General features: G+C 37.6%; 1 protein-coding gene across 11 annotated transcripts; it reads left to right on the plus strand.

Moving 5' to 3' along the window:
• Nucleotides 1–46,678: 46,678 nt before the first annotated feature.
• On the plus strand, nucleotides 46,679–111,989 carry LOC120071234 (U11/U12 small nuclear ribonucleoprotein). Of its 11 annotated transcripts, none has more exons than XM_090311011.1 (7): nucleotides 46,679–48,100; nucleotides 48,852–48,966; nucleotides 49,339–49,446; nucleotides 49,704–50,488; nucleotides 50,582–51,514; nucleotides 54,536–54,690; nucleotides 111,458–111,989. In XM_090311011.1, exons 1-4 carry the CDS (start codon nucleotides 46,734–46,736, stop codon nucleotides 50,403–50,405), a joined length of 2,292 nt encoding a protein of 763 aa, XP_090167137.1. In that variant the 5' UTR covers nucleotides 46,679–46,733; the 3' UTR covers nucleotides 50,406–50,488; nucleotides 50,582–51,514; nucleotides 54,536–54,690; nucleotides 111,458–111,989. The 11 variants fall into 11 exon arrangements, with proteins under 11 accessions (XP_090167137.1, XP_090167139.1, XP_090167136.1 ...); XM_090311013.1 differs by lacking the exon at nucleotides 54,536–54,690 and adding an exon at nucleotides 65,888–66,167; XM_090311010.1 differs by lacking the exon at nucleotides 111,458–111,989 and adding an exon at nucleotides 60,547–60,837.
• Nucleotides 111,990–144,179: the final 32,190 nt, after the last annotated feature.

Consider the following 144,179-nt stretch of genomic DNA (forward strand, 5'->3'; position numbering starts at 1 on the left):
ATTAATTGAAAAACCCCCGGTCGCATATATCACAAATGTAACGCACTAGCCTAAAACAATCCCTGTGTTCGACCTCGGATCACACCGAAAAATTTGCGGTGGAATAATACTTGGTTCCAATGCAAGGAAACTTGTGACAACGCATAGCATACTACAAGCATTTCATTAATAATGCATACATCTAGAAGTAGTATCGTATAAAGAAAGTGTGTCTGAATAAGCATAACACAACATTCACATTCCATTCCCTTCCCAAGTCATCAAGTTTATGGCAACATGAGCTTGTATGATCCATCATTCATCATGATTCATCCACATGCTTATTTAGAAAACACAATTCAATTTTATGCTTGTCAAATTTATTGCGCCGTTGCCGGGGACATGGACTTGTATCTTGCATTATATTCATCTATGCGCTGTGTGACATAAGAAGATAAATTTCATGCTTGTCAAAGAACTCTCAAGCGTCTTCTCATGCATTTTGTCTGGATCATAAGGATCCGCCCTAGGCGAACCTCAGGCGAACACCTTGGATCCTTTGAAATTCTGCTCATCGGCTTCTTTATACAGAGCCTGGATTACCGAAAACATTAATGGACTGCTCTGATTCTAACATTCGACGCGTTTAGTCCTTTCTAAACCTCTGCTGCCAATGGCGTGGTAGGTGAAATGTCAACATCATCTTTTGATTTTTTTGAAGTAGATGCGTTGATGCGTTGATGCGTTCATTCCACCAACCTTGCATTGATCCCTTTATCATATGTTATCGAGTAGCTGCAATCATACAGTGACCACATTCACTTAATATCGCAACTCTACACGATGACCGCAATCGCTTGACGAGTGCACCTCCCATGCGATGGACGCATACGAAAGATTACCGCAACATCCATGCGTTGATCGACGCGTTCACATTTGTGATGGAGAGTTTCTTCGTATGCGGTTGTTTATGCGGTGGTCCGGTTTTCGCGTTTGCGTCCACTTCCTGCATTAGCTACAAAAATAGAACATTGAATGCATAATATCACATAATAATGGGTTAGCCGAGATTCATCATGTTGAATGACACAAGCTCACTTTTCTCATGGATTCCTAGCACAATTGCCGCACATTCTGCTTAACAACCTTCATAATTCTAAGTAAAAGGCCTAAGATGACATGCATTTCTGCATGTCATCAAGTACATATACTCCATTTCCAGGTTCGATCCATGAATCTCAGTCTACATCATTCATTGCCTGTTCATAGGTCAATTGATCCTCAATGCCATCATCGGGTATGACGACCTGAGTTTCTGTTAAACCCATGTAACGGTTAGGCAAATGGACAACCCTCCCACTACGTTGAGGCACTCTCAATTCTTGAGAAGGATGTGACTAACCAAAATTACTAGTTTTATCAATAACTCTTGTTGAAGGATCGATCTGATCATTAACTCTTGTTGATTTATCTATAGCTTCTTTGGAAATTTCACTCAATACTAGTTTACTGTGAGGTTGATAATCTTTCATGTAGTCTTTCTCTAAAAATGTAGCGTTTGTCGATACAAATACTTTGTTATCTTGAAAACCATAAAATAGACCATGTTTCGTTTCCTTGGGGTATCCTACGAATAGGCACAATTTTGAATGATGTTCTAACTTCTTTGGGCTTTTCACCAACACATGGGCAGAGCATCTCCAAATTTTGAAGTGACGTAAACTACTTTACGTCCTTTTTGTAACTCATATGGTGTTTCAGAAACACTTTTAGAAGGAACCATGTTCAAAATGTATTCGACAATCTTTACTGATCCCCAGAATGAATCAGGCAATTGAGCATAGCTCATCATAGAACGAATTATTTCCAATAGGGTTCTATGTATTCTTTTCGATATACCATTCTATTGAGGCGTATCGGGTGCTGGGAGCTGAGACTTAATTCCATGTTCTATCAAATAGTCCTGAAATCTCAAGTCCATATATTATCCACCTCAATCTGGAAGTGTTTTAATTGTTTTATCCAACATTCTCAACCTCTGCCTTATATTCCTTAAACTTTTCAAAGGCTTCCGACTTGTGATGTGTTAGGTAAACATAGTCAAACCTTGAATAATCATTAATAAACTTATGAAATATTCATATCCTCCTTGCGCTTTGACATCCATTGGACCACAAAGATCTGAATGCTTGAGTTCTAAGGGCTCTTTGACTCTAAGATCTTTTCGTTTAAAAGATCTTTTGGTCATCTTACCTTTAAGACAAGACTCATATGGAGATAAAGAGTTGTCTTCTAACTGATTTAGGTGTCCATTCTTGACCAATCTCCCAATCCTATTGAGATTAATGTGGCCAAGTCTCAAGTGCCAAAGATAGGCATTAGGATAAACTTTTTGTCTTTTATTTTGAGTTTCAACTATTTTAAACATCTCAGTTTTTAAAATAGCTTTTGCCTCGATCGATTTTAACATATATAAGTGGTTTTCAAGTCTTGCAGAACAAATTTGAACATTTCTTGAGCTAACAAAAACTTCATTAACTTAAAAAGATATTTTGTACATTTGTTCTAATAAACAAGAGATGGATATTAGATTCCTTCTCATATTAGGAACTAAAAGTACATTTTTCTAGTAAAATGAATCTATCTCCAAAAAAAAAACTTCAAGTCTCCCACTGTTTGAGCTGAGATAACCTCTACCGCTCCAACTTTGAGAGTTGTCTTGCCTTCTCTAAGCTGCCACTAGGAACTAGTTTCCTGAAAAGAAATACAAACATTGTTAGTGACCTCTGAATCTAGTATCCAAGTGGAATTATCATTTTCCACTAAATACATTTAAAAAACGAGTAAATCATATTTATCTTGTTTTGTTTTCTCAGCTTTCTTCTCAGCATGGTATTTTAGGCAGTTCTATTTCCAGTTCCCATCTTTGTTGCAGTGGAAACATTTTCCTTTATCTGCAGCTTTTGCCTTGCTTTTGTGGGTTACAGGAGCCTTACTTTTCCATTTACCTTATTTTTTCATTTGAATATTTTATTCTTTGAAGTAGAAGGTCCACACTTAGTTCCTGAAGATGAACCTTTTTAGAACTTCTTTAAGGTAGCAACATTTGCTTCCCCTTCTTGTTCCTTAGTCTTCATAAGAGACTGGTATATATGGAGTTCGTTTAAGAGAGTAATCAAATTATACTCTATCTTGTTCATCATTGTGTTAGTTCCTTCCTTCATGCGAGAGTTGTAAATGTACTTGAGAGCATCGTGTCTAATAAATGTTGACGGTTGTCCAAACATTGCCTGCAATGAATCCATGATCGCTTTAGCGGTGACCATACTCTCGTGTTTCTTAGCCAAACCATCTGATATGCTTGCTAAGATATAAACTCGAGCTTTATCGTTTTCCCTAATCCATCTGTCATAAGATTCTCAAACATTTGGTTTGTTGACGAGCCAGGATTCAGAGGACATTCCTCTTTTAAAACAAACCTAAGATCATCAATTACTAGTATCGTGTTTAAATTTGATTTCCATGTTGCATAGTTGTCGCCATTTAATTTTTCAGAAGCGAGTAGTTGAACTATTGAGCTAGTCATACTAAAAAATATAAATAAGTTCTATTAGTGAATTGCTATTAAATCCAATCAAGTTTTAGCAAAAGTGGTAATGTACCCATACTACTCATTATTAATTTGTAACGATACTTCAGTGAGTCAAAATAACCGCTACCGAGGGGTAGTCAATTATTCTTTCACTGAACCAAGACATTTTTTTACTAAATACTAATACTAGAATAACTCTTATTTCTATAGTATTTAGTTATCACTTATTTGGTCAAGAACTTACAAACACTTAGTAAATCTTTAAATGAAACCCTCCATTTTCAGATCCTAGAGATCGGTCCCAACAAGCTATTGAATGGAAGGCAATGTTGAGATTGGACCTAAAGACCTTATTCATTTCTAAAGTTTGCGATGTTCCAACCGCCATGTCATGACCCTTCGAATGGGTGGTCGCTCTAGGATGACACGCAGGTAGAACAGGAGAATGTTACAGTGCAACCTAATGGAGGAGGCCATAGGATGTGTTGACACACTTCCTTCTCCCACTTACTAGGAATAACTTCCTTTATTCACCTTGTTATTGACCCATGCAAACACTTTCCGAATTGAGGCCGCACTAAGGGTGACACGAAGTTGAACACGGATCTCACGGTGTCAATTCTTAGGGACGTGAGAGCTAAAAAAAATGTATCATACATATAACTAAGTCTAGGTGTTTATCCGAGTATATCTCTTATACTGGATTTAACATGCAATGTCTATGTGATAAACTCCTTTTAACACCTCACATCACTCACACATACTCATAAAATCGAGTTTAACATAGCTCAGATACCGACTCGTCCTTAGGTAAAAGGTGTTCTGTAAACTATCAATTTAAGTACCTCCAGCCTTAGACAAGATCTTGCCAGATGAGTTATCTTGTAACCTTAGTTTTACAAGTTATCGACCTATTTTAACTATTAAAACAGATTGTAGTTGTTAACTCTATGTGAGCATGCAATTTATCTTTATCATAGATTTTAAAAGTCTAATTCATTTTATCACTTATAACTTAGACAAAATCCATAATATATATCAGACATTTCATAAATTAATATAACAACTTAAATTAATTCTCATGAAATCCTATACATGTACACTACATATTATAACACTTATAACATACTTTCAATACGTACAACATATTTATCCTATGGTGGGATTTTAAATCTATATGGCATACTTTATGCACAAAAAATTTAATTTAACTAAAACATACATTCACAAAGCATAATTAATTAAGCACACTAAATTGGATCGATTTTGGCATCCCATGTAAACAAACAACTAAATTATTACAATAATACTTCAAAAACAGGCTTGAACCGCTCCCGAACACTTCAAATCGGCCCGAACCAGTTGAAAATAGCTTGAATCAGACCTTTAAGGCTTCAATTAGGGCAGAATTGGCTAGAATGAAGGTGAACTAGATTGAACCGATCTAACTAGATTGCACATGCGTTTCTGGAAAAAAATATGAGCAACGTTGCAACATTGTGATGGAGCATTGCAATGCTGTGCCTCGGGTCCCAGCTTTCTGTTTCAGTTCTAGTTGTGTTCTTCTCTAATTTTCTTCAAATTATAGCCTAATTTCAACTCTATTGACTCTAGCAAATTTACAAACTTTTCCTCACACATTAATGCCCATAAACAAGCGAGAAATTACAATAATTACAACAGATTAAAGCTCAATCTGATGCCAAAACCTAATATATCCAACTTTAGCAACCAACAACATTCATCTCATGAAAATTCATCCACCAAGGTTAAATTAATGCAAATTAAGTGATTAAAATATGTTCTGATACCAATTGATGGAATTAGTAACATGCAAGCGGAAGTAATTCAGATATTAAGCACTTTAATTTCATTCATTTAAGAATTAAGCATGCTAGACCAAAATTGTACAAATAGAGTTTTATGAACAAACCTTAGTGTAGCTCGAAATTGAAGTTATCCTTTGGTTGTTTTTTTTTTATCACAAACACTTTGTGGACCATCGCTAGAGTCTTCTCGCTATTCTTTAACCTTAGAATGGATTGTGGGATCTAAATTATGATGAATGTTGTGGGAAAATTAGAGTTTGAGTTAATTTGGGGCTAAGTAGTTTGGCAGGAAAATTCAGTAATCACAGCTTCAAAAGCTAAATTTTCCAAAACCCTTTTTCTCAGCAATTCATTCTTCTATATATATAAAAGAAATCATGCACTTCAATTTCATCATAAATTGATAGCAAATTGAACAAGATCAAGTGGGATTTTAGGTGTTAATCAAGTGGAAAAACTTGGATAATTCTGCTAAGCATTGTTTCTTAATTTTTAAATTGAACTTAAAAAATTCAAAAATTAAATAAATTTTTATAAAATTAATTCAAATAATTAATTTCAAATAAAATTAATTTTGAATAAGTAATTAAAAATCTTAATTAATATTAATTTTGTTGGGGTTGATGCCCTAAATTTCATAGGGTCCTGTAGTTTATAAACAATTGTATGACAAGTATTTTGTGATTTATAATATGTGATATTTTATTCACTTCAGTCTATGAAATATGAGATATTTTAGTTGCATTAACCACAAAGCAAAAAACTAAGATCCATGGGTATCGTTGTTATTTAGACATGTATGTAGAGACATACAAGTGGATCGTGTTTTAAGTGATAACCTAAATGGTCTGTAGTATATAGATAAAGGAAGGATACCTTATCCTAGGGACACTACGAGTGTGGCCTGCTTTGTAGGTGTTACAAATATTGTAAAGTGTTACAAATGATCTGATCCTGATCATTCATGTATTAGACATGCGAGCGGGGATATTCTATACAAAGGAGTTTGTATAAGACCGGACCACGAAATGTTTAGTCTCGTTATATAACGTCGTTCATAATTGAGACTTTTATTTCACTAAGATGACCATATGTAACATCACCTTAATCCTGAGTGAATTGTGAACTCTTGCCTATGAGGGCAGTCCTTTGATTTGCATGGGTGAGAGTGGTCAGATCGCTGACTCAACAAGCCTACCATTTTAGGGATTCGTCTGATTGGAGAGCTAAGAACTCAGCAACACAAGATGAAATTCACTCATTCCCTGATGTAGGGGTAAGTAGATAAATTGCTCTCTTAAAGGCTCATTCTGGGGCTTGAACAATGTGGCACCACACCTTCTCTTGGCCCGAGAAGGGTTTAATCATAGTAAAACTATGATCTATTGTTCATTAGAGGAATCAATGGTACTTAAAGAGTTAGATGTAACTACAGGGACAAAACGGTAATTTGGCACAGCTGTACTTACGAGCGATTTGTGAAGGGTCATCGTATTGTTGATTGGTTATATCTAATGGACACAGAAATATATCTGTAGTGCGAAGAGTGCAGCTGTCGGTCTTTAGTGGAGTGCCCGATAGTTAACAGATGGTAGATAATGTGATTAAAGAGTTTAATCAATTATTCACGTACCGTTGGAACTTCAAGCTATAGGTCCATAAGGTTCCTTGGTAGCTCAATGGATTCAAGTTGAGAATCAGTTTTTGGGTTAGTTTGAAATGTTCAAATTAACAAGAGGGAATTTGATTATATATGATATAATTGATATGATGTATTTGATTGGAGAAATTAATATAAATATGATTTATATTAAATTCCATAAAAAGAGAAAAAAAAAACTATGGTTTATATGTTACATATGATGCAATATTAAAACTATAGGTTATAAATATGATATGATAAGTTAGTTATTATATTTATTTATAATTTATTAATTATATGATAATTGATATTTCTTTTTCTCAATAACCAACCTTAGTGGGTGGTTATACATCGTTTTATGGCAATTGTGAGATAAGAGGAAAAATAGTTTTTCAAACCATTCAACGAAAACGCTCTATCATTTTTTCTATCGAGTGACTACATGATAGGATCGAGTTTTACTATACGATAGTACTCGTTTCTAAATGATTGAGTATTAAGTATATACGATAGACTTCTTCTTCTTCTATACGATAATTCATCGCTTACTCGATCGTCTACTCCAACCCTTCCCTCATTCCAAAATAAGTCAGAGCCCACAATTCCTGGATTCTCACACCGAGAATACCAAGACAATCTTGTGGTTGTGTCTGATTGTTCGAGGATTGAGTTGATACTCGTTGCTGGTGTTCGAGGAGTTCGAGCTCTTGTTCGTTACGTTCGAGTTTAATCGAGGGAAATACGTGTAGAAAGAGTTCTTCAAAAGTATTGTCTCTCTTATCCTTCGTATTTAATTCGAAGCATACTATAATTTATTGATTAATGCATTATATGTTTAGTATGATTGTAAATGTTTGAGTTCTTTCACAATGGAGTTTGGAACGATCCGCTTGCACTTAAAGGTCCTCTATAATAAGAAGTTCTTCAAATTTAATATCAAATATTAAATTATTCAAAAATAATATTAAATAATTAATTGAATAATTTAATTTAATATCAAATATTAAATTAATAAATAACACCAATCTCGATCATGAATCCCTATTCATGTGTGCATTATTTAAATCATATTTAAATATTTCCAACTCTCCACTTTGTTTAGTTCATAATTAAACAATAAGCCATTAAGTGTATCAAATATAAATAATGTTTATTTGAACAATTCAAATTCTCTCATCATACTATTCTAAGGTCTAGTCCAATATGAGCTAGCATGGTGACCTAATAGACCTACAGATCATGAGCTCCAACGATCCAAGATTAATTGACTAAACTCTTTAACCTAGCTAACCAACATTCGTTAACTATCTGGACACTCCACTATGGTCCAGTAGTTGTACTCTCCTCACTGTAGATATATTTTTGTCCCTTCAATATAACTATGATTAGTAAGTCGAACCTTCACAGGTTGCTCGTAATTACAGTTTGGTTAAAATTACCATTTTATCCCTATAATTATATCTTATTCCTTAAGTCCCACTATCCTCTAATGAACAATTGGTTTGTGGCAACCACCAAACCAAGTCCCTCTCGGGCCAATGAGAGGATGGGCCCCTTGTTCAAGACCTGGAATCAACAGAACAACCTATCTACTATCCCTAGAATTAGGTAGGAGGGAATTCCATATCACAAGACCACGTCCCTAGCTATCTACTCGGTCTTATCCCTAAAATGGGGGACTTATTGAGTTGGCGAACTCGAACTACTCTCAGTAGGAGTGTTCGTGAGTTGGGTTGGGTTAGGTTAGGTTGAAGGAATTTTTAGATCCAACCCAATTATTCGGGTTGTTAATTTCTTCAACTCAAATAACCCTTATTAAAAGATGAACCTAACCCAACCCAACCATGAAACATTTGGGTTGGGTTGGTTCGGGTTGTTCAGGTTATTTTTGTTCTCAAAGAAAGTAACTTGTTAATATGTAAAAATTTGATTTAATTACTTTTATATATTGAATTAAGATTAACAACTCAATTTCAATTTATATAAAGAATATTTTCTTTCCAAAGTGCTAAAAAACTGTTTTAGGAGTTGCTGGAGAATAAATTATCCAAAAAAATGATAAAATTTAAATAAATATATGTAGATATGATTGTATTATATGTAAAAAAAATATACATTGTAAAGTTAATAATAAGTTCAGGTTGGTTTGAGTCATTTTAGGTGAACCCATGAACCAACCCAACCCACAAAAATTTCACTTATTTGAACCCAACTCAACCTAAACCGCATGGGTTGGGTTGGGTTGATCGGTTTTTTGGATCATCGGATTTTTTGAACACCCTTAACTCTCACCATGCAGATTAAAGAATAATCCCAAATAAACAAAATTTCATAGTTAGCTCAATATTGAGTGCGAGTGACCTAGGCCATCGTATTGAAATAGTTAGTCTTAACAGTAAACGACATTATAAAGTAAAAGTGACTATTTCACGGTCCGGTCTTATGCAAGCTCATTGCATAGGATGCCTCCACTTGCATGTCTGCATATGAACAGGTTCACATCGTTTGTATCAAATACAAAGTGGGTCACATTCATTGTATTTCCAGGACAAGGTACCTAACCTTATTCTTATACTATTTACTCGAACTTGGTCCATTTTTATGTCTCCACATATAGTTCAAGTATTCATGTAGCTGCCAAGGGTTCTTAGTTTATTGGATTTAAGGTTTGTAAGTGCAATTCATATATTCAATAACATCTTTACTAATTAAATCTCAATAACAACTTTATTACAAAATAGAATATGTTCATTGTTTACAAACTACGAATTTTAGGACATAAAACTCAACACCTACCATAAACCAAGTCATTCTCAGGTCAATGAGAGAGTAGGTTTCCTTTGTTCAAGACCCATAATTAGCACTTAAGGGAACTACGCATCTATTTACCCTAAAGGTGGTAAGGAGTGATTTCATCTTGTGTAGTTATGTTCCTAGCTCCTCACTCGATCTCGTCCCCAAAATAGTAGGCTTATTGAGTCAGCGACTCAGGCCACTCTCACCTATATAAATCAAAGAAAAAGCTCTCATAGGCAGGAATTCATAACTCATTCGGGATTGAGATCGAGTTAGACTATCACACCCCGTCCCAAATTACCTTTTCACACCTAAGACATGGCATGATGATAATAGATTCTAATTAAAATATGAAATTTATTGTCAAACTCTAAAAATGCTATTAAAAAATAGGTGACTAGCAAATACTTCCTATATAAGATTTATTAAAAATTCAGTAGAGTTTCCCTTAAAAATTGAATAAGCAACACCTGAAAAGAAAACACACTCCTAAATATTCTGTTTCAAACTCAAACCCCACAATTGTGTGCCTATTTGCGCACAACTCAATAATCAGTTCAAAAATCAACGGTCACAACATACCCATAAAACAACAATGTAAAACATTAAAGTTACAGTCTAAAACCCATCATAAAAATTTATATAATGGTACAAAGTCGTCAAAAGTGATGCTAGCCACTCTAGTGTCAGAAGCAACTACTAAATTTTACAATATAAAATGAAATGCAATGGCTATTCTCAATCTTTGTAGGCCCATTGGATACTTTCATGCTACCTGAGGAAAAATTTTTAAGGAAAGAATTTTTAAGGAAAGAATGAGTTAAAAAGTCTAATGAATGGTGCGAGTTCATAATAAAATAAGAAGAAATAAATATTTTCACATTATTAATAGAAATTCAAAACTTTGTAAAACATGTGAGTTGTGAACAATCTCAAGCTCTAGATAACTAAAATCATTCAGAACATTCCATAAAAGTAGCTCTTGAGACTATGATATGAGTTGGTAAAAACTATCATAATCTATACCCAAATCTCTATCATATTGGTGTAGAGTATTCTCAATACGTATAGTAGAGCAATCTCTGTCATGTTGGTGTAGAGTAATCTCAATACGTACTCTGTCATACTATGCATTGAGTATTCTCCAGACACATAGTAGAGCAATCTCTATCATGCTTTACACTGAGTACTCTCAAAATGCATAGCAAAGCAATCTCTGTCATACTATGCATCGAGTAATCTCCAATCTATGTCATACTATATACTGAGTACTCTCAAGATGCATAGCAGAGTAAATCTTTGTCATACATGCATGCAGAGCGGTCCCTAAAGGGCAAAACACCTTGACACATACCCCAAAGCCTATGTGTATGTCGAAGTGGGTCCAAAGACCTATCTCTCTCTAGTATACTATGGAAACAAATTACCTCCAACATATTTTCTAGTGATTTGAAAATTACCTCCAACATATAAGATCCTACTCTTCTCTTGAAACAACAATTAACATGGGTACAATGATCTAGTGATTTGAAAATTACCTCCAACATATAAGATCCTACTCTTCTCTTGAAACAACAATTCTCAAATCTCAAACTTTTACCATATTTTCTTCAAAACATTCTACAATCTTCAAATTCTCTTAAAGAACTTAAAACATGTCAAAATTTTCAAACAATCATATAGTATCTGAAATAGTTCTAAAACTACAATTTTCACCAATATATTACAACTTTTCTAAAGCCTCACTTGAAAATCTCATAGCTCTTCTAAAATCTTACATAATTATGCACTTCTTGAAATATCGTAATACTAGTTAGATAATAAAAACATTAGTAAAACAAATCACTCACAATACTATTGAAAACGTGATTTTCGAGTCACAAGTCATCTTCAATCTCTAATTGACCTGAAATAATAATTTAGTCAAAATGTAAATAACCAATTTAATAATAGCAACATTTATTAATAACCAAATTAGTTTCCATCTAATATGAATACATAACCATGGTTTCCTACGAAGTCGAGCTTAAGAGCAACCATTCAAGCATTCTTTCTCACAATTTTGAGTACCCAATTTGCACTTCACAAACTACCATCTAGAATCTGGCCATTCCACATTACTTATCTTTGTTCACACCCATCTAAACAATCACAACTTGCTGCTAAAACAAAGCTAAAAAGACCAAAATTTCCACAAAATTCATAGTTGTTGCAACCAGATTCTTCAAACATGTAGGATGTGTGCCATTTTTAGTCCCTTTCGCTCCACACATAATGTTCAAGGGATACTCTTGAATCCAACTCAAATTTAAGCCTCTTTTGATTTCTTTACTTATGTTTTACTCTACTTCTTTTAACTTCTTTATCTTGAGCAAGTTGAAACCAATAAAATTTCTTGAACCATAGGAAGAAACCATAACAAATTTGGGAACCAATTTAAAGCTTTTCATTTTTCCAACTTCTCAAAAGAAAATTTGCTTACCAAGTTGAAACAATTGCCCCTGTAGGTTTCTCAAAATCGTGATTAGTCATCCCGTCTTCCACTCAATTTGGAGTAATTTTCTTACTCAATTAAATAACTATATTAAATCATATTTAATATGGAGTTAATTACCATATACATATGATATAAATATCACATATTTATATGTGTACATCTCTTTATGAATCCAATTCATATAAATTTAATATTTAAATCTTATTCAAATATATCCCTCTTACATAATTTGGATTATAGATCACATCTATAACTACCATTATATATTAGTGATGCGTTATTTTACATGATGAAATTATGGAATGAGATGCGGTGATGGAAATGTGTTGAGCAACAAGCTTTCTAAGCGAAATCCAAGTATAAACCCTATTGAGTTTCCTGGTAAGTCCAGGGTCGAACTCAGGGACTAGGGAAAATAGTATGCGGTGATAATTTATAAGAAGATCTTACGATAACAAAATAAATCAAATAGTTGTTTGTGTTGCTGTTTGCGGTATAAAAATAAATGTATGCGACGGATTTGAGAAAAGTTCGATTATGCAGTAGATACACTGAGTATGCGGAGGAACGAGTTGAGAAGGTCTTTTGCTAGCATTTCTCGGGAATGCGTCAAACTATGCGATCATGTAACACTCATGCGACAGCAGATCATTTTCCAATGCAAATGCTGTGTTCTTAGTTCTAGGATGCATGTGTTGAATGCAACAATGTCTATAGAGCTTATTCCTAAGTCTCTACTTTTTTCCTATGCGATGATGCAAGATGCACACAAAGACAAAGTGACTGCACACAATCATATCCTATCTCTAGGATGCATGCGATGTGTTAATAACAAACAATGCTTATTCCTAAGCTTCTATCTCTTGATTATGCGTTCTAACCTGACTCTCCCGAGCCTAGATTCTACCTGAATTTCCCAAGCCTAGATATATTCTTAGACTACCCTCCCTATCTCTAATGGACGAATGAAGCATACATAATACAAGATAATCGCATAGAATAAAGATCCCCAGTTATGCTAGCTAAGTGCTTCTCAACCCATTCAACAGATTTAGCTACTCATGCGCAATAAACAGGGAGTGAATAGATATAAAGAAGTAAATTCCATTTCTATAGACAAGTTTGAGTACAAAATGACAATGGAAGATAAGGATAGAAAGCCTGATAACAATCCTTTGCTTCCCAAGGCCTTTATACTGTCAACTCTATTCTGTTCAAAAGATATTCCTGCTTCCATAGCAGTTGGCCCTCTCTCCAATTTCGACACTTCCGGCACTCTCCCAAGTTCACTGGAATGATCTATCAGCACAATCTCGCTCCTCTCGCTTCTGCCTTAAAATAAAAGAAAATCTAAGAACAAGGTTATTATAATTGTGGAGAAAATTATCTATGTATCCGAACTATCCGAACTCGCTTAACTGTCTGAACTGTCTGAACTGTCCAAACTGTCCGAACTCCTTTTCTGAAGGTTTTCTTCGGTATTTATAGAGCTTCGGGGTGAAAGGCGGCTTCTTTCTTATGATTTCATAGATGGGATGGCTTTAATTCTCTGACTAATGCGCGAATATTTGTCACTGAAAAGCTGAGTGTACTTGTTATCATTAGCGGCTTGTCAACTTAATTCGGACTCGATCGTCATCAACTTTCTGTCCCATCGTGATTAATTATGCTTTTTACCTAGATGCGCCCACCAAGTTGCGCTGGCTCTATGCGGCAATCCTTCTTGAGCATATGTTTGCGAGCACAAATCACCGCAAAGCCTTGTGGTAACGCTGCACTCGACCATTGATTTCTTGTGATCGCGCTTTCCGCCTTGCGTCAATGCATATTCTGCATAAAAATACAAAAGTTAACTATTTTTATGCGATGGACGCATACGACCGCAATGTTATGAACTTAATGCTTTTTGGATGCAATCTAACATATTTTATCAACGCAAGCCTTCATTGTTTAATAACTTAGCATTGTAATAACGGTTATTTCTGCCCGTTACCACACCCCCAAATTTAAACAATGCTTGTCCTCAAGCATAAGCTAAAGATTTCCTTTAGAAAGTTGACCGCAATCTCTTTTCTTAGATTTCTCAAGGATACTTCACTCAAATCTTACATACCAAAATTTCCTTAATTCTTATTCAAGTCTCTTCTTAAAATATTTCTAAGACCTAGGGACCGCAAGCTTAACCTTCAAAAGGACTTTACTGGATTCCAGGACATCGCATGATTTATTTCAAAAAACTTTTTCACTGAGGTGTTAAATGATTTCTATCCTTGCATATTTTTGACATTCTTATTTTTTTTCCTGACCTTGCGCTGATCCAAGTGTCTTGCCTTCGTTTTGGCTTGCCTCCACGTATGTCACATCCAACTATGAGCAAGGTGCTCTTTCTCAGACTAAACTCATACCTACTTGGCAGCGGAGTTGCGGTCATTTATTTATGTGTTGATCCTGGCGACTTACTTTCGTTTTGGCTTGCCTCAACGTGTGTCATGCGGACATCCAACTACGGGTAAGTGCCCTTCACAACTTAATTCTTATCAACATGGGTTTCCCCATTGCGTTGACAATGGAGTTGTTATTCTCAATTTTTTTTTTTTTTTTATATAAGGCTAGAAATAGCAAGGTTGAAAATGAATACCTCACCCCCAAATTTAAAATACGACAATGTCCTCATTGCCAATAGAGTGAAAGAAGTCATGCGATGTTCTTAGGAAGCTACATAAAGAGTCAGTTTGAAAGAAAGCTAGCTGACCACTAACTTCTAGAAATATTTCATGAGGTGACTGTCCTAAAATTAAGTTGACTCTAGTATATACAAAAAAATAGAAGCATGTATTTCATCATTGAAATCATAATTGGCAAAGAGAAAGCATGCAATGACTTACTAAATTTATCAATGTTAAATGATTGCGTTAATCAAAGAGGATGTGGTGATAAAACTTTCAAAATTAAAATACGATGCGATAGTGCAAAATTTGGAATAAAGTCAAGGAAGAATACAACCCCCAAATTTGTGTTGTCACTCGCATTGTTTGTTGATGCATCCTGCTTTGTGGCGATCTTCTTCTTTTGGATTGCGGTGACGGAATAAAGTAGTGTCGTCTTCGTGCAGCACCCCCGCAATCGTGTACCTTGATCGTTTGCAAAGAAAACATTGAGAGGGTCAAATGATAAAAAAAAGTTAACAAAATTTTTCTCCTTCTTTTTTATAAATAAAGAAGTAAATGTGCGATAACAGATAACGACATTGTGATGAAAGTTCACGAAGTTTTGATGTAGGAAAAGGATATTCAAAAGGATTGCGTCCCTGATGAGGTACTCAGAGACTGCTTTTTTTGTGGTGCAAGCTGGACTTTTTACGTCCACGGCGGCTTTTTCTTCTTTTCTTTTCCTCTAGAATCTTGACTTCCTTGATCCGGAGCTTTTACCCATTGATGTTCATTAAGATTTCCCCCTTGTGCACATCAATTTGTACGCGACCGGTCGAGAGGAATGGTCGTCTCAATATGATGAGCGCATCTTCATCCGCTTTATAATCCAAAATGATGAAGTCTGCCGGCAAGATGAATTTATCAATTAAGATTGCGGCGTCTTTCAACTCTCCTTCAGGGTGTATTCGAGATTTGTCTACGAGCAGGAGAGTTTCCTTCGTGGGCGTGAGTGTGCCAATATCCAATCGTTTGAAGATTGATAACGACATTATGTTTATACTCGCCCCAAGATCACATAGTGCTTGGCCATTGTAGACCCCTCCAATGGAGCATGGTATCGTGAAGATTCCTGGGTCACACATTTTTGGTGGGATCATAACATTTTGCATTACTGCTATTGTTATGATATTGTCTTCATCATTTTGTTTCTCTTTCAATCTTTGGGGGCATAGTGGTAGTTAGACTTCTTCTGTCTCATGTTTTAGAGGCTCGAGAGTGGACGCAACTTCAGGGTTCATCTTCTCGGGTTTATCCGAATTATAAGTCAACGGGTCTTCGGTTGTTACCGCATTCAAGTTGGTCGTGATGGGTTCCTCCCCTACTTCTGCAATCATTTTGTCGCTTAGCAAGGAGACTGCTAAGCATTGTTTCTTCCCTGTATCCCCAGTGTTGTGCGGAAGCTCAGTTAAGCTCGGCAAAGCTCCTTGTGGTCTATTTTTGAGCTCGCCTGCAATTTGTCCCAGCTGAATTTCGAGATTTCGGATGGACGTTGCTTAATTCTGAAGCACTGATTCATTTTTCTCAATGTACTGCTTCAATAAGCTCTGTAAGGACGAAGATTGCGGTGTTTACGAGCTGCTGGTTTGGTTATGTGTTGGATCGTTGTTTCGTGGGAAAAATCCGGGTGGCCCTTCTTTTTGCGCCACTGGTTGGAAGCTTTGTTATTGATTTTTCCATGCGAAATTTGGGTGGTTTCTCCACCCGGAGTTGTATGTATCAGAATAGGGATTATTCTTTATGAAACATACTGACTGCGGATTATCTGAGCATTCTTCCATCGGATGGCCGTCTCCACAGATGACACAATTTGCGGTCGTTTGAGCAATTGCGTTGACGTGCCCTTTCTTTGATCCCGTGTTGTTAATTGTGATGCCTTGTATCAAACTCATCATCGTAGTCATCTAGTTCTGAAGGGATGCGATGGCCCCATTGTTTGCATCATTGTCTTTAATCCTTAATCTTTGATCGCTTTCTTGTCAATCCTCGTGATTTTTGGAAATGCGATCAAGTATATTTTTGGCCTCCTCATGTGTTTTGTCAAGCAAACCACTAGATGCTGCTATATTGGCAGCGGTCTGCGAAGCAGGGTTCGGTCCTTGATAAAAGATCTCCATTTGCAAGTAGTCTGGTAATCCGTTGTATGGACAGTCTCTTACCAGCCTCTTAAACCTTGCCCAGGCATCGCTGAGCGATTCGTCCGTTTCTTATTCAAAATTTGTTATTAATTTCCTTCTCCTAGCATTCTCGGTTGGTGGGAAATACTTCTTCATAAACTTTTCCACCACTTGTTCCCATGACGTTATCTCCCCCGGTTCGAGAGAATACGCCCATTTTCTCGCTTGATCGCAAAAGGAAAATGGGAACAAAGTGAGTTGAACTTCCTCGGTGGAGATATTCGGGAACATAAAAGTGTTGCAGATTTCTATGAAGCTCCGGAGGTGGCCGTGTGGGTCTTCACCATGCCTCCCTCCAAACTGTCCAGCAGTCTGGATCATCTGCAGCATTACCAGTTTCATTTCAAACCTCGATTCGTCTAACGCCAGCCTCATGATTCCTGGAGAGAAATTGTAGAGGTTGGGCGACGCATAGTCCCGAATGGGTCTATTGCGATCATTCGCCAGAAGGATGGAGTTGGCCATTATATTGTTCGCGTTTTCGGCCCTTTCTTCCGGTTGTTCCGCCATTCTTGGGGTTCTATCTGATTGTTGGCGGTTATCTTTTAATCGTCGTCGGAACGTCCTTTTAGTCTCTGGGTCGTAATTCGCCAGAGATTGAGAGCTGCAAAGAAATCAGAAAAATTACCGTTAGCACATTGATTTGTCGAAGTCCCCGGCAATGGCGCCAAAAACTTGATGCGTTATTTTACATGATGAAATTATGGAATGAGATGTGTTGATAGAAATGCACTGATCAACAAGTTTTCTTAGTGGAAACCAAGTACAAACCCCACTGAGTTTTCTGGTAAGTCCAGGGTCGAACTCAAGGACTAGGGAAAACAGTATTCGGTGATAATTTCTAAGAAGACCTTGTGGTAACCAAATAAATCAAATAGTTGTTTGTGTTGTTGTTTGCGGTATAAAAATAAATGTATGCGACAGATTTGAGAAAAGTTTGATTATGCGGTAGATACACTGAGTATGCGGAGGAATGGGTTGAGAAGGTCTTTCGCTAGCGTTTCCCAGGAATGTGTCAAACTATGCGATCATGCAACACTCATGCGACAACAGATCATTTTCCAATGCAAATGTGGTGCTCCTAGTTCTAGGACGCATGTGTTGAATGCAACAATGTCCATAGAGCTTATTCCTAAGTCTCTACTATTTTCCTATGCGATGACACAATATGCACACAAAGACAAGGTGACTGCACACAATCATATCTTATCTCTAGGATGCATGCGATGCGTTAATAGCAAACAGTGCTTATTCCTAAGCTTCTATCTCTTGATTATGCGTTCTAACCTGACTCTCCCGAGCCTAGATTCTAACCTGACTTTCCCAAGCCTAGATCTATTCTAAGACTACCCTCCCGAGTATCTCTAATGGACGAATGAAGCATACATAATACAAGATAATCGCATAGAATGAAGATCCCCAATTATGCTAGCTAAGTGTTTCTCAACCCATTCAACAGATTTAGCTACTCATGCGTAATAAACAGAGAGTGAACAGATATAAAAAAGTAAATTCCATTTCTATAGATAAGTTTGAGTACAAAATGACAATGGAAGATAAGGATAGAGAGCCTGGTAGCAATCCCTTACTTCCCAAGGCTTTTACACTGTCAACTCTATTTGGAACTGTCCAAACTGTCCGAACTCCTTTTCTAAAGGTTTCCTTCGGTATTTATAGAGCTTCGGGGTGAAAGGTGGCTTCTCTCTTATGATTGCACGGATGAGATGGCTTTAATTCTCTGACTGATGCCAAATATTTGTCACCGAAAAGCTGAGTGTATTTGTTATCGTTAGCGGCTTGTCAACTTAATTTGGACTTGACCGTCATCAACTTTCTGTCCCATCGTGATTAATTATGCTTTTCACCCAGATGCGCCCACCAAGTTGCGCCAACTCTATGCGGTAATCCTTCTTGAGCATAGGTTGCAAGCACAAATCACCGCAAAGCCTTGTGGTAACGTTGTGCTCGACCATTGATTTTTTGTGATCGTGCTTTCCGCCTTGCGTCAACGCATATTCTGCATAAAAATACAAAAATTAACTATTTTTATGCGATGGACGCATGCAACCGCAATGTTATGAACTTAATGCTTTTTGGACGCAATCTAACATATTTTATCAACGAAAACCTTCATTGTTTAATAACTTAGCACTATAATAACGTGCATTTCTGCCTGTTATCAATTAGCCTCATTAATATAAAATTCTCTCATTTGATTTGAACAATTTAAATCATTCCTCATTACTATCCTTTAGTGAGCTAACAAGGAGACCTTATGGACCTACAAATTAGAAGCTCTAATTATATGAGATTAATTTATTAAACTCCTTTAATTCAATTAATCAATATTCATTAACTACCAATGACTCTACTAAAGACGATAGTTGCACTCTTCGCACTGTAGATATATTTCTTTGTCCATGGATACAACCAATCAATAGAGCGATGACCCTTCACAAATGTTCATAACTATAACTGGGTCAAAATATCGTTTTATCCCTACAGTTACATCTAACTCCTTAAGTACCACTGATTCCTCTAATGAACAAACAGTTTGTTGGACTATAAACTAACACCTCTCGGGCCAATGAGAGGTTGAGGCCTCATTGTTCAAGACCCGAAACCAGCTATTAAAGGAGCAATTTATCTACTTTCCCAAGGAATGGAAAGAAGCGAATTCCATCTTGTATAGTTGTGTTCCCAACTTCCTAATCAAACAAATCCCCAAAATGATAGTCTTATTGAGTCGACCATCATGGCCACTCTCACCCATATAGATCAAAGGACTACCGTCATGAACAAGAGTTCACAAGTCACTCAAGATTAAGGTCAAGTCTCCTATAGTCATCCTAGTGAAACATTAGTTTCTACAAGTAACAGTGTTATAAAGTGAAATTAATTATTTTGTGGCCTGGTCTATGTATAAACTCCTTTATACATGATACTCCTATTCACATGCATGAACAATATGGTTCATATTGTTTGTAATGCTTACATCTTATGTAACAATTACAAAGTGGGTCGTATCCGTAGTGTTACTAGAATAAGGCACCCAACCTTCATCCATTTACTACAGACCTTTTAGGTTATTACTTAAACATGAACCACCTGTATGTTAACCACATGTTGTTCAAGTGACATATAACCTTGGACATTAGTTTATTAGATTGAATTAATGTTGTCTAAATGTCAAATAAAATACCATTGATTTTATTAGATAAATAATTTGTGTTAACAAAACTAGAAACCATAAGATACACTAGATTTAGGACATTAGTCCCAACAATACCATGGGTAATGTTCCTGAAGTTAAATCTTAGAATTATATCAATTTTGTTGTTGTATTTATGTTATTTCCAATCTTTTCTTAATTTTTATTATTCTTTGTTTTTTTATTTGTTGTTGTGCTAACAGATAGTTTTTGGTGTGAATATGTATGGATGTGAACATTTCTCTGCCACTAATAGACAGTGATAAACTCTATCACCGTCTATCAGGTATACAAAGTGATAGAGCTCTACATTGATAGATAGTGATAGAGCTTTATCACTCTCTATAACAGTGATTTAGCTCTATCACTAGTGATAGACTGTGATTTAGCTCTATCGCTGTCTATATTCTATCAATATCTATCAATTATACAAAGTGATAGAGCTTCATCACTGTCTATCATTGATATAAAGTGATAGAGCTCTATCATTCTCTGTAATAGTGATTGAGCTCTATCATTAGGGATATACTGTGATTGAGCTCTATCATTGTCTATCACTAATAGACAATGATAAAGCGTTATCATTGTCTATCAGTGATAGACAATGATAGAGCTCTACACGGATAGACAGTGATAGAGCTCGATTTATCAATATTCTTGAATTTTGGTCAAACTAATATTCAATCTGTATTCCAAATAAAAAAAGATAAAGATGTTAGTTGGTATCTGTCTTTGGTTAAAGATTCAGGGACTAGGCATCCTTTAGTTGTTCATGTTAGTCATCATTCTGTAGAATGATCTTGTAGTGGTATTAGTGGTGGAGGTGGTGACCGATTGCTATGTTTAATTCTTCTTCTAGTTCTTCAAATGATCAAGTTATATGAGATGTTGGTTTTAATGGTGATTTGAAGGAAAAGATGTATTTAGAAGTAAAAAAATATTATCTAAGTGTTTTTAGGTAATAGTAGTGAATAAGAATGTTCAATTCAAAGCTACACGATGAAATTCAAAGTCACTTGAGTTGAAATATTTGTAAGAAGGTTGTCAATGGTATGATCGAGTATCTCATTACAAGAAGAGTGAGTTGTGGATGCTTAGAAAGTACATTTCAAACTCTAATTGTTCAATGAATACAACTTAAAATTGTCGTAGGCAAGCTTCTTCATCTTTAATTGGGGATTGTGATAACGGGCAGAAATGCACGTTATTATAGTGCTATGTTCTTAAATAATGTTGGCTTACGTTGATAAAATATGTTAGATTGTGTCCAAAAAGCATTAAGTTCATAACATTGCAATCGCATGCGTTCATTGCATAGAAATAGTTAATTTTTGTATTTTTATGCAGAATATGCGTTGACGCAAGGCGAAAAGTGCGATCACAAGAAATCAACGGTCGAGCGCAGCATTACCGCAAGGCTTTACGGTGATTTGTGCTCGCAATCATCTGCTCAAGAAGGTTCCGCATAGAGTCGGTGCAACTTGGTGGGCGCATCTGGGTGAAAGGCATAATTAATCATGATGGGACAGAAAGCCAATGACGGTCAATCCCGAATTAAGTTGACAAACCACTAACGATAACAAGTACACTCAGCTTTTCAGTGACAAATATTCGGCGTATTAGTTAGAGAATTAAAGCCATCCCATCTGTTCAATCATAAGAGAGAAGCCGCCTTTCACCCCAAAGCTCTATAAATACCGAAGGCATCCTTCAGAAAAGAGGTTCAGCCGGTTCAGCATATTCAGCCAGTTCATAGTTTAGCCTTGTCCATAGTTTTCCTTTTTATTTTAAGGCAGAGCAAGAGAAGGGAAGAGACATCGGAAGATCGCTCAGGGCAACTCGAGAGAGAACCCGGAGGCATAGAAAGCAGAAAGCGGGCCGATTCTTTGATAACGGGCAGAAATGCACATTATCATAGTGCTAAGTTCTTAAACAATGGTGGCTTGTGTTGATAAAATGTGTTAGATTGCGTCCAAATAGCATTAAGTTTATTATATTGCGGTCGCATGCGTTTATCGCATAGGAACAGTTGATTTTTGTATTTTTGTACAGAAGATGCGTTGACGCAAGGCGGAAATTGCGATCATAGGAAATCATTGGTCGAGCTTAGCATTACCGCAAGACTTTGCGGTGATTTTGTTCGAAAAAATTTTCTCAAGAAGGATTGCCGCAACTTGGTCGGCGCAACTTGGTGGACGCATCTGGGTGAAAGACATAATTAATCGCGATGGGATAGAAAGCTGATGACGGTCGAATCCGAATTAAGTTGACAGCCGCTAATAATAACAAGTACATTCAGCTTTTCGGTGACAAATATTCAGCGCATCAGTCAGGAATTAAAGTCGTCCCATTTGTGCAATCATAAGAGAGAAGTCGCCTTTCATTCTCGAAGCTCTATAAATACTAAGGACAACCTTCAGAAAAAGGGTTCGAAAAATTCATAAGTTCGGATCAGAGCTCTGCTCGTCTTTGTCCATAGTTTTCCTTTTTATTTTAAGGCAGAGCAAGAGAAGAGTAGAGACGCCAGAGATCGCTCAGGGCAACTCGAGAGAGAACTCTGAGGCGCAGAAGTAGAGAGCAGGCCGACCCTCGCGAGAGCGAGATTATCTTTTGAACACGAGTAGAAAAATAGTGTAAAAGCCTGAGAAGCAAGAGATTGCTACCAGGCTCTTTATTCTATTCTTGCATTGTTGTTTGTACTTCATCTTTATATTTATACAATGGAAGTTCTTATTCTACATCTGTTCACTCTCTTAGTACGCATGAGTAGCTAAACTAGTCGAATGGGTTGAGAAGAACTAAGCTAACATGACCTAGGAAGTTCATTGCTTGCGATTGTCTTGTGTTATGCTGTGCCAAATATCCCTTTAGAGCTACTCGAGAGAGAGTCTAAAGAAAGAACCTAAGACTCGAGAGAGCTAGGTTAGAATCTAGACTCGAGAGAGCAAGATTAGAACTGCATAAACAAGAGATAGGGACTTAGCGATAAACTCTGTTTGCCAACCTGCATCGCATGCATACTAGATATAGGAATGATATTATGTGATCGCCTTATTTGTGTGTGTGTCATTTTTTCATCGCATAAATAAGAATAGAGGCTTATATGTAGATTCTATAGACTTATCGCATATATCGCATGCGTTCTAGCATTAGAAGCCGTAGCATTCGCATCGAGAGATGGTTTACTATTGTATGCATGTTGCATGATCGCAAAGCATGAATGCATTCTAGGGAGTGTTAGCCAAAACCCTTTCTCAACCCGTTCACCACATATTCATGTATCTTCCATTTATCAACTCTTTTCAAACTCAGCCGCATTTGTTTATTTTTCATTACCACAAACAACAACCTCAACAACTATTGATTTATTTGGTTACCGCAAAGTTTTCCTAAAAATTACCACCGCATACTGTTTCCCTAAGTCCCTGAGTTCGACCTTGGACTTACCAGGAAACTCAGTAGGGTTTACACTTGGACTCTATTGAGAAAACTTGAGTGCTCAATACATTTTCACCATCGCATTTCATCCACAATTCCACATCATAAAATAACGCATCAATCTCGCGAGAGCGAGACTATCTTTTGAACAAGAGTAGAAAAGACAGTGTAAAAGCCTGGGAAGCAAGAGATTGCTACCAGGAGGCTCTTTATTCTCTTCTTACATTGTTATTTTGTATTTCAACTTTATATTTATACAATAGAAGTTCTTATTCTACATCTGTTCACTCTCTTAGCACGTATGAGTAGCTAAACTTATCGAATGGGTTGAGAAGAACTAAGCTAACATGACCTAGGATCTTCATCGCATGCGATTATCTTGTTTTATGTTGTGCTCACACCCCTTTAGAGCTACTCGAGAGAGAGTCTAAAGAAAGAACCTGAGACTTGAGAGAGCTATGTTAGAATCTAGACTCGAGAGAGCAAGATTAGATCTGCATAAATAAGAGATAGGGTCTTAGAGATAAGCTTTATTTGTCAACCTGCATCGCATGCACTCTAGAGATAAGTATGATATTATGTGGTCGTCTTATTTGTGTGTGTATCATTTTGTCATCGCATAAATAAGAATAGAGGCTTATGTGTAGGTTCTATAGACTTATCGTATATATCACATGCGTTCTAGCATTAGAAGCTATAGCATTCGCATCAAGAGATGGTTTACTATTGTATATGTGTTGCATGAACGCATCCTAGGAAGTGTTAGTGATAACGGGCAGAAATGCACGTTATCATAGTGCTAAGTTCTTAAACAATGTTGGATTGCGTTGATGAAATATGTTAACTTGCGTCCATTAAGCATAAATTCTATAATATTGCGGTCGCATGCGTTCAACACATTAGAACAGTTGATTTTTATATTTTTGTGTAGAATATACGTTGATGCAATGCAAAGATTACGATCATAGGAAATCATTGGTCGAGCACAACTTCATCGCAAGGCTTTGTGTTGATCGTGCTCGCAACATTCGCCCAAGAAGGGTCGCCGCAACTTGGTCAGCGCAACATGATGGGTACATCTGGGCGAAAGGCCAATTAAGCATGATGGGACAGAAAGTTGATGACAGTCGAATCCAAATTAAGTTGACAGCCGATAACAGTCATAAAGTACATTTAGCTTTATCGGTGACAATTATTCGGCGCATTAGTTAGGAATTAAAGTTGTCTCATCTGTATAACTAGGAGAGAGAAGCCGTCTTTCACCATGGATGCTCTATAAATACCAAGGGCATTCTTCAGAGAAGGGGTTGATCAATTCACGAGTTTAGCAGTTAGATTTCATACTTCAATTCACACGCTTTTGTTCTTAGTTTTCTTTCATTTTAAGGCGGACGCGAGGAAGGAAGTTGTGTCAATAGATCGTTCCGGTATGCTTGGGAGAGCACTAAAAGCTTCCAGGACAGAGAAAGGGCCGACGTTTGCGGAAGCGGGAACATATTTAGAACAGAATAAAGATTTCAATGTTAAAAGCCTCGGTCAGCAAGGAATTGCTACCAGACTCTCTACCTTTAACTTCCATAGTCATTTTGTACTCAACTCATTTATAAAAATGGGATTTTCTTCTCTATATTTGTTCACTCTCTATTATTCACGCATAAGTAGCTAAATCAGTTGAATGGGTTGAGAAGCATTTAGCTAGCACATCTAAGGAATCTTCATTCTTTGCGATTATCTTGTTTATGTATGCTTCATTCATCCATTAGAGATACTCGAGAGGGTAGTCTAAGGACAGGATCTAGACTTGAGAAGGTCAGGTTAGAATCTAGACTCGGGAGAGCCAGATTAGAACACATAATCAAGATATAGGAGCTTAGGAATGAGCACTATTTGTTATCAATGCATCACATGCATCCTAGAGATAGGATATGATTGTATGCGGTCACCTTGCTTTCATGCATTTTGCAACATCGCATAGGACAAGAGTAGAGACTTAGGGATAAGCTTTATGGACACTTTTGCATCCAACATATGCGTCCTAGACTTAGGAGCATCGCATTTACATTGGAAAATGACTTGCTGTGCATGGTTGTAACATGATCGCATAGTCTGACGTATTCCCGAGTAATGCTAGCTAAAGATCTTCTCAACCTGTTCATTGCATGCTCATTGCATCTATCAACGCAATTGTCTTTTCTCAATTCCGCCGCATTTGTTTATTTATATTTCATCAACACAAACAACAACCCACAACTTATTTAATCGGTTACCGCAAAGCTTTCATAAAAATTACCAACGCAATCTGTTTTCACAAGTCCCTGTGTTCGACCCTGGACTTACTAGGAAACTCAGAGGAATTTACACTTGGATTTCGCTGGGAAACTTGAGTACACAATGCAATTCTATCAACGCATAGCATCCAAATTTCCACTTCATAAAACCAAGCATCAGTTACCGAAACCCTTCTCAACCCGTTTACCGCATACTCATCGCATCTTCTGTTTTATCAACTCTTTTCGAAACTCCGCCGCATTTGTTTATTTTTATTACCGTAAACAACAAACCAAACAACTATTTGAGTTACCAGTTACCGCAAAGTTTCTTGAAAATTACCACTGCCAAACAGTTTCCCAAGTCCCTGAGTTCGACCTTGGATTTACCAGGAAACTCAGTGGAGTTTATACTTGGATTCCGCTGAGAAAGCTTGATTGTTCAATGCATTTCCATCACCGCATTTCATTCCATATTTTCATCGCATAAAATAACGCATAAAATTGCTTGAATGAGGATTTTAGGTTTATCTCTATTGATCACTCCCTTCCTTGAGATATTGTTTATAAGGCTCGTATTAAGCTTGGTGTTAATATTAGTTATCAAAAATCTTGGAGGGCAAAAGAAAATATATTAAGATCATTAAATGGTGATACAACTAATCATATAACTTGATTCCACAGTTTTTTGAAAGGTTGAAAGAAATGAATCCAGGTATTGTTACAAATGAAGTATTCTTCTTATAAAATTTACACCATTGTCTATTATAGATGGACTATGATAGACATCTATCACTGTCTATCAGTTATAGTTGTGCATCACTGTCGATCACTATCTATCAATAATAGTTGTGTTGGGATTGATGCCCTAAAGTCTCGTGTCCTGTAGTTTGTAAACAGTTTGTACGAACGCTTGTGATGTATAATAGATGATATTTACTTCATTTCTTGACTTTGCACATTTGGTGTTTTATTTGCTTTACAACAAATAGATAAACTTAAAATCCCCAATTGTCTTTATGTAACTTAAGCATGTATGTGATGACATACAAGTGGATCATGTCTTAATGATAACCAAAATGGTCTGTAGTATATGGATATAGGAGGGAAACCTTATCCTGGTAATGCTATAGATGCGACCCGCTTTGTGAAATAGTTACAAGTGTTGTGACTTGTCACAGATGGTCTGATCCTGATCATTTGTGTAGGGGACATGCGAGCGAGGGCGTCCTATATAAAGAGTTTGTATAAGACCTGACCACGAAGTGTTACGTCTTGTCATATAACCCCGTTCATGATAGAGATTTCACTTCACTAGGATGACCATAGGTAACATGACCTCAATCCTAAGTGAGTTGGGAACTCCTGCCATTGAGGGTGGTCCTTTGATTTGCTTGGGTGCGGTGGCCAGAACGCCGACTCAAACCTACCACTTTGGGGATTTGTCTGATTTAGGAGTTGGGAACTTAGCTACACAAGATGGAGTTCACTCCTGCCCCAAAGCAGGAGTAAGTAAATAGATTGCTCCCTTAAGGGTTGATCCCGAGGCTTGAACGATGTGGCGCCACACACCTTCTCATGGCCTGAGAGGTGTTCACACATAGTAGGACTATGTTATATTGTTCATTAGAGGGATCAGTGGTATTTAAGAAGTAAGATGTAACTATAGAGACAAAACGGTAAATTGACCCAGCTGTACTTACAAGCATCTATGAAGGGTCATTGTACTGATGATTGGTTATATCCGATGGACATAGAAATATATCTGTGGTAAGAAGAGTTTAGTTGTCAGTCTTTAGTGGAATGACTGGCAACTAACGGATGGTGGATATTGTGGCTAAAGAGTTTAGTCAGTTATTCACGTACCGTTGAAGCTTCGAGCTATAGGTTCATAAGGTCCCCTTGGTAGCTTGGATACAAGTTGAGAATCTGTTTTTGGCTCAGTTTGAAATGTTCAAATTGACAAGAGGGAATTTGATTATATATGATATAATTGAACTAGTTAATTATATATATAATTGACTTTATGTATGAGATACATTAATTTGGAGGAAATTGGATATAAATATGATTTATATCTAGTGGAGGAAAAATATTATGGTTAATATATGATATTAAACCATAGGTTATGAATATAATGTGATTATATTTATTATTTATTAATTGGACGGTTATGGGATAATTGGTCGGCATCTCTTCTGTTTCTGTAACTGATGAGTAAGATGAAGAATTGTTTTGAGACGCTTAAATAGCTTACGGTGTGTTTCAATTCTAGAGGGTCATCGCTTAGTAAATCAGAGCATATATGTAAGACCCTAACATTAAATCTAAAGTGGGAAGTTAAATAGAGAAGAAAAATCGAGAAGAAAAATCCTAAGTAAGGATATTGGAACAAAGGGAGGAAAACATCAAAATCATCCAAAAAGGGTGACCAAAATCCAAACGCCTATGAAGGACTTAAAACATGTGGACGCAAGAAGGCATGGAGGATGGAGGCAAGAAAACTTTTTAAAAAAAATGGCTTAAGGGTTGCATACAACCAACGCAAAGGCATACATGAGCCATGCGGACACGGACAGCAAGCATGCGTTGAGTGAAGCATGCTAGGCGCGCCGGCTAGGCGTCAAGGCCAAACGCACAGGCCATACGCCAAGCGTGTAGGCCTTGCATCGAGGCTAAGTGCACAAGCCATGCGCCAAGCGCGCAGGCCATGCATTGAGGCCAAGCACATAGGCCATGCGCCAAGCGCGCAAGCCATGCGTCAAGGACAAGCACGCAGGCCGTGCGTCGAGCGCACAGTTCATGCGTTGATGGTGTATGCCGTGTGCCTACCTATGCATCGAATGGACAAGCGAGCAAGCCATCCTATACGTCGAATCACTGCTGAGTCTGCCGAGCAACCATGTGTCGATGCGCCAGGCCAAGTGCACGCCCATGCGGCCGAGCAAGCGTGCAAGCGCCTAGGTCACACACCATGCATCGATGGTCAGCACCATGCGTTCACGCTTAGTAGGCCGAGTAAGCACACCTAGAAAGCCATGCGTCGAGGGTGAGCGGCCACCCAATGCATTGGTGATGGCCAACTTATGCGTTGGCTAAGTTGGACTTTGATGAAGGAAATGTGAATTGCTATGCATCAAGGACAAAAGGTGAGGCTAATTGATGGAAAACTTCAAGGGAGGATGCCAAGGGTATACGAATATAAGACTTAAACAATTTAAGTAGAGAAATATGTGAGGTATTTAGGTGATTTAGGTGGCAAAAAAAGGATCACATAAAATTCTAGTAAGAGGTGGCTAAGAGAGATTTCATGCAATTGAAGTCTTATCACCCCAAGTAGGAGGTGGGTGAAGGAGATTTCATGCAGAAAAGGAGACTTTGGCTGGCAAGCTGAAATAAGAACAACTCAAGGCTAGGCTAAGGATAGGCTGGGTAGACTGAATGTTGGCAGTTCCAAAATGAGACAAATGGGAGTTGTGTTATCAACATGGGGTGAGTCTGAAATGGCTATAAATAGGGGAGTTGGGCAAGGGGAATTCATTCATACCAGCACCTAAATTGTATGTTGAGAGCATATTAAGAGAGTGACGTTTGAGTTATTAGGCTGCCAAGTTGATTGGAGATCAAAAGAAACAAGGTTGCGTTGGTGAGGCACCTAGTCAACCGGATGCACAACCAGCCCACACCCTGCGCACACGCAGTACTGTGTCCGTCCGTCCACGCGCGCATTGCTCGACGTATCCCGTGCACAGCCCAACGCAGCAGCCTCCCCCGTGCAGCGCATCACGCACAGCACAACGCACGCCTAAATGCGCCAGCTCCCTGTGCGATGCAGCATGCCCACTCTGCCTACTGCCCAACGCCCAGCTGCCTATTTCGGACCAAATAACCTCTAAAGAGGCTAATTTTGGTATTTTGGCTAATTTTGAGTAGGGTAAACTGGTATTTTCAATCTATAATGGTATTTTGGTTAGTTTGACGTTATTTATTGATATAACAAATATTAATTGAGGAATTTCCATTAATATGGAGGAATTCACAAGAAAGTAGTCTAAAGGTGATTTTAGTGGAAAAACTTGCTGACGGTGAGTGTTTACTTAGTTTTATGCTTTGATATGTGAATAAATGCATATGTAAGTACAAAATACATGCTTATGATGTTATGTTGATTGCCATGATATTGTTTGTGATATTGCTATGGAAACTGAGATTATACCCAGATTACATAAGTTAGCATGCTTAATAAATGGTGCTTGGTGGGAAAATATAGTCGGCCTCGATCGGCGGGAAATAATAATCGATGACAACCGGCGGGAAATATAGTCAAGTACCTAAGCATGACTAACGGGATAAAGAATTGTCGGTGTGCACATTGGCGGGAAAAGTGGGTTATAGGAAAGTTTCCATAAAAATTTCTGATAATGTGTCCATGATATGAGCATGCCACGTATAGCATGGAACTGAAGGATGTTGATTGAATGAATATATACATGATCATGCATAAATTATACTGAGATTATGATTATATGATTGATTTCCCAAAAACATGATTTGCAAAGTGATTATTATTCTAAAAGAAAAACTCATTGGGCTTAGTAGCGCACACTCTTCCAAATGTTTTCTTATATCCCCCCCCCCCCCCCTCAGGTAGCAAAGCAAAGCATTCAGGAAAGGAGTCTACTAACCACCATCACACCAGGACTTTGTAAATTCTCAGGGCACGGTTCGGATCATGTAACAAAAAATATAGGAAATTGAACTATGTATCTGAAAGTTAGATAAAGTGTTGTAAACATGTTGAAATCTTTAATAGAGGGGGGGGGGGGGGGGGGGGTGGGGGAATGTTAAATTTAAATGTTGTCTTGGAATAGTGGTGTACCCTCATGCTCCCTTCCCGGTCTTGAGGGTTAAGGCTAGGGAGGGGGTGTAACAATATACGATAGTGCTATTTACTGAACGATCGCTTACACCTGCGCACATTACTTACTAAATGATCACTTATCTTTTACTAAACAATCGTTTAGTGTCACACCCTGCCCCAGACCACCTTCTTAGCCTAGAGAAAGGCGTGACTGTAGCAGTTACCAACTCTTGGGCTGACACTTACTACCTAATAACTCTTGTAGAATAACTCTGATACCAATTATAATTCATATGCAACGGACGTCTTTAGGCCCACAATTTATTAACTTAGAACATAATATGTTTAGAGTCATTACAACACTAGATTTACAAGTCCCAAAACCCACAAACCCTTATCCCTATATGAACAATAGTAACATATGTACAATATTAACCGTAACCACCTAGCAAACGGTTACAAGTCTTTTAGTCCTTTAGTGGCGGAGTAGATACTGAGCTATCTTCAAAGGATTGACCGCTACCTGTGGGGGAGAAAAACAAAACATTTGAAAACGGGGTGAGCTTACGCTCAGTGAGTGACCGAGAAAACATAGTAAATTCTCATGCATAATTTCAGAAGATAGTTTTATCTGAAATATAATTTAATGCAGCATAAACAATTTCCAAGCGTAATGTATATTAAATTGTTTTAAACATAAAACAGTAAAATCATTTCTCAAATCAAAGTACTGTATAATGGGTAAAATAATCCCAACACTAATTGCTAGTCCAGAGAGAATCCTTTGTTCAATCTCTGACTTAGTTCACCTGTGGCCACATTAGGTACTACTGCTCAGATACCTTCTCCTTGTACTTCAGTATCGAGCTATTAGGATACCTTCTCCAACGTACTTCAGTATCCCATTGGTTTGGTACCTTCTCCAACATACTTCAGTACCAATAGATACCTTCTCCTTGTACTTCAGTATCTAGTTGGGTGGATGCCTTCTCCTTGTACTTCGGCATCGCATTTTACCAAAACTATTTATAAACAACCTTTCTCTTTAAAGCATGTCCAGTATAACACATATACAACGTGGCTTTAAAGAGGGTAACGCATGCTGGATAAAATCAATACATTTACATATGTAAATAATATTTCAACAGTATGCATGAGTTCAAACTTGCTTGGAAACCAGTTTGTAAAATTAGTAGGCATGAGAATTATTTTTGCAAATATGCTTTCTGTAAATGTTGTAATCCAAAACAGCTTAAAAACATTTTAATTCGAAAACATTTTAGCCACTCACCTTGATTTCTTAGGAGCTTTTCACTCTAGTGGCTCATCGGGCTCCTTTTCACCCCTAGAATCTAGATTCAATTTACAACTTAGATTACTCATAGTTCTAAACCTTATTTAAAAATACTTCCTTCTACAAACTTATTCTAAAATGTCTTAAAAATATTATCCTAAACTTTCACCTCAGAATTCCTCGTGGTTTGGCTGGAATCTCAAAATATTCAAGACTGGCCCAGACTAATCCGACAGTCTGACCCTTCTGCCTTCTTCTCAACCTCCAGCCCAGTTCCTTTGAGCTTTTTCCTCTGGCAGCCCTATTCTGCAAACTAGACTTCCAGATCTTTGGGATGGCTTATCCAAATGCACGAGTAAATTGGAAGATCTCCTCGTCCAAAGTTGACATATTCCTTTGAACTCTCACTATCCTCTACTTTCTCTACGAAAATTATGATTTTTGAAAATGAAATCCCAACTCCCTATATATAGGCATTCAAATTGCTCGTGGGATTGACAGCACCTACTTGGCTGGATGGCCAAATGTTTAATCCTCCCTTTATCAACATAAGCTGACTTTACCTTAGGTCAATGTGTTCTTCCAAAATGCATCCAACACAATTTCTTAGGGTTTAAGAATTTCTCTTAATCGGACACCTAAATTTTAATTGACGTTTGTCCTTACGTCTTCAAGATTTGTTTGTATTCAAATTAGGGTTTTTAAATGCATAATCCATAAGAACGCGGCCAAATTCAATGCATAAATACTTACCCGGCCGTTCGATGCATAGGCGAGGCCCTTTGATCGTGTGGGCGTGATGTTCGAATGCAGCACCGGACAAGGCTTGGCTGATGCATAGGTTGCTCTCGCTCTCTCCACTCTCGCTGGTGTCACTCTCTCCACTCTCGCTGGTGTCGCTCTTTCCCACTTCTTCGCTCATAATCTCGCTCTCTCCAACTTTCTTGCTCATAATCTCACTCTCTCTAATCTCGATCTCTCCCACTTTCTCGCTGGTCTTGCTCTCTCCAATTTCGCTCTCTCTCATTTTCTCTCCAATCTCGCTCTCTCTACTCTCGCTCTCTCTCACTTTCTCGCTGGTCTTGTTCTCTCCAATCTCACTTTCCCCCATTTTCTCGCTCAAAATCTTGCTCTTAATGATCTCGCTGGTCTCGATCTCAATGATCTCGCTGATCTCACTCTGAACAATCTCGCTTTTAGCTACTACGAACATTGTTCGTCTCCGTGAAACTTCTACACGTTTTTTCCAGATTTTCCCCAAAATAATTTCCCATATTTTTCTCAGTTCTTCAATCCTTTCTTCAGCTATAACGCATTTCACATAACTTCTCTATACTTAGCCGAATTTTTCCGAAATTTCCCAAACTCAATTTCCATATTTTTCTTTTTCAAATCCCCATTCCTTCTTCACCATTCCACACTAACTTTCTCATCAACCTACTTATTATACAAATTTCATTACAATTTTACCAACTAAAGCTCAACTTAATTTATTCAAAGAAAATCTACTTAACACTTAGAAATTTCCTTCCCCTTAACTGAGGATTTAACTTTCACTTAGTTAATTCCCTTTAACACTTGCTTAAGTAAGGGAAATAGAAATCCGGATTTCACATTCAGTGCTCGAGCTTTACTAAACGATCGTATAGACGATCGCTTAGCTTTTCCTACACGATCGTATACTTCACCTAAACGATCAAGCATTTTGTATATACGAAAGATGAGTCTTTCTCCCACTAGCTTGATCATTGTATACAATCTCTTTTCCTCCTCCCCTCTACCAAATTCGAACAGAGCCCACTCTTTGGATTCTCACTCCAAGAATACTGAGGGTTCCAAGTGGTGGTGTCATCCGTTTTCTTCATCTGTTCGTGTGGAGACTGTTCTTTGTAGAAGATTGGGTGTTGTTGAATGATAGCTTTCCGTTCCAGCGAAAACGAGACTTGCTGTGAAGAAAGTCTTCAACTGATATGTTCTCTCGGTCTCTTGTTTATTTATCCTTTAAGGATGCCAGTAATTTAACACTGTTAATGCATATCTATATGTGTGAATGTATGTGTGGAAATTCTGTCACAATGATTTGGAAAGATCCGCTTCCGCTTATAGGTACTTTTGTATAAGAGTTCCTTCAAGTTGTGTATCACACTCTCTATCACTGATAGTCTGTGATAGACATCTATCACTATCTATTTACCAGTGATAGACAATGATAGATTTGTTACCATTCTCACTAATATAATTGTTTTCATGTATTTTTTCAAGAATGTACACTGCTTTAAAGATTGATGAAAATGGACATTTTAAATTATGTTTCATGGCTATTGGTGCATCTATTGAGGGGTGGAGGTACTTTAGACCTACGATATATGTTGATGACACGTTTTTTAAGTCTAAGTTTGGTGGTACTCTATTATCAGCTTCAGCACTAGATGGAAACAATAATATCTTTCCCCTTGCATTTGCTATCATAGATTCTAAAAATGATGTGTTATTAATAACGGGCAAAAATGCACATTATCATAGTGCTAAGTTCTTAAACAATGTTGGCTTGCGTTGATAAAATATGATAAATTGCATCCATTAAGCATTAAATTTATAATATTGTGGTCGCATGCGTTCATCACATAAGAATGGTTGATTTTTGTATTTTTATGCAGAATATGCGATGACGCAAGGCGGAAATTGTGATCATAGGAAATCACTGGTCGAGCGCATCATTACTGCAGGGCTTTGTGATGATCGTGTTTGCAAACATTCGCTCGAGAAGGATTGCCGCAACTTGGTTGGTGCAACATGGTGGACACATCTGGGTGAAAGGTTTAATTAATCACGATGGGACAGAAAGCTGATGACAGTCGAATCCGAATTAAGTTGACAACCGCTAACGACAACAAGTACATTTAGCTTTTCGGTGACAAATATTCAGCGCATGAGTCAATGAATTAAAGCCATTCCATCTGTGCAATCATGAGAGAAAAGCCACCGTTCACCCTAGAAGTTTTATAAATACTAAAGGCATCCTTCAGAAAAAGAGGTTCCACCAGTTCACAAGTCTGTTCTTAGATTTTTCTTTTATTTTAAGGCAGATGCAAGAAGGGAAGGTTGTGCTCATAGATCGTTCCCGTAAGCTTGAGAGAGCGCCGGAAGCTTCAAGGACAGAGAGAGGGTTGACGCCTGCGAAAGCAGGAACTTCTTTGGAACCAAATAAAGATTCACAGTGTAAAAACCTCGGTCAGCAAGGAATTGCTACCAGGCTCTTTACCTTTAACTTTCGTTGTTATTTTGTACTCAAACTCATTTATAAAAATGGAATTGAATTCTCTATATCTGTTCACTCTTTGTTATTCACGCATGAATAGCTAAATCTGTTGAATGGGTTGAGAAGTATTTAGCTAGCACAACTAGAGAATCTTCATTCTATGCGATTATCTTGTATTATGTATGCTTCATTCGTTCATTAGAGTTACTCGGGAGGGTAGTCTAAGGATAAGATCTAGGCTTGGGAAGGTCAGGCCAAAATCTAAGCTCGGGAGAATCAGATTAGAATGCATAATCAAGAGATATGAGCTTAGGAATAAACATTATTTGCAATTAACGCATCGCATGCATCCTAGAGATAGGATATGATTGTATGCGGTCACCTTGCCTTTATGCATTTTGCATCATCGCATAGGGAAAGAGTAGAAACTTAGGAATAAGCTCTATGGATACTTTTGCATTCAACACATGCATCCTAGACTTAGGAGCATCGCATTTGCATTGGAAAATGACTTGTTGTGCATGGTTGTAGCATGATCGCATAGTCTGAAGCATTCCCAAGTAACACTAGCTAAAGACCTTCTCAACCCCTTCATCCGCATACTCAGTGCATCTATCACACAATTGAATTTTCTCAAATCTGCCGCATTTGTTTATCTTTCATTAACGCAATCAATAACAAACCAACAATTAATTGAGTTACCGGTTACCGCAAAGTTTTCTAAAAATTACCACTGCAACCTGTTTTCACAAGTCCCTGAGTTCGACCCTGGACTTACTAGGAAACTCAGTAGAGTTTATACTTGTATTTCGTTGAGGAAACTTGAGTGCTCAATGCAATTTCATCATCGCATAACATCCATAATTTCACTTTGTAAAACCAAGCATCAAGTTTTTGGAGCCGTTGCCGGGGACTTCGGCAAAATAGTGTGCTAATGGTAATTTTTCTGATTTCTTTGCAGACTCTCAATCTCTAGTGAATTACGACCTGGAGATTGAAAGGACGTTTAGACGAAGATTAAGAGACCGCCAACAGCAACAACACTCAGATAAAGAAGAGATGGCGAAGCAACCTTGAAACAGAGCACCAAACGAAAACAACGTCATGGCGAATCCAATCCTGCTAGCAAACGATCGCAATAGACCCATTAGGGATTATGCATCGCCAAACGTCTATGATTTCTCTCCAATAATCATGAGGCCTGCCTCGACGGAAGCCGATTCGAAATGAAGCCAGTGATGCTGCAGATGATCCGAATTGTAGGACAATTTGGAGGACGGCGTGGCGAGGACCCGCACGCCCACCTCCAAAGCTTTATTGAAATTTGCAATACTTTTGTGTTCCCGAACATCTTTGCCGAAGAAGTTCGACTAACTTTGTTCCCATTTTCTCTTTGTGATCAGGTAAGGAAATTGGCATATTCTCTCGAGCTGGGAGAGATCGCTTCTTGGGAACAGGTTGTAGAGAAGTTTATAAAGAAATATTTTCCACCTACTGAGAACGCTAGATGAAGGAAACTCATAACAAAATTTGAACAAGATATGGACGAATCGCTTAGCGATGCCTGGGCGAGGTTTAAGAGGTTGGTCAGGGATTGTCCACACAATGGTTTGCCAGATTGCCTTCAGATGGAAATTTTTTATCATGGTTTGTATCCCGCTTCGCAGACCGTTGCCAATGCGTCAGCCGCTGGTGGTCTGCTTGATAAGACGTATGATGAGGTGAAGAATATCTTGGATCGCATCTCGAAGAACCATGAAGATTGGAGAGAGAGTGACCAGAGATTGAGAATCAAAGACAATGATGCAAGTAACGGTGCTATTGCTTCACTAGAAAATCAGATGACCGCAATGATGAACCTGATCCAGGGAATTGCGATCAGCAGCCTAACACCGTAAGCTGGGCAAATCAACGCAATTAGTTAAAACACCGCAAGGTGTGCGACTTACGGTGATGGGAACGCGATGGAGTAATGCCCGCAAAATCCACAGTTCGTTTACTTTGTAAAAAATAATCCCTTTTCGAATACCTACAACCCCGGGTAGAGAAACCACCCCAATTTTGCATGGAAGAATTAGCAACAGAACTTCCAATCCGTGGCGCAGAAAGAAGGGCCACCAGGATTCTTCCCACGCAACAACGGTCAGATAAGCAATCAAGCAAGTTGCTCACAACCACCGCAATCATCCTCCTTGGAGAGCCTGTTGAAGAAATACATAGAGAAAAACGAAAATGTGCTTCAAAGTCATGCTACGTCCATCCACAACCTAGAGTTACAGATGGGCTAGATTGCGAATGAGCTAAAGAGTAGACTGCAAGGGACTCTGCCGAGTTCAACAGAACTCCCACGCAACCCAGAGGGATCAGGTAAAGAGTAATGTCAGGTTGTGACATTGCAAAGTGGGAAGACTATGGAGGGAGAAAAGAAGGAGCTTAGTCGGATAGCTCCCATTGCGGCGGAATCTGATATTGCGGTGACACGAGAAGAAGAAAGAGAAAAAGAAGTAATAGAACCAGAGGTTGCGTCGACCTCAAAGCCAACTGAGACGGGGACCGTGAAAGTGCAGTTACCCCCTTTCCCGCAGAGACTAAGGAAGAAAAAGAATGAAGAGGTACAGTACCAACGCTTTCTGTCTATGTTAAAATAATTACATATTAATATTCCTTTCAGTGAAGCGATTGAGGAAATGCCTGCCTACGCAAAGTTTCTGAAGGATATGGTAACTAAGAAGAGGGGAGCTGGTAAGTTTGCCACGGTGGCATTAACGCAAAGTTTAAAATCAATAATTCCACCGAAGATGAGCGATCCTGGGAGCTTTATTATACCCTGCTCCATAGAATGACTGTACATCAGGCAAGCCTTGTGTGACCATGAAGCCAGTATCAATTTGATGCCTTTGTCGATCTTTAAGTAGCTAAATGTGGGGCAACTTGTGCCCACAACCGTGACTCTCCAACTGACCGATCGATCTTTGGTGCATCCAGAGGGAAAGGTGAAGGATGTGTTGATCACCATTGACAAATTTATCCTACCAACAGACTTCGTCATTTTGGATTATGAGGCCGACAAGGATGTGCCCATCGTACTGGGGCAACCATTTTTATCAACAGGTCGTATCCAGATTGATGTGCATAAAGAAATGATCACTTTGAGCATCAACGGACAGAAGCTAAAGTTCAACATAATTCGTGCCATGAAGTTTCCTGATGAAGAAGACCTATATGACTCAGATGACGACCAGAATTTGATTGAAGAGGAAAAGTTTGATGAAGAAAATGAAGAAGATGATGCCAGCACATCCGTTACTGCCTGTAATGCGATCATAGCAAAAACAAGCAAGGAAGAAGAGATGATTGCAGACCAAGAAGAAGAGCCAACAGAAAAAGAAGAAAGAAAAACAATGCAACCATCCTTAATAGAACCACCAACACTAGAATTAAAGACCCTACCGACCCATTTAAAGTATGCATTTTTTGGGTAGAATGAGAAGCTGCCAGTTATTATTTCCTCTGAGCTTAACGAAGACTAGGAGAATGCGTTAATGAGCATTCCGAGGAAGCATGTACGAGCAATTGGCTGGACGCTCGCCAACATTAGAGAAATTAGCTTAGCGTACTGTATACACCGCATTCGTCTTGAAGAAGACCATAAAGCAACAATCAAACATCAGTGCTGGCTCAACCCTGCGATGAAAGAGGTGGTTAAAAAGAAGGTCATTAAATGGTTAGATGTGGACATTATCTATCCTATAGCAGATAACACTTGGGACAACCCCATGTAGTGTGTGCCGAAAAAGGGTGGCATGACGGTAGTCCCGAACGAAAACAATGAACTAATACTACAAAGATTTGTCACTGGGTGGTGCATTTGCATGGACTACCGCAAGCTGAATGCGGCCACAAAGAAAGATCATTTCTCTCTGCCGTTCATTGATCAAATGCTAGACCGTCTAGCTGGAAATGACTTTTACTACTTTTTGGATGGTTATGCTGGGTACAACCAGATTATGATAGCTCTAGAAGACCAAGATAAGACCAAATTCACCTGCCCATATGGGACCTTTGCTTTTCACCGCATGCCGTTCGGCCTCTGCAATGCGCCAAGCACGTTCCAAAGGTGCATGATGGCCATATTTTCAGACTATCTTGAGGACTATGTCGAAATCTTTATGGACGACTTCTCTGTTTATGGGAATACTTATGAAGTCTGTCTAGCCAACTTGGAGAAGATACTGAAGAGATGCGAAGAGACGAATCTGGTGCTTAATTGGGAAAAATTCCATTTCATGGTAAAGGAGGGCATAGTGTTGGGGCACAAGGTTTCCCGGGATGGGTTGGAGGTGGATAAAGAAAAAATCAAAGCAATTGAAAAACTTCCACCTCCAACAAGCGTGAAGGTTGTACGAAGCTTCTTGGGGCACGCTGGATTCTACAGACGCTTTGTCAAAGACTTTTCCAAAATAGCACGACCACTGAGTGCATTGTTAGAGGCTGACAGAAAATTTGATTTTGACAACAATTGCCTCAATGCATTTAGAGTTTTGAAGAATGCACTGATTACCGCACCCATGTTAATTGCACCCAATTGGACACCGCCTTTTGAAATAATGTGCGATGCAAGTGGGTATGCAATGGGAGCAACTTTGGCACAAAAGAGAAAAACAGTCTTGCATCCCATCGCATATGCGAGTAAAACATTAAATCCTGTTCAGACCCATCATACCACTATAGAGAAAGAGCTTATGGCGGTAATTTTTGCATTGGAAAAATTTCAAGCATACCTGCTGGGGACGAAAGTACTCATCCAAACTGATCATTTAACGATAAAGTATTTAATGACAAAAAAGGACACAAAGCCGAGATTGATCAGATGGTTTCTCCTCCTTCAAGAATTTGACGTAGAAATAATTGATCGAAAGGGGGCGAAGAACCAAGTTGCGGATTACTTGTCTAGATTGGAAAACCCTGAAGTTGACCACAATGAATCAGAGGTGAATGCAGTGTTCCCGGATAAGCAGCTATTCCATATTGAAGAATTACCTTGGTATGCTGACATAGTCAACTACAGCTGTTCCATATTGAAGAATTACCTTGGTATGCTGACATAGTCAACTATCTGGTTTGCGAGAAATTTTCTGAAGATTATACCTACCACCAATAGAGGAAGCTCAAACATGAATACAAATATTATTATTGAGATGAGCCGAATTTGTACAAAAGGGGGCATACTAGATTTTGCGATTATGTGTACCCAATGCTGCTCAACAACACATATTGTCGCAATGTCACGACTCACCATATGGTGGGCACTTTGGAGGACAGCGCACCGCAACTAAGGTTTTATAGAGTGGATTCTTTTGGCCTACATTGTTCAAGGATGCAGCTGACTACGTAATGAAGTGTGATCGATGCCAACACATAGGTAACATTTCATGGAAATATGCAATGCCCAATGAACACCATCTTGGAGCTTGAATTGTTCGACGTGTGGGGCATTGATTTCATGAGACCATTCCCTCCCTCGAATGGTAAGCATTATATCTTATTAGTCGTCGATTATGTGTCCAAGTGGGTAGAGGCTGTGGTATGCACCACAAGTGATGCGGCGGTAGTCTCCTAATTCCTGAAGAAAAATATTTTCACTTGTTTTGGCACTCCCCGTGCCATCATAAGTGATGAAGGGTCCCACTTTGTTAATCATACTGTTAAGAAGCTGCTACGCAAATACAACATTCTCCACAAAGTTGCCACCGCATACCATCCGCAGACGAATGGTCAGGCCGAGGTGTCCAATCGAGAAATTAAGTTGATACTCGAGAAGGTAGTAAGGCCTTCACGAAGAGATTAGGCAACAAAGCTCGACAATGCGTTATGGGCATATCGGACTGCATTTAAAACACCAATAGGTATGTCCCCATATGCGTTGGTATTTAGTATATCATTTGCCTCTAGAGTTGGAATATAAGGCACTGTGGGTGGTGAAGAGGCTGATCTTTGATTTGAAGAAAGCAGGAGAAGCACGAAAAATGCAACTGGTCGAGCTAGAAGAATGGAAGATTAACTCATATGAGAACGCGAAGATTTACAAGGAGCGCACCAAACGCTGGCATGACAAACACATATGCGGTAAGAAGCTCCAAGTCGGGCAAAAGGTCTTACTCTTCAATTCAAGACTACGATTCTTTGCTGACAAGTTAAAATCATGCTGGTCCTGACCATTCATCATTAAAGAAATATTCCAACATGGTGCGTTGGAGCTGATTACCGAAGACGGGAGCCGTACGTTTAAAGTTAATGGGCAACGAGTAAAAGCATATCATGGAGAAGGCTGGCATTGCCAAGTCGAGTCCGTGGAACTAAGAAACCTTGAATGAAGTAGGAAGTAGGTGGTCCCTGCGCTATCAGAAGATCGAAATTTATCAGGGGCGCAAGTTTTGGGAACCATGGAATCTTCAACTTTTCTCTACTACTCGGAATTTTCATTACACTATATCTTTTCAACTTTTCTACTCTTATACTTTTCTAAAAAAAAAACATGTTTTGTTAAAATTATGTGACTCTCTCACTATTTTTTTACAACAATTGAGGCACAAGATTGCGAAGGTGTTACATGAAGAAGCATTTTATCTTACTCCGTCACCGGAATCCAACAAAGACAGATCGCCGCAAAGAAGGATGCATCAATACACAATGCGGGCGACAGTGAAAATTTGGGGGTTGTATACTTCCTTCACTTTATTTCAAATTTTGCGCTATGACATCGCATTTTAGTTTTAAAAGTTTTATCACCACATCCTCTTTGATTACTGCAATCATTTGACATGGATAAATCTAGTAAGTCGCCGCATGTTGTTTCTTTGCCAAGTATGATTTCAATGATGAAAAACATGCTTCTATTTCTTTCGTATATACTAGAGTCAACTTAACTTTAAGATAGTCACCTCATGAAATATTACTAGAAGTTAGGGGTTTGCTAGCTTTCTTTCAAACTCTTTTTACGAAGCTTTCTAAGAACATCACATGATTTATCTCAATCTTTTGGCAATGAGGACATTGTCGCATTCTAAATTTGGGGGTGAGGTATTTATTTTCGACCTTGTTATTTTGAAAAAAAAAAAGAAGGAAAAATTTTGAGAAAAACAACTCCATTGTCAATGCAATGAGAAACCTATGTTGATAAGAGTTAAGTTGTGAAAGGCACTTACCCGTAGTTGGATGTCCGCATGAAACACGTGGGGGCAAGCCAAAACGAAAGTAAGTCACCAGATCAATGCATAAATAAATGACCGCAACTTCACTGCCAAATAGGTATGAGTTTAGTCTGAGGAAGAGCGCATTACTCGTAGTTGGATGTCCGCATGACACACGTGGGGGCAAGCCAAAACGAAGGCAAGACACTTGGATCAGCGCAAGGTCAGAAAAAAAAAATAATAATGGCAAGAAATATGCAAGGACAAAATCATTTGACACCCCGGTGAAATTTTTTTAATTTTTTTTCTTCTTTTTGAAATAAATCATGCGATGTTCCGGAAGTCAGTAAAGTCCTTTTGAAAGATAAGCTTGCGGTTCCTGGGTCTTAGAAATATTTTAAGAAGAGATTTAAAAAACACTTAAGGGAATTTTGGTATATAGGAATTGAATGAAGTATCCTTGAGAAATCTAGGAAAAGAACATTGCGGTCGACTTGCTAAAGGAAATCTTTAGCTTATGCTTAAAGACAAGCATTGTTTAAATTTGGGGGTGTGATAACGGGCAGAAATGCACGTTATCATAGTGCTAAGTTCTTAAACAATGCTAGCTTGCATTGATAAAACATGATAAATTGTGTCCATTAAGCACCAAATTCATAATATTGTGGTCGTATGCATTCATCGCATAGGAACAATTGATTTTTGTATTTTTATGCAGAATATGCGATGATGCAAGGCGGAAATTGCGATCACAGGAAATCACTGGTCGAGCGCAGCATTACCGCAAGGCTTTGCGGTGATCGTGTTCACAAACATTTGCTCGAGAAGGATATCCGTAACTTGGTCGGCGCAACATAGTGGGCACATCTGGGTGAAAGGCTTAATTAATCACGATGGGACAGAAAGCTGATGACAGTCGAATCCAAATTAAGTTGATAACCGCTAATGATAACAAGTACATTCAGCTTTTCGGTGACAAATATTCGGCGCATCAGTCAAGGAATTAAAGCCGTCCCATTTGTGCAATCATGAGAGAGAAGCTGCCGTTCACCCTGGAAGTTCTATAAATATCAAAGGCATCCTTCAGAAAAAGGGTTCCATTAGTTCACAAGTCTGTTCTTAGATTTTTCTTTTATTTTAAGGCGGACGCGAGAAGGGAAGGTTGTGCTGATAGATCGTTCCGGTAAGCTTGGGAGAGCGTCGGAAGCTTCAAGGACAGAGAGAGGGCCGACACCTGCGGAAGCAGGAACATCTTTGGAACCGAATAGAGATTCACAGTGTAAAAGCCTCAATTAGCAAGGAATTACTACCGGGCTCTCTACCTTTAACTTCCATTATTATTTTGTACTCAAACTCATTTATAAAAATGAAATTGACTTCTCTATATTTGTTCACTCTTTGTTATTCACGCATGAGTAGCTAAATCTGTTGAATGGGTTGAGAAGCATTTAGCTAGCATAACTAGGGATTCTTCATTCTATGCGATTATTTTGTATTATGTATGCTTCATTCATCCATTAGAGATACTCAAGAGAATAGTCTAAGGATAGGATCTAAGCTTGGGAAGGTCAGGTCAGAATCTAAGCTCGGGAGAGTCAGATTAGAACGCATAATCAAGAGATAGAAGCTTAGGAATAAGCACTATTTGCTATTAACGCATCACATGCATCCTAGAGATAGGATATAATTGTATGCGGTCACCTTGCCTTTATGTATTTTGCATCATCGCATAGGGAAAGAGTAGAAACTTAGGAATAAGCTCTATGGACACTTTTGCATTCAACACATGCGTCCTAGATTTAGGAGCATCGCATTTGCATTGGAAAATGACTTGCTGTGCGTAGGTGTAGCATGATCGTATAGTCTGACGTATTCCTAAGTAACGCTAGCTAAAGACCTTCTCAACCTATTCATCCGCATACTCAGTGCATCTATCACACAACTGACTTTTCTCAAATCCGTCGCATTTGTTTATCTTTTATTAACGCAATCAACAACAAACCAACAATTAATTGAGTTACCGGTTACCGCAAAGTTTTCTAAAATTTACCACTGCAACCTGATTTCACAAGTCCCTGAGTTCGACCCTGGACTTACTAGGAAACTCAGTGGAGCTTACACTTGGATTCCGCTGAGGAAACTTGAGTGCTCTACGCAATTTCACCATCGCATAACATCTATAATTTCACTTCATAAAATCAAGCATCAGTTATGGAAATAGTTTTTCCAAAATATACAAACTAGTTTTGGGGATAGAGAATATTTAGTCATTGTCTCTTATTGACATTTGAGCATTCCAAAGGGTGTCTTAAGTGTGTTTAGCAATGTTGAGTACTATGTGTGCATTCAGCATGGTTTGCAAAATTTGAAGAAGTCGTCAAAGATCTTTTGATTGGCCAGTTTTACTTTAGTTGTGCTAAATCTTACACTCTTGATGACTTCGAGTTTAATATGAGTTATATGGAGTCAATTTCCCTAAATATTTGAAGTTACCTTATTAATGTACGATTTGAGAAGTGTTCTCGTGCATATTCTCGAAGAAGGTATGAAATGATGACAACAAACCCTTTAAAGTGCGTAAGTTCTGTTTTGAAAGAGAATAGAAACTTACCTGTTGCAAGTTTACTTGACACAATTAGAGATTTATTGCAAAAATGGTTTCTTGATCGAAGGAAAGCTAGTTTGTCAATGAAAACAATTTTGACTCGTTGGGCTGAGAATATATTATGCAACAAACATGAAAAATCAAGACGTTTTATGGTAAGAGTTATTTATTCTTTTTCATTTTTGTTGTTTTTAGATATATAAAATTGATAGGAGAATGATAGTCAGTGATAGATTTCTATCACTGTTTATATTTGGTATGTTTGTGATGTGCTGATTTATTGTTCCATTTTTATTTATTAGGTTCATCCTATTAACAACGTTGAAGACTCAATAATGGATGGTGACAAACAATTACTATTAAAGCTTAATTTGGGATCTTGCAGCTGTCAAGTATGGAATTTTGATGAAATTCCATGCTCTCATGCGCTTGTTGTTCTTCGACTGCTTAACATGGATACTTATTTTTGTGTATTTGATTATTATTATTCAAGCATGTTGTCATTGACATATATGGGTTAGGTTCGACCCATTGGAGTCCATTCAAATTGGAGAGTTTTAGATGATGAAATTATAGCATTACCTCTTATTTTTAAACATTCAGCAGGAAGACCAAAAAACAAAGGATCCTATCCGTAGGTCAAGTTAAAAGTAGTTCATTAAGATGTAGTCGTTGTCATTGTAAATGTCACAATTCTAGAACTTGCAAACCTTGGCAAATTAATCAATGATGTAATCATTATAATTGTATTCAAATTTGAAAATAACAGATTCAATGAAAACAGAGTTATATTTCATGCTTTCATATATATGTTTAGTAGCAAAAAAAAAAAAAAGTTCCAATTTAAATAAGTGTTCAAATGTTGTTTGATAATATGTTTATAAACTATAAAAGTAGTGTAGTTACCAACTAATATTAGTTGACAATAAACTATTATTGATTTATTTATGAATAGGATATAGGCTAAAAATTTAAATAATTATTATTTTGTAATATCATATAATTATAATACATATATTTTTTTTAAAAATGAATTGAATTTATAACTTAACATATTATATTTTTAAATATTTTTATCTTTATTCAATACAATTTTATATTTTCAACTTTAAAATTCAAAATCTGGATACGATAAAAAAGTTTATTTTCATAATTTGGATCACAAAATTCAATTTATTTTAAAAATCATAATGCAAACGGTCAACAAAATACATATTCGTGGAAAATCGAAAAATATAAAACAGAATTTGAATTTTCCACGCTAAACTATTTTTTTTTTTTTTTTTTTTTTGGGGTTAAATTATGGAAGTATGGACATTATAAAAGCTTTTTCAAAGCAAGAGCAACTGCCATGTTCCACTGTTTTCGCTCCACCAGTGAAATTCAGAATGAGAGCCATGAATCCTTCTCCATTTCCTAACCAAACTTTCCCCAGTTTGCTTCCTTCAAACCCTAACCCTAATTTTCATATCCCTGATTCTTCACATTTCCAACCTCAAAATCCTCCTCTCGACTTGTTTTCTTCCCTTTCCTCTCTCAAAAACCTCATCAATGTTGCCAACCAAACCCTTCAATCTCTCTCCTACCTCACCCTCACCCCAACCCCATCTCACTACGGCAACGATTCCTATCTCGTTCAGTGCCATTTTGATCGGCGCCACCGTGTGCCCCCTCATTCTCTCTTCCGCCACTCCCTCATCTGCCCTTCCGCTTCCCTGCCACGTATCGACCCGACCCAACTCCTCCAATCCTTGCATTACCCTCAAACGCTTCTTCATTCATCTCGTCAATTGGTTAATGAGAAACGCTTCTCTCAAATGCTCCCGGATTCGGATGCCGACCTTTGCTTTTCTCTCAATGATTTTACTGATGCCACTTCCAATTTCTTCTATCTTGATTGTCCTAGCGTTGTTGCCTCGTCTAACCTGGATGAAATCTCCAAAGTTTTCACTCTTCCCCGTATTTTGGCTGTTCATTGCGCTAATTTTATTGGTAATGACCATCCAGAGATGAAGAGTACGTTGAAGGGGTTACGAATACTTCCCTCTGACTTGTGGGTTCTTAGAAGTGAGGTAGAAGCGTGGGACGAATACCCCAATATGTACTCATTTGTTGTGCTTCGGTCCATATTGGGCTCAGAGATGGCCATGGACAGCCATTTGATGACATGGATCATTGCAAATTCGCCTCGGTATGGTGCTGTTCTTGATGTTGCTATGAGGGATCATGTATTTTTGCTGTTTAGGTTGTGTTTTATGGCAATCTATAAGGAAGCTTTGGGATTTCAAATTGCGTTGGAAAATGGAAATGGAATGGAGGGTGGATCAGGGAATAGCTGTTTTAACTGTCCGATTTTGATTCAAGTATTAATGTGGCTAGCATCGCAGCTTTCCGTGTTGTATGGGGAAACAAATGGGAAATTCTTTGCTATTCACATGCTTAGACAATGTATACTAGATGCTGCATTGCGGCTGTTGCTTTTACCATCGGAACAAAAGCCAGTGGAGAGTCTGACTTTAGGAGAGGGTTCTCATAATCTGGAAACTAGTTGTAGTGACACACAGAGTGTGAAGTTGAATGAATTGGATCAGAAAGTTGTAAATAATGGCAATGTTACAGGAGAAGAAACGGTCAATTGTAGGGAGATTCTTGTGTCCCAAGTGGCTGCAGCCGTTGCAGCATTGCATGAGCGTTTTCTACTTGAAGAAAAGATCAAAACCTTACGCTTTTCTCATCTACAAACTAAATATCAGCGGTATGCTACTTCTCCAATTTCTAGTTCTGTTTCTCGTTTGGTTACTAGTTTTGATCAAGTTGATGTTTTCCTTAGTGTTGTGATTGTGGTATTCATGTATTCAGCAAATTTATGGTTGTGCTCTTTTTGAGAAGAAAAATAATTGTTAGGCCACTGTAAAGGTAATGGGTTTAAAGTCCATTGTGGTCTCCTACCTAGGATGTTAAAATTTTGGCAAGGGTTCCTGTGATGTGCATGCAAGTTTGTCTAGAGTTTCTTAGAAATTGAGAGAAAAAAGATGACCAAAGTGATTCTAGAGTCTCTGTCTTTGGAGCATAATACAGATAAAGAAAACTACAGGGGAGAAAAGCGAGGCAGCCTCCTGAAGATCTTAATTCTTTTAAGATCTTCTTTTTAAAGTAAACAAAACTTTTTCCTGTTAAAAAAATGCAGACAACTTTTGATTGAAGTATTGAAATTAATTCACCTCAATCAAATTAATAAAGGTTTGAGAAATCACCTGAATCTGTAGAGTCTCCATTGCATTCTTTATACAGATGTTTTGTGTTTATGAGAACAAAGAAAGAAAATTGGTGCTTTGACCTTCCTCAGCTTAATAAAGGTTAAAGAAATTACCTGAATCTTTAGAGTCTCCATCTTGCACCACTTGTCTTCGATTTCATCGAAAGGATATTTGTAAAAAGAAAAGAGGATCTCACTTTTCAAGTGGGTGATTTTTGGAAACAGACTAATCCTTTCTTATCTCTTTTAGGGTTTCTGAGTATAACTATATCTCTCAAAGAGCTTGTGAAGAACGTAAAAGACGTTGCAACTATAGACCTATAATTGAGCATGATGGACTCCCAAAGCAGCAGTTTCATAATGAGGTATTTCTGAACTCTTTACTAGTCTGGTTATTAATTATGCAGTTGATGATTTCTCTGCCTATCAATTTTCTGTATTCATTTATTGATGATTTTAAATCTCACGGATTCTTCCTGTTGACTGCTCTGAATTGGGACAACATGTGCAATAGAAGATAAGAATTTGTAGATTCTCTAATATGAGCTTATGAGATGGAAGTTTTGTCATTCTTTTCTTGCATTTTATGCACCTCCTTAGTCCTTAGTCCTTCTATATTATTTTATATAAAAAAGAATAAACCTCCTTTAGCAATAAATGATGAAGCAGTAGCTGGCCAACTGCTTAATGTCCAGTTACCCATGATGTTTCCTGTCTGTTTGTTTTATAAAAAGCAGGATACAAACAAGACCAAAACAAGGGAGGAACTCTTGGCTGAAGAAAGGGATTATAAACGTCGAAGAATGTCATACCGTGGAAAGAAGGCAAAGCGATCAACTTTACAGGTAGACAAGCACCTTGTTAGATCTATCCATTGCAGGATGATTCTTATAGTTCCAACATTGTTTTTGTTATCTCTCTATTCTCTAAAGCTATTGGCCTAGGGTCTAACTCTGTATGGCATGGCAATTTTCTTATAATCTTTTATGGAAAAATATGAGATTATATATGTTGTCTGGCTTCTGCTTCAACTTTTGCCACCGGTTTTTCTGTTAGATAGTATCCTCTCTCAAGTTCTTGCTAATTTTACTTTTCATGGAAGGTTACAAGGGATATTATTGAGGAATACATGGAGGAGATTATGAAAGCTGGAGGAATTGGGTGCTTTGTGAAGGGACCTGAAGAGAGAGGGACAAAATCTGAACAACCCACTGATCATAACATTACAAGAAATATTATTGCTGATGGGCACACAAAAGGAAGCAACGACTCACATGGAGATGCAAGACTTAGCTCAAGTCATTCCAAGAAGCAGTCTAACTATGATAGTGGATACTCATTTTCGGAGAAGCCACAAAAAGATCATTATGGGCACAATGGCTCTCCAGAAGATGAAAGGAAAAGTTCCAATAAGGACAAATATGATCGAGATCACCATCATAGGTTCTCAGATCGAAGCAGTAGTCCTAGCCAGTCACACAAATGGAAGAGATATCCAAGTGATCGAGATGATGAGGTGCTAGCAGAAACCAGGCATCATGAAACTAGAAAGCTGTCTTCTAGCAGCTCTAATTATCATGGTTTTAGATCATCTTCATCCTCTAGATCTGGGGGTGGTTCAAGTGCAAGGAAGGATGGTCATAAGTTGAGAGCCAGTGATAGTCGGAAAAGGAACATGGCTGATAATCACAGTTCAGAACATTTGGTGTTTAATTCATTTAATGATAGGTATACCCCTTCTGAATGTCATGACAAATTGGAAGATGATTACTCCACTGCCAGCAGATTATCTAGATCTCGATGAACTTTAATGTGATGATCCTTGAATGATGAGGCTGTGCCGCATATGGTGCCATACTTTTTAACCTAGCAAATATCTAGCTCGTGGTAAGTGTTGCTTATGTGCTACATCCCAAACATCTTTAACTGTGAATTCTACTACAGTTTTTTCTTTAACATGTTTTATTCACAACCTTGCAGCATGAGGTTATCTAGCTTCAGAAATTTTATCCTCACGTGTATCCTCCATAGTATCCTTGAAGTTTATCCCATTTTCTTATACGTTAAATCTTGTCAAAATCTCTATTCTTTCATTGTATTTTCTCTTTTCCAGAGAGATCTGCTATTAACACATTGTTGCACTTGCATTATTTGATTCGCGTCATCAAATATCAAAAATGCCAATTTTACATCATCTTTTTCTGTTCTGGGGTTGTCTGATATTTCTGGATTACAAAGGCAGATTAATGAAGTCGTCAGAAAAATGATTCATAAATCAGTTGGTTATGGTTATGGTTGTGGAATTACCATGTCATCAATTGTTTCTATTTTTACTCTTGTTTGCTAGGGTTTCCACTACGGGAAATATTTTGGTGTTGCATCACTTGTCCTTTTCCTCTTCTTTTCAGTTGTAGTTGGAGTTGGTCATTCAAAATCTTACGAGGAAAATATAAAAATGATGCACTAAAATGTTTTGTAGATGTTAGGCATTGCCAAATGATTACTCGGCAATATCATTGAGTAGGGTAAAGTTGTTTCCAGTCTATTTCTAGTGAGATGAAGAGAAGTAGTCTAAGCCTGGGAGAGCTTCAATATGCATAATGATGATTTCACTTCAAAAACTTATTCATTATGGAATGGTATGGACGATTAATCTAGCATCTTAACAAACATTTTAGGCTACTACACTCACTACTAGATTTCAATCTTATTCCTGATGTTCCATTAGTTCTAACTTTTGCCTTACTTTTAGTGTTCTAATCAACAGCCCCCCACTATATCATTTAAGTGTGAAGGCAGTCTGCAAATGAACTTGATCAGAGAGACCTACAACCGATGGAGTTTCAGATCATCTGTTGCAGGTTGCTCCATCCTATATTGGAGTCTTCTGTATGTACTTGCGGATGCTAGAAGGTATGAATTTTGGCTTCTTGGTATGTCTTTCAATTTCCATTTACTACACTGTCTTTTCCCTTTTTGGCTTCCCATGAGAAAATTAGATAGAAATATAACATTGTTGGAAAAGTTGGAAAGAAGTGGTTGGAGAATCTTTTTTTGGAAGCCCTTATATGAAAGGGGATCGTTTTATCATTTTGTATGAGTAGGTTTTTAGAATAACATCGTGATAGCATATTACTTGTACTTTTCTCTAGGTGACGAGACATGGCAATGCGTGAATTAAGAGCAAGAGATTTGCGAAATTAATTAACAAAGGAATTTTCAGAAATTACTATTACTATTTTTGACCTAGGAAGTTATTGGATTTGCTAAACCGACTCTTAAAAAACAATTTTTTTTAACATTTATTTATTTTTATATTGAATGCCCTTTATATTATAAAAAAGGAAAAATTGCATAAATCACCAAAATATTGGTATTGGTATAATCACACTTTGCTTAACTTTTCGACTTTCAATTTGATCAATTAATGGTTGTAATTCCTTTTCATTTTTTTTAAAAAATTAACCTTTATTACTTTAATCATGATGGGGCACCTTAAAATTCAAAATATAAAAATAAAGATTATCCATCATCTCACCTCCCTTCCTCTCTCCTCTTTCTTCTCCATCTCCATCTTCCTCCCAAAGAAAAACGGAGAAACATTAGATACAAATAAACTAAATTTGGAGAAAAAAAAACAATATTCAACTAAAGCCAACTCCTCGATAACCTTCCACCATCAACCTCATTGCCATTCTCCTTTGCTTAACTTCCATCGTAAAAATTCGTCTCCACAACTAGAGATGTCTAATTTCTTCACGAGGACAGGACCTCGTGGGGCCCTGCCCTCGAAAGGGGTAGGGATTCCCTGATTAGGCGGGGAATGGTGCAAAAAATTTCTCGTGAGTTAAATGGGGACCATTCCCCGTCCTCGCCCCATTCCCCTTCCTTATCCTGATTAGCTTCTACATATTTATTTAGTATAGTTATTTAACATTATGTTATTATTATTATTTTATAAATATTACATTTAAATTTCAAAGTTGGTTATTTATTGAAAAAGATAATGAATATGTTTAAATTGAATATTTAAATTTAGATTATATATATGAATAATTTGATTTATATTTATTTATTTTTACTAAAAAAAAAATTATTTTTTAGGTCAAAATTGAAGTAATTTATCTTTAAGTTTAAATTATCATATAAAACTATTAGTGATAAAGTAAATTATTTAATTAAAATTTGTTCATGTTAGTGATTTAAATTAATTGGCTTTTTACAAATAAATAAATAAATAAATAAAGTAATGGGGAAAAATTTTCTGTAGGGACCCCTGCGAACTCCCTATGGGAAATCTTGTGATTCCCATGGGGAATTTAATGGGGACGGGGAATGAAATGGGGAGCGGGGAATGATGTCCCTAGCCCTGCCTCGTCTCGTGGACATCTCTATCCACAACTTCGATCCATTCATAATGAAAGCCCTAACCAACTCCAGAATTAGAATTGCAATGAGTGTAGTTAACAGCGACATTCTTGCCCTAGCCTTCAATTGGAATTTCACTGTGCAATGGATCAACACGAACATTAAACATTACTATTCGACTAGCAATATCGTTGGAAATGAGGTCTTGTTGTTGATGAATTAGAATTTATAGAAAGTGGTGAATGTGATGAATTTTGGTGGGAAGGTGAAGGTGTCAACGGTGCATTCTATGGGGGTGTTGAGTCAGTCAGATCCACCGTCGTCGAGGAGGATTAATCCAGTATTTGAAGAAACGATGAAAGCGATGAATTTTTGAAAGAAAGGTGAAGGGAGGAGAGAGGAGAAGAGGAGAGGGAAAGTGAAAGTGATGTGAGATGGGTGAGAATCTTTATTTTTATTTTTCTAATTTTAAAATGCTCCATCATAATTAAAGTTACAAAGGTTAATTAAAAAAAAAAAAAAAAAAAACTAGTCGCAAGCATTAACAAACTACAATATCATCAATGCTGAATTTAATTCTCATCAATTCCCTTTACCTAAACATACCTGACTTGATATCAATTTCAACCCAACTTCAGTTTAAAATCTTGGTCTAACACCACATCAAACATGAAGGATCTAAGTTAATCTCAGATGATTGACTTCCCATCCATGTCGATCTTCACGAGTAGCATTGTTTGATGCTGCGACACACCTTGACATTCTTAGCTCAACTATATTTGTCATCTTTCTACTTTTAGGTTATTATGAATGAACCTTCAGCCACCCTTGTCGATTCCTACACCATTTTGCACAATTTCTCTTGTAATTTATAACATTGGTGGAGGGGTTAGATCTAATTTCGATATGATTGGTGAAGGCAAGTGTTCTAACTTGGGGTAGGGTAGAATCCAAATGCTAATTTTGTGAGGAATATTTTAAATTTGTAGTTCACTAAATTAATTCTTCTTTATTTCTTAGTTAATCCCTTTAGCTTGATTTCGTTGATTGATTTGACGCATTAATTGTGAATTCTTGTCTAATTGCTAAAACTTGACGCATTGTTGTCTACCCATTTTTTTTTCTTTTTATAAATTTGTTATATGGTTTCGCAAATTTGAAGTTTTGTAAGGTTTTTTGTTCAATTTTCTTTCTGATGTATTCATATACCAACATTTAATATTCTCCCTTAATTATCCATTTTAAATTTATACTTTCCTATAACAAGTTTTCATTGCAATTATTCCATACATATTTTATTGATCTAATTTTGAAAATATAAAACTTAACCAATAAATATAATGTTTCATAATTATTTCTCAATTCAGTTTTTAATTTAATTGATTTTTTTAAAAAATTATTTGGCATATTCTCCATCTATAACTTCTATTCTCCTATTTTCGTATTCTTGCTATTATCAGTTATACCCAAGTTTTGACAACCCCTAATTACCGACAATGGTCATCAGTTTGATAATGCAACATTTCATAAATTGTGCTGAACTCAGCGTTAAACATTGCTTTTCAGTTCCAGTCCATCTAAACACTAATGGATAGGTAGAGGTTGCCGATAAAATCATCCAGCGAAATCATAAAGTTAAGTTGGAAGGACTAAAAGGGTTATGGCTGGAGAGTTGTCAAATGTGTTGTGAGCCTACTAGACGACATCACAAACTTCTATTGGTGAGACTCCTTTTTCACTTGCATTTGGGTAGAAGTCGTAGTGTTGGTAGAGATCAGAATTTCTTCACCTAGGGTCAAACAATTCGATCTAGTTGAGAATGACGAGGCACTTTGGCTAAACCTAGATTTTTTGGAAGAACACCTTGAGATTGTGCATCTTTGACTTGCAGAGTATAAAAATTGGGTTGCTCGGTATTACAACTCCTATGTGTGTAAGTGGAGCTTTAGAGTAGGTGACTTAATTTTTAGGTGGGTCATGCCTATCACCAAGTATTCTAGCAGTGGAGTCTTAGGATCAAATTGGGAGGATCCTTATTAAGTGGTAAAGGTTCTTCGACCTATAACCTATAGTTTGGTCGACTTGAGTGGGAAAAGTTTGCCTCATCTATGAAATATTGAACATCTGAAATTTTATTTTCATTAGATTTCTTTTTATATTTTTATAATGAATGTTTTGTATTTTTTGGCTTTGCTTCAAATTTGTAACGGGAATTTCATAGTTTCTTTTCATTCAAGCAATAAGAATTATCTTTTTCAAATTTACAACGAGCATTTTGTCTTCTAACTTACACAAGTAACGACTTTCTCTCATTAGTAAAATTAATTGTGCATGAGTTGAGGGCAAAGGTACTAATTTTGTCAACGTAAAGGCTAAAACTACAAGTTTAAATAGGTTGAGTTGTAGGCTTGAGTTGCAAGCAAAGGCAAGCTACAAGTTTAAATAGACAAAAGCTAAAGTTGTAAGTTTTAATAGGTCAAGCTGCAAGCTCGAGCTGCAAGTAAAAATTGGATACAAAATTCAATAAACAAATTGATATTGCAAGCTACATTAGATCAAGCTGCAGCTTGAGCCGCGAGCAAGTGTTACATGCTAATAATGAGTTTATAAAAATAAACAACACAAACAACTAACAAAAATTTTGAGAAATTTTAAACATTATTCATTTATATGCTTATTATCATCAAGTTTAGCCAAGGTTTTTGAGTTATAGGAAAGTCAGGGACGCCTTGAGGAAATGTGTTGGTGAAGTTTGAGATGTCATGCTAAGGGGCAGTTGGTAGAGGTTGGCTCATAAAAACACCCATGCTATCAAGACTTCGATTTTCGTCATCTAACCAAACATTGACCTTAGATTGAGCGAAGTTGAGATCAATGTTGGAATTTTAGTAATGCGTACAGCCAATGTGACTCTATACTAGAGATAGTCATCCTCCATTTAGTTGTATGCTTCTGTAGAAGCCCTCAACCCAATATTTGGCATCTGATAACTTAGTTCAAGCATCTTGTAGTTCAGCCTTAGCAATTGGTAACTTCTTCTCCAATTGGCTTACTGACACCTAGGAGGCATCATAGAGAGATTGAAGAGTTATCGGAGATTTGTGAGAATTAGCAAGCTTAGTGGACACCTCGCATATAGAGTTGAAATTCGATCAAAATCTTCTCGAGGAATTGAATTTTGCTTGAGAAGTTCCATCTTCCCGCACAATCTCACATGATTTTGCTTATAATATTCCACATCAACATCTCATAAGATACCTGAAGAAAAGAAATAGGAAAGATGAAAATACATATATAGGTTGAAAAACGCAAATATATGATTTGGTAGAGTCCCTTACCATGCAAAGGTTTTGCCGGGCTTGTGAAATACTCGATCATGGGTTGAGATTTTTTCGTTCAAACACAACCATTGGGCCATAGCCTGAGACAAAGAATGCAACCTTGTCACTCTTGGATTCATATTATTCCATCTCTCTGCACAATTTCAAAAAAAGAAAAAGAAGGAAAAAATGATACAAAACGGTCAAAACCAGTATGGATTGCGAAGTTGAGTTCAAATGTACAAAGCAATTCTTGTTGAACCAAGCTCGCTCCGTAATGGAGCAGATTGTCACTGAATCTCGAAAGATGGAAACTGTGCTGGTCAAGGTGGGCTTGCAGTCGACTTACAAAGCAAAAAAAAAAAAAAGAAAAAAAAAGAATAAGATGTAAAAGCTAGTCCCATTCGAGCGAACACGTGAGAAACTTACTAAAGTCCGGAACTCGGTCGGAACCAAGAAAGAGGGACCTTTATAGTCTTGTGCAAGGCAATAACCACTAACGAAAAACCATTGCTCTTTCCACCTCTTTATAGTAGTGGGGCGTGAAACGATAGAATTTCTTTTGTGAATACTAACATAATAGGAATCAGATGGGGATTTTTTGAGAGCATGAAGGGATAAATTCTTCCATTGAAATACGATTTGAGTTTCCTAATTGAAGTGAAAGAATGTAACAACCTAAGAGCACACAATAAGAGTTGGGAAATAGTTGAAAAGGTACTATGTTTACATAAGTTAAAAACTGATGAATAAAAGGGTGGAGTGGGAGCCTAACTCTGTAAGTGAATATTGTGGGTAAACAGCTACACCTAAATGTGAGTTAGATGACTCATTGCAGGAGGAGGGATTTTCATCCGAACGAAATCGAGAATCCTAAATTTCTTTCTAAGAGAATTTAAAATATTTATGGTTAATGGAGTCGAGGAAGGAACTTGAGGAATTAAATCGTTATTACGGAACCCTCGCTCTCTCTGGATACGATTTCATGGCCTTTGGTTGGGAAAATCAACTTCGTCAAAGTCGGTTGACACATCGAACCCCATAATCTAAGGTTTAGATGTTCTTCATGAACAAAGATAAGTTAGATGAGAAATTACCTTGAGAAAGATGGAAGAAAGGTGAAAAGTGAGATATGGTGAAATTTAATGGCAAGGTGAATCCTTTTTATAAGATAACTCTACATGTAAAATGATTTTTTTTTTTTTTTACCAGTGTAACAATCCAAAATTTTAGGAAATTGTATTTAATTGTCTTGCATTATTCAGGATTGTTTTCAGATGTTAAAGATTTAGAATTTGTTTATTTTGAGGGAAATCAATTCGAATTAAACTTGGTAAGATATATGGATTTAATTCAATTGGTGGATGTTTATTTGGAATTGAAGAGTTGGGTTTAGATGGTTTTACTTGGATTAATGGTTGAGATTTAATTTCTTTTAGAAATTTTATTTGTTTGGGTTTGAAGTGATGGAAATGAAGGGTTAAAGATGAATATTTATATATATACATATTTGTTTAGGAAAAGGAAATATATATATATATATATATATTCATTCTTTATTGGGCAATTAGGATTCGTTTGGAGTTATGTGGATTGGTTATAAGTAGGTTTGGGTGGTCTCTTTATGCATGAAAAAAAGAAAAAAAAAGAGAGAAGTTATTTTCCCTCCTTACCACGTGCTGTCAAAAATATAATTGTTTATAATACAAGTGATAGATATCAAATTCCTCATCATAAGAGGTACATACAAAACATTTTTAAGTACTAGATATCTATTTTCAAAAAACAACTTTAGATCTCCCATTGTTCAGTTGAGACAACCTTTCCTGTTCCAACTTTGATGGTTATCTCACCTTATTCAAGCTTTTTCCAAGGACTAGTTTCCTGAAACGAGAAACAAATATGATTAGTGGCTCCTGAATCTAGTATCCAGGTTGAAGTATCATATTCCACTAAACATGTTTCAACGACCAGTAAATATTTACCTTGTATCGTTTTCTCAGCTTTTTTCTCTGCAAGGTACTTCGAACTTCGAGCAATTTCTCATCCAATGCCCGTTTTGGTTATAGTGGAAACATTTTCCTTTATCTGCATCCTTCTTTTCCTTTCTTATCTTGGGAGCCTGTCCTTTCCCCTTCTTTTCTATTTGAGCTTTAGAGGGTCCAACTTTGTTTTTAGAGGACGATCCTCTTATAAATTTTTTTCTTAGTGGTAGCAACATTTGCTTCCACTTCCTTCCCCTTATCTAAAGTAAGGTTTTGGAATCGCTGGAGCTCGTTAAGAAGGGTAGTGAGGTTAAATTCTATCTTATTTAAAGACGCATTTGTCTCAAAAGGTATAAAACTCTTTGGAAGAGATTGTAAGATAAAACTAACCTGATTAGCCTCATCAATGGGTTTGCCATTTACTTCAGCGATATTGAAGTGCATTATCATGTCCAGGACATGTTCTCAGTGGTACTTAAGGAGACTGTGAAGGGTTGTCGCACTGCTGATTAGTTAAGATGGACACATAATATATCTGTAGTGAGGAGAGTTCAACTGTCGATCTTTAGTGGAGTGCCTGGTAGTTAACGGATGGTGGATACCGTGACTAAAGAGTTTAGTCAGTTATTCACGCACCGTTGGAGCTTTGGATCTACAGGTCCATGAGGTCCCCTTGGTAGCTTAGAATCATGTTGAAGGATCAAGTTCTTGGTGTTGATTTGAAATGTTCAAATTGACAAGAGGTATTTTGATTATATATGATATAATCGGTATGATGTATAAGATACATCTAGTGGAGGATTAATGTAAATGAAATTTACATTAAGTACCATGGAATAGAAAAAGAATTGTGGTTTTTATGTTTCATGAGATGAAATATTAAAACTATAGGTTATAAATATAGTATGATAAATTGGTTATCATTTATATTTATAATAATATTAATTATTAGATAATTAATATATTTTTTCTTTTAAATAACCAAATGTAGTGGGTGGTTATTGATCATGATAACCGTGAGTTTAAAAGGAAATCGGTTTCCTATTTTGAAAAAGATTTTTTTCACAAAAGTGTTGAAAAGATTTTGAGTTTTCTCTCCGACGAAAAGAAATTCATGGAAGTCGTTAAGTAAATACAGATTTACTAAACGACGGCTGGGCAGGTAAACGATCGTGCAGGTGCTAGCTAAACGATCGTGCAATGTGTTGGATCGATATGGCAACCCTAGAGGGGGTGAATAGGGTTTAATTAAACTTTTTTTTCTAAATTAACCCAATTAAACTAATTAATACACTTTTTATAAATAATAAGAAAAATTCAATTTATGCAACAAATAAGATGAAAAAAATGTGATAATTTAATTCTATCAAATTTTAGCAAATAAATAAGAACAAACTAAAACATAAAATAAATTGCTTAAATTAATTGCAAAAATAAAAAGAAAAGAGTTAGAGAAGAAGACACCGTAATTTTTATAGTGGTTTGGTCAAACTCGACCTACTCCACTCCCCAAGCGCCTCTTGAGAATTTGAATAAAATATTTTCGACTCTTTCCACGGATTAGAGTCCAACCGTTACACCATCGCTCCTTTTACGGGTTCAAGAGCAAACCCGATCCTTTCCACTGTTTAGGATCAAACCGTTACAAATGTTGGAATTTTTGAAGAATTTAATACAACTCTCACTAGAGTGGATTTACAAGTTTAAGCACTCAACAAGTTTATCCTCACAGTACAATAACACTCTCTCAAGAATAAGATGAAGAGAAAAGAATTGGGAACTTAGAAAGAGCAACAATGGAACTTTTGAGTTTTGGAGGATTATGAAATGTAAAATTTGTTGAGGAAGATGGTTTAAATAGAGATGGAAAAATTTTTAGAAACCACAATTAATTTGAACCATTGGATTTTGGAAAAGAAAAATCAATGGTGGAAATTTTAAACTAAACTAGTCGTTAGATACAAACAAAATATAACATTAAATTCCTTTTATTTTGAAATTCATTTTCTTTTTAAAATTAATCCAAAAAATAAAAAAACATACCATGTATCAAAAACTAGCCGTTAGACACAAACATAAAATAATATTAAATTTATTTTTCTTTTAATTTTTTAATTTCAATTTTTTTTTTTAAAATTTTAAATCAATCCAAAAATCAAAAGTCCATATTTTAATCTCTTAATGATTCATCATTCAACCAATATGCTACCACATGTCTACATGCAAATGGTCTGATTATGCCATGTCATCCACCACGGTATTTTCTCTATAGATTTTTTTCGGTCGTATTGTTCGAGCATTCGAGGTTGTTGTGTTCGAACGTTCGTGAGCAAGGAGCGTGGAGACGAGTTTACAAATGTTTGTAGCTTTTGCCTTGTTCATTTGTAGTTGTTCATACTGTAATTTCTATATTGATACATAGCTGTTATGTTTATTTACGACTGTAATTGTAATGTTCATTCATGATTGTAATTTGGAATGATCTTTTTTCCGCTACTCATGGAAATCTTGAGTTCGATTTCCTTCAATTGGTATTAGAGCCAGATTGTTCTGATATTCCAAATTACAACTCTTTTTTGAACTCATTTTATAGTCGCGGTGGGTTTCTGCATTTGTGGTTAATGTTTTCTGCATTTGTGGTTGAGTTTATTAATGATTCGGGTTTAATTGCCTTTTTGTTAAAGCATTCTATCATTACAAAGTGTTAATTTGTAAGGGACCTTGTGTTTATGGGCGAAATTAACTTTGCATTCGAGTCTGTAATTCAAAGAGTTTGAGTTAGTCGAGTCGTTCGTGATGAAGCTTCGAAGCATGGAGATGCGATTCTCAACGGAGAAGAAGACCAAGTGTTGGTCGTATCATGTAGCCTCAGGTAAACGATTGTTGGGATTTAACTAAGCGATCGTTTGGATTTTTCTAGACGATCGTGTAGCATTTTCTAAATGATCGCTTAGCTAATGCTAAGCGATGGGGTAAATCGTTTACTCTATTGCGTAGTGTTGGTTGCCCGATCGCATAGGAGCTAGAGGTAGACGTTCGTAGTGGGAGCATGTGATGCTCGTCGTTTAGTAAAAGGCGCGCGCTAGATGATCGTGTAGTTAGCAAGCTTCATCACTTAGTTACTACCTACACGATCACGCGTATGCGATACGGAGACACTAGCTAAGCGATTGCTTAGGCGATGGTGCTTCGTGACATCGTAGTTGTTTAGACGATCGTGGAAGGCAGGCGTTATGGGAGCGTGCTAAGCAATCGTGTACTTCAGGCTTCACCACTTTGTAAAAGGTACGCGATCATGTAGTAATAGCTAAATGATTGTTTAGATTTTTCTAAACGATCGTGTAGTAAATATTAAACAATTGTTTAGCTCTGGGAGCGCTGATAAGCAATAGAGTAAAGCGTTTGTTTTATCGTGTAGACGATCGCGGGGTGCTTAGTACACGATGGTTGGAGATGGGATGCTTTACCCGAGTGGTTCAAGACCCGATTCGCCTGTTTGAACTGGAGACTCCTTGTCTTTGTGATAGTTAGCTTTGCTTTTGTGATTTTAAGGCAATTTTACTCGGTTCATCAACATTGGTTTATTATACATGTGATGTATGATGCTTATATGACAAAGTGTTTGACATATAGTTAAAACCCACCTTAGGTTGTGCAATTATTCATGTATCATGTATTATAAATGTTATAATCGAGCATGAAGAAATTACTTGAAAGCATGCGCATGCATCATAAAATATAAAAGTTATATTTTGCATGTAGTGAGCATTATCATGCATCATCCTTTTATTATAAATGTTATAGTTTAAGGGTGAATGGAAACATGTTTTCCTTGTTTCATTGCTGTTTTGTATAAGTGTTATATAAAAGAAGTAGAAATGAATGGATAATGCATTGGGCATGACACTTAAGCTGTTTATAAGCATTATGAATGCCTTGCATGTGTTAGCTTCACATTGTGGTTGGTTCTCGGTATTATAAAGGAAATTAGATCTAAAATCAATAATAAAGAGTTGCATGCGAACTTAAGGTGAACTCAAGTTTTTTAAAAGGGTTTTAAAATTGGATAGAGATAGACCTAAGTTCAAGTTGTTCTAAAGAGTTTAGTAACCTAGATTAATCTTTTAAAATCGGTTTAATAGGATTAAATTGGTTGAAATAAAAGATTAAATTTTTTGTAAACCTATCTATAAGGGACCTTTTGTCTAAGGCGGGTTCTGGCTAGGTTGGAGTTCTTAAGTTGACGGAAACGTAACACCCATACCTGGGAACCTACCTGGAAAGGTGAATTAGATATATTTTCAACAAGCATTCGATGTTTTTGTTAAAGACTCCGTTAAAGAGTTTAATGGACGATGATCAAAAGTTGTTTCACTATCCAAGGTCAATGTTACTCTTGGGCAAACCTAAAAGTCACTGAGTTAAAATACTCAGCCGTGTTTTTTCTAAGTAAGTTAAACCCTAGGTTATAAAATACTCAGTGGGAGGAAGAGGCATATCTGATATGTCTATGATTTCACTCACGTTTCTCTGTGTATGTTCACATCGTGAGATTCATGTTTGGCCTCGTGGTGCCCTGGGAGTATCCCCCTTCATGGTGTTTGCATGAGTCAATATTAAGGTGAACGGAGAGAGTATTTATAGTAAGTGGGTGAAGCGTCTGTGTCAACACGTCTTATGGTCTCTATCATTGGATCACACCGTGAGATCATTCTGTACTCCCTCATATCTCCTTTGAACGTCCCCCTTCATATGGGTTTTGTGCAGTTGGTCAAGATCAAGGTGAACTCCAAAATTAGATAGGGTCAACTTAGGTTTTGTCCCAATCAGATTTTTTCCCTTCGGATTGGCTTTTTGGGGTGGATCTCTAGAGCTTAAAATGGCGGGTCACACTTACGGGAGATTGTTAAGTAAGTTAATGATCTCTTGGCCAAATCAATGATGGCTAGTCGTTATAAGAGCAAGAGTTGTTTTGGTATTAATGACTGGTTAAGAACTTCTCAATTCAGAAGATGGATAACTGATCTACCTTCGGCGGCTTTTGTCCTAAACCTTTGAAGTGTCATTGCGAAACTAGATATCACACGGGGTTCATATTAGTTTTGTTAAAACCTTATTGGATGTTATTTTGTTTTACAATGGGTATTTGCTTAAAGCCTAAAGTAGGTCAATGTGTTTGTTCTTTTCAACAACTAGTTAGTTTTTTTGTTTAAAGCTTTTAAAATGATCGATTACTTACAGTGGAAAGAATCGTGTGAAATGAATTTCATGGCAAACGACCTTGACCCACTACTCTCCAAAAGAGGAGACAAGACAGTAAATATACTATATTGGTCTTGGAGACGTGTCTGGTAGAGAATCATGATTCTGCCTGGATTCTTGATTCAGGTGCTACCAATCATGTCAGTTCCTCTTACTAAGGATTTAGTTCTTGGTAAACGTTGCCATAGGGAGAGATGACTCTTCGAGTCGGTACTGGTGAGGTTGTTTCAGTTGTTGCTGTAGGCAGGCTGAAGTTATTTGTTGACAAGAAACGTTATCTATTACTGGATAATGTTTTTGTAGTTCCTCATATTAAGAGGAACTTAATCTTGATTTCTTGTCTCATTGAACAAGGCTATACCGTTTTCTTTTCTGAGAATAAACTGTTTATTTTCAAGAATGGAATGGAGATTGGTTATGGTTCAGTGGAAAATAACTTATATGTACTAAGGCCGTTAGTCATAAAAGCCTTGTTTAACACTGAAATGTTCAGTACGACAACAATAGCTACAAGACCAAAGGTTTCTCCTAAGGAAAACGCCCATCTTTGGCATCTAAGGTTAAGTCACATCAACTTCAATAGGATTAAGAAGTTGGGGAAAAGTGGACTTCTAAAGAGTTTAGAAGAAAACTCCTTGCCGATTGGGCATCGACCTATACAATAGGTCTCCGCCATCTCCCATTTGCCCAATCGTGTACACGATCGGTGTTTCCTCCTTCGTTGCCTCATTCCAAGTCCGAATAAAGCCCACCCTCTAGAGTCTCACACCAAGAATATCAAGGTAGCCTTCTTGGTGGTGTCATACTCAACTCAACACTGTCAAGGTTCTGTGGAGGCCGTTCGTGTTCTTGCTGGGGTGTTCGTGACCGAGGCGATCGTAGAGGACGAGTATGCAGTGTTCGTGCCGTGGAGCGATCATGTTGTTCAAGCATTCGAGGTTGCTGTGTTCAAGCGTTCGTGAGCAAGAAGCGTGGAGACAAGTCTACAAATATTTGTAGCTTTTGCTTTATTCATTTGTAGTTGTTCATGTTATAATTTCTATATTGATTCATAGCTATTATGTGTTGTTTACGACTGTAATTGTAATGTTCATTCATTATTGTAATTTAGGATGATCTTTTTTCAATTGCTCATTGAAATCTCGAGTTCAATTGTAATTTGAAATGACTCAATCTTGAGTGTTTTGGGATGTCCTGCCTTTGAGGACGGTTCTTTGATTAGTATGGGTGAGAGTGGCCAGATTGCCTACTCAACATGCTTAACTTTTTGGGGACTTCTGATTTGGGAGCTGGGAACTCAGTTACACAAGATGGAATTCACTCCTTCCTCGAAGCAGGGATAAGTAGATAGACTGCTCCCTTAAGGGTTGATTCCTGAGCTTGAACATAGGCCACAACTTCTCTTTGGAAGAGAGGACTCAGTCATAGTAGGACTGATTTATGTTCATTAGAAAGATCAGTGGTATTTAAGGAATTAGATGTAACTACAGGGGGATAACGGTTATTGTCCGAACTGTACTTACGAGTGATCTGTGAAGGGTTGTCGCATTGTTGATTGATTAAGATGGACACATAATATATCTGTGGTAAGGAGAGTTCAACTGTCGGTCTTTAGTGGAGTGCCTGACAGTTAACGGATTGTGGATCCAGTGACTAACGAGTTTAGTCAGTTATTCACGTACCATTGGAGCTTCGAGCTACAAGTCCATAAAGTTCCCTTGATAGCTCAATGGATTCAAGTTGAGTATCAGTTCTTGGTGTTGATTTGAAATGTTCAAATTAAGAAGAGGTAATTCGATTATATATGATATGATCAGTGTGGTGTATGAGATACATCAAGTGGAGGGTTAATGTAAATGAGACTTACATTCAGTGCCATGAAATAGAAAAAGAGCTATGGTTTATATGTTTCATGAGATAAAATATTAAAACTATAGGTTATAAATATATTATGGTAAGTTAGTTATCATTTATATTTATAGTAATATTAATTATTGGACAATTATCTCTTTTTATAATAACCAATTGAGTGGGAGGTTATTTCTGGTTTCATGGTAACCGTGAGATAAAAGGAAAAATGTTTTTCCTAATTTTAGTAGTTGTTGATTTGAGATTTCCAATCTTGGAAGGTTCTCACGAAAAGGACTGTTAAGTAAATCAGATTTACTAAATGATAACTTGGAGAGACTAGACGATCATGGAGGTTTATACACGATAGACATTTGCTGAATAATTAGCTAAATGATCACATAACTTTAGGTAGCTTTTGATAAACGATTGAGCATCGACCTATATGATAGGTTTTATCATCTCTCACTTGCTCAATTATTTACACGATTGTTTTCCTCCAGTTTCTTCCTCTAACCAAGTCCACACAGAGCCCACACTTCTGATTCTTATATCGAGAATATCAAGGTAACCCTTTTGGTGGTGTCATACTCAACTCGACACAGTTGAGGTTCAGTGGAGGCCGTTCGTGGTGTTCGGGGTGTTCCTGACCTTTGTGATCGCTTTATTCAAGTTCGCTGTGATCGTGCAGTGTAGCGTTTGTGTTGTTTGAGCGTTCGTGGTTGCCACCTTGCTGTGAACAAGCGTTCGTGATCAAGGGATCTTGAAGATGAGTCTCCAAAGGTTTGTTAATTCCTTCTCTTGATCTTTAGAAAAGCACGCTGTAATTTCTTTGCGCATAGCTTATTGTTTCTATTTGAGACTATTATTGTTTATGTTCATATATGATTGAAATTTGGAAAGATCCTTCCGTTGCTCATGGAAATCATCGTGTCCGATTTTCTTCAATATCTTGAGAACATCTTGTCAATATAAGATGCTTGAGATAATGCTAGTGTTCTGTTCTTGTGATTTCGAACAATTTGGATTCCAAGAACATATTGGGTATCTCCTAAATATTTTATTTGAAATTGTGATGCTAGCCATCTCTTTACGTCCGCAAGGAACCCTGTCTCATTCCCAATGAGCAGGATATCATCAACATAATGTTGGATTTTATGTCCTAAAACTCGTAGTTTGTAAATTAATAAATATATTATGTTTTGTTTTTTCGATAAAGTTGTTATTGAAATTGTAATCTTGAATCCAACAAACTAAGGTTCTGAGGCTATTTAATGTAATTTGAACTTTATGTAGTGACATAAATGTGGATCCAGTTTAAATATATAGCCCAAATGGTCTATAGTATATGAATAAGGTTGGACGCCTTATTCTGGGGACACTATGGGATGCGGTCCACTTTGTAAATAGTACAAACGATGTGATCCTGAATCGTTCATATAGAGATATGTGAGTGGGGGTATCCTAGGCTAGAAGCGACTCGTTCGTATTGGGAACCACCACGTCAAGGCGATACTCTACCTCTGAGTTATATCCCTTTCCCTCCCTCTTTTTACATATAAGATTATCTCTTATCTTAAGATAGAAATCATAATACTCTATCTCTATTTTAGCATACTTACCTCTATTTGAGAGTTTTCATTCACTCAATGTACCTTCCACTATATTGAAGATCTTATAAAAGGTGTTTTTCTATCAATCTCATCGATCTCATAAGTATCATACCAAATCCCATCAATCGAATCGCTTTTTCGAGAAATACGAGACATCTAAGTCATACAAGTAAAGAGTAAGACTGAACCATGAAATAGTTACTTTTGACGTTCTAAATGCCGTTTTATGTATAAAACTGACTATTTCTTAATTGATGACCTAGGTAGCTTAATCTTAATCCTGAGCTAACTATGAACTCTTGTTCACTCGAAATTATTCTTAGATCTGCATAGGTGAGGGCAGCTTAATATTGCTGGCCCAATAGACCTCCCATTTCAGGGGTAAGATCGGGTGGATAGCTGGGAACATAGAGTGCAAGACGAAATTCACTCCTACCCGTTATAGGGATAGTAGATAGGTTGTTCCCTTTAGTACTGAATCCAGGTCTTGAACAAGGGGTCCCACCCTCTCCTTGGCCCGAAAGGGATTCAGTTTATAGGTTGGACCTTAAACCAATTGTTCATTAGAGGATCAGTGAAACTTAAGGAACAAGATGTAGTCTTGGAGGTAAAACGATTTTTATGACCCAACCGAGATTACGAACAACCTGTGAAGGATTAACTTACTCATCATGGTTATATCAAATATATCTATAGTGAGGGGAGTGCAACTACGAGACTTTAGTGGAATGACCCGTTAGTTAACGAATGTTGATTAGCTCCGTCTAAAGAGTTTAGCTAGCTAATCTTGGATCGTTGGAGCCCATGATCTATAGGTCCATTAGGTTCCCCTACTAGCTCATATGGAATAAACTTAGGAAAATATGATAGAATAATTTGAATTGTTCAAATTAGGTAGAGAGAGAGAAACCGACAAGTATATGTGATATAGTGGTCAGGACTTTTTTAGCTTAGAGATATAGCTTTAATATTTAAATGTGATTTAAATATCAAGAATATGAATATGTTCATATTCGGAAGCTCGAAAATGGTGGAAATGGTCAAAGTTGTAAAAAGACAAAGAGTTGACTTTTGACTTTGAAAAGTCAAAACTTTGACCGACCTTATATTCAAATGTGATTTGAATTTCGAGAAAATGAATGCAGATTCATGCTTGGGAGGTCAAAATTAGTCAATACGGAAAAAATCATAAAAAGTCAAAATGTTGACTTTTTGGTCAAAGTTTGACTTTGACCAAATGACTATTTTGCCCTTTGACTATAGTTAGTGGGAAAATCCAAACTTTTGTTGGATAATTCCAATAACAAAATAGTGGGCTAGGTGTTGGCTTATAGTGGAGACATTAAGCCCTCAAAGATAGTGGAATATAGGTGTTGGGTTTTTATGCATTTGGTTCATGCAATTGTTGCATGGATTTTTCTATAAATTGGGCTTTCATTTTGAATGAAAAGATTTTTTGCAATTTTGAAAATTGGTTTTCATATTTGGGCTGGAAAAATGACAACTTTGAAAAAAAAAAAGTAAAACCCAAACCTACCCAAATTCCATCTTATTTTCCATCTCTTTTCTCTCTCTCGGTTTTCTTCATCCACCAGGTCCCACAACTCTGTTCTGAGTCTAGGGATAGTAGGTCAACTCTAGTGGTGGTCCGAAAGAGTTTGGGTCAAGATTCAATGAGGAAAAGCGATTTTCGAGAGCTTCAAATGTAGTATCCTACACTTTTAATTCACTGATTTTTCCTTCAATTGCATGCTATTTTCCTTTAATTTAGAAGCAATTAGATTGTAATTAAGTCCCAATTTCGCTACGTATGTCTCGTATTCCATCACATAAAGGACCAAGAAAGCTACAGTCTTGTTGATTATCTTCTTGTAAACACAAGGTTCGTCAACATTCTGTTCAAAACCACAGGATTTAATCATAGTATCAAACCATATATTCCAGGATCGAGATGCCTATTTCAATCCATAAATGGATCTATTAAGCTTACAAACCTTTTGCTCCTGACCCTGTTCAATAAACCCTTCTTGTTGAGACATGTAAATACTCTCATCAAGATGACCATTCAAAAAGGCTGTCTTGATATCCATTTGCCAAATTTCATAATCATAGTAAACAATAATGGATAAAAGTATTCTAATCGATTTAATCATGGCAGTTGGAGAGAAGGTTTCCTCATAGTCTACCTACTCTCTTTGGGTAAAACCTTTTGCTACGAGTCTGACTTTATAGGGTTGCACCTTACCAGTTTAGTTTCATTTTCTCTTGTAGATCCACTTGCAACCAATAGGTTTTACCACATCTGGTTGATCTACAAGTTCCGAGATAGAATTGAAGTACATCGACTCCATTTTTAGGTCCATGGCTTCAGTCCATCGATCTCTATCTACATCTTCCATTGTTCATTTAAAGGTTAATGGATCCTCTAAGCCATCATCAGGTATGATGACATGAGTTTCCACTAAACCCATATACCGGTCAGGCTAGTGAACAACCCTCCCACTATGTGAGGCATTCTCATCTCATGAAAAGGATCTAATGGAGCAACAGCTCTTGTTGAAGGACCAACTTGATCAACAAATCTTGTTTATTTATCTACAGATTCTCTGGACATCTCATCTAATACTAGTTTACTGTGAGGTTGATGATTTCTTCTATGATCCTCTTTTAAGAATGTGGCATTTGTCAATACAAATACCTTATCTTCTTAAGGATCATAAAATAACCCACCTTTTGTTTCTTTAGGGTATCCTACAAATAGGCATATTTTTTAACATCGTTCCAACTTCTCAGGATTTTATACCAACACGTGTGCCAGGTATCTTTAAATTTTGAAGTGATGTAAATTACCTTTATGTCCTCTCCATAGCTCATACGGTGTTTCTGAAACACCTTTTGAGAGAACCATGTTCAGTATATGTACAACAACTTGTACTGCATACCCCTAAAAGAATTGAGGTAACTGGGCATAACTCATCATTGAACGAACCATGTCTAACAAGGTTCGATTTCTCCTTTCTACTATACCATTATGATGTGGTGTACTAAGTGCTGTGAGTTGGGATTGAATTCCGTGTTCTACTAAATAGTTATGGAATTGTAAATCCATATACTCACCACCCCGATCTGATTGAAGTGTTTTTGTTATTTTACCTCATAGGTTCTCAACATCAGTCTTATATTCTTTGAACTTTTCAAAAGTTTTAGACTTATGATGTATTAGGTAAACATAGCCATATCTGGAATAATCATCAATGAACCTGACATAATATGCAGATCTTCCTCCAGCTTTAATATTCATTGGACCACAAAAGTATGAATGTATAAATTTTAGAGGTTCTTTGGCTCTAAGACCTTTTTCTAAAAAAGATCTTTTAGTCATTTTCCCTCAAGAAATGATTCACGTGAAGGTAAAGATCTGTCTTCTAACTGGTTGAGATGACCATTCTTTACCAATCTATCAATCCAATTGAGATTTATGTGGCCAAGTCTTAAGTGTCAAAGATAGGCATTAGGAGAAATCTTTCTTTTCTTATTTTGAGTTTGCGCCATTTTAAACATCTCTATATTTAAAATGGATTTTTCCTCAGTTGGTTTTAATACATATAAGTTATTTTCAAGTTTAGCTGTACACATTTAAACATCTTTTGAACTAATAAACACTTCATTTATATCAAAAGTGACTTTATACATATGTTCCAGCAAACGAGATACAGAGATTAAGTTCCTTTTCATTTTAGGTACATAATATATATTTTCAAGTAAAATGTAAGAATCTCCAAAAAAATAACTTGATATCTCCCAGTTCTTCTACTGGAATGACTTCACTTGTTCCCACCTTGAAAGTCATTTCATTTTCTGATAGTTGCTTCCAGGAACTTATTTCCTGTAAGAAAGTGCAAATATGGATTAGCGGCGCCTGAATCCAATATCCAGGTTAAGTGAGAACTTTACACTAAACATGTTTCTATGACAAGTAAATCACATTTATCTTGATTTTCCTTCTCAGCTTTCTTCTCCGCAAGATATTTAGGGCAATTGCATTTCTAATACCTATCAACGTTGCAATGAAAGTATTTTTCTTTTTCAACTTTTGTCTTGCTTTTAGTGCAGGAGATTGTTTCTTCCATTTTCCCTTTTTCTTCATCTGGATAATCTTATCCTTCGAAGATCCAGACTTATTTTCAAAGGGTTTTACTAAATGAAGCACCTTTATGAATTTTTTTTTGGGAAAGAATACTTGATTCCCCTTCTTTATTTTTCATTAAAGATTGGTAAGTCTTGAGTTCATTGAGAAGATTTGTCGAGTTGTAATCAATCTTATTCATTACAACATTCGTACGAAAAGTTAAAAAAAACTCTTCGAAAAAGATTCCATTACCATACTAACTTGGCTCTTCTCATCTATGACAACCTTATTTGACTTTTCTATATTGAAGTGGACCATCATGTCTAGGACATATTCTCTAACAGAGGTCCCCTCTTTCATACGCGAATTGTAAACGTATTTTTAATAGCATTGTGTCGTGCCGATGAGGACGACTATCCAAACATCCCTTGCAACGACTCCATGATCTCTTTTGCAGTGACCATAGTTTCATGATTTTTGGTAAGCACATCAGATATGCGTGCCAAAATATAGGCTCTGGCTTTTTCATTAGCCCAAACCCATCAATCATAGATATCCCAAACATTTCGAGTTACGTTAGGATTGGGAAGAGGAAGACATTCCTGAAGGAAATTTAAACATAGATATCCAGTAAGCGGAAGTAGAACATTCCCTATCCCATTGAGAAAGAACTTAAACTATTACAGTCTAAACACAAACGATTATGCATATTAAGTAAATTACAAGCATGATTTTTATAAGAAACAACAAGGGATAGAGTATGCAAACCTTTGAAGAACTCTTCTTCAAATATCCCTTGATCGTTCAGCAACTCAATCCGAACAGAATAGCCAACATCATGAACTGATGAATCCTCGATCACTATTGAGTCCAAAGCGATCCTCGACCCTTGAACTGAAAAGGAACACCACCACAGGTTTTACCTTGGTATTCTTGATGTGAGAATCCAGGAGTTATGGGCTCTGTGTGACTTTGGATAGAGGAATGAAGAAGGAAGATGATGGAGTAAGTGGGAGATGGATCTATCGTATAGACTAGATACTTGATCGTTTAGTAAACGGAAGCCTATCGGATAGACTTTGCTACTTGATCGTGTAGCAACGAGTAAGCGACTAGCTATCGCATAGTAAACTCGATACTCGATCTAGTAACTATCGTGTAGGCTATAAGACACTATCGTTTAGTAAAAATTTTTACTCGATAGTCCTTTCTTTTGTCAAATGACACAAATGAATGATCTCTTGATTCCGAATGAATCAACACTGATTTTGGAAAACAATTTTCCTTTTTACACAGACACCATAACTTCCAATAGCCTCCCACTCAATCAGTTATTAAAGAAAAAGAATAATTATCATATAATTAATATATTATAAATAAATATGATAACCAACTTATCATATTATATTTATAACTTATAGTTTTAATATTTCATCATATGAAATATATAAACCATAGTTCTTTTTCTATGTTATGGTATTATTATAAATCATATTTATATTAATTCCTCCAATTAATGTATCTAATACATCATATCAATTATATCATATATAATTGAATTAATTTAATTATATCACATATAATTAAATCTCCTCTTTTTAATTTGAACACTTCAAACTAACCTAAAATCTGATTCTCAACTTGAACACATTGAGCTACTAAGGGGACCTTATGGACCTGTAGCTTGAAGCTCCAACGGTACGTGAATAACTGACTAAACTCTTTAATCACAAGATCCACATTCCGTTAACTGTTCGTCACTCTACTAAAGACCGATAGTTTCACTCTTCGCACTACAGATATATTTATGTGTCCATTGGAAATAACCAGTCAACAGTGCGATGACCGTTCACAAATCGCTCGTAAGTACTACTAGACCGATTTACAGTTTTACCCCTGTAGTTACATCTAACTCCTTAAGCACACTGATTCCTCTAATGAACAATAAATCATAGTCCTACTATGCCTGAGTCCTCTCTTCCCAAGAGAGGATGTGGCCACTATGTTCAAGATCTGGAATCAACCCTTAAGGAAGCAACTTATTTGCTTACCCCTACTTCGGGTAAGGAGTGAATTCTGTCTTGTGTAGTTGAATTCCCAACTCCCCAGTCAGATGAATCCCCAAAATGGTAGGCTTGTTGAGTTGGCAATCTGGCCACTCTCACCTATATAAATCAAAGAACCGCCTTCACAAGCAGGAGTTTCCAACTCACTGAGGATTAAAGTCATGTCACCTATGGTCATCCTAGTGAAATGTAAATCTCAATTATCAACGACGTTATATAAAGAGACTAATCATCTCGTGGACTGCCGTTAAGAATATTCTTAAGTATCTTAGGAGAACGAGGAACTACATCCTTGTGTATGGTACTAAGGATTTGATCCTTACTGGATACACTGACTCTGATTTTCAAACCGATAAAGATGCAAGAAAATCTACATTGGGATTAGTGTTCATTCTGAATGGAGGAGCAGTAGTGTGGAGAAGTGTGAAGCAAAACTGTATTGCGGACTGCACAATGGAAGCTGAACACGTAGTTGCTTGCGAAGTAGCAAAGGAAGCAGTATGGTAGAGGAAATTCTTAACAGATTTGGAAGTCGTTCCAAATATGCATCTGCCTATCACCCTATATTATGAAAATAGTGGTGTAGTTGCAAATTTAAGAGAACCAAGAAGCCACAAGCGCGACAAGCATATTGAGCGCAAATACCATCTAATCCGGGACATTGTACATCGTGGAGACGTTGTAGTGACCCATATATCTTCTAAGTAAAACATTGCTGATCCTTTTACAAAGGCCCTCACGGCTAAAGGGTTTGAAGGTCACCTACAGAGTCTAGGTCTACGAAGTTTGTAAACTAGGACAAGTGGGAGAACTTTTGGGTATATGCCCTAGTTTATTGTATTCATATGTTTATTGTACTCATATGTTTCTCACTTAAATTCAACATTGTGATACTCCACTAGGAGTTTTAGTCCAAGTGGGAGTTTGTTGGATGTCCTAAAACTTGTAGTTTGTAAATTAATAAACATATTCTGTTTTTTTTTTTGATAAAGTTATTATTTAAATTGTAATCTTGAATCCAATAAACTAAGGTCTTAAGACTATTTAATGTAGTTTCAATTTATGTAGTGACATAAATGTGGATCAAGTTCAAATATATAGCCAAAATGGTCTATAGTATATGAATAAGGTTGGACGCCTTATTCTGGGACACTATGGATGCAACCCACTTTGTAGTTAGTACAAACGATGTGATCCTAAATCGTTCATATAGAGATATGTGGGTGGGGGCATCCTATGCAATGAGTTTGCATAAGACTGAACCATGAAATAGTCACTTTTTACGTTCTAAATGTCGTTTTATGTATAAAACTAACTATTTCGTTAATTGATGACCTAGGTAACTTAATCTTAATCTTGAGCTAACTATGAACTCCTGTTCACTCAGAGTTATCCTTAGATCTGCATAGGTGTGGGCAGCTCATCATTGCTGGCTCAATAAGCCTCCCATTTCAGGGGTAAGATCAGATGGATAGCTGGGAATATAGGGTGCAAGATGGAATTCATTCCTACCCGTTATAGGGATAGTAGATAGGTTGTTCTCTTTAGTACTGAATCTAGGTCTTGAACAAGGGGCCCCACCCTCTCCTTGGCCCGAGAGGGGTTCGGTTTATAGGTTTGATCTTAAACCAATTGTTCATTAGAGGATTAGTGGAACTTAAGGAACAAGATGTAGTCTTGGGGGTAAAATGGTTTTTATGACCCAGCCGAGATTACGAACAACTTGTGAAGGATTAGCTTACTAATCATGGTTATAATAAATGGACACAAATATATCTATAGTGAGGGGAGTGCAACTAGGGTACTATAGTGGAATGACCCATTAGTTAACGGATGTTGATTAGCTCCGTCTAAAGTGTTTAGCTAGCTAATCTCGGATCGTTGGAGCCCATGATCTATAGGTCCATTAGGTTCCCCTATTAGCTCATATAGAATAAACTTAGAACAGTATGATAGAATGATTCGAATTGTTCGAATTAGGTGAAGAGAGAGAAACCGACAAGTATATGTGATATAGTAGTCGGTTTTTAGTTGGAGATACAATTTTAATATTTAAATGTGATTTAAATATCAAGAATATGAATACGTTCATATTTGGAAGTGCTTTAATATATAAATGTGATTTAAATATCAAGAATATGAATACGTTCATATTTGGAAGCTCGAAAATAATGGAAATGGTCAAAGATGTAAAAAGTCAAAGAGTTGACTTTTGACTTTGAAAAGTAAAACTTTGACCGACCTTTTATTCAAATGTGATTTGAATTTCGAGAAAATGAATGCTGATTCATGCTCGGGAGGTCAAAATTAGTTAACACGGAAAAAATCCGAAAAAGTCAAACTGTTGACTTTGACAAAATGACTATTTTGCCCTTTGACTATAGTTAGTGAGAAAATCTAAACTTTTATTGGATAATTCCACTAACAAAATAGTGGGCTAGGTGTTGGCTTATAGTGGAGACATTAAGCCCACTAAGATAGTGGATTATAGGTGTTAGGTTTTTATGGATTTATTTCATGCAATTGTTGCATGGATTTTTTCCATAAATTGGGCTTTCAATTATGGATAAAAGATTTTTGGCCATTTTTCCAAATTTTTTTTCTAAATTTGGATTGAAAAAATCATTACTTTGTGAAAAAAGAAAAACCCAAACCTAACCCAAGATTCATTCTTATTTTCCATCTCATTCTCTCTCGGTTTTCTTCATTCATCGGGTTCCACAACCCGTTTTAAGTCTAGAGGATAGTAGGTCAACTCTAGTGGTGGTCCGGAAGAGTTTGGGTCGAGATTCAACGAGGAAAAGCATTTTTCAGGAGCTACAAAGGTTGTATCCTACCCTTTTAATTTACTGTTTTTTCCTCTTTTTTGCATGCTAATTTCCTTTAAATTAAAAGCAATTAGAGTGAAATTAGATCCTTATTCCGCTGCGTATGTCTCGTGTTCCATCATGAACATAGTGGCCACAACTTCTCTTTGGAAGAGAGGACTCAGTCATGGTAGGACTATGACTTATGTTCATTAGAGGGATCAATGGTACGTAAGGCGTTAGATGTAACTATAGGGGCATAACGGTTATTGGCCGAGCTGTACTTACGAGTGATCTGTGAAGGTTTGTTGCACTACTGATTGGTTAAGATGGACACAGAATATATCTGTGGTAAGAAGAGTTCAGCTGTAGGTCTTTAGTTGAGTGTCTGGCAGTTAACGGATGGTGGATCTCGTGACTAAAGAGTTTAGTCAGTTATTTACATACCATTGGAGCTTTGAGCTACAGGTCCATAAGGTCCCCTTGGTAGCTCAATGGATTCAGTTGAGGATCAGATTTTGGTGTTGATTTGAAATGTTCAAATTGACAAGAGGTAATTCGATTATATATGATATGATCGATATGATGTATGAGCTACATCTAGTGGAGGAATAATATAAATTAGATTTACATTAAGTACTATGGAATAGAAAAAGAGCTATGGTTTATATGTTTTATGAGATGAAATATTAAAACTATAGGTTATAAATATAGTATGATAAGTTAGTTATCATTTATATTTATAATAATATTAATTATTGGATAATTAAATTTTTTTCTTTAATAACCAATTGAGTGGGAGATTATTGGTGGTTTCATAGTAACCGTGAGATAAAAGGAAATTTGTTTTCCTTTTTTTAGTAATGTTAAGCTTGAGATTTTGTGAATTCTCTCTCGGAAATTTAATCTCACGGAAGTTGGCAAGTAAATAGGATTTACTAAGCGACAACTTGGAGTGAGCTAAACAATCGTGTAGTGTTTGTAGGTGACATACACGAATTATGCGATGAGCTAAACGATCGCTTAGCTTTTGCTAGATGATCGCTTAGCTTTTGCTAAACAATTGGGCATTGACCTATACGATAGGTTTAGTCTTTTCCCACTTGCTCAATTATTTATATGATTGTTGTATCCTCCATCTTCTGCCCCAATCTAAGTCCACACAGAGCCTACCCTCCAGTTTCTCACATCAAGACGAAGGTAGCCTTTTTGGTGGTGCATACTCAACTCGACGCCGTCGAGGTTTCTTGGAGGCCGTTCATGCTGTTGGGGTGTTTGTGACCTAGGCGATCGCTGAGTTCGAGTGCACGGTATTCATGCTGTGTAGCGGTCGCGTTGGATGAGTATACGAGGTAGCTGTGTTCAAGCGTTCGTGATCAAGGAGCGTGGAGATGAGTCTACAAATGTGTGTAGAGTTTCTCTTTGATCATTTGTAGTTTCATGCTGTAATTTCTATAATGAATGTATAACAATTTGTTTCTATTTTTTTACTGTAATTTGTAATGTTCATATATGATTGTAATTTGGAATGATCTTTCCACTGCTCATGGAAATCCTCGTGATCGATTTCCTTCGTACTCCATACCTCAGTATCATCTCCCACTTGCCCTAGACAAGGTTTTGCATGTCTTATAGACCTAGACTCTCCAGATGACCCTCGAATACTTTAGCCATGAAAGCTTTTGTAAATGGATCAACAACATTATGCTCCGATGCGATCTTCGTGACAATCACATTACCGCGATGCACAATCTTCCTGATCAAATGATACTTCTGTTCAATGTGCTTGCCTCTTCGATGACTCTGAGGTTCCTTAGAATTGGCCACAGCCTTGCTGTTATCACAATAAAGTGTGATTGGCAAAGACATATTTGGAACAACTTCCAAATCGGTAAGGAACTTCCTAAGCCAAACAACTTCTTTAGTAGCTTCACAAGCGGCTACGTATTTGGCTTCCATAGTGTAGTCCGTGATGCATCTCTGCTTGATGCTTCACCAAACTACAACCCCTCCATTCAGAGTGAACATTGACCTTGATGTCGATTTTTGAGAATCTCTATCAGTCTAAAAGTCAGAGTTTGTGTATCCTGTAAGGATCAAATCCTTATCTTCATACACGAGCATATAGTTCCTCATTCTCCGAAGATACTTGAGGATCGATTTGACCGTCGTTCAGTGATCTAATCCTAGATTAGACTGATATTGACTAACAATCCCTATTGCATAGCAAATGTCAGGTCTAGTACATAACATTGCATACATAAGGCTACCAACAGCCGATGCATAGGGAATCCGTCTCACTTCCTTAACCTCTTGAGGTGTCTTAGAACACTATTCCTTAGACAAAACAATTCCATGCTTGAAGGGTAATAAACCTCTCTTGGAATTCTGCATCGAGTACCTGATCAACATCTTGTCAATGTACGATGCTTGAGACAAGGCTAACCTTTTGTTCTTACGATCCCTTATGATTTGGATCCCTATAAAAAATTGTGCCTCTCATAAATCTTTCATTTGGAATTGGGCGGCCAACCACTTTTTAATGTCAGTCAAGAAACCTACATCATTCTCAATTAGTAGGATATCATCCACATATAGAATAAGGAAAGCTATTGAGCTGTTGATGATTTTCTTGTAAACACAAGGCTCATCAATATTCTGATCAAAGCCAAATGATTTGACACTATCAAATCTAATGTTCCAAGATCTAGATGCTTGTTTCAGCCTATAAATGGACCTATTAAGCTTGCAAACTTTTTGCTCTTGAACTAGATCAATGAATCCTTCTGGTTGAGCCATGTAGATGGTCTCCTCAAGATTACAGTTCAAAAATGTAATCATGACGTCCATTTTTCATATTTCATAATCATAAAATTTGGCTATGAATAGAAGAATCCTGATAGACTTCAACATGACAACATGTGAGAAAGTTTCCTCATAGTCCACTCCCTCGACCTAGGTATAACCCTTTGCCACAAGTCTAGCCTTAAAGTTCTATACCTTTCCATCTATACCTCTTTTTCTCTTGTAGATTCACTTACAACCTATAGGTGTTACCCCATCAGGATGATCCACAAGTTCCCAGACGGAATTGAAGTACATAGACCCTATTTTCTTATTCATGGCTTTAATCCACTCATCTTTGTCAACCCATCCATTGCTTGCTTATAAGACAATGGATCCTCAACCCCATCATTAGACATGATGTTTTGGGATTCAGTCAAACCCATGTAGCGTTCTGGTGTCACAACACTCCCACTACATCGAGGCAGTCTCAACTCTTGAGATGGTTGACTAGATAAACCGACATCAACAGCTCTTGTTGATCTATAAGTCTGTTCAACAACTCTTGTTGAACTCTTAGTAGTCTCATAAGAGATCTCATTTAAAACAAACTTACTTCGTTGTTTATGATCACTGATGTGGTCTTCTTCTAAGAAGATAACATTTGTCGACACAAACAACTTGTTCTCACGTGGATCATAGAAGTATCCACCCCTCATTTCTTTGGGGTAACCTACAAATATGCAAACTTTCAAACGAGGTTCCAACTTTTTAAGGTTATCCACAAGCACGTGGGCTGGACATCCCCAAATCCTAAAGTGGCGTAAACTACCTTTATGGACTCTCCATAAATCAAAAGGTGTTTCAAAAACACTTTTCGAGGGAACATTTTTCAAAATGTAAACAGCAGTTTCCACTACAAGTCCCCAAAATGAGTCTAGAAGATGAGTATAACTCATCGTAGGCCGAACCATATCCAACAGGGTTCTGTTTCTCCTTTCTTATACACCATTCTACTAAGGTGTACCTGGGACCAAGAGTTGGGATGTGATTCCATGTTCTATCATATAGTTCTGGAACTCTAAGTCCATATACTCTCCACCACGATCAGATCGTAGTGTTTTTATCTTCTTACCTAACACGTTTTCAACTTCAGCCTTATACTCCTTGAACTTTTCAAAAGCGTCAGACTTATGTTGCATTAGGTATAGATATCCATATATTAAATAATCATCTATAAAAGAGATGAAATATTCATACCCACCTTGAGCTCTAACACTCATCAGACCACAAAGGTCTGAATATATACCCTCAAAGGTTTCCTTGGCTTTATAACATTTTCCAGTAAAAGGTTGTTTGGTTATCTTGCCTTTAAGGCATCATTCACATACCGACAAAGAGTTTTCTTCTAAACTATTTAGAAGTCCACATTTCACCAATTTCTCAATCTTATTGAGATTGATGTGACTTAACCTTAGATGCCAAAGATGGATGTTTTCCTTAGGAGAAACCCTTGGTCTTTTTGCCGTTGTTGCTATTTTGAACATTTCAGTATTAAGCAAGACTTTTATGACTAACGACCTTAGTACATACAAGTTATTTTCCAGTGAACCAAAACCAATCTCCATGCCATTCTTAAAAAAAAAAAACCCTTTATTCTTAAAAAAGGAGATGGAATAACCTTATTCAATCAGACAAGAAACTGAAATTAAGTTCCTCTTGATATGAGGAACCATAAAAACATTATCCAGTAACAGATAACATTTCTTGTCCAAAAATAACTTAAGCATGCCTACAACAATAGCTGAAACAACCTCACTAGTACCGACTTGAAGAGTCATCTCTCCATTTTCCAACTTTTTCCAGAAACTAAATCCTTGATGAGAAGAACATACATGATTAGTAGCACCTGAATCAAGTAGAATCATCATTCTCTATCAAATACGTCTCCAAGAAAAATAAATCACATTTATCATCTTTAGACTTTTTCCTCTTCTGGAGAGTAGTAGGATTAGAACCTATATAAGCTCCAAGTTCCATTTCAGAGAACAATTCTCATCGATGAACTTCATCAGAGTCAGCAACAATTGCTTTCTCTTTTAGTCCCTTAACATTCAAGAAAGACTAGAGAGTATCTTTGGAATTGATACTACTGGTTTCTTTGTCATCAATCCCATTTTGTTCAAAAAGTGAGAAATGACGTTCAAACAATTCTTGCAATGAGTCCATGATCTGACGTGCAATGACCATGTTCTCAACCCTTTTGGTCATTGCACGTCAATTCACTTTGATATTGACCAATTGCACAAACCATCCGAAGGGGGACGTTTTCAGGGTGCCATTGATGGAAATCGAAATCACAATTTCCATGAACAGCAGAAGAAAGACTATTCCAAATTACAATCATGAATTAACATATGTTTACAGTCGACTTCAAACAAATGGTTAAGCGATTCATACAGAAATTACAGCATGAATAATACACATGAACAGAGAGTAAAATTCTATGCACATAGGCAGATGCGTCTCCACGCTCCGTTACGTGACCGCTCGAACAATAGCGACCACGAACACTTGATCTATAGGATCGAAACACTGTACGAACACAACACGAACACTTCGTGCTCGTCCTCAACGATCTCCTCCGCAACACGAACAAACATTGCGTTCATCCTCAGCGACACGAACGGCCTCCATAGCACCAAAACGACCTCAAGAAAACCTCGACAATGTCGAGTTGAGTCTACCACCAACAAGGCGACCTTGGTATTCTCGATCTGAGAATCCAAAGGGTGGGCTCTGTTTGGACTTGGTATGCGAAAGACGAAGGGAGGAAATAATGATCGCATACACGATTGGGCAAGTGGGAGATGGCTGAGATCTATCACATAGGTTGATGCCCAATCGTTTAGATAAAGTTATGCAATCATCTAGAAAAAGCTATGCGATTGTTTAGCTCTATCGTTTAGCTCGGTCTATCACGTATAGACTCTACACGATCGTTTACCTTGGGCCAGTGATCGTCTAGCAAAGCTATGCGATCGTTTAGTAAACACCGCACGATCGTTTAGCTCGCACCTGCATGATCATTTAGCTCGCCCAGTCGTCGTTTAGTAAATCCGTATTTACTTGACGATTTGTGAGTTTCTTTTCGCTGAGAGAAAACTCAAAACCTTTTTCAAACTTTTGTAAAAAAAACTTCTTTTCAAAATAGGAAACCACTTTCCTTTAAACTCATGGTTACCATAATCCAATAACCACCCATTACTTTGGTTATTTAAAAGAAAAAAATATTAATTATCTAATAATTAATATTATTATAAACATAAATGATGACCAACTTATCATGCTATATTTATAACCTATAGTTTTAATATTTCATCTCATGAAACATATAAACAATAGTTCTTTTTCTATTCCATGGTACTTAATGTAAATCTCATTTACATCAATCCTTCACTAGATGTATCTTATACATCATATCAATTATATCATATATAATCAAAATACCTTTTGTCAATTTGAACATTTCAAATCAACACCAAGAACTAATCCTCAATAGAATCCAAGCTACCAAGGGGATCTCATGGACCTATAGATCGGAAGCTCTAACGGTACATGAATAACTGACTAAACTCTTTAGTCACGAGATCCACAATCCATTAACTGCCAGGCACTCCATTAAAGATCGATAGCTGAACTCTCCTCACTACAGATATATTATGTGTCCATCTTAACAAATCAGCAGTGCGACAACCCTTCACAGATAAGTACAGCTAGGTCAAGAACTGTTATGCCCCTATAGTTACATCTGTCTCCTTAAGTACCACTGATCCCTCTAATGAACATAAGTCATAGTTCTACTATGATTGAGTCTTCTCTTCCAAAGAGAAGCTGTGGGCACTATGTTCAAGCCTCGGAATCAGCCCTTAAGGGAGCAATCTCTCTACTTATCCTTGCTTCGGGAAAAAAGTGAATTCCATCTTGTGGATTGAATTCCCAGCTCCTAGTTCAGACAAGTCCCCAAAAAGGTAGGCATGTTGAGTTGGCAATCTAGCCACTCTTACCCATACTAATCAAAGGATCGCCCTCAAAGGCAGGAGTTCACAAAACACTTAGGATTGAGGTTGTGTCACCTATGGTCGTTTAGGTAAGATGCAAGTGTCTAGTATCAACGGCGTTGTATACAGAGTCTAGTCATCTCGTGGTCCAGGTCTTATACAAAATCTTTGTGTAGGACACCCCCGCTCCACGTCTCCACACGAATGGTCAGGATCTACCATCTATAGTAGTTTACAACACTTGCAAACCTCTACAAAGCGGGCCGTATCAGTAGTGTCACTAGGATTAGGTATCCCACCTTAATCCTCATACTACAGACCGATTTAGGTTATCACTTAAGGCATGATCCACTTGTATATCACTTATACATGCTTAAGTTCACATAAGATAACCAAGGAGCTTTGTTTATTGGATATGAATAAATGCCAGAATTAAATAACAATTATTTTATTCATCGAATAATGTGTATCTTTACAAAACAACGAGACTCTGGGAGAATTAGGACACTAATCCCAATAGCCACGAGGCCGTGCAAGAATATCTCACGGTGAAAACCAATGAAGGAGACCGCAGGACATGTATACGCATATCCTTCACCCACTTACTATAAATACTCTCTCCATTCACCTTGATATTGACTCATGCAAACACCATCTGAATGGGGATGCTCCTAGGGCACCACGAGGCCAAGCATGAATCTAACAGTGTGAACATTCAAGGACAAACGTGAGTGGAATTGACATATCATATACATCTTATCCTCTCACTGTTATTTTAAGAAACTAGGGTTTAGTTTATTTAGAAAAAATAAGGCTAATTATTTTAACTAAGTGACTGTTTAGGTTTTCCCAAAAGTAACTCTTATTTTGGAAAGTTGAACAACTTTTGATCATCATTCCTTAAACACTTTAACGAACTCTTCGATCAACTGTTGCATGCTCTAATTCACCTTTCCAGGTATGTTCCCAGGTAGGAGTGTTCCATTTCCATCAGCTTAAATACCCCAGCCTAGCCACAACCCACCTTAGACAAAAGGTCCCTTATAGATAGATTTATTACAAATTTAATCTTTTATTCAAATAAATTTAATCCTATTAAAACGACTTAAAAGATTAAACTTATGTTTCATGAACTTAGGTCTATCTTAATCAAATTTTAAAATCCCTTTAAAACATGATTTCACCTAAGTTTGCATTGATTTTAGTTCTAATTTCCATTATAACTTTAATAAAAGGAAACAATGAAACCATCCACAATGCGAAGCAACAAATTCTCAAGGCATTTATAACTCTTATAAATCAACCTAAGTGTCCTGATCCATGCATCGTTCATTAATTACTACTTTTATGTAACTCTTATATAACAAAGTAATGAACCAAGCATACATGCTCTCATATACCCTTATACTATAATACTTATAATATAAAGATGATGCATAAATATAACTCTTATATTATATGATGCATGAACATGCTTTCTTGTAATTTAATCATGCAATCCACCATATTATAACACCTATAATATATGATGCATGAATAAATGCATAATCTAAGGTGGGTTTTAAATCTATATGTCATACATCATGACATATAAACAAACATACATCTCATGTACACTTAAAATAATGGGACCGAGATAATATGCCTCAAAATCCAAAATAAAACTAACTATTACATTGAACCATTGAGTTAACCAGTTCAAACAAGTGAATCGAGTCTTGAACTGCCTGGGTGAATCCTTGTTCCACTGATCATGTAGCTTTTCCTTGTGATCGTCCAGTAACATTGGTCGTGTAACCACGATCGTATAGCAATGACGGAAGCAGGTTGACATAGTGATGCGTTGTAAATGTGATGAAATAATGGTGTATAATTGCAATGATGGTCTATGCATTGCACATGTGATGCGTTGTTTTATGCGATGAAATAATGGAGTGGTATGTGATGGTGGAATATGTGTTATGCAAGCAAGTTTTCTCAATAAGACCTAGGTATAAATCCTACGGAGTTTCTTGGTAAGCCCAGGGTCGAACACAGGGACTAAGACTATATGCAATGGTAATTTTAGATCACTTTGCGGTAACAAATAAATCAGTGGTTTGGTTGGTTTATTGTTTAATGTATAAAAAGTATGCGGTGGATTTGAGAGAAGAGTAATTATGCGACAGATACACTGAGTTTGCGGAGGAATGGGTTGAGAAGGTCTTTAGCTAGCGTTTCCCGAGAATGCGTTCAAGCTATGCAATCATGTTACACTCATGCGACAACAAATCATTTTCCAATGCAAATGCAATAGCTCCTAATTTTAGGACACATGCGATGAATGCGATAATGTCTATATAACTTATTTCTAAGTCTCTACTTCTTGCCTATGCGATGACGATGCATGCAAGGACAAGGTGACTGCATACAATCATATCCTATCTCTAAGATGCATGCGATGCGTTAATAGAAAATAGAGCTTATTCCTAAGCTTCTATCTCTTGATTATACGATTCTAATCTGACTTTCACGAGCCTAGATTCTAATCTGACTTTTCCAAGCCTAGATTCTATCCTTAGACTACCCTCCCGAGTATCCCTAATAGACAAATGACGCATACATAATACAAGATAATCGCATACAATGAAAATCCCGGGTTATGCTAAGTGCTTCTCAACCCATTCGACAGATTTAGCTACTCATGCATAATGTACAGAGAGTAGACATAAAGATGCAAATTCCATTTTTACAAATAAGTTCAGATTACAAAATGATAATGGAAATAAGGGTAGAGAGCCTGGTAGCAATTCCTTGCTTCCCAAGGCTTTTACACTATGTTCTCTATTCCACCCAAAAGATGTTCTTGCTTCCACAAGAGTTGGCCCTCTCTCTGATTTCGACGCTACCCAGCACTCTTCCGAGTTCATCGTGACGATCGCTCGGTGTAATCTCCCTTCTCTCGCTTCCGCTTTCTAAGTAAAAGAAAAACTATGAACAAGGCTACTTCTATCTATAGGAAAAATTCTGTAAATCTGAGTTAACTGTAAAGACTGGTCGAACTACTTCAGTGAAGGTGGCCTTCGATATTTATAGAACTTCAGAGTGAAAAGCTTATCCTCTCTTATGATTGAACTGATGGGATGACATTAATTCTCTGTCTGATGTGCCAAATAATTGTCACCGACAAGTTGAGTGTACTTGCTACAGTAGGTCGTTAACGACGTGTCAACTTAATTCGGAATCAACTGTCATCAGCTTTCCGTCCTATCGTGATTTATTAAGCTTTCACCCAGATGCGCCCACCTTGATGCGCCGGCTCTATGTGGCTATCTTCTTGAGCAGATTTTCATGAGCGCAAATGATTGCATAGCCTTGCGGTCGCAATCTCTTAATGCGCTCGGACGTTAGTTTCTTTGGATCACATTTCCGCCTTGCGTCTAAACATTTTTTTGCATAAACTACATAAGTTAGCTGTTTTAATGCAATGGACGCATTGCGATCACAATTTTGTGAACTTAATGTTTCTAGACGCAATCTTGTATATTTTTACCATCTCAATCCTGCATTGTTTTATAATTTTGCGTTGTAATAACGTGCATTTCTGCCCGTTCTCACACCCCCAAATTTAAACAATGCTTGTCCTCAAGAATAAACTAAAGATTTTCTTTAGAAAGTCGACCACCTTCTCTTTGCTAGATTTCTCAAGAATGCTTTATTCAAATCCTATGTACTAAAATCTCCTTAATTTTTATCCAGTCCTCTTAAAGTATTTCTAAAATTTAGGGACCACAAGTTTAACCTTCAAAAGACTTTACTAAATTCCAGGGCATCGCATGATTTATTTCATAAAAAAACTTTTCCAACTGGGATGTTTTCAAATGATTTTTATCCTTGCGTATTTTAGACATATGTATATATATATATATATATTTCTATGACCTTGCGTTGATCCAAGTGCCTAGTCTTCGTTTTGGCTTGCCCTCACATGTGTCATGCGGACATCCAACTACGAGCAAGGCGCTCTTCCTCAATCTAAATTCACACCCATTTGGAAAGGGAGTTGTGATCATTTTATTTATGCGTTGATCACGATTCCTACCTACGTTTTGGCTTGCTCCCACGTGTGTCATGCGGACATCCAACTACAAGTAGGATCCGATCGCAACGTAATAATTTTTTTTAAAGCTAAAAATAGCAAGGTTGAAAATGAATATCGTACCCCTAAATTTAAAATGCAGCAATGTCCCTATTGCTAAAATATTGAAAGAAGTCATACGATGCTTTTAGGAAGTTTCATTAAAAGTTAGTTTGAAAGAAAGCTAGCAGACCACTAACTTCTAGAAATATTTCATGAGTTAACTGTCTTAAAATTAAGTTGACTCTAGTATATATGAAAAAATAAAGGCATGTGTTTCATCATTGAAATTATAATTGGCAAAGAGAAATAATGCAGTGACTTACTAAATTAATCAATGTTAAATGATTGCGCCAACTAAAGAGGATGCGATGCTAAAATGATCAAAGTTAAAATACGATGCGATAGTGAAAAATTTGGAATAAATAAAGTCAAGGAAAGATACAACCGTATTATTTGTGAACGCATCATTCTTTGCGGCGAACTGCTCTCTTTTGATTAGGGTGATGGAATAAAGTAGTTGCGTCTCTCGTGTAGTGCCTCCGCAATTGTTTACCATGATCGTTGCAAAGAAAATATTGAGAGGGTCAAATAAAAAAACAAAGTTAACAAAATCGTTTACTACGATCGTTCAACACGATCGTATTCTTTTTTTTTTTTTTTTAATAAACATATACTTATACGATAATAGTTAAAAGAAAGAAGAGTAGTGAGAGTTCATTAATCATTGGTAAGTAAAGGATATTCCAAAAGACTTGCGTCGCTGGTGATTTTCCATCGCATGCCAGCGCAGGGGCCACTCGATTTTTCTTCAATCTGGATTTCTCATGACAACAGAGGTCTTTTACTATTGAAAATCACCTCTACAACATATCTTGACTCTTTGGCTATTAACTTGGAACGTGCGGGTCCCTTCCTCATTAATCAGTTCGACCGCGTCATGCGGGAGTACTTCTTTCATTATAAAGGGTCCGAACCATTATGACTTTAATTTGCAAGGAAAAAGCCGTAGCCGCGAATTGAAAAGTAAGACCTTTTGTCCGACGTGGAGATTCTTCTCGCATTGTTGTTTGTCATGCCAACGTTTTGCTCGTTCTCTGTAAATTTTGGCATTCTCATAAGCTTGCGTTCTCCACTCATCCAGCTCAACCAATTGAAGCTTCCTTGCTTCCCCTGCTGCCTTTAAGTCGAAGTTAAGCTTTTTCACCGCCCACAGCTTTAGCTTAATTCTATGCGACGGAATTCCATAAGGATTTGATAAAATCGAGAATACAATGAGTTATGCAGTGAACGGGTTCAGAAGGGATTTAGCTAACACTTCCTAAGATTGCATTCAAGTTATGCGATCATGCTACATACACACAACAACATGTCATCTCTCAATACAAATTCCATAGTTCCTATTTCTAGGACGCATGCGATGTATACGATAATGTACGATAATGTTGATAGGACTTATGTTTAAGCCTCTATTCTTGTCTATGCGATGATGAATGATACACATATACACAAGATGACCGCATACTATCATATCCTATTTCTAGGGTGCATGCGATTCATAATAGCATATAAAACTTATGTCTAAGTTTCTATCTCTTGCTTATGCGATTCTAACCTGACTCTTTCAAGCCAAGATTATAACCTGACTCTCTCAAGTCCAGGTTCTTTCTTTAGTCTACTCTCTCAAGTACCTATAAAGGGTGACTGATGCATACATAAGATAAGTTGATCACATAAAGTGAAGATCTTAGGTCATGTTAGCTAAGTGCTCCTCAACCCATTCCGAAATTTAGCTACTCATGCGAAATATGGAGAGATTGAACAGAACTTGAGATGAGAATTCTATTTTATAAATAAAGTCAGAATACAAAACACAATGGAAAGTAAGGATAAGAAGCCCGGCAGCAATGTCTTGCTTCCCGAGGCTTTTAAAATGTCTTTTTACTCTACTCTGTCCAGAAGAATATCCTTGCTTTCGCAAGTGTCGACCCTGCCCTCTCTCTTTTTACAGTGCTTCCCGGCAGTCTTTCGAGCTAACCAGGAATGATCTCTCGGTGTCTTCTTCTCTTTGCTCGCCTTCACCTTCTAAGTATAAGAATTACAGACTAACGGTTATATGATCTATCTTCTATGTATATGGCAAACTGTGTCGACCTCGAACCCCTTTAACGATGGTGGCCTTCAGTATTTATAGAGCTCAAGGTGAAGAACTTTTCTCTCTAATGATTGTAATGATGAGAGGTCATTAAATCTTCTGTCTGACGCGCCGATTAATGGTCACCGAAAAGTTGAATGTAATTGCTACAATTTGTTGTTAACGACTTATCAACTAAATTCGGATTCTACCGTCATCAGCTTTCCATCCCATCATGATTTATTAAGCTTTCACCCATATGCGCCATCTTTATGCGGCCACCTCCTTGAGCAAATTCTCGCGAGCGCATACGATTGCATGGCTTTGCGGTCACAATATTTTAATGCGCGCGGTTGCCGAATTCCTTGGATCGTAATCTGCTTTGTCCTAATTTTTCCTGCACAAAATAAGTAAATTAACTGCTTTTATGCGATGGACGCATGCAATCGCAATATTCTTAGTTTAACGCTTTTGGACATGATTTTGTATATTTTTATTATCGCATACCCACATTGTTTTACATCTTTGCACTGCAATAATGTGCATTTTTGCCCGTTATCACACCCCCAAATTTAAAACAATGCTTGTCTTCAAGCATAAACTAAAGATTTTCTTTTGTGAGTCAGCCGCCTTTTCCTTACCTAGATTTCTCAAGGTGCCTTATTCAAATCTTATGAACCAAAATCTTCTTAATTTCTATCCTGGACTCTTCTTAAAATATTTCTAGAACTTAGGGACCACAAGTTTAACCTTCAAAAATACTTTACTTGTTTCTAGGACATTGCATGATTTATTTCAAAACTTTTTCCAACCGGGGTGTTTGTTGTGCAGTTTAGATATTTTATTTATGACCTTGGGCTGATCTAAGTGCCCAGCCTTTGTTTTGACTTGCCCCCACGAGTGTCATGCGAGCATCCAACTACGAGCAAGGCGCTCTTTCTCAGTCTAAACTTATGCCCATTTGGCAGCAGAATTGCAATCACTTGATTTATGCGTTGATCAAGATTCCTACCTTCGTTTTGGCTTGCCCCCATGGGTGTCATGTGGACATCAAACTATGAGTAGGATCCGATCTCAACATTATGATTTTTTTTTGATGAATGTCTAAAAGTAGCAAAGTTGAAAATAAATATTGGTACCCCCAAATTTAAACGCAGCAATGTCCTCATTGTTGATAGACTTAAATGATTCATGCGATGCACTTAGGAAGTTTTGTAAAGATCATTTTGAAAGAAAGGTGGTGGACCACTAACTTCTAGAAATATTTCATGAATTGATTGTCTTGAAATTAAGTTGATTCAAGTACATGCGATGAGAAATAGAGGCATGCGTTTCATCATTGAAATCATAATTGGTACGAAAAAAAATCGATGACTAACTAACGTAATCAACATTTAATGATTGCGCCAACTAAAGAGGATGCGAGATAAAATTATCAATGTAAAAAATGAGATGCGATAATGCAAAATTTGGAATAAACAAAGTCAGAGAAAGATACACCCCCAAATTTGCTCTGTTGCCCGCATCATCTGTGATTGCATCCTTCTTTGCGGCGAGCTGATTTATTTTATTGTGATGGGCTGAACGAACTGGTCACGTTTTTTGTTATCACGTAGCTCCACCACAATCTTTTACCATGATCGTTGCTAAAAAATTCAGGAGGGTAAAAAATATAAAAGATAGAGTTATTTTTTTTTTTGACTAGTGGTGTTCGTACGGAAAAAGGTAGAGTAAGTTCATGAAACAAAGATAGCAAAAGGATACTTAAAAAAAATTTACGTCCCTGTTGAGTTTATATTGCATACTATCGCAGGGACGGCTCATTTCTTCTTCAGTCAGGAATTCCTCATGTCCACGGAGGTTTTCACGTGTTGTAAGTCTCCTCCGTGATATATCTTGACTCTTTTCCCGTTGACTTTGAATGTGTTGGTCCCGTCCTTATTGATTAACTCAACTGCTCCATGCGGGAATACCTCTTTGATTATAAATGAACCAGACCATCATGACTTTAATTTTTCGGGAAAAAGTCATAGCCAAGAATTGTATAACAAGACCTTTTGTCCAACTTGGAGATTCTTCTCGCATAGTCGTTTGTCATGCCACGTTTTGCGCGCTCCTTGTAGATCTTGGCATTTTCATATGCTTGAGTTCTCCATTCGTCTAGCTCGATCAACTGAAGTTTCCTTGCCTCCCCTGCGGTCTTCAAATCAAAATTGAGCTTTTTCACTGCCCACATTGCTTTGTGCTCCAATTCAAGCGGTAAGTGCCATGCCTTTCCAAACACCAGCGCATACGGGGACATGCCTATAAAAGGTTTTTTTATAGGTGGTCCTGTATGCCCATAAAGCATCGTCTAGCTTCATGGTCCAATTTTATCGTGAAGGATTCACCACCTTCTCTAGGATCATCTTGATTTCCCTATTGGACACCTTAGCTTGGCCGCTTGTCTGTGGATGGTATGCGGTGGTGATCTTATGGTGGATATTATATTTGAGCAGCAATTTGTTGATGACGCCATTGACAAAGTGGGAGCCTTTGTCACTTATTATGGCACGTGGGGTGCCAAAACGAGTGAAGATATTTTCCACAAGAATTTAGAGACTATCGCTGCATCGCTTGCGATGCACGATACCGCTTCAACCCATTTGGAAACATAATCGATGGCCAACAGAATGTATTTGTGACCATTTGATGGTGGGAATGGTCGTCTATCCCCCATACGTTGAATAGCTCCAATTCTAAGATAATATTCATTGGCATCGCATTCTTCCATGAAATGTTTCTCGTGCATTGGCACCTGTCACATTTCATCAAATAGTCTCTCACATCCTTGAATAAAGTCGGCCAAAAATATCCACTTTTTAACACCTTTCCTGCAGTGCATTGACCTTCAAAATATCCACCGTATGGTGAGTCATGGCATTAGGATAGTATGCACTGGTGAGCAGTCTCTGGTACACATAGATGCAAGATCTGGTCTGAACCCCTCTTGTAAAGATTTTGCTCCTCCCAATAATAGGATTTACATTCGTGTATAAGCCGCCTCTTTTGGTGGGCTGTGTAGTTCTCCAAAAATTGTTCACAGACTAGATAATTGACCATATCTGCGTACCATGGTAACTCTTCAATTTTGAACAGTTTCTTATCTGGGAAGGTTGCGTTCACCTCCGACTGGTTGCGGTCGACTTCTGGCTTTTCTAATCTTGATGGGTGGTCCGTAACCTGGTTCTCCGTCCCCTTGCGATCAATGATTTCCATGTTGAATTCTTGAAGGAGGAGAACCCATCAAATTAACCTTGGCTTTGCATCTTTCTTGGTCATTAAATATTTGATTGCCAAGTGGTCAGTGTGATCGATCACTTTGGATCCCAGCAAGTAAGCTCTAAATTTCTCTAGCGCAGAGATCACCGCAAGAAGTTCTTTTTCAGTGGTAGTGTAATTCATTTGGGCAAGGTTCAAGGTTCTACTTGCTTTGTGCTAGCGCCGCCTCCATCGCATAACCGCTAGCGTCGCACGTCAGCTCAAATGGATGTGTCCATTCAGGTGCGATTAACACAGGTGCGATTATTAATGCATTCTTCAGTATTTTGAATGCGCTGCGGCATTGTTCATTAAAGTCAAACGTTCTCCCAGCCTCCAGCAACGCACTCAACGGTCGAGTAATCTTTGAAAAGTCTTTCAAAAGACGACGATAAAATCCTGCATGTCCTAGGAAACTCCTGTCAGCCTTCACATTTACTAGTGGTGGAAGCTTTTCAATGGCCTCAGTCTTCACCTTATCCCCCTCCAGCCTTTCCTTGGAAATTTTGTGACCGAGCACAATACCTTCATTCACCATGAAGTGGCACTTCTCCCAGTTCAACACAAGATTTGTCTCTTCATATCTCCTAATTATCTTCTCCAAATTGTTCAGACAGACTTCATACGTTTGACCATAAATCGAGAAGTCGTCCATAAAAATTTCCACTGAATCTTCAAGATACTCAGAGAAGATGGCCATCATGCACCTCTGGAATGTGCTCGACGCATTGCATAATCCGAACGACATGCGGCGAAAAGAAAATGTTCCATAGAGGCAGGTGAATGGGGTTTTCTCTTGGTCTTTAGGAGCAATCATTATTTGGTTGTAACCCATATATTCATCCAGAAAACAAAAGTAATAATTTCCTGCTAGGCAGTTCAGCATCTGGTTAATAAAAGGCAAGGGGAAATGATCCTCCTTCATCGCTGCATTGAGTTTGCGGTAGTCCAAGCAGATCCGCCAGCCAGTGATGGTCCTCATTGGTATTAGTTCATTATTTGCATTTGGAACTACTGTCATTCCTCCCTCCTTAGGCACACATTGCATAGGGTTGACCCACTTGCTGTCGGCGATTGGATAAATAATGCATGCGTCCAACCATTTGATTATCTCCTTTTTCATGACCTCCTTCATCGTAGGGTTTAGTTTGCGTTGAGGTTCGATAGACCCTTTTTGGTTTTTGTCGAGACGTATCCTGTGCATGCAATATGGAGGGCTGATTCCTCTTATGTCTGCTAGTGTCCATCCTATTGCTTTTATGTATTTTTTCAGGATGCTAAGCAGTGCATTCTTTTGTTCTTTTTCTAGCTTAGAGGAAATTATTACTGGCAGAGTTTCATTTTGCCCCAAGAAAACATACTTCAGATGGCTTGGCAAGGTTTTTAATTCCACAGTAGGTGGTTGTTCTGAGGATGTTTTTGTGCTTTTCTCTCTTCATTCAACGTCAATTTTTCTTCTTTTTTTGTCGTTTCCATGATCGCGTTGCAGGTTGCTACGGATGTGCTCGCATCCTCTCTTTCATCTTCATCTTCAGACTCTTCTTCTTCATTATAGCTGGGTTCATTGTCGGAATCCGTTAGGTCTTCTTCTTCCGGATACTTCATGGCTTTAATAATGTCAAACCTGAGCTTCTTTCCATTTACACTCAATGTGATCTCTCCCTTGTACACATCAATTTGGGCGCGACCAGTGGATAAAAATGGTCGTCCCAATATGATGGGTACATCCTTGTCCGCTTCATAATCGAGAATGATGAAGTTTGCTGGTAAAATAAATTTGTTAATTGAGACCAAGACATCCTTCACCTTCCCCTCTGGATGAACTAGGGACATGTCTCGCCAACTGGAGAGTCACCATCATGGGTGCCAACTGCCCCACATTCAATTGTTTGAAAATTGAAAGGGGCATTAAGTTTATGCTGTCCCCAAGATCGCAAAGCGCTTGACCTATATATATCCGGCCAATTGAGCAGGGTATCGTGAAACTTCCGGGGTCGTGCATTGTCGGTGGAATAATGGTGTTTGACTTTTGCATTAATGCCACTGTTGCGAACTTCCCTGTGCTCTTTTTCTTTGTCACCATGTCCTTCAAAAACTTAGCATACTTTGGCATTTTTCAATCGCTTCAGTGAAAAGGATGTTGATTGTTTTAACATGTCCATGAAGCGATGGTACTGCACTTCATCATTTTTCTTCTTCTTAAGTCTCTGAGGGAAGGGTGGCAGCTGTACTTTTACGGTTCCTTGTTCCATAGGCTTAGAAGTGTGGATGCAACTTCTGGTTCCATCGTCTCATTTTCTTTTGGTTCATCCTGTGTCAATGGGATCTTGGATTCCATCGCAATTGGAGTAGTCTTCCTTGGCTCCGTCCTCTCTTCTGCTATTGTCTTCTCGCTTTGCAAAGTCACAAATTGACATTGCTCCTTTCCCATATTCCCTAGGTTGCGAGGGAGCTCAGTTAAACTCGGTAACGCCCCTTGCGGTCTACTTTTAAGCTCGCCCACAATCTGTCCTATTTGGATTTTGAGATTGTGGATTAAAGTCGCCTAATTATGAAGTACTGTTTCATTCTTCTCGATATATTGCTTTTGTAATCTCTCCAGAGATGAAGATGGTGGCTCTTGCGAGCTGCTAGCTTGATTTTGTGATTAACCGTTTGTTCGCTGGAAAAATCCTGGCGGCCCTTCTTTTTGCGCCATGGGTTGATAACTTTGTTGTTGATTTTTCCACACGAAGTTGGGGTGGTTTCTCCACCCGGGGTTTAAGTGTTGAAGAAAGGATTTTTTTTTACGAAGCATATAGATTGTGGATTCCTTGGACATTCTTCCATCGGATGAAAATCACCATAAGTATCACAACTCGTGCTTGTCTGCTCGACTGCGTTGACCTGCCCTCTTTGCGATCCCGGGCTATTAATTGTGATGCTCTGTATTAGATTCATCATCGCATTCATTTGACTTTGTAGAGATGCGATGGCCCCATTGTTTACGTCACCTTCTCGAATTTTAAGTCTTTGATCGCTTTCCCTTCGATCTTTGTGGTTCTTCGAAATACGATCAAGGATATTTTTACCCTCATCATACATTTTGTCTAGTAGACCTTCAGCTGCTGCCGTATTGGCAGCCGTCTGAGATGCAGGGTTCAAACTGTGATAAAAGATTTCCATTTGGAGACAGTCAGGTAAGCCATTGTGCGGACAATCTCGCACCAATCTTTTAAACCTCACCTAGGCATCGTTGAGCGATTCGTCAATATCCTGTTCAAAATTTGTAACCAACTTCCTCCTTCTTGCGTTCTCTGTCGGGGGGAAGTATTTCTTCATGAACTTTTCCAGTACTTGTTCCCAAGATGTTATCTCTTCTGGTTCGAGAGAATAGGCCCATTTCCTTGCTTGGTCGCATAGCAAAAATGGGAACAACGTTAGTCAAACTTTTTCAGCTGAGATGTTTGGGAACACAAAAGTATTGCAGATTTCAATAAAACTTCAGCGATGGATGTGCGGGTCCTCTCCATGCCTTCCACCAAACTGTCTGGCTGTCTAAATCATCTAGAACATAACTGGCTTCATCTCAAACCTCGATCCGTCCAAGGCTGGCCTCATGATTCCTAGGGAGAAATCATAGAGATTGGGCGACACATAGTCCCGGATGGGCCTATTGCGATCGTTCGCCAGGAGAATGGGGTTTGCCATGATGTTGTTTGCGTTTGCTTCTCTGTCTTTCTGTTGTTCCGCCATGTTGGGATTTCTCTCTTGTTGTTGGCGGTTGTTTCTTCATCTTTTTTGAAAATTTCTTTCAATCTCTGGGTTGTAGTTGGGCTCAGGAACTTGTCCTTCGCTCATGCGACACCCGCTTCTTCCCTTACCAAAGGAGAGGCAGTGCACAGAGGTTGAAAGCTGCAAAGAAAATAAAAAAGTTACTGTTAGCACAATATGTATTGTCATAGTCCCTGATTACGGTGCCAAAAACTTGATGCGTCGTAAATATGATGAAATAATGGTGTATAATGGCGATGATGGTCTATGCGTTGCACATGCAAGTTTTCCTGGTAAAACCCAAGTATAAATATTACTAGGCTGTCTGGTGAGTCCAGGGTCGAACACAGGGACTACTGAGTTACTATGCGATGGTAAATTTTTATTCCTTTGCGGTGGCAAAACAAATAAGTTGGTTGGTGTGTTATTAAGTATAAATTCTATGCGACGGATTTGAGTAAAGAGTTGATGAAATCGAGAATACAATGAGTTATGCGAAGAACAGGTTGATAAGGGATTTAGCTAACACTTCCTAAGATTGCGTTCAAGTTATGCGATCATGCTACACATACACAACAACATGTCATCTCTCAATGCAAATGCCATAGTTCTTATTTCTAGGACGCATGTGATGTATATGATAATGTCGATAGGACTTATGTCTATGCCTCTATTCTTGTCTATGCGATGATGAATGATACACACATACACAAGATGACCGCATAATATCATATCCTATTTCTAGGGTGCATGCGATGCATAATAGCAAACAGAACTTATGTTTATGTTTCTATCTCTTGCTTATGCGGTTCTAACCTGACTCTCTCAAGCCTAGATTCTAACCTGACTCTCTCAAGTCTAGGTTCTTTCTTTAGACTACTCTCTTAAGTACCTCTAAAGGGTGATTGACGCATACATAAGACAAGATGATCGCATAAAGTGAAGATATTAGGTCATGTTAGCTAAGTGCTCCTCAACCCATTCGGAAATTTAGCTACTCATGCGAAATATGGAGAGATTGAACAGAAGTTGAGATGAGAATTCCATTTTATAAATAAAGTCAGAATACAAAACACAATGGAAAGTAGGGATAAGAAGCCCGGTAGCAATGCCTTGCTTCCCGAGGCTTTTACACTGTCTTTTTTCTCTACTCTGTCCAGAAGAATATCCTTGCTTTCGCAAGTGTCGACCCTCTCTCCTTTTACAGCGCTTCCCAACAGTCTTTCGAGCTAACCAGGAATGATCTCTCAGTGTCTTCTTCTCTTTGCTCACCTCCGCTTTCTAAGTATAATAATTACAAACTAACGGTTATATGATCTATCTTCTATGTATATGGAAAATTGTGTCAAACTCAAACCCTTTAACGATGGTTGCCTTCAATCTTTATAGAGCTCAAGGTGAAGAACTTTTCTATCTAATGATTGCAATGATGGGAGGTCATTAAATCTTCTATCTGATGTGCCGATTAATGGTCATCGAAAAGTTGAATCTACTTGCTACAGTATGTCGTTGGCTTGTCAACTAATTTCGGATTCGATCGTCATCAACTTTTCGTCCCATCATGATTTATTAAGCTTTCACCTAGATGCGCCGTCTTTATGTGGCCACCTTCTTGAACAAATTCTCACGAGCGCATACGATCGCATGGCTTTGCGTTCGCCGAATTCCTTGGATCGCAATTTGCTTTGTGCCAACGCATTTTTCCTGCACAAAATAAGTAAATTAGCTACTTTTATGCGATAGGTGCATGCGATCGCAATATTCTTAGTTTAACGCTTTTGGACATGATTTTGTATATTTTTATCATCGCATACTCAGATTGTTTTATATCTTTTCACTGTAATAACGTGCATTTTTGCCCGTTATCACATAACTTGGCTCTAATACCAATGGAAGGAAATCGAAACATAGATATCTAGTGAGTGAAAGCGGATCGTTCCAAATCCCATTGAGAAAGAACTTAAACTATTACAGTCTAAACATAAATGATTATGCATATTAAGTAAATTACAAGCATGCTTCTTATAAGAAACAACAAGGGATAGAGTATGCAAACCTTTGAAGAACTCTTCTTCAAATATTCTTCGATAGTTGAACAACTCGATCCGAACACGATCTCAACGAATGGAACATCCAACAGCAGAACTGATGAATCCTCGATCACTATCGAGTCCAAAGCGATCCTCGACCTTTGAACTAAACAGGAACACGACTACAAGCATGTCTCCACGTGAAATGTATGTCTCAATTATCAACAACGTTATATAAAGAGACTAATCATCTCGTGGTCCGGTCTTATACAAACTTTTTGTATAGGATACCCCCACTAGCATGTCTCCATATGAATGATCAGGATCAGACCATTTGTAACAGTTTACAACACTTGTAACATCTACAAAGCAGGCCGTATCCATAATGTCACCAGGATAAGGTATCCCTCCTTTATCGTTATACTAAAGACCATTTAGGTTATCACTTAAGGCATGATCCACTTATATGTCTCCACATACATGCTTAAGTTTACATGAAATAACCACGAATCTTAGTTTATTGGATTGAGCAAATGCTTATATAATAACATTTATTTTATTAATAACAATATGTTCACAAAGTGTTTACAAACTACGAGACTATCAGAAGAATTAGGACACCAATCCCAACAATTCATCCGTTAAAACAAATCTCAGATCATCAATTACTAGTATTGTGTTTATGTTTGACTTCCAATTTAAATAACCCTCCCCATTGAATTGATTAGAGGCTAAGAGTCATATAATCGAGTTTGACATGCTGTAACATAAACAAATTCTATAAGTAAATTGCATCTAAATCTAATTTTAGCCAAAGTAATAAAGTACCTATAGTCATTTAGTTACTGTTTTTGGTAAAAAACTTATTAACACTTAGTAACTCTTGTAAGTGTGACACTCCATTTCCAGATTTCATAGAAGAGTATAAATATTACCCCGAATAAGAAGGCAATGTTCAACCCGAAACTAAGAAACCCTATTAATTTACGATGTTTAGGTTGTTCTGAATCTTATTTATAGCCCTCTGAAGGGATCGCCGTATAAATAACAAGCTAGTGTCGCCTAAAAACGATAGTAGGCGCAACATAGGTGTAACACTCGAAATTTTTATTATTTACATAATTTCAGTAATTTCTATTAATTGAGGGCATTTTTGGAATATTTGGACTTAAGTGTAATTGCAAAAATTTAACTATTGATGTTGAAATTATTCAATTTTGAAATTAATGGATTGACGTTGAAATTATTCAATTTGAAAATTAATGGTAGGAATTAATTTCGTTTTGGAAGGGGGTTCTATCACACAAATTTAGTTTTAAATTAATGTCAAGAATTAATTTCATTTTGGAAGGGGGTTATGTCACACAAATTTAATTTGAAATTAATGCCAAGAATTAATTTCATTGTGGAAGGGGGTGAGTTAAATTCTTTGTGAATTGGAAATTTTACGGGAGAAAAGGATTAAAAGTTGGTAGCAGGGTCTGATTGAAGGAAGAATTTGGAGATTGGAATCTTGAGAGTGGTTGTTGCTCAGGCGTCGTTGGGGAATTGAATTCAAAGATTAATTATTGAAGATTTTCGCTTGGATCGATATTTGAATCTAGTATCAAGGTAAGTAATCTTACTACTGGAACTGCCCACGGGCTAGACACTAGATATATGCTAGCATGATAGGTGAAAATTACGACAGGACGATAGCTTGATAGATGGATAGTATAGTACGATCGATATATGTTCTTGTATGAGAATCTGAAAGATTTATTTGTGCACGTAGATACTTGCATGCTAGTAAGAGGTGATACTTGATTCACTGAGGTTGTATTTGATATGAGGATATTGAGACATATATGCATGTTGTATAGCCATGATGTTAAGGTGTATATGTATGTTATAGAACCATATTATGATAATTGTGATGTTGAGACTGTGATAGTGTCTTTACTAATTAGTTAGATTCCCACTAGATATTGTGTTTCATTTGGGATTCATCATATATTGTGTTTCCTTCGGGATTCACCAGATATTGTGTTTCCTTCGGGATTCACCAGAGATTGTGTTTCCTTCGGGATTCACCAGGGGTTGTGTTTCCTTCGGGATTCAGCAGAGGTTGTGTTTCCTTCGAGATTCACCAGGGGTTTTGTTTCCTTCAGGATTCACCAGAGGTAGTGGGCATACTTAACTACAGTAGGATAGAAATCAGTTTTTCATGTATGTATGTGTCCCATGAGGACTAGAGTAGTTTTTATGTTTCGTCAGAGGTAGGCATCTAGAGGACATAGATGCCTAGCCTGACCCCAGTAGTGGGGTTACTTACTAAGTATTTTTTACTCATTCTTTCTCATGTTGTTGTTTCAGGTAAAGGTAGAGATACACCGGCAATTGACAAGTAGAATTTGTGATCGAGCCATTGGGACCAGTTTTATGCTTCCACTCATGAGATTTAGATTTCTTTTCATGTTTTTCTTAACTTTCAGTTTTGATGTTTGAAACTTATTATTAAGAATTTTTTTCAGACTTAATATTATCATTTATGGTTTATGGGTACCCCATTTCTTTTGTTTTAATATTTGAATTTATTGAAGGTCTTTTGAACTTATCTTATTTATTGAGCATTTATTTTACCATAAAAGGGTGTTGTTTTAAGTTCCATGCATGCATGTATTTAGTAACGGCCTAACTTGAGTCTTAGGGGGTCGAGTCATTACAGTTGGTATCAGAGCCCATGTTTTGGGTTCTGTAGAATAACATACTATGTAAGTCCAGATTGTCCATATGGCCCATGAACGGATTCTTGTCATCACCAGGTATGTCTTATCAATTAAAAGTTTTATGGTAGTTGTGCGTTAAAATATTTGGTTAGCTTAAATGCACCAATTATATTCTAATGCTAGGTCAGTGACTCATCAGAAGTTATTATAAGTGGATTATTTAGGTATGATGCTACAAAAGGAGAAAATAAATAAATAAAATTATAAGGTCACTTGACACTAGTTTATCTCATGGAAATTTTGTGAGAAACAAACAAATATATACCTTAGTTCAAAGACCTTAAAGCTTGATGAAACTATGTAGAGTTATGACAATTCAGGAATAAAGGTATTTAAATGTTCAAGCCAAGAATTAAAATTGTCCAGATAAGAATACATTAAGGATTAGTGTTATGTTTTTTTGTTGAGTAGTGCACTTGGTGTTAGTACAAATAAATTTCTTCACAGGCCACATACTCAAGTATAAGGTTAAAAGTTATTTTATGGATAAGAATGAGAAAAAGAAAAGACTATGGATTTATTAAAGGTTTTGAGATATTAAAACTAAACATTTTGAGAGGAATTTTGGAAAGGATTTAAGTCATAATCACTAATACTATGACTTGATGGACTAGCTAAAGTATGTGTAGTGATATGAAGGATTCCAAAGGAATATCTAGCTAAGTTGATGTCATTAAACGAAGCCAAAATAGTTGGACATGAGTTTAGACTTAAAGGTTATAAAACAAAGTGTTATTTGTTTGGGTTGAAGGATTATTTTAGAGTACATAGATTAATTAGGTCCATAGCCTTATTGTGACGCGGAGATTAAAGTTGGACAAATTTGAACAAACGAAAGTCTTTTGGAGTTTAAAAGCATGAAAATTGGCAAAGGAGAATTCTACAAGATGAAAATTCCTAATATGAGAGATAAAACTTATAGAGTTAAGTAAAATATACTTTAGTAAAGAGATTATGTTCCACTTGAAAGTGGAAAAAAAATATCCAAGAAAGTTTACTCTTTTGGAAAAAGAAAGGCATTTAATGTGTTCAAAACTCTTAGTCAAGTATGGTTCAGAGGCTTGATACGAAGGGTTACAAGGTATTTGTTCTAGTGTAAAAGAAGAATACCTCATTATCATGTGGAACTTTAGGACAATATGTGTTAGACAGAAAGATAACTTATGTAGGTGATTGGTATGGAACTTTGTTTTAACACAAAAATCTGTTACCGAAATAGAAGGTCGAGAAGGGATAAGCTAAAATGGAGTTACTAGTAGCTGTAGATACTCAAGAACTATTGACATAGTATGTTGAGGCTTTATAAAGGTAAATCATCGAGGGCATTAGTAAGGTTTAAGGGATTTTGACGTAGTGTGCAAGTTCGAAACATGAACTAGCAAGACCATCAATTTGGTTGAAAAAGGAAATTAATCCAGCCCGAAGTAGACAAAAGTGGTATATGCACAAAAGTAAGTTGGATCTTCCAATACCACCATTGGCATAAGGGATAGACTGATAATAAAGTTGAGTTGATAACAAGAAGTTGCTATTGGTGGGTTTGGAGTATCACATGATAGTATGTTTTCCCTTGCATGGGCAATGAATTAACTAGCTCTAGGGAGTATGAGTAATTCAAGCTATGACTTATGAGTCAAGAAGGTTTTATCGTAAAAACTAACTTCAAGGATCAATTACGGTATTACAAGGTTATGGAAATGTGTTATCAATTGACTGATGCTTTAGCATCCAGAACTTCAAAACCTCATTTTCAGAGGGCATTTTAGATCATCCGCAGTAGGGTCTAAGTAATGATATGTGATTGTTTTAAGGCTAAAGGATAATATGAGGATTGACTTAAGCAAGTTTTATAGCCCATGACAGTATAGAGCCTCATGATGAGTTTCTCATGAATGTGAGACTTAATTAGACAGAGTTATTCTCAGACATATAGACCTTAAGAGAGATATCACAGTTGGTGCTTCTAGAGTAGAAGCAGTATTCAGTTGAGCAGATTTGTTCTGGTACGTATCTTTAGATGACGCATTATATAGCGTGACCAGTTTCTCCACTACATATATGAAGTTTTCACTGTGATAGAATGGTAAGCTCAGATATATGTTTTTAGTGGATAAGACTTTCTTAAGCTCACGACAGTTTTCATAGTTCTCAGCGTGAGTGTGTTAAAGTATTGTTGGTTTTCAGCATCTTAAGTTTCATAGTTATATATGGAAGGGGTTGTCACACCTCTTTTGATACTAGTTTTAGCTATGTCAAACAGTGACCTCATTTTACATCTAGTTTTTAAAAGAGTCTCCAGTTAGCATTGGGTACTCGATTGAATTTTAGTACAACTTTTCACCCACAAACTGATGGTCAGAAAGAACGTTTGAACCAGATATTGGAGAATATGTTGTGTACTTGTGCGTTAGAGTTTTCAAGGAGTTGAGACTCTCACTTGCATTTGATGGAATTAGCATAATAACAGTTATCCGGCTATCATTGGCATGTCGTCGTTTGAAGCCCTCTATGGGGAGAGTTGTAGGTCTCCTGTGTGTTGGGATGAGGTAGAAGAGAAGAAATAGCTAGGACTTGAGATAGTGCAAGCCATGAATGAGGCAATATAGAAGATCAGGGCTTGTATGCAAACAACTCAAAGCAAATAGAAAAGCTACACCAATATGAGATGTAAGGACTTGGAATTTGAGACTGGTGATAAAGTGTTCTTAAAGGTGGCACATACGAAGGGTGTTATGAGGTTTGGAAGGAAAGGGAAGCTGAGCCCGAGGTTCATTGGACCTTTCGAGGTCTTGAAACGAGTTGGCCCTGTAGCTTACCGTTTGGCATTGCCTCCAGCACTGTCTTCAGTTTATAATGTCTTCCATGTTTCGATGCTGAGAAAGTATATAACAGACCCGTCCCATGCAATTGACTTTGAGCCCTTGCAGTTGAATGACAACTTGAGCTACGAGGAGAAACCTGTAGAGATTCTCACCAGAGAGGTAAAGACATTGCATCGTAGGGAGATTGCATTTGTGAAAGTCCTATGGCAGAATCACCAGTTCAAGGAGGCTACCTGGGAGTGAGAGGATGAGATGAAGGCCCAGTACCCGGAGCTTTTTCAGGAATGAACTTTCGAGGAAAAAATTTCTTTAAGGAGGGAAGAATGTAACACCTCAAATTTTTATTATTTATGTCATTTCAGTAATTTTATTAATTGAGGGCATTTTTGAAATTTTTGGACTTAAGTGTAATTGCGAAAATTTAACTATTGACATTGAAATTATTCAATTTGGAAATTAATGGATTGACATTAAAATTATTCAATTTGGAAATTAATAGATTGATGTTGAAATTATTCAATTGGAAAAGTAATGGATTGACGTTGAAATTATTCAATTTGAAAATTAATGGCAGGTATTAATTTTGTTTTGGAAGGGGGTTAAATCACACAAATTTAGTTTAAATTAATGTCAAGAATTAATTTCATTTTGGAAGGGATTATGTCATACAAATTTAATTTGAAATTAATGCCAAGAATTAATTTCATTGTGGAAGGGGGTGAGTTAAATTCTTTGTGAATTGGAAATTTGACGGGAGAAAATGATTAAAAGTTGGAAGCAGGGTCTGATTGAAGGAAGAATTTGAAGATTGGAATCTTGAGAATGGTTGTTGCTCAGGCTTCGTTGGGGAATTGAATTCAAAGATTGATAATTGAAGATTGCCGCTTGGATCGATATCTGAATCTAGTATCGAGGTAAGTAATCTTACTACTAGATCTGCCCAGGGGCCAGACACTAGATATATGCGAGCATGATAGGTAAAATTTACGATAGAATGATAGCATGATAGATGGATAGTATAGTACGATCGATATATGTTCTTGTAGTAGAATCTGAAAGATTTATTTGTGCATGTAGATACTTTCATGCTAGTAAGAGATGATACTTGATTCACTGAGGTTGTATTTGATATGAGGATTATATGCATGTTGTATAGCCATGATGTTGAGGTGTATATGTATGTTGTAGAACCATATTATGATAATTGTGATGTTGAGACTGTGATATTATCTTTACTGATTAGTTAGATGCCCATTAGATATTGTGTTTCATTCGGGATTCACCGGATATTGTGTTTCCTTACAGATTCACCAGATATTGTGTTTCCTTCAGGATTCACTAGATATTGTGTTTCCTCTGGGATTCACCAGAGGTTGTGTTTCCTCTGGAATTCACTAGGGGTTGTGTTTCCTTCAGGATTCACCAGAGGTAGTGGGCATACTTAACTAAAGTAGGATATAAACCAGTTTTTCATATATGTATGTGTCCCATGAGGACTAGAGTAGTTGTTATGTTTCGTTAGAGGTAGGCATCTAGAGGACATAGATGCCTAGCCCGACCCCAGTAGTTGGGTTATGTACTGAATATTTTATACTCATTCTTTCTCATGTTGTTGTTTCAGGTAAAGGTAGAGATACATCGACGATTGATAAGCGGAATTCGTGATCGAGCCATTAGGACCAGTTTTGTGCTTCCGCTCATGAGATTTAGATTTATTTTCATGTTTTTCTTAACTTTCAATTTTGATGTTTGAAACTTACTATTAAGAATTATTTTCAGACTTATTATTATCATTTATGGTTAATGGGTACCCCATTTCTTTTGTTTTAATATTTGAATTTAATGAAGGCCTTTTGAACTTATCTTATTTATTTAGCATTTATTTCACCATAAAAGGGTGTCATTTTAGGTTCTATGTATGCATGTATTTAGTAATGGACTAACCTGAGTCCTAGGGGGTCGGGTCATTACAATAGGAAACTCTCGATTCAAACTAATGGAAGAGACCATAGGATATGCTGACACATTTCCTGCACCCACTCAGTATAAACTACTTCCCCTATTCACCTTGATATTGACCCATGCAAACACTTTCTGAATGGAGTAGTCGCGGTAAAAGTGACATGAAGCCGAGCATGGTTCTCTCAGTGTGAACTCTTATGGACGTGAGAGCTAAAAATAATATATTGTATATATTCTTTCCAGTCAAGTGTTATAACTATTTGGGTATCTCTTGTACTCAGGTATATTTCAGCTAAAAAACATCCTAAGTTTATGTGGTTTATCCAAGTATAACATTTATATTTGGATTTAACTTATGATATCTAAGTGATAAACCATTTTATTACCTCACACCACTCATGCATGCTCATAAATATCGGTTAACAACGCTCGATAATTCGCCTAAAATCCCCATGTAGGAGGTGTTACGTAAACCGTCAACTTAAGTACCTCCGCCTTAGACAAGATTATAGACTGATTAAGTTTGTAAACATATTTTATAAGATAACGACCTATTTTAACTATTAAAAAAAGTTTTTATTAAACCTAAGTTAGCATGCATCTTATATTTATCATAGATTTTTAATGTCTAATCCATTTTATAACTCTTATCAAACAAATAGACATATTATAACATAAACTTAAAGCATTCCACACATTAATATAAAATTATATTAATCTTATGAAACCCTATTCATGCATATTATATATATTATAACAACTTTATAACATATATCAATGCATGAAACATACTTTCCTATGGTGGGATTTTAAATCTACATGGCATACAATATGCACATACATGTTTAATTTAAATATAACATACATCATATGCATAAATTATTTAAACAACACTGATACGGATCAACTTTGGTATCCTAAGCAAGCAATAAACTAATTTATTACAAAAATAGTTTAAAAACAGCTTGAGGAAGCCTCTAGACTGCTCGAACCGACCCAAACCACCTAAACAGCCCTCCAAAGCTCCCAAAGAGGTTGAACCGGTCCAAACTAGGCAAAACCGGACCCCATGCCATCAAACTGGTCAAACTGGACCACTCCCAAGAACCCATTCGCAGACACATGTGTTTTTTGACAGGGATGAGCAGCGTTGCAATGCTTCATCACAACATTACAACGCTTCATCACAGCGTTGCGATGCCTCAACTTCATGAAGAACAACGTTGCAACGCTGTAAGGGCAACGTCGCAATGGTGGCTACTAGTGGCTTATTCTCTAGTTTTTGCAGTTAACCTTTCTTACTTCAAACTCCGATTACAACCTAGTTTCAACTCTATTGTATTGATGATATAAATTGCTCAAAATGATGCGATACTACTTCTAGTTATGCATTAATTATGGATGTTCATGTAGTATGCCATGCGTTGTCACAAGTTTCCTTACGATGGAACCTAGTGTAATTCTACCGCAAGCTTCTCGGTGTGATCCGAGGTCGAACACGGGGACTGGTTTAGGTTATTGTGGTATGTTCATGATATATGCGACCAAGTTTTCAATCTTTAAAAATGAGTTTGTATAAGTATATAAATTGTAATAAAATAAAGGAAAGCAGTAAAGATGCGATAAAAATATAAAAATACAATAAACCTAAGCTAGATGATACAAGATATAGACTTCATGTACAAGATGCTGGTATTAAGGCTGGCTGTGAAAGTTATGCAAAGACCTGGGATGTGGTGACATGTCTTATGAACAAAATAGAAAGAGAAAGACAAATAATACAAACAACGCAAGTTCTTAATTGGATTGAAGGTACAAATACTGTTTCGTTCTTCTCTTAGCGTACACCTCTCAGTGATCGGCCGCGCTCCCATTTGTCTATGGTGAAACAGAGACTAACGTAATGAACGCAAGGTTTCTTCCATGTCTGGAAGTACTACTCGCTTTAGTTAACACATTCTTTTGACCTTCTCTCGATAGATCAGAATGACACCTTCACTTCTGCTCTCACGGGTGAAGATGCTATCTAGCATGCTTTAGCTAAACATATTTTATATCTTTAATAAAGATTAAGTTCTTAGTGATTCATATTGCTCATTAGGGGATTAAGAAGATATCATGGAGAAAGTGATTGGTGGGTGAACGGAAATAGATAGAGAATGGTAAATGGAATTTATCAAAACATTGAATATTTCTACTAAGTGTTTGATACATGGTGTGTGAATGAAGAGATAATGAAAACATGAAATACACAATGAAAGGGAGATAGAACAGATACAAACAAGTGCCAATGTCTTGGCAAGTCACTATCTGCTTACCGGATAGGATGGATTTGATGGTAGGAAGAGCTTCCCTCTCAGGCTTGCTCTACCAGTAGTAGGGATCTTTGCACAGAGCTTCCGATCAGGTGTTTGGCTGGTTGAGTTTGAGATTCACCTCCTCGGCCTTATCTCGTCTTCTTCCCATATTTCTTCTTTTAAGCACTCAGCTCAGCCTAGCCCCGTATCAAGTAGTATCCCTTTTCTCTGAAATTAATGGGGTACTTATAGGTGCAGATCTTTGACTCTGGCCTTGTGGTCCCCACTCATGGTTATGGTAATTCCGAAGATGGAGGGATATTATTCCTTCTATTATGCAATCAGACCGTCAATTCTGCACAATCGTTAATTGTACACGTGTCTCAATCCTCCGCTCTTGCGTTGCTCAGCTGCATCTTTTGATCATAGTTTCGCATGTGTTTTTTTATTACTACATACGGTTAAAGCACAACTCTTGGATCGATTGTCGCATTGTGCCATCATTGCTGTAATCGTCTCTTCATTGTTTATTGATAGGCGCAAAGTGATAGAGATGCATTGATTAGTCTCTCATGAGCCTTAAGTGCAAGCGGTGACTTGGCCTCCTACAAACAACACTTGCAAACCTCTACAAAGCAGGCCATATACGTAGTATCACCAGGGTCAGGCATCGCACCTTAATCTTATACTATAGACCTATTTAGGTTATCACTTAAGGCATGATCCAGTTGTATATTACATATACATGCTTAAGTTCACATAATAAACCAAAGAGCTTTGTTTATTGGATATGAGTAAATGTCAGAATGAAATAACATTTATTTTATCATCAAACAATGTGTATCATTACAAATAATAAGACTCCGGGAGAATTAGAACACCAATCCCTACACCCCATACTCTTAAATGCTTTGGAACTCGAGCAAGTATCGGGCTAGTTGGGAACTATCGAGTCCCACTCATGCTTTAGGATGCCATCCTGAGTGTCGGGATGTCATCAACTTTCTCTCTCCTGATCGGGCACAATTATTGAAAACCATCATCAACCAACCCATGGGCGAGAATCCAACTCGGGACTTCCCAGACATCCATCCATTTAGACATAATCAAGACTTAGGCCCTTTTTGAGCCCTTGTCAAATGAAAACAACGTACTGGGTGCTACATCGAACCTTTGGCCCATGGGAAGGGGCGCAATGTCGGCACACCCATGCTGTTCGACACTGTCCATAAGATCCCATTCTTGATGGAAGATGCCCAAGACATTTGTCTTGTAATGCTCGCCAATGCCATAAAACATGCATGTGCTACTCACTCAGGCCACAGGACCTAAGAGTTGTGAAGAGTTGACACCATGCCTCTCCCTATAATGCATTTTGAACATTTTCCTCTTTGTCACCCAAATGTGGCGAGCTGTCACTCACCAACGTAGAGCACTTGCCTGAACTCCGATTAACATGAAATTTGACGTGCTTGCATATCTTATCAATATGCGTCTAACTCTTGAGCCGCTCGACTAAACTCGCGACGGAACCCCACGTTCCAAGGTCACGACCCGAGGTCCCATCTGGCCCCCATAGAGCTTATCACTGACACCAACAAGGACATGGTTGCTTGTCTTTCTGCTTAATGTTCAACATGGCATGCTTGCCCACTTATGTTGGTGTGTTGGATGATGCACCGTCCTCCTCGGTCACATTATGACATTCTCTTGGCCCTCTATCTTTGCCAGATATGTTAACACTCACGTGTCGCCACTGCACCGCTTGCATAAGTGGGTCATAATCTATTATCTCAAAGTTCGATTATAACACTAGGCATGCGAGTGTAGGATAGCTATTCAACCAACAGTCTCCTTTGTTTTTCCTTCACAATTTTAGAGCTGAAAACATAAATTCCAACAGCAACCATTTCAAGTAAGCTTTATAGAATTCAAGAGGAACTTTAAAAGTACCTTGCCAAAAATTTTGGAGCTTTAATAGCTCTTGAATAACTCAAAAACAGCTTCAACACCTCAAGCTTCCCTCTTTACCGGGTACGCAGAAACCTTTGATTTTTCTTAAACTCCATAACCTTCTAGACCTCTATTTCATTCAACAGTCTTCCCAACTCATCCACACTCAATTATATCCAAAAGAAGATCCCTTTTTGCCTGAGTGGATTGTTCACACCAACCCTTCCTTTCTCTCTCTCTTTACAGTTGTACTTTAGTCGAGCACCTCTTCCATTAACCCATTTAAATTTCAACCAACTCCTGCTTACTCTCATTCCTTCGTGGCTTCAACTTAGGTTTAGCATGTTTATAATTGTCTTATTTATCTTATATTTTTGTTGTCATTCTGAAAGGTTCCATTGATTAGAAAGTGTCTTGTAAGATATGTAATGTACAACTTAGGAAGAAAATAATGATTTACATGTCTGCTTTAAAAAAAATCAGCTGAAAAAATTCTTTGCACTAAAAACAATACAATATAAAGAAAATGATGAGCCTCTAAGGGGCGTTTGGGTAAAGAGTTGGTCACTATAGTCCTAGATTATTATAGTTGGGTTATAATAGTTGTGTTTTGGGTGTGATTATTTTAGTTTGAGTTAAAATTGTATGTGTTTTAGGTGTAAACTATTTTATTTTGAGAAAAAAATAGTAAACATTTTAGCAAAGAATAAAAAAAATGTTGAGTGGAAAATAGTATAAACTGTAGCAAATAGTAAATATTGTAGCAAATGGAGGTTTTGAAATAGTGTTGACTATAGCTAGTGGGGGAATAAAAAATAGTATTTAATGTAGCAAGAGGTGGTTATTATAGTCTTCAGATAATCTTTTCCCCAAACACACCTGTAATGTTTATGCATGATTAGGGATAGAAGAGCTAACATTGCTAGGATTAGTTAGAACACTTGTGAGAAAACGATGAGTAAAGTTTCTTGCAATGATGTGTGAAAGCTAATGCTCGTAGGTAAAAAGAATGCAAGTTTAGGGTACCCTAGAATTTAATTTATGACACCTTGGTCGACATCTTACTATCCTGATTGTTTTGATTCTTAATAGTTAGTGCTTGAGCCACAACAGAGAGAAAACGAATTGAGAGCTATATAAAACCGCTTAAGGTTGTTAGGACATAATTAGGAGGGCTTTGAACTGACTTACGCATGAATAGGTCTCGAATCAATTTTGATAGTGCTTCATTGACTGATTATGATTGAATCCATTGTTGATTGCAAAAATTTATCCTAGGAGACTATTAAGACTTAAGTAATAAATATTGCAAGTTGAGTGAGTATATCTTTGTGTCAATATATGAAGAATTCTACCTTGCTCGAGGATAATCAAGAATTAAGTTGGGGATGTTTGATAAGACCGAAAATATGTTATCTTGATCCACTTAATTCAAGATTAATCTTAGGTTTTACATGTTTATTTTACAATATTGTAGGTACCGAACATCTAAGAGGTAGAATTGAACATTAGTGATGAAGTGTTAGTGACGAAGTGGAGCAAAAAGGGGCCAAAACGGAGCTCCAATGCATCAATAGAGAAAGAGAAAGTTAAAATTACCAGTTTTCCCTGCATGCATGGTCCACAACCATGCACCGTGCTCGACTCCTAAAGATAGAGAGCATTGTTTTGCGGAGATGTGTTGAATGCCACACACTGCAGAGATAGACTAGCGCAGAGGCGCATTAGCGTTGTAGTGCCACTACGGCGCCATACCCTTTTTTATACATATTGAGTTAGCCGCCTAGGGTTTTGATCATCTGATCCCAATTGATTTTCTACTATTTTCTCTCAGTTTTCTCTAGTTCTTTGACCTCTTGAGATATCCGAACAATTCCTCCTCAATTTTCATGTCAATTATGGGCTAAGGATGTAAATCTAGCTTAGGCGTAGAGTGATTTTCCCCGTTCTTTGTAGACTTGTGAGATTTAGATCGTTTAATATAATTTTTCATATTTTCTTTGGATTTTTTTTACTATCTCGGATGTTTATGACTATGTATTCTCAAGAATGTCTGACAAACTTGTTGGGATTATGTAATCAATAGCTAGAGACTAAATTATAATACGTGACATGTAATTGTAATTTGATCGAAGGTAACAAGATATTAGATCAGTTTGTGAACCATTGTCTATGATAGTGAATAATGGGTCTAATCAACCTAGGAAAAATCATGTTGAATATTGACTTAGGCTAATGTAAATTGAATATTTACCTTAGCGTATTCCCTTAGTCTTAACACGATTAGTTCAACTGATTACAATGTATCTCATCTAATGAAATTGATTAATTTGATAATTTGAACTCTTAGCTAGTTTTATAGGTGAGTTGGCTAAGCTTAGACAATATAGAAATTAATTTGATGAATCTATGATCAAGTTGCAATATAGGGAATAACTCGAACACCTAGGTTAGACTGTTTAATCATTCAAATTCACTCTTTCTTTATTTTAGACTGTTTAATCATTGAAATTCACTCTTTCTTTATTTTTCTTTCAATTTATTTTTCTACAATCAAACAAATCAATCTCTACCTTCCCTCAGCTACCTCGGGTTATAGAAAATTTAATAGAGAAATTCAATGGTTCCTTGAATCCGACCAGTGCTACCACCACTATATATTAGGTAGAAACAGTTAAATCATTTGATCTGAAATTAGGCGACAAATTCCGCCGATCAATGTTACAACAAAAGTTTGAGTATTTTTCGAGACACATGCATGAGGATTGGACTTTGGAGGAGAGATACGGGAATAAGTAATTCCCCTACTTTTTTATACTCGTGCATAAGGGTATTTTAGACATTTCAAAAAGTAAAAATTTTTAGTATCCCTTATCCTTTCTCTCTTATCTCTAATGTATTGTTTTTTGATCACGTCATTTTTGTTTCTGATATATCAATTTAATTTACTTTTAAATTATTTTAAATTTTAAGGTACTTACAAGGGGTATTACTTTAAGAGCGGTAATAAATAAGGGTCTATTTGGTAGGTAATCCAAATTTGTTTCATACTTTTAGATTCACTTGTTCCGCAAAGATACATTTAATAGATAATCTAGATTATGTAATTTAAAATTGTTTCAGTATTTTCTTATCAAAATAGTGCAGTTTCTAAAAACAGTATTTTTATGTTTTCATGGTTTTCATATTTTGAATTTGAAATTTTCACATTCTCAATAATTGTTTAAATTTGAAATCAATTTATGAATAAGATCCCAAACACATATCTCAAAACACCGAATACCACTTTGTATTCATCGAATCCATTATTTTCAAATTGCCTATCAGACAGTATAACAATAATTTTAAAGAATAATAAATATAGCAAAATATAACAAGAATAGACTTTATAGTTGGTAGACTTCTATTAGTGACATAGTAAATTTTGTTATATTTGTAATTTTTTTTACTGTGTTATATTTACTAATACTTTGAGCCTAATTGTTATATTTACAATTGCCGGTAAATCTTAAATGTTTAATTGAAACTTATATTAAAATTACAATATAAATTTATTTTATAGTAAAGCATTGAAGTAAGACTTGCAGTGGTAATATATAAAAACAATAATGGATTGATAATTTGAAATCCATGCCAGAGTAGTTTCTATTCACAAGTATGTACTAAATTAATACAATTAAGTATTTTATTAGAAAGGATAACTAATTAATACTATATAAAATAGATTAATTAACTTGAATAATTAAAATATACTTATTTATTCAGTTATATACAATTTATTCATTAAAATCATCTAATAAATATAAATATCATTTATCTCTATTGACCCGGATAACATTCAAAAGTAGAATATAAAATTGTATTATATGATTCCATATGTTTTATTCCCCAAAAAATTTATCCTAAAAATCTCTTGATCGTGAGCATTAGACGGCAACCGTTATGCCCGTTGGTCTCTCCCTCCCCTCTCTCCCCATTATCTTGGTTATATCATGTTAATTTAAAAGTTGAAACATTGATGGGTAACTTTTCATCATTCTCTTTATTTTATTAAAAAAAATTATCTAAATGGGAATTTATTCTATTTACTTAAAAGTATATTTGAAGTAAAAGTTAGAATGAAGGAAAAACTATTGAATATGAACGGCCCATACGTTATCAAAACTTTATTTGATTTGAAGTTTATACTCATTTGACAAACCCATGTCAATTCCTTTACCATACATATTATATATTTTTTTTCACTTTAGTGAATTCAATTTCACCTTTCAACTTTTTCTATGATTTTCACTGGTCGCGAATGAATAAAAAAAAAACTAATAATAAAAGAATGACATAGCGGTAAATATAGCAATAAATGTCAAAGTATCAACAAATAGCTCAATCCAAAAGAAATTTTGCTATGTATCAACACATATACTAATGATAGGCTATATCACTAATAGGAGTCCATCAACAACTAAGTCTATTATTGAGACACTTTGCTATGTTTTTATTATTATTTTTTTGAATGTTGCTATAGACTTAAATATAACATTGGATACCAAAGTATCAGCAAATATGGCCACTTGCAAAAAAATAAAATAAAATGTATATATAGAAAAATTTAGATCTAATTCTCGGAGTCTACTATTGATAGGCTATATCGTTAATAGGAGTATATTAGTAATAGAGTTTATCATTGATAAATTTTGCTATGTTTGTATTTTTTCTTAAAATATTGATATACACTTAATTATTAACCCTAAAAATGCTACCTATTGCAATTAAGAAAATATATCTAAATAATAAAATAATATATATTGATAGTTGAGAATTAATATTGGTTGGGTGAGATGTACATCGATTAATTAATATTGTTTGTTTATATTCTTCTCATAGGAGAGGGTGTGTAAGTTAGCTTTGGATTCTATGTGTTTCTTTTCATTCATTTAGCTTTAGGTATGATTTAAAATATTTTCATCCAAGTTTTCTGTCGATTTAAAGCCAATATCATGCATAATGGTATCCTTTTCAATAAATTCAATATTTTCTAATGAAGGTTGTACAAATCAAATGAAATAAATGACAAGCTAACAAAATTTTTAATAGGATTAAATTGATTTTTAATGTATGTAGACCAAATCGTTACTAATGAAAATGTAGGGACCAAATTGATACATTTTATGAAACTTGAGAGACCAAAAAGAATTCTTAACCTTTTGTTTCTTTCTATTTTTTATGTTGTGTTTCTTTAATTCTTATTATATAACTTCCTACCTGCCTTCAACTCCCTCATGTGCTCGGGTTATCATACTTTGCATACTATATAAACTTACGGACTTGTCTATGTTTGCATCTTAATATGCATCCTCAATCTTTTCTCTAAAAAATTCTTTTTGGAGTCATGAGTTTACTACATGGTCAACACACTTTCTCCTATATGTTCTTCAAGATGTATTTTTATGGACCACTAATCTATATATAAGCATTATTATTTAGTACATTTCTGTCTCTTTTATGTAACAAATAATTTTATGAATGACTTTTGTTTAATCTCAATGTATGTGAAAACTTTAGATTTCCTTAATATTGTTGATTTGGGTTTAATTTTAGGTTTTAGACAGGTTAAAGTTAAAAAAAAAAAGCAATTAATGGAATATATATATATATATATATATATATATATAACTAGGCTCGATCTCCCAGCACTTAAGACTTCATTTACTCCTTTTCCAACACATTTTTTCCATCTTCAGCCATGCAGTTGAATGTTCTTCATTTAATAGAAAGAGGTTCGAGAATGGACTATAGGGTGAAATTCGAACCTCTGTCATAGTAAGTGCAGAGTGGACAAATTTCACAAATCTGGTAGAGGCAGCTAAAAGAGTGGAGGAAAGTTTGTTGGGAAGAAGAGATAAAGGAAAAGCAGGATATTTGTATGGGTAATTCCTCGAATACACCACATGAACAATTAAATAGAAGATTTATACCTAGAGTTATGAGTAGAAGAAATTTAAAGTTAAGGCGTCATTCAAGAATGAAAGCAGGAAGAGGAAACCAAGGGTCAGGACTCTATCTATCCTATAATTTTGTTTGGGAAGCCATGTAAGACACAATGCAGAGAATCAGTATCAAGTGTAGATGTGCAACCTTAGTATTCATCTTGTCACAAGCATCACTAGGGTCCGTGTTTGAAGGGGACTAATGTATGTTATAATTGTTGACAACCTGTTTATTATACGAAAAAGTGTCCACAACTATTCCAAAGGTGTTATGCAAAAGAGTAATTTATTATGACCATTTTGTGATTTTAGTTTCTTCGTTATATGCTAGTTAGATGGAAATAACTTATGTACGTTCAAATGATTAATAACAACATGACTCACAGTAACGAGTCGACCTTTCGAGTACTCTGATGTTACAACTAAATACACATTTAAAACTCAAATATTTTGACAAAAAAATTCATTAAAACACAAGGATAGTTTTTCCAAAATAAACTAGAAAACAAATAAATAAAACTTTTATTCGGGGTCCCCTAAAAATAATATTCATAAAGAAAACATTCAAAACATTAAAATTTGTTGTCTCACATTAAATTCTAGTTTCAAAACATTCAAATGAAAAAAACATAGACTGAGCAGAAGCGATTTCTTTTGTCCCCATATGACTCTATGACGGGTCCCGTCTATCACCCGCCAACCTATTCCTTTTATTTCATGAAAAACATAAAGGAAGAAAGGATGAGTATAATAATACCCAGTAAGTGACCTGCTACTTGACCTTCTAGGTTACCTGTTAGCTAGTTTATGTATGCATTGGTGTACGCCCATCATATCGATTGTAATGATCACGAAGGAGCACGCATCAGTCATAATGTGTAACCCGAAAGTCTACCAATCAATCATAGACATGAACATAAAGGAACATCAATCAGTCATAGTGTGTAACCCAAAGGTCCAAAAATCAGTCATAGACATGAACCCGAAGGAATATAAATCAGTCGTATTATGTAACCCGATGGTCCATAAATCAGTCATAGACATGAACTCGAAGGAACATGAATCAGTCATAGACATGAACCAGAAGGAACATGAATTAGTCGTAGTGTGTAACCTGAAGGTCCACAAATCAGTCATAGACATGAACTCGAAGAAATATGAATCAGTCATAAACATGATCCTAAAGGAACATGAATCAGTCATAATGTGTAACCTGAAGGTCCACAAATCAGTCATAGACATGAACCTGAAGAATTATGAATTAGCCTAGTGTGTACACCTACCCAGATAAGAAAAACTAACAGGAGCCCTATAACTTAGTATGCATCAGTTTTCATACAACTCTTGTGTTATATTTTACAGTCGTTTAACTTAGGGGTCATATATATCCTCAGTCAATGGTACAATCATTATAGACAAATAAGTCAAATCCAGTCAGTTAATGCCATTGAGTCATGCAGTTCAATAGGTGATAAATTATTAGGCCCAACAGTCTAGAATAATTAGTCAAATTCATTTTAGCAGTCTCAAAAAACAGTCCATGTAATCTTAAGTAACCTGTCCATATATTCTTAAGTAAATAGTTTAAATAATCCTAAATAAGTAGTCCAAGTGGTAGGGACGACTAGTTCGAAGGCAAATCAGTAGAAGGACACTTACCTTATGTTTTAGTCAATATGAGCTCAAACAACCTTAACTTTTATTTGCCCAAAAGATCACGAACTAAGTCCTAAATGATAAACAAAAGTTAAGCTTTCTGGGACATGACACTGCCTATCGGGCCCTATCGGCCTACTTCATCGCCTACCGGGCTTCTACCAGCATAATGGTCGCCTACCAAGCTTTACTGGGTCATTAAAATTCTTACCGAGATAACACAAGCAAGTATCGAGCCAACCCAGAATTATCGAGTCCTACTGATGCTTTAGGATGGCATCCCGAGTGTCGGGATGTCATTGGCTTTCTCTCTCCTTATCGGGCACGCTTTTAAAAAACCATCATCAACCAACCTGTGGACGACAATCCAACTCGGGACTTCTTGGACATCTATCCATTTGGACATAATTGAGACTTAGGCTACTTCGAGCCCTTGTCAAATCAAAACGGCATACTGGGTGCTACATTGAACATCTAGCCCATGGGAAGGGGCGCAATGCCGGCACACTTGTGCCTTCCGACACTGTCCATGAGTTCCCATTCTCGATGGAAGACGCTCAAGACACTTGTATTGTAATGCTCGCCCACGCCATGACACACGTATGTGCCATGGGGTAGCTCACTTAGGCCATAAGAACCAGGGGTGGTGGAGAGTTGACACCATGCCTCCCCTTATAGTGCATTATGAACATTTTCCTCTTTGCCACCCATGCATATCAAATTCTTACATATCTTATCAATATGCACCTAACTCTATAGTCGCTCATCCAAACTCATGACAGAACCCCACCTTCCAAGTTCACGGCCTGGGGCCCTATCTGGCCCCCACAGAGCTTGTTACTTACACCACTGATGACAGTTTCTTGTCTTTTTGCTTAATGTTCAATATGGCATGCTTGCCGACTTATGTTGGTGTGTTGGATGATGCCCCGTCCTTGTTGGTCGCATCAGAGCGCTTCTCTTAACCCTCTATCTTTACCAAATGTGTTGATACTCATATGTCGTTACTACACTGTTTGTACTAGTGGGGTCACAATCTACTATCTCAAAGTTAGATTGTGACATCCTCCTCCACTTAAACTATCATCGTCCTTAATGACAGACATGGGGGTCAATCCACTTTCATTCTCGTTGGATTGTAACACTCTCCCCACCTCGGCATCCTCCCGATGACGATCTGAACTTGGGTGGGCTTCATAACGGACCCACTGAAAATGATGTGAATTGGAACAAGTATGGAAAGTGCCACTATGTATGAGCTATCCCACCCACGGAGCTCCTCATACCCCACTTTAGGACTTGGCCTCCGAGACTCACAATATACACATGGAAAAAGCTTCGGCATCCTCTCGCCTCCGCAAACAAGGGATATCTTTTCATCCCACACAACTCGACCATAAGCACTTCTATAACACATACTTTCTGAGCACACATTAGAATGCATCCCTCAGGGTGAGGCTCGCAAGCCTACCACGGAAAATTACACACCGTGGTATCTACCAACACCTTTGTGAAGTCGGAAAACAAAACACAACCCCCACTTTCGCCAACACTACACTTTAGCCACTCACTGACCATCTCATGTGGCGACACTGCGAAGATGCTTCTCTTCCTCTTGATGTAGCTTCTTCTCTTTCTCTAAACTACCATACTGGTTGTCATCTCCAACACGAATTGGCCCCAACAACTGTGTAGCCACCCCATTTAGGGATATGGAATGACTTAAGAGACACACTAACTCCACACAAAAGGAGCATTCTCATGGAACAATAGTCCATTATTGCGAGTTGCTTCCCAATCACTTGGCTCTGCTAGCCATGACATTCTCCCATATAGACTCTTGATGCATAACTACACTTGACCGACACATGTCTCCCTAACCCCCGATTCTTCTGCATGAAACCATTAGCACTATCCCTTTGGTAGTGATGGTTCATTCGACAGCACCCTACCTGGTACACCTTATGTGCTTCTTCTAACCAATGGAACACCCAACCTCTTGGAAAACGAGCTTGGTTCTTGCTCACCGATGGGATGGATTTCCCTCAATGGTGAAGTTCGGCTTCAACAAACACACTATTTCTGATACTGACTCATATCTTCCATGCCTAATTGATACTCTTGATGCAACTGTGAAGTCTTTAATTCAACCCTCAGGTCTTCTCTGTCTTGTCTGAATCCACTTAAAAGAGTGGCTCTGATACCAAAGGTATCAGTGCCAACCTTTGCTCTGATTCGAACTGTCATGGTCGTACTTCTCCAACTTGTGGCTCCACAATTCATCAGTAATCATGGTCAGCCTTAAGGGATGCTCAAGTCCCAATTCACTTTTTGCTCGACTATTTGAAGCTTCGTCAGACCTTACGCGAGGTTATTCCACTCACAACCAAACTGAACTCATGCAGAACTGAACTTCATTTGGCCATACACGTCGCCCGTATGTGTATTTTCCACCATATGTGCTCTAGTCGACTTGCCTCTAATCTAGGCCAAGTCTTGAGGCTCGACATTTCCCATATATGAAGCTAAGTCATCACAATGCAACGTCGCATATCTCTTCATCATCTTGGTTCCCAAGAACACATCCTCCATACTTTTACATCGCTTTGGAACTTGAGCAAGTATCGGGTCAATCGAGAACTATCAAGTCCCACTGATGCTTTACGAAGCCATCCCGAATGTCAGGATGTCATAAACTTTCTCTCTCCTGATCGAGCACACTTATTGAAAACCATCATCAAGCAACCCATGGGTGACAATCCAACTCGAGACTTCCTTGACATCCATCCATTTGGACATAATCGAGACTTAGGCCCCTTCGAGGCCTTATCAAATCAAAACAACATTTCGGGTGCTACATCAAATCTCTGGCCCATGGAAAGGGGCGTAATGTCGGCACACCTGTGCCGTCAGACACTGTCCATGAGATCCTATTCTCGATGGAAGATGCCCAAGACACTAGTCTTGTAATGCTCGCTCATGCCATAACACATGCATGTGCCACGGGGTAGCTCACTTAGGCCACAGGGCCTAAGGGTGGTGGAGATGATTCCATGCCTCCCTCTATAATGCATTCTGAACATTTTCCTCTTTGCCACCCATGCATATCAAATTTGGTGAACTATCACTCACAAACGTAAAGCGCTCGTCTGAACTCCGATTGACATGAAATTTGACGTGCTTGCATATATTATCAATATGCATCTAACTCTAGAGCCACTCGTCCAAACTCGTGAAGAACCCCACTTTCCAAGGTCATGGCCCGAGGCCCAATTTGGCCCCTACGGAGCTTATCATTGACACCATCAATGACATGGTTACTTGTCTTTCTGCTTAATGTTCAACATGGCATGCTTGCCCACTTATGTTGGTGTGTTGGATGATGCATCGTCCTCCTCGGTCTCATCATGACACTTCTCTAGGCTCTCTGTCTTTGCTAGATGTGTCAACAGTCACATGTCGCCACTACACTGTCTGCACAAGTAGAGTCACAATCTACTATCTCAAAGTTAGATTGTGACACTGGGCATGTGAGTGTAGAAGAGCTGCTTAACCAGCAGTCTCCCTCGTTTTTCCTTCCTAATTCCAGGGCTGAAAACATAAATTCCAACTGCAACCACTTCAACTAACCTTGGTAGAATTCAAGAGGAACTTTAAAAGTACCTTACCTCAAATTTTGGAGCTTTAATAGCCCTTGAATAACTCAAAAATAGCTTCAATCCCTCGAGCTTCCTTCTTTATCGAGTACATAGTCAACCTTTGATTTTTCTTAAACTCTACAGCCTTCTAGACCTCTATTTCATTCAGCAGCCTTCTCAACTCATCCACACTCAATTATATGCAAAAGAAGATCCCTTTTTGCCCGAGTGGATTGCTCACACCAGCCCTTCCTCTCTCCCTCTCTTTATAGTTGTACTTTAGTTGAGCACCTCTTCCATTAACCCATTTAAATTCCAACCAGCTGTTGCTTACTCTCATTCCTTCATGGCTTCAACTCAGGTCTTGCATGTTTATAATTGTGTTATTTATCTTATATTTTTGTTGTCGCTCTGAAAGGCCCCATTGATTAGAAAGTGTCTTGCAAGATATGTAATGTACAACTGAGGATGAAAATAATGATTTATATGCCTTCTTTTAAAAAATCCAGCTGAAAAAGTTCTTTGCACTAAAAACAATACAATATAAAAAAATGATGAACTTGTAGTGGGCGTTTGGGGCAAAGAGTTAGTTATTATAGTTCTAGATTATTATAGTTGGGTTATAATAGTTTATGTTTGGGGTGCGATTATTTTTTGTTTGAGTTATAATAGTATGTGTTTTAGGTGTAAACTATTTTATTTTGAGAAGAAAATAGTAAATACTTTAGCAAAGAATAAAAAAAATGTTGAGTAGAAAATAGTATAAACTGTAGCAAATAGTAAATATTGTAGCAAATGGAGGTTTTGAAATAGTGTTGACTGTAGCTAGTGGGGGAATAAAAAATAGTATTTACTGTAGCAAGAGGTGGTTATTATAGTCTTAAAATAATCTTTGCTCCAAACACACCTGTAATGTTTATGCATGCTTAGGGATAGAAGAGCTATCATTGTTAGGATTAGTTAGGACACTTGTGAGAAAAAGATGAGTAAAGTTTCCTACAATGATGTGTGAAAGCTAATGTCCCTAGGTAAAAAAGTGAAGGAAATCACAAACGGAGATCTCCATGAGCAGCGGAAGTGGATCATTCCAAATTTCATTCAAACGAACACAAACATTTACAATCTTATACTGGGTATTATTTCGTAGTCAATAACTATGCGATGAAGCATGCTGAACTACTAGATCGTTTAGTGTGCGCACCTTTTATTAAATTTTGAATGTCAAAACTTTATGCGATCGTTTACCCCAAGTGTCCGCACGATCGAGCAACCAATGCTACATGATAGAGTAAACTCTTTACCCCATCGTTTAGCATTAGGTATGCGAGCGTTTATTAAATACTACATGATCACATAGAACTTTTCTACACGATCATTTAGCCAAATCTCAACGATCATTTAGCTTGGGCTACACAATGTGACCAACCTTTGGTCTACTTCCTTGATGAGAACTGTGATAACTTGTAGAAATACAAGTTATTTATACCGTTTTATTTAGATTATGTGGTAAAAAGAAAGAAAAGTTGCATTGACCGTATAAAAATTGGCTTAGAAATATGAAAATTATAAAGTGTCGTGAGCACACCCGCTAACCCCATTGCGATGGAAAAATGGAATGTCCAAGTCTTTGTTTTGCAGGAAAATGGTCACCGCATGCGATAATCGCTCGAGGACAAAAATGAACAATGCATCCACATTGCATGTGGCAATTAATCAAGAACGAAAAAGAACAATGCAATTGCAGCGCATGAGACGATCGATCATAGACTTAAACGACCATGGTCTGAAGAGACAATTTAGAGAAAATCTGGGAGAACAACGAGACAAGACTGAGAGGTAAGTCTCTGAGTAAGCAATTATTTCCATTCCTGAAGAAGAAGCTTTGTGCCAAAGGTCACTTCTACCTGGAAAAAAAGCCTGAGAGGGAAGCTTTCCACTCCATTTCTACCACATGCTGGCAAGCACATCATTTTTTTATCGGGATCTGTGTCAAGACATTCACACTCTTTCCGTATTTGTTCTTATTTTCCATTCATCTACTGTATTCATCTTTAATCTTTCATTCACCATCTGTAACAAATGCTTATCCTTAGATTTTAATATCATTATCGTAATCATTATCATTTCTCTGTTCTGATCCATACATTCATGATTCATATTCTCCATCATGTGTAACTAATCCCACGGGGTAAAGGGGAAGGATTAAGCGAGTGAGTTAATCCTTGCTAAGGAAATTGGCTGAGTTTAGCTAAACCATGCTCGACGGCATCTTCACATGTGAGAGAAGAAGTGAAGATGTTATTTCGCCTCTCGAAAGAAGGTTGGAAGAATGCGTTAACTAAAGCGAGAAGTATTTCCAAATATGGAAATAAGCTCGGTTGCCAGTTGCCCGATCACTGAAAAGTGTAAGCCAAGGGAAAGTGGAACCTTAGTTGCGTCCTCAACAAGATTGATGAACTTGTGATGTTCTTTCCCTGAACCCATTCTCTTTCTGACTCATTTCAGAAGACTTGCCACCGTATTCATCAGATTCTTTCGCATAACTTCACAACCAGTCCTCACCCTGTATAATTAATTGTTTATTAATTTATTTTATCATCGCAATTTATTTCACCGCACTTTATTTACCATCACATTTTATTCTTTACTGCAATTTACTCTTTACAACATTTTATGTTTCTGCAACCTAATTCATTATTCTTTATGTTTAACCGGTTGCATATACCACATTAGTATCGCATTAATCACAACAATCCCTGTGTTTGACCTCAAATCACTCTGAGAAACTTGCGTTGGAATTATACTTGGTTCCAGCGCAAGAAAACTTGTGACACGCACTACACGAACGCATACTAAGCACGCATATCATTGTCATTCCATACATTCAGGACATAGTATCGCATATTATGGTCGCAAAGCTTACAAATCACAGCACATAAGCATAAATATAAATTTTATCATTATCAAGTTTTTTGGCGTCGTTGCTGGGGCAAGAACTTGAATCATCATATCATAAATCACAGTGCATAATCATAAATATACATTTTATCATTATCAATTTTTTGCGCCGTTGCTGGGGATTGGCAACGTTTAGTGTTGAATAATTTTGTGGTATTTTGTAGGACAGATATATGTTGTACTGTCTGTTTAACGCAGAGATCAGGCTAATGGTGTATGAGTACTAGAACTGAACCAGAATTCGAAGCCGACCTAGAGATCAAGCATACTTTTCGTGCACGAGCACGCCAGAACCATATAAGGTGCAGAAGGAACATGGCTAATAACAAGGATAGGCCTGAGGGGAATCAAAGGGTAAATCGCCCAGCGCAAGATCCAATTTTTCTGGCTGCCGACCGCAATATTCCAATGAGGAACTATGCAGTGCCAAATTTATATGACTTCTCGCCTGGAATTGCAAGACCCATGGTGGAGGAGAATGCAAGGTTCGAGATCAAGCCGGTCATGCTTCAAATGATCCAAAATGCGAGGCAATTTAGAGGTCTACAAGGAGAAGACCTGCATGCTCACTTGACCAGCTTTATTGAAATGTGCAATACATTATCCATTCCTAGAGTGACTACGGAAGGAATTAGACTGTATCTCTTCCCGTATACACTTCGGGATGAAGCAAAGAGGTGGGCTCATTCATTAGAGCCTAATGAAATAAATTCATGTGACCAGTTGGTTGAGCGATTCATGAAGAAATTCTTCCCGCCCGCAATCAACGCAAGAAGACGGAGGGATGTGTTGAATTTTGAACAGATGGAAAATGAGACTCTCGATACCGCATGGGTGCGATTCAGAAGATTGGTAAAGAACTGTCCACACATCGAGATTCTTGATTGCGTTCTGATGGAAACCTTTTACAATGGCCTAGATAGATCGACGCAAGCTATTGCTGATGCCTCCGCGGCAGAAGGATTTATGGTCAAAGGAATTTGCATAACAATTCCGAGAATCGAGGAAACCCTTCGGCTTTTCATCAGGGTCTGAATTAGAGTCACCACCAAAGTAGGCATTCGAACCAACCTTCCTCATCTAACACGTCAATAAATACATCATCTTTGGAAGCTCTGCTCAAGCAATATATAGAGAAAAAAGATGCGGTCATGCAATCGCAAGCATCTTCCTTAAGGAAGTTGGAGGTCCAGATTGGGCAACTGGCAGCCGAGCTTAGAAATAGAACATCGGGAACGCTGCACAGTAATTCAAAAGATCCCAGATCTAATGAGAAGGAACAATGTCAGTAGTGACATTGGGCAGGCAAGTCTGACCGCCTACAGGGATGCGGTTGCTGTAACCCTGAAGAACATTTTGCAATCAGCATCCCTAACACTATCTTTAATGCTTTCTTTATCGCTTTCTTTACTGCTTTCTTTACTGCTTTATCATTGCATTATTTAAATCAGTTTATTGTTTTCTTAAGTTTGTTTACTGCTTATTTGAATTTACTTCTACTTCAATTCCAATTTGCGTTAATTTTATCCTCAGTTGAATTTATTTCAGCGTTAATTTTATCCTCAGTTGAATTTATTTCAATTCTAGCCTTAGTTTGCGTTGATCTCAAAATTTCTGTGAATGAATATTAAAAAAATGAACACAACAACATCTTATCAATTTGGATTTGGGATAAGCGTTTCGATGTTGGTGATACCATAAATAACATCCGGTATGCATTGCGATGGTGGGTGTATCTGGCTTTAATGGATACACTTTGCGTCAGTCTTCCACAAATGCATTGTGTTGACGGGTGAGTTGCACGCGTATGTACACTACGCCCTTCCTCCACAAATTCGCACTATGTCAATGGTTGTGTTGCGCTAGTAGAAATACCATGTGCCTGTCCTTCAGAAATTCATTGCGTTGATGGTCATGTTGCGTTAATGCATAGTTGTGCCCGTCCTCCTCAAATATGTATATTTGGTAACGAATGCATTACGTTAAACTCTTAACATTGCGCCTGTTCGATTAAATAAAAAAAAGTATAAAGAAAATAAAAAAAATAATAAAATCTTCGTGGAAAGGGTAGTTGAACCGCTTCAGCTTTTGAGTGAATTATGACTTAGCAAACGAAAGGATGTCCTTTCTACAAAATCATAATGGGAGGGGCGCAGCGACAGGCTTTTTGGAATACCGAGGCCTGCCACACATCGATTCCATTGGGCCCATCAAGGCCCAATCTATAAATTACACCTCCTTCAACCGCATACCCGATTGATTGCGTCTAAAGACAGAGAAGACCTTGACATCACCCTTTTATGTGGCGTCGCAAGGAAAATACGCCGCAAGGATCCACAAGTGACCCAAATTTCTTTCAACGGAAAGCAGAGGAAGAGGAGAAAAGAAATAGAGAATTAGAGGAGAAGAAAGAAAAGATGTCACGTGTGCGCCAAATCATCGCAGCAGGCGATTTAGCCAGAAAAATCCATGACGAGGTGGTGTGCTGTGACAATGGAAGAGGGAAAGAAGAAGAAAGAAGAAGGCTTGAGGATGAGTAGTGCATTGTGCTTGCCTTGGAGCAATTTGAAAGAGAAATGAGAGAAGAAGAAGAAGAAGCAGAAAAGAAGGAGAAGAAGGAGAAGGAAGGACGCCGCAAAGCAAATGTGCAGCGCGTCAGAGAGAGGAAAAGAAAAGAAGTGGAAGAAGTGCCACAAGGAGCTCCTCTGCAACATCCTCCTCACCAAGAGCCCCTGCCGCAACTCTAAATTTGGGGGTGTACCGCTTTCTCCACAATTTTGCAATTTTTCTTTGCAGCCATTCAATTTTTTTATAGAAAGCTATACCTTGTAATTCTTTTGTACATACTTACAATTTTGTGTGTATTTACAATTTTGCAATTCTTTTGTATATACTTACAATTTTGTGTTGCGATATTTATAATTCTTTGTGTACTTAGACAAATTTTATACAACTGAGTAATCATTCTTCCTTATGCGTTGGCCACTTTACTTTTATCATCCTTTGTCAATTTATTGCGGTAATTCTTTTCTTCTCTTTTGCGTTGTTTATTTCAGATGCCATGATGAGTAGTATGCATACCCTTAGAAAAATTTCTTTATACATTGCATTTTCTGCATCATCGCAATAGCTTTACTTTACCTTCTCCATTACAAGATTCTGCTCAAAACTTCTTTTCAAAATTTTGACAAAGTGTTTTGTCTTTTCTGTCCAAAACAACGTAATGAGAACCTTGCACATCTCTAAATTTGGGGGTGGGAAAGGTCTGAGAAGATGCGATCAAGCGGATGCGGTAATATTGATAACGGGCAGAAATGCACGTTCTCATAGTGCTAAGTTATTAAACAATGATGGATTGCGTTGATGAAAAATGATAAATTGCATCCATTAAGCATAAAATCTATAATATTATGGTTGCCCAGTTCTATGTTTTTCACTTCTTAGAATTTTGTCTACAACCATTCGCATATAAAGTAGACATACATTTATCAACATACTACTTTTATTTATAAACATTATTGCTATTTACATTACTGGTTTTCTTCAGTCTACATAGTATCTTGTTTACTCATTCTCCTATAGTCGTAAGTTTTCGAAATTAATGTGCATCCTCTCATTTCTCCACACACACCTCTCCTGAACATGACCTATCTACTTACAGAAAATACAGAACTTATAGGATTCCGCATTGTTAGATTCAAGGTGGCTGTTCCTTGAATTTGATCACAATACGTCGAGGAATATCCTTCTTTGCCATACGCACCCATTCTTGGTCCACCGTCAGTTTAGTGTTGTTACTTCCTGAACTCGAACCTCCGGCCATTTCTCGTTGATATTTTTCCTGAATTTCTCTTGTTTTTCTCTGAAAAACATAACAATTTTTGCGGATATGGCCAACCTTGCCACACCATAGCAGATTCTGGTCCTTTTCAGGCACAGACCGCTATGATTTTTACAGCATTGCGGACATCCCATATTAGTTCAGGATCCCACTAAGTTTGCATTGTTCAAGGTAATAGGATGTTCAGTATTATTGTTCACACTATTCTCAGATCTTTCAGGGTTTTCCTTGGGTTAGCGTCGTGGTCTCCAGTTCGCGTTCTGGAGTCATAACACCACCAGTCTTGTCTGCTCAGATTCATTTCCTACAATGGACATTATTCAGGTTATTACTCACTAATTTCTTTATTTTCACTTCTTCTTTCTCATGTTTTCCTATGTCCACTTATTATTCCTCACTTCTTTCTCCTAACCTTTCCTGATTTTCTTTTAGGATTTTCCTAATATATTTTATTATATTTTCTTTAGCCCCCAAGACTTGGAAAGGAGCATGAGGATACACTAGTAGTATTCCAAAATGACATTTTAATTTAACATTTCCCCTCTTATCTATTAAAGACTTTAACATGTTTACAATAATCTATCTAACTTTCATACATATAGTTGAATTTCCTATATTCTTTTCTCACATGATCGAAGACGTGCCCTGAGAATTTACCAAGTCCTGGTGTTTTGGTAATTTGTAGACTCCTTCCTGAACGCTCTGCTTTGCTACCTTGGGGGGGGGGGGGGGGAGAAGAAAACATTTGGAAGAGTGTGAGCCACTAAGCCCAGTGAGTGGTTCTTTTAAAATAATAATCACTTTGCAAAACATATTTTTGGGAAGTCAATCACATAATCACAATTTCAGTATAATTTATGCATGATCATGTGTAAATTCATTCAATCATCATCCTCCATTTCCATGCTATACTTGGCATGTTCATATCATATACATACTATCAATCATAACAATTTTTTATGGAAACTTTCCTATAACCCACTTTTCCCGCCAACGTGCACATCGAAAATTCTTTTCCCGCTAGTCATGCTTAGGTAACTTGACTATATTTCCCGCCGGTCGTCACCGACTATTATTTCTCGCCGACCGAGGCTGACTATATTTTCCTATCAAATACCTTTTTTAAGCATGCTAACTTTTGTAGTTCGGGTATAATCTCAGTTTCCATAGAAAATTCACAAAAAATATCATGGCAAACATAACATCATAAGCATGCATCTTGCACTTATATATGCATTTATCCATATATCAATGCATAAAACTAAGTAACCACTCATCGCATGCAAGTTTTTCCACTAAAATCACCTTGAGAATACCATCCTGAGAATTCCTCCATATCAATGGAAATTCCTTAATTAATACTTGTTATATCAATAAATAATGTCAAAATAGCCAAAATACCATTATATAGTGAAAATACCAGCTTACCCTACACCAATTTAGCCAAAATCCTAAAATTAGCCTCTTTAGAGGTTATTTGGACTGTGGTAGGCATTTAAGCATTTGGCTGTGTGCAGGGTGGGTGTGCTGTGCTCCACAGGGGGCTGACGCGTTGGGCGTGCGTGCACAGTGGGCTGCTACGTTGGGTGTGATGCGTCCGGGCTGGTTCAATGCCTTACCAACGCAACCTTTGTTTCTGTTGAACTCCAATTAACTTGGTAGCCTAATAACTCAAACGTAACACTTTAAATATGCTCTCAACACAAGATTTTTGTGATGGTATGAATAAAACCTTCTCGCCCAACCCCTCTATTTATAGCCATTCCAAACTCACCCCCTTGTGACAACTCCACTTCCATTTGTTTCACTTTGAAGCTGCCACACTTAGCCTACTCCAGCCTAGCCTTGAGTTGTTTTCACCTCAACTTGCCAGCCAAAATTTCCTTTTTTGCATGTAATCTCCTTCACCCACCTCCTGATTAGGGTGATAAGACTTCCATTGCATGAAATCTCCTTTGTCCACCTCCTGCTAGAACTTTGTGTGATCCTCCTTTTTTCACCTAAATCACTTAAATACTTAAACACATCCACCTTTTAAATTGTTTAAGACTTATGATTGTATACTATTGGCATCTTCCCTTGGAGTTCCTTTCCATCAATTAGCCTTACTCTTTGTCCTTAACGCATCAACTTACCTCCATTGAAATTCCACTTAGCCATCGCATGAGTCGGCCATCACTAATGTATAGGGTAGCTGCTCACTCTCGATGTATGGCTTACTAGGTATGCTTGCTTGGCGTACTTGGCATGGATGCACGATGCTATCCATCGACGAATGGGCGCACTGCCTAGGCGCTTGCTTGCTTTGCTGCATAGGCGCGTTCGGTCGTATAGGCACTCTTGGTCACATAGGCGCGCAATGCCGAATGGGCATGTCTCTCTACATGAGCATGTGCTTGGCATAGCACATCGACGCATGGCTACTCGGTAGACTCGGCAGCGCTAGACGCATAGGATGGCTTGCCCGCTCGATTCATAGGCAGGGCGCTTGGCATACCTGTTCGACACATGGCCTATGCGCTTGGCCTCGACACATGGCCTATGCGCTTGGCATGCCCACTGGACGCATGCCTCCTGCCCGTGTTTGTATGCCTTTATGTTGGTTTTATGCAAGCCCGTAGCCATTTTTAAAGTCTTCTTGCTTCTATTCTCCATGCACTCTTGTGTTTAATATGCCTAAGCCTTCCATATGTGTTGGCCCATTGGTCACCTTTAATTTAGTATTAATGTTTTTCACTCTTTGCCCCAATATCCTTACTTAGGATTTTTCTTCTCTATTTAACCTTCCACTTTATATTTAGTGTCAGGGTCTTACATTTACCACCCCCTTAAAATAATTTCATACTCGAAATTAAACGAAACTTAATTTACAACAAAAATTTTTATTTAATAATTTTCCTCATACAGTTTTATTATATCACGACTTTTATTCTAGTCTTCTAAAACTTTCTCTTTCCCTTTTCCCACGAACGATATATTGTCTTCCCTATCTTGAGTTAGTCCATATAGTTTTTCCAACGTCATTTTTCCTGTTTCCTCTTTTCTTCCTCCTACGGTTCGTCCTCCTCAATCTTCATTGATCTTCCTCCCGCGTTCTTTGGTGGTTGTATATTTCTAGTATCCATCAACTGAGGACATTCTCGTTATTGGGTTTGTTCCCTACATCTTCCCCAGTGATATTTATTACAGACCGGACATCTTGGTTTTTGGTTAACGCTCACCATTGACTCCTTTATTTGGCTCTCCCATTAAGGGTCTGCTTTAATGTTGGCAATTCCTCTTCTTTTCCATCCACTTCTGCTTTCTGCCCTGGGGGTAAAATTTCTTGGTCCTTCCCTTCGCCACCAACTCATTGATGAGTCTCTTTCTGATCTTACTTCTTCCGTCGTTAAACTTCTTTCTACTCTCATCGCGGCTTCTATTAGTTTTGAAAATTCTCCCCATTCCGTGGTTGCTGTAACAGGAGTTCGAATCTCTTGTCTTAATCCTATTTCAAACCTTCATCAGTGTTCCTTTTCATCCACCACTATGTTTAAAACATACTTGGATAGCTCCGTATACTTTAATTCATATTCCGCTACAGTCATGTTTCCCTGCATGAGCTATAGGAATTCATCTTATTTCATATCCCTGAATGATCGAGGATAGAATCTTTTGAAAAATGCTTTTCGAAATTCCTCCCAACATATTTCTTTTTGATCGCCTCTACTATTCTTTAGCAACTTCCACCAATCTTCGGCCTGTTTTTGTAGTAAAAAGGTTGCAAGCCTTACCTTTCTGTTTTCAGGGCATCTCATTACCTCAAAACATTTTTCTATTTGATTCATCCACACTTCTGCATCTATAGGATCCTTTGTTCCTTCAAAGTTTGTGGCTCCCAATGCCTTTAATTGTTCTATCCCATATTTCTTTTTGGGATCAGGTTGTATATTTTCTAAGCTTTCTTGAAGTCCTTGGGTGAATTTATCCATTTGTTCTTCCTCACTGGATTTTTCTCTTGGATGGCTTGAGGCACTTTCACTTTTGTTTCCAAAGGGTTGCCCAGTTCTATGTTTTCCACTTCTTAGCATTTTGTCTACAACCATTCACATATAAATTAGACATACATTTATCAACATACTACTTTTATTTATAAACATTGTTGCTATTTACATTACTGGTTTTCTTCAGTCTACATAGTATCTTGTTTACTCATTCTCCTATAGTCGTAAGTTTTCGAAATTAATGTGCATCCTCTCATTTCTCCACACACACCTCTCCTGAACATGACCTATCTACTTACAGAAAATACAGAACTTATAGGATTCCGCATTGTTAGATTTGTAGGTGGCTGTTCCTTGAATTTGATCACGATACGTCGAGGAATATCCTTCTTTGCCGTACGCACCCATTCTTGGTCCACCGTCAGTTTAGTGTTGTTACTTCCTGAACTCGAACCTCCGGCCATTTCTCGTTGATATTTTTCCTGAATTTCTCTTGTTTTTCTCTGAAAAACATAACAATTTTTGCGGATATGGCCAACCTTGCCACACCATAGCAGATTCTGGTCCTTTTCAGGCACAGACCGCTATGATTTTTACAGCATTGCAAACATCCCATATTAGTTCGAGATCCCACTAAGTTTGCATTGTTCAAGGTAATAGGATGTTCAGTATTATTGTTCACACTATTCTCAGATCTTTCAAGGTTTTCCTTGGGTTAGCGTCGTGGTCTCCAGTTCGCGTTCTGGAGTCATAACACCACCAGTCTTGTCTGCTCAGATTCATTTCCTACAATGGACATTATTCAGGTTATTACTCACTAATTTCTTTATTTTCACTTCTCCTTTCTCATGTTTTCCTATGTCCACTTATTATTCCTCACTTCTTTCTCCTAACCTTTCCTGATTTTCTTTTAGGATTTTCTTAATATATTTTATTATATTTATTCCTTCTTAGATTCTGACCTGGCCTAGTTTCTAATATTATCTGGCTTCTATACCTTAGGTAAGCCTTTTCCCTGATGTTGCTTTGGCTTTAACCTACCCCTTTTTCCTTTTTTTTTTTTTTTTTTTGAAGATTCTATTTATACTTATGCTAGACTCAACTTTTTCCCAGGTTTTACGTAAACCTTTTCTCTGATACCAAGTTGTCACACCCCCTCCCTAGCCTTAGCCCCCAAGACTTGGAAAGGAGCATGAGGATACACCAGTAGTATTCCAAGACGACATTTTAATTTAACATTTCCCCTCTTATCTATTAAAGACTTTAACATGTTTACAATAATCTATCTAACTTTCATACATATAGTTCAATTTCCTATATTCTTTTCTCACATGATCGGAGCCGTGCCCTGAGAATTTACCAAGTCCTGGTGTTTTGGTAGTTTGTAGACTCCTTCCTGAATGCTCTGCTTTGCTACCTTGGATAGAAGAAAATATTTGGAAGAGTGTGAGCTACTAAGCCCAGTTAGTGGTGCTTTTAAAATAATAATCACTTTGCAAAACATATTTTTGGGAAGTCAATCACATAACCACAATTTTAGTATAATTTATGCATGATCATATGTAAATTCATTCAATCATCATCCTGCAGTTCCATGCTATACTTGGCATGTTCATATCATGTACATAATATAAATCATCACAACTTTTTATGGAAACTTTCCTATAACCCACTTTTCCTGCCAACGTGAACATCGAAAATTCTTTTCCCGCTAGTCATGCTTAGGTAACTTGACTATATTTTCCGTCGGTCGTCATCGATTATTATTTCTCGCCGACCAAGGCCGACTATATTTTCTTGCCAAGTACCATTTTTTAAGCATGCTAACTTATGTTGTTCGGGTATAATCTCAGTTTCCATAGAAAATTCACAAACAATATCATGGCAAACATAACATCATAAGCATGCATCTTGCACTTATATATGCATATTTATTGCATGCGTTCTAGCCTTGGAAGTCGTGGCATTCACGCCGAGAGGTGGTTTGCTATTGTATGCATGTTGCATGATTGCAAAGCATGAACACATCCTAGGGAGTGTTAGCCGAAACCCTTTTCAACCCGTTCACCGCATATTCATCGTATTTCCCGTTTACCAACCCTTTTCGAACTCTGCCGCATTTATTATTATTTCCATTAACACAACAACAACTCAACACTTATTTATTCAACCGCTTACTGCAAGTTTTCATAAAAATCTCCAATGCAACTATTTTCACAAGTCCCTGTGTTCGACCCTGGACTTACCAGGAAACTTAGAGGAATTTACACTTGAATTCCACTGGGGAAACTTGAGTGCACAACGTAATTCCATCAACGCATATCATCCATTTTCCCCACTTAATAAAATAACGCATCAAATATCAGGCAAATGTGTTCATCATTGTAAAAAAAAAAAAAACTCCACTATCAGTGTAGGGGAAAATCCCAACTTGATAAGAGTTAAGTCGTGAAAGGAACCTATTCTGTTCATAAAACTTGCCGCCACATTCCAAGTCTTTGCACAACTTTCACAGCCAGCATTGACCCCAACATCTTGTAACATGAAGCCTGTATCTTGTATCATCTAGCTTAGGTTTATTGTATTTCATTTTATTATCGCATCTTTACTGCTTTACTTTATTTTATTGGAATTTATATGCCTGTACAAAACATTTTTAAATATTGAATACCTGGTCGCATATATCATGAACATACCACAATAACCTAAAATAGTCCCTGAGTTTGACCTCGGATCACACCGAGAAACTTGCGATGGAATTACACTTGGTTCAATCGTAAGGAAACTTGTGACAACGCATGGCATACTACGTGAACATCCATAATTAATGCATATCTAGTAGTAGTATTGCATCATTTCGAGCATATCACATCATCAATCATACCTATCAAAATCTTTGCGCAGAGTCATAGTCTGTGAACCGTGAGCCCTAATTTTTCTACTTGAGTATGTTCCCTACTGAGACCAGTGTGGTGAGTAGGTTGATGTGGAAATTAATGTGATTTTAGAGAAAAGGGTGAAAAATTAGAAGAAAAGTGTGAATTTGAAAACTCTTGGGTAAAGCTTGAAAAATTGGCAAAGTGTAACCATGCGTTGGAAACTAGAAAATTAGCTAAGTGTTGTTCCATGCGTTGGCCTTACTCATTTTAGAGGTTATTTGGGCATTGAAGAAAGCCAAAGTGTGGCCAAGAGAAACGCATGCGGCAACTAATGTCTTGAGAGGTTAGCAAAGCATGCGGCAGCCTCATGTTTGCACGAGTATGGGCGCTGGATGATCATGTAGCAATGGAGTGGCGTTACACAATGAGGTAGACGATGGGTGATAGTGCATATGCGATGGGTGATAATGCCATACGATGGGTGATAGCATTAGATGATGAGGCATTGGCACTGCACGATCGGCATCATCGTTAGACGATGAAACTGGGCGATGGTGCTACGTGATAACGGGCAGAAATACACATTATCATAGTGCTAAGTTCTTAAACAATGTTGGCTTGCGTTGATAGAATTGTGTTGATAGAATTGCGATGGGCGATTGGCATCAGTGTTAAACAATGTTGGCAGAAATACATATTGTGGTCGCATACGTTCATCACATAGAAACAGTTAATTTGTGTATTTTTATGCAGAATATGCATTGACGCAAGGCAAGAATTGCGATCATAGGAAATCATTGGTCGAGCGAAACTTCACCGCAAGGCTTTGCGATGATTGTGCTCATAAACATTTGCTCAAGAAGGATTGCTGCAACCTGGTCAACTCAACTTGGTGGGCGCATCTAGGCGAAAGGCTAATTAATCGCGATGGGAAAGAAAGCCGATGACAGTTGAATCCGAATTAAGTTGATGGCTGTTAGGGATAACAAGTTGTTACATGTTTTGGGATGTATGATATTGAGTGCTCATAATGATGCAATACTACTTCTATTTATGATATTGGTGATATTGGTATGATATTGGTGATGTATGATATTGGTGTCGGCTATTGTGTTATGTTCTTGGTATATGTGACCAGGTTTTCAATTCTTTATAAAGGAGTTTGTACAGGTAAGTAAGTTACAGTAAAATAAAGGAATGTAGTAAAGATGCGATAAAACATAAAAATGCAGTAAACCTAAGCTAGATGTTACAAGATACAGACTTCATGTACAAGATGCTAGGATTAAGGCAGGCTGTGAAGGTTGTGCAAAGATGTGGGATACGACGACAAGTCTTATGAACAGAATAGAAGAGAAAGATAAGTATTACAATTAACGCAAGGCCTTAATTGGATTTGAAGTTACAAATACTTTTCCGCTCTTCTCTTGGCATACACCTCTCAGTGATCGGCCATGCTCCCCACATGTCTATGGTGAAACAGAGTCTAGCGTAATGAACGTAAGGTTGCTTCCATGTCTGGAAGTACTACTCACTTTAGTTAACCCACTCTTCTGACCTTCTCTTGATAGATCAGAATGACATCTTCACTTATGCTCTCACAGGTGAGGATGTCGTCTAACATGCTTTAGCTAAACGTATTTTATAACTTTAATACAAATTAAGTTCTTGGTGATTCATATTGCTCATTAGGGGATTAAGAAAACATCATGAAGAAAATGACTAATGGGTGAACGAAAATAGACAAAAAATGGTAAATGGAATCTATTGAAACATTTAATATTTCTACTAAGTGTTTGATAAATGATGTGTGAATAAAGAGATAAAGAAACTATGGAATACAATGAAAGAGAGATAGAACAGATACAAGAGAGATAGAACAGATACAAACAAGTGCCAATGTCTTGGCACAGATTCGATGGAGATCTGCTTGCCGGATAGGATGGTTTCGATGGCAGGAAGAGCTTCCCTTTCAGGCTTGCTCCACCGGTAGCAGGGGTCTCTACACAGAGCTTCAATCAGGTATATGACAGGTCAGATCTGAGATTCACCTCTCGACCTTATCTCGTTCTCTTCCCAGATTTCTTCTTTTCAGCACTCAGCTCAGCCTTTTCTCTCTAAAATCTTGCAGCACTTGGCCCCGTATCAAATAGCATACTTTTCTCTGAAATCAATGAGGTATTTATAGGAGTAGGTCTTTGACTCTGGCCTTGTTGTCCCCACTTGATGGTTATGGTAAATCCACAGATGGAGGGATATTATTCCTTCTGTTATGCAATCAGACCATCAATTCTGCACAACCGATAGTTGTACACTGTCTCAATCCCCCACTCTCGTGTTGCACAGTTGCATATTTCGATCATAGGTTCGCATGCGGTGTTTGTTTCTATTACTGCATGCGGTTGAAGCATAGCTCTGGACCGACTGTCGCATTGCGCCGTTACTTTGGTAATCATCTCTTCATGGTTGATCGACGACCACAATATGGCAGAGATGTGTTAATTTGTTTCTCATGAGCCTTGAGCGCAAGCGGTGACTTGGTCTCCTACAAAATAGAGTAAAGTTTGGCTTTTCTTTCATCTTTTTGGTGTTAGTGGGTGTAAGTGCAAACATTTATAATTATTGTCATACTAGGCTAATCTTCATACAATTGGCGCATAATTAGTAAATTTTTTGCCGCAATATCTAGATAAGGTGGCATCAATGACTTGTATTTCTACAAGTTATCACACCCCCAAATTTAGATATATACTTGTCCTCAAGCATATCTTCTACCAAGGCAATCATGCTCCATTCCTATCCTATATTTCTGTGATGATTGGTTGCTCCAAATGTTACACAGGCACATTACCTGACATCGCACTTTTCCTTCTATCCTTGCTAATTCTTAGCAAGCCCTACCTTATCCTTCTATGTAACAAAATTCTGCTCAAAGACACTTTTCTAGTTTTCAAAATAGAATGCTTATCTCTTCTTTATCAAAACAACTTGATGTATCTATATGTGGTGAGCAAAATGTGCGTCATTTATTTACTTAGAGACAGTTGGTCATGGTTACACTCTTTGTTTTGGCTTGTCCCCACGGGTGTCATGCGAACATCCAACTACGGTTGTGTGTCAGTTCTAACTTTAACTCATGATAATCAGAGGAGTTGTCCCTTGCATTCTTTTTTTTTTCCTTTTGGTTTATACTACGTTGTTCTTGGAAACCCACCTTCGTTTTGGCTTGCTCCTACAGGTGTCATATGAACATCCAACTACGAGCAGGCTTCTTTCACAACTAAACTCTTATCAGGTTGGGAACAGTTTTGAAATTTTCCCGTGCGCTGACATTGGAGTTTTGCATAATTTTATTTTATTTTTAAATGGAAATGGACGCATTTTCTTAAATACTACATATTTCTGATGTCATCTACTTAGACCTTCCCCACCCCCAAATTTAAAGATGAGCAAGGTTCTCATTGCGTTGTTTGGATAGACTAGACAAACACTTAGAAGAAAATTTCAAAAAGAATGTTTGAGCAGAACTTTCAAAGATAAAAGGTAAAGTACTTCTAAACTAAGAATTAACTAAGTGTAGTCAGAATTGTTAATCAGAATTTACTAAGTATGGGAAATGTTTCTAAGTGTAAACATATGATACATCATAGCAACGCAATGATGATTGTAAAAATAAAGGAGTAAGAACATAACAAAAATTATCAAAGGAAGATAAAGAAAGAGGCATAGGCAAAGAGTGGAGTGAATATATACTTTTGATTGTATTGAGTATTAACAAAGCATGTGAATATATTACAAATGAACACATTACAGAAAGTTTTCGAATGCTTGTACAAAATAATAATCGAATTGAATAAAATTAAATAATAAAAACTAAGGTTGAGGAGCAGGGAGATCTAATGGAGGATATTTAGGCGGTGCAACAGAGCCATTGTCAAACATTAAATGCTGCCTTAGATGTGGAGGAACCATCGGACCATGCAGATAAGCGATAAGAAAGTTGAAGTATTCTTGATTGTGCTCCGCTATTTGTCGTTGGTGTTGGAAGATCCTGTGCATACTGTGCTGGACATTGACGAGTGCTTCCCTTGAAGTTGCAGCACTGTGTTGAATCTCATCAATGCGCTCCATTGTGACCTCAAATCGATGGTTGAAGAAGTGATGCTGCTGAGAGACAAGTTCTTGCTGTTGGGCGAAGAGGGTTCTCATTTCAGCTAGCTCAGCAGCCAAAGAGGTGGAGGATGGTTGTGCCTGCGATGTCTCGCTAGCACCGTTTTAGTGTTGGGTTGATGTGCCTTCACCCAAATCATGTGGGTCATCAACTTGCAGCGGTGAGGTGGTGAGATGTGGTGATGAAGTTGTTGGTGAAGGTGGGGCTGCTGGTTGAATAAGAGAGTTGGAGACAAGAGGAAGGTTGGTAAGAGGTTCATGAAGAGGGGAGGAGGTTTGCACTGGCGGGCTAGAAGGGCTTGGAGATCTGATGACCAAGGGAAGAGGGTTTATAGGCTCTGGATCATGCATTGGTGACTCATGAACCCTCTCTTTTCCCTTATCTTCTCTTCGTCTTCTTTTTGGTCTGGGTTCCTACGGCGCATTCAAATCGATCGCAGGTCTCTTTGCTGGCAGCTTCGGGCAATTTGGGGAATTTTTGAGAAGCATCCTTAGAATTTTGATGTTGATGATGCTGTGAACTTCTGGCATGTGCTCCTCATCAATGCCTACACTCGCACTCAGGCATAAACTTGAGACGATCCACGGGAAGAAGTACTACCCCCGTATATGCCCCATTAATGCTTTGATCTACCCTGCGATCAACCTTCCCACATCAATAGGAACGCCACGAGCAATACAATATGCAGCCATCACTCGATCCCTTGATACAATTCTATCATGCATTGTTGGAATCAGCCACTTCTTGACCAGATAAACCCAGAGACTTAGACTCTAGAGTGCAGATGTCTTTATGGGAGGCTGTCCATCTTGTGCCTGGTTGTGCTAATACCCTCAGCGCGTCTCTCATCAGTTCTTCTGTAGGATCATCAATGATCTTGTTCCCTGGTGCATCAGGGTTGTCCCTCATCTGATAAAGTTCATTGATGTCCTTTGCGTTGAAGTGTACTGTCTCGCCCTTAAAAGTCACCACATCCCTATTTCCATGCAGATGCTCACGATAGAAGTCTTGCACTACCTGAGGCACGATGATGGATGGGCACTGACAGAATGTGTCCCACCCATGCTTCATAATGATACACTTGTGATGAGGTCAGGTAGTGGGGTTGGCGCAGGGAAGAAGCCCATCTCGATCATCATGTCATCATTTTCCTTTCTTTTAGATGATCGATTCTTGGCCGACACAGGCTCGTTGCTTTCTGCTACATCTTTGCATTTTGCTTGAACAAGGCGGGCTGCTTGCCTTAGTCTTTTTTCCTGCTCCTTGCGCTATTCCTCTTTCTCGCGTTCAGCGAGTTCTTTGCCTCTACTTTTATACAAACGCTTCTTGTTAGTTTTGCACTTCCTCCTCTTCTCTTCCAAAAGCAGTCTTTCCTCTTCTTCCTTCTTCCCCTCTTCTTCTTCTGCCTCTTTCTCTTCTGTCTCAAACTCTTCTTCAAATGCTTAGAGGCCAACAATATGTGCTGATCTTCCTCGCGCTTCTGGATCCCTTCAAGTCGGGTAAGCTCGTTATTGCTTTGTATCTCCTCAAATTCCAATCTTCTTCTTCGATTCCCCTCTGCAATGATGAGTTTACCCCGTTCCATCTTTTCTTGCTTCTCTTCTTCTTCTTTTCTTCTTCTTTCCTCCTCTTCCAATGCTAACATTAAACGTTGAGGGTCGATGCTAGACCCTTTCGGCGCATTCTCCCTACGACGTTGCATTAGGGGGGTTCCCTCTGTTTCTTCTCCTTTGTCCGCCGCAACCAATTGTGTTACTTCAGGTTGCGGTGTCTCCATCAATTGCATTGTTTCCCCCCATCCTCCCTTACGGAGGTTGACTCTCTATCCTTCTCGGGGCATGCAGCCCTCTGCTTTTCTTTTTCTTCTTCTCTCAGGCGCCTCTTCTCCTTTCGGTGCAGTCTTCTCTCTTCTTTCTCCTTTCTCCTCTTCTTCTTGGCCTCTTCATCTTCGCCATCATCGTTTTTCTCTTTGTTCTTTCTTGACTTGGGATGATGCGACGACTCCACCTTTCTAGCCTTCTTTCCTTTACTCTTCTTCTTCTTCTTGTCTTCTTTCTCGGCCTCAGTAGCCTTCTTCTTATCTTCCTTTTTAGACTCTGCTGCCTTCAACTCTTCCTTCTTGGCCTCTTTTGGCAACACACCCCCTACAACCTCCTCCATCGCAATGTCAGAGGTTATTAATGCTATCTTCACTTCTTCGGCCTCTTTAATTGCGATCTCATTCTCATCTCTTTCAATGATCGCAATTTCCTCTTCTTCCATTTGTGGAGGCTTATCAAAAATATTTGCGATGATGGCGGCCTCTGGAGCCTCTGGGACCAGAACATCATTCCCTTTTTCTTCTTCTTCAACCACCACTTCTTCCACCACCACTACTTCATCCTTTATTGCCTCATCCGCCACAACCACTGTCTCCTCCTCCATAGGTAGTGGCTGGTTTACAACCCCTGCTTTGGGCAGTCCACCTCCTTACTCTAGAGTGATTATGATGTTGCCAAACACCTCCGTAACGTCTCGCCTCTTCTGTTAACTTTCAGTGGAGACGGATGGTGTTGGTGTGAGCATGCTCTCAGTGCTTCCTCCTCTCTTGAACGCAGGAGGCCTAACGGCCAAAGGATTTCTCCGGGTTCTTCTGATAGCCTTCATGTATGTTTTGTCCATAAAACATTCTGCCGCGGAGGCATTAGCAACAACCTGCGTTGCTCTATTCAGGCCATTGTTGAATGTTTCCATCAAGACGCAATCGGGAATCTTGATATGCAGGCAGTTTTTCATCAATCTTCTGAATCGCACCCCGGCGGTGCTCGGGGTCTCATTCTCTTTTTGCTCAAAGTTTAACACATCCTTTCATCATCTTGCGCTGATAGCTGGTGGGAAGAACTTCTTCATAAACCGCTCAACCAATTGCTCCCATGAAGTGATTTCATTGGGCTCTAGTGAATAAGCCCACTTCTTAGCTCCATCCCTCAAGGTGTAAGGGAATAGATATAACCTAATATTCTCCGGGGTCACGCCAGGTAGGGAGAAATGGTGGGCATGTGGGTCTTCACCTTGCAAACCCCCAAACTGCCCTGTGTTTTGAATCATTTGTAACATGACCGGCTTAATCTCAAAACGTGCATTCTCCTCGACAGTTGGCCTTGAGATTCCAGGCGAAAAATCGTACAGGTTGGGTGCCGCATAATTTCTCATTGGGATGTTGCGATCGGCTGCCAGGAATATGGGATTATGGGCCAGTCGAACAGCCCCTAGGTTTACCATTGGCACCGCATCATCGTGATTATCTGCCATGCTGGCTACTTTGTTTTGTCGATTTCTGTTCTGGTGTATCCTCGCGTGGAACGTTCGCTCGATCTCAGGGTCAGTTATGAATTCCGATTCAGCACTAGGATTCATAAACCATAAGGCTGCTCTCCACGTTAAACAACCAGTACAATGAGATCTGTCCTGCAAAATACCAAAAACCAATCAGACAATAAACCGTTAACCAGATCCCCGACAATGGCGCCATAAACTTGTAACGTTTTTTGGGATGTATGATATTACGTGCTCATGATGATGCGATACTACTTCTATTTATGCATTAATTTGGAATGTTCATGTAGTACACTCTGTGTTGTCACAAGTTTCCTTACGATGGAAGCAAGTGTAACTCCACCGCAAGTTTCTCGGTGTGATTCGAGGTCGAACACAGGGAAATGGGTCGGCTATTGCAGTATGTTCATGGTATATGTGACCAAGTTTTCAATTCTTTATAAAGGAGTTTGTACAAGTAAGTAAGTTGCAGTAAAATAAAGGAAAGCAGTAAAGATGCGATAAAACATAAAAATACAATAAACCTTAGCTAGATGTTACAAGATACAGACTTCATGTACAAGATGCTAGGATTAAGGCTGGCTATGAAGCTTGTGCAAAGATGTGGAATGTGGCAACAAGTCTTATGAACAGAATAGAAAAAGAAAGATAAGTATTACAAACAATGTAAGACCTTAATTGGATTTAAAGGTACAAATACTGTTCCGCTCTTCTCTTGGCATACACCTCTCAATGATCGGCTCTGTTCCCTCATGTCTGTGGTGAAACAAAGTCTAGCATAATGAACGCAAGGTTGCTTCCATGTCTGGAAGTACTACTCATTTTAGTTAACGCACTCTTCTGACCTTCTCTCGATAGATCAGAATGATATCTTCAATCCTACTCTCACAGGTGAGGATGTCGTCTAGCATTCTTTAGCTAAACGTATTTTATAACTTTAATACAGGTTAAGTTCTTAGTGATTATATTGCTCATCAGGGGATTAAGAAAACATCATGAAGAAAGTGACTAATGGATGAACGGAAACAGACAGAAAATGGTAAATGGAATCCATCAAAACATTTAATATTTCTACTAAGCATTTGATATATGATGTGTGAATGAAGAGATAAAGAAATTGTGGAATACAATGAAAGAGAGATAGAACAGATACAAACAAGTGCCATTGTCTTAGCACAGATTCGATGGAGATCTGCTTGCCGGATAGGATGGTTTCGATGGCAGAAAGAGCTTCCCTCTCAGGCTTGCTCCACCGGTAGAAGGGGTCTCTACACAGAGCTTCAATCCGGTATATGGCAGGTCGGATCTGAGATTCACTTCTCGACCTTATCTTTTTCTCTTCCCAGATTTCTTCTCTTCAGCACTTAGCTCAGCCTTTTCTCTCTAAAATCTTGCAGCACTTAGCCCCATATTAAAATAGCATACTTTTCTCTGAAATCAATGGGGTATTTACAGGAGTAGATATTTGACTCTAGGCTTGTGGTCCCCACTTGGTGGTTATGGTAAATCCGCAGACGGAGGGATATTATTCCTTCTGTTATGCAATCAGACCATTAATTCTACACAACCGTTAGTTGTACATGTGTTTCAATTTCCCGCTCTCGCGTTGCTCAGTTGCATCTTTCGATCATAGGTTCACACGCATTGTTTGTTTTTATTACCGCATGTGGTTGAAGCATAGCTCTGGACTGACTGTCGCATTATGCCGTTACTTCGGTAATCATCTCTTCATGGTTGATCGACTGGCGCAATGTGGCAGAGATGCATTAATTAG

This window comes from Benincasa hispida, chromosome 2 (assembly GCF_027475165.1).
Source record: "Benincasa hispida cultivar pf3 chromosome 2, pf3_genome.v1.1, whole genome shotgun sequence".
Taxonomy (NCBI): Eukaryota; Viridiplantae; Streptophyta; class Magnoliopsida; order Cucurbitales; family Cucurbitaceae; genus Benincasa; species Benincasa hispida.

Coding starts and splice junctions, on each gene's coding strand:
- LOC120071234 (XM_090311011.1), top strand. CDS start 46,734: ATGAGAGCCATGAATCCTTCTCCATTTCCTAACCAAACTTTCCCCAGT. Junction 48,101..48,851: donor CTACAAACTAAATATCAGCG/GTATGCTACTTC, acceptor TATCTCTTTTAG/GGTTTCTGAGTATAACTATA. Junction 49,447..49,703: donor CAAAGCGATCAACTTTACAG/GTAGACAAGCAC, acceptor TTTTCATGGAAG/GTTACAAGGGATATTATTGA.